This window comes from Agelaius phoeniceus, chromosome 3, assembly GCF_051311805.1.
Source record: "Agelaius phoeniceus isolate bAgePho1 chromosome 3, bAgePho1.hap1, whole genome shotgun sequence".
Taxonomy (NCBI): domain Eukaryota; kingdom Metazoa; phylum Chordata; class Aves; order Passeriformes; family Icteridae; genus Agelaius; species Agelaius phoeniceus.
This window is the reverse complement of record NC_135267.1, coordinates 12,599,919-12,744,097: the sequence shown is the minus strand read 5'-3', so window position 1 is coordinate 12,744,097 and position 144,179 is coordinate 12,599,919. Positions and strand designations below refer to the sequence as shown.

The window sequence follows — 144,179 nt, the reverse complement described above, 5'->3', positions numbered from 1 at the left end:
TAACCAAGATTTCAGAGGCATTAAATTTAAAACTAACAGCCCAATCTTAGAGAAAGTTGATTATCTTTCCTATTCAAGAATAGACATGTCCTAAGAATTAGAAAGAAAAATTTAGATAAATTAATGGCATGTGAAAAACTGAACATATCAAGTCTACAGTGATTTTCATCTTGTACAATAAAAATAAGTTCTCATTTACAAAAGAGTATTGGAGGTGTTTAAAATGTATTAGATTTCAACAGAAGAAAAGTCTTCATCTACAAGATAAGAACATAAATGATCTTAGATTAATGTCATGGTTTAACCGCAGCAAGCAACCAAGAACCACATGGTCACTCTCTCACTTCTGTACCAATGAGATTAGGGACAGAATTGGAGAGGTAAAAGGTAGATAACCCCTGGATTGAGATAAAATCAGTTTTATAGGAAAAGCAAAAGCTGTGCACACAGCAAAGCAAAGGAAGGAATGAATTCCCTGCTTCCCATGGGCAGGTGGGTGTTCAGCCACCCCCAGGAGAGCAGGGCCCCATCACACCTCAGGGTGACTTGGGAACACAAACGCCATCGCTGCAAATGTCCTGCCCTTCCTCCTGCTTCCCCTGCCTTCTATACCCAGCATGATGTCACATGGGCTGGAATGTCCCTTTGGTCAGTTGGGGTCACCTGTCCCGGCTGTGTCTCCTCCCAGCCTCCCAGCCACTTCCCAGCCTGGCAGTACAAAAATCAGAAAAGGCCTTGGCTCTGTGTAAGCTCTACTCAGCAATAACAAAAACAGCTCTCTCTTTTAAACCCTGTGTTCAGCACAAATACAAAACACAGCCACTGTGAAAAAATTTCACTCTACCCCAGCCAAAACCAGGACAACTAAGCACTTCAATATCTATTCTTAGTCTGTTCAAATGTTGATCAAGAGCTATGGGGACTTTCAAGATGTTAGATCTCACATCTTTCAGGATGATATTTTGAGTGGTTCAGTGGGAGGTCTCTGTACTGCCTCATGCCTGCTGTTGTGACTTATAAACAATGGCATGGTTTGTTCAAATCATAGCCACCCTTTATGAATTGCACTGTGTCAAAACGCAGATTCCTTTTTATGTATTATTCCAGATTCTATTTGAAGGGGCAAACAAAAACTAAAAAACCATGTATAAAAGCATCATGCAGCCTTGCTCACATTCACATCAAATCCTCGATCCAACTTAGTTATTTCAAATACTTGCAAAACCTGAGGCAGCTTCTGGATAACCATGAGTCTGAGTGGGAGATGAAACTCCTAAACTTGCTTGAGAACTTAAATAGGTAGGAGGTATGCAGTCGAACTGGTTAAACCAGAGGGAATAAAAACCCAAATGGTTTTATTCATCTCAGCCCTGCCTAAATAGCTTCTAGGATATTTAATAACACTCCACTCAGCATCTCTCCAGTACATTTGGATCATCAGAGCCAAGTCAGGCTGTCTGTGAGCTCCTGAAAAGTGTTAATTGACAGGAACCTGAAGAGGTGAATCTTTAAGGTCACAAAGGATAGCAGATAGCCCATCAATGAAGGTGAAGTAAAATTACATTTAGTGTTTGTGAGGTCAATCAAATGACTTCCCATTGGATTGTAAAACACTGAATAAAGCACTATGGAGTAATACTATAACCTCTTTGTTAGTCTTAATTTACACTTAGTTCATAGAAGAAATACTTGCAGAATGAAAAAGTTGTATATGCTGCCTGCCTCCTTTAAAGAAATAGACATTATAAAAGAATACATATGGCAAAACTGGTTCTGGCTAGTTTTTACTTTCCTAATTCTTAATCTTAATGCTATTTTCAGAATGCTGATAGCTTGAACTTTATTTTTCTGATTTTTACATGCTGCAAACATAATTCAAAGTATGAACGTTACTTTGCATGTGGTTCAAATAGAGACGAACAAGGAATTACTAGCTGACCAAAGAGATTAACATAGGCTAATTACAAAAGCCAAAGAATAAATGTTCATAAATACTTTCCACAGAATTCTTAGCCTTTCTGCCAAGTTTTACTGGTTTTATTTTAATTTTATTTATTTTCTTTTATTTTGAAAATGATCTCCTGACTTTTGAAGGTAATATTAATATTTTTTACTTTTTATTACGACTGTTAATATTTTAAAATTACAATAACAGTAAAAAAATAGTAGTGTTTAAGAAGGGTAACAAGATTACTTCTTAAATAAATAGAAGGAATAATGAGTGTTAATAGCTTTTTGTACCTTATTAGGCCTATAGCCTCTAGTCTTGGAGTAAGCAATATAAAAGCAGGGAAAAAAAAATAAAATCCTCTAGTAAGTTAACTCCCCTGAATATTTTGTTTGTAACTAGAAGTAATTTTATATAAACTTGCATGCTGCAAGCATGATAAATGGATTTCCATGGAGCAATTTGTGTCTTGTCTGTCATAAGACACAAAGAGCAGCATTTGTAGAATCCCACAAATACCAAATTGAGTCTTGTGAATCCATCTTAGTCCAGGTTAAAATGAATTATTTTTGGCAATAAGCAGGTTGTCTTCTGATAAACCTGTGTGGAGACAGGTTGGACCCACAAAGAAGCAGCAAGAAATGTGTATGGATTACTTTTTTTGTTTGTTTGTTTCCCTGGGTAAAAGGGGTAGATGTGGATGCTGCATCAAGCAATGGTCTGCCACAAGACAGACAAGAGAGGATGTATGTAGGACATGGATAAATCCAGCCCTTCTGCACCCAGTGTTTACCAAGCTGTTCATCTGGGGACAGCCTCTAGGCAGAAATGGTGGCCATTATTATTCCATTTCTTCTTGGTTTGAAAAAAGGCAGAAGGGAAGTGAAATCAGGAATCTTACGTAGGACTTTCATTTCAGGTTCCTTTGCCCAATTATGTATTGCAGACATCTCTAGTTATTTTAGCTGTTTTGAGTATGAAAGGAAAAAAAAATTAGACAAAAGGCAAAAATCTTACTTTTAGTGTTTAAAGAACTTATAATTTATATAAATAGGCTAAAAGTAAATGACTAACTATAATAATATAACATAAAACCTCTATTGTGGAATAACTTGGATGAAGGGTTAATTCATTATTTACCTTCTCTAGTTTAATTTGTATCATATAAAAACAAAGTCCAAGGCCAGCACCAGTCCCATGGCCTTCCCTGTACATGCACATGGTTTTTCTATTGGTACTTACAGAGTACCAATATGGACATTAAACCAGGGAGAATACAATCCTGGACCATATCATACCCCTGGAACCTGATATCTTGGCAGGAACTCAAGGCCTGTTCAAGTTCTCTATCATCATCATCATCATCAAGTTCTTCATGTTTTCTTAGGACACATCTTGCACTTGTGTTTAAAATGGGGTGAAGGGAAGAGCCTGGAAAATGAAGAGCTGGTTACATGATGTGTCAGCATTTGCTTATTCTTTATATAGCATAACATATGGCAAATTCTCTTTTCTTTCCCTCCCATTCCCTGTATTGAAATTATTTTCTACAAAATTATGAAAGGCATAAATGCTCTTGGATACAAGCCTCCTCCATTGAAATGGGAGTGGTAGGGGGAGAGGAGGGTGATGACTGCAAAGGAGTTCAATGTAAAATGAAGACATTATTTTCAAATTATTTTTTCGTGTATAAAATCTGAAGATTATTCAGGATGTCCTATTTTGATAATTATTCTCTTTGTTCATGCTACTGTAATACAGAAGCAAGTGCATTATACCTCTTTCCTGATATAAGTCCATATTTTATGCAAGCTAATAACTTCAAAGTACAGTGCAGGTTGTTCAAATCACTTTTATTATACAGAGCATATTCAATATAGCATAGAAATGTTTGCCTACTAAAGTCTCTTTTATAATGGATTGTATTGACTTTGCTGGTTTTAAACTAAATATCAACCATAAGGTAGGAGTGGGAAGGAACAGATGGAGAGTTCATTTCTCAGAATGTATTGGAATCAAAATACATTATTTAAAATTCATACCCAAATGGGGCTCTGAGAAATTATAAATGATAACTCTACACTATTTTTATAGTGATGCCTCTGATACAGTATTAACATAATGATTGCGCAACAAAGTAAAGAAATAATATCTGTGTGGTATTATTAGTGTTACTGTTGCAAATATATAGCTGCTGTCTTACACAAGGAAACAGGAATGAGTTTGAAAAAGGAACCTGCCTGTGTGTCACTTTTGAGGATTGGAACCACAACAGTTTCCAGGAACCAGTGAAATATTTTACTAAAAATGTGATCATTTATGTCATTAATCTCGTTCCCATTTCAGTGAACCTGTGTACATGTATTATATTGTCCCTAACTTATACTGACTCAGCTTTTGCCAAAAAACCCTAACAAAAGTATTTATTAACAAGTCTTTAATCTCATATTTTTTTAAGATACATATATCTTACTGTCTACACCTTAGCTATTACTACTTTAGCCTCTTTTTCCAGTCAATAGAAAAAACTGGGCTTACAGATACTGGGATTTTTTTGCTTATCTGTTTTTTATATGTAAAAATATAGGATAATGTGAGTTGTATGTATAGTGTCAATTTAAGCCTGTTGACTCTGAAGAGAGCCTTGATGGCAAGCTCAAACAGAAATATTTACAAAGCAAATGTCTTTGTTAGAACAGATGACTCTGATCTTCTGCATGAGTAAAACAAGTTTTTGATAACAAAATGGATGAAATTGTGAACCTTTCCTGGAGAGGGCCAGCTTCAATGCTGCATAAAAGACTTTTTATTTATCCTGTAGAAGTCTTATTCATGGAAACATTTAGCTTATAGAAACTGATCTATAAAGTCAAGGCAAAAGTTTATGCAGGGAATGATGCATTTATCACATAAATGGAGCAAATTGGTTTTGGCATCATGTTGCTGGGTTGAGGGATGCTGGGTGATTTTTTATTTCATTTTCATCTAACATCCAACTGAATTAAAAACACTGCTGTTAGTAAAGTTAAGGCAGAGGCCATTTATGTGTTCCTCCAACCACTGGATATAATCACCTGCATTTGTATTCTGCCAACAGATCACTTCTCACAACTTATAAATTCAGTCAGTGTCCAGCGATCTCTTCCAGTAATCTTTAGCATGAAAAATACACTGCAATGAATTTAAAAAATGGTGGTTAAGTATCAAAATATCACATGACATTTAGTCTAAATTTTATGATGCTTTGCTTGTAGACGTCCTTCATACAAAGTGACTTGAATGAATGCAAGATTTTTTTCTTCCTCCTTTAGCATGAAAGTGTCCTGGTTTATTATTTTTAAGTCATTTTTTTTAGGTGGGACTGAAAGCAAGGCTGCTTACAGAGAAGCCAGGGAAGTTTAATATATATTAAAGAATAACTGAAATTGTTCTTATTCCTCCCCTGCAGTCTGGGAAAAGGTACCACATAGAAGCTTCCAAGATATTGAGAAACTGAGATACTGTATTCTCGTGCTTCTACACAAGTCAGATACACCACCTGGACTCCCAAAAGCATGTTAGACAGAAGTCAAGCACTGCTGTGAATACATGGCTTTCTAGCTGGCACACAGCGTGGTTTTCCTTCTCTCCTAAGTGGGAAAGGCTGCCAGCAGCCTCATTGCTGCCAGTGCTGTGCACACCCTGCTCACCAGCAGCAAGCTCTGTAGAGGCAGGAGGTTCAGGCCCCCTCCTGTGTAAAAAGCAGCTGCCTATTCTGCAAGGTAAGAGGTTTGACCTCTGAAATGTTCAAGCCTCTTGTGCTCCAGATATGATCAGAAAACCTGACAAGTCCTGAGATACCTTTTCTGATTAAATTTTTATGAAATAGATTCGTTTCCCAGAAATGATTCGTTCCCATTATCAACATTTTCAAATAAAGAGGCACCTCAGGAAATTCCTGACCAGCTTCACTAGCCAATAGGCTTTGTCTGCATTATGGAGTGATAACCTTGTAAATTAATTTTTCATTTTAATTTACAATATGTTTTTATTTTACACAAGGAACAAAAGATGAGGTCTCTGTAGTTAATTTAGCACCTGTACATTCTCAGAAATTATGATGAGACACTGCACGATTCAGCGTTTATAGGGCAGTGAATTCTAATCCTGTTAGGGTGGTTCTTTAATTAAAATGTCTATTAACTTTTCTGCAGTTAATGCAATTATGGATTTATTACTTCTTGCCATTCTAGGAATAGGTTTTTATGATCCAATAATATTGAATTTTTAAAATCCTACCTTAGGAAAAAAAACAACTCAAATGAGTAACACATCTAGAAAACCATCCACTTTCAGGACTAAAGTGTCTGTTTCAAAGTATTTGAATAAACAACATGTAATAAAAGGACCTTGGCCTTACATCCTGGAGCTACACCCCTTAAAATGTAAAGAACTATATTATAATTTATTTTTCCATCATTGTGTGTCTTTTATCACACTTCCTGTGAATTTAGGATACCTATAGCATTTTTTCCTTTACATATGTAAACTTCTGTCAATTTATTTGTGAAGTATTCAGAGAACTTTCATATTTATGTTCATTTCTTTTAATATGTGGAATACACCAACTATCCCAACGAGTCTTAGGGTAATTGTAAAGCATATTTTTCTTTTCATTAAGTAAATCTCTCAAATTTTCTTTTGTCCATGTGCACTGTCATTTTATAAAGTACTGCTCACAAAAAGAGACAATAATGAAAAATAGCTATGGGTTGTTCTACTCCCTTCCAGGATGAGGAGGGAAATTATACTTTTGAAAGCATAAGAGAGAAACATGGCTGAGATCTTACATGGCTGAGAGTGCATGATCAGACCTGTAATCCCCTTGTGGCCCAGAGTTTACTGTTAACACTTCATGCAGCATCAGCTGAGATGGAAATTAATGTGTTCAAACACCGCCTTTCAAGACTTTTGTAGCTCCTCATTTGCAGTTAATACATTTTGTATTAGCCCTCAGTGTGAAGAAATCATAACTCTATATACCAAGGGATGAACTCCAAGTTAAATTACTGAAAACAGAACCTAGCAACTTGGATGTGTGCACTAAGACGCCTATTCTATTGCTTTTTCACAGAAAAATAAGCTTCCATAATATTTCTACCCAGACTTCAAACAATTTTATTTCTGAAAATGTGATTTGAGACAAAAAGGACGGAAAGTGCAGCTCTCAAACACATCAGGGGCTTGATCCAATATAACAGTTAAGACAGAAAATGATTTCACATAAGGTTTTAATAAATTTGTTGAGAGTGAATTGCATTATTTTATGAGTGTAATTTTGTCATATTACAAGATTTAGCATAATATCAGTACCAGGTTGTGCAGTACAATGTACATGTCATGGTTTTGCAGCTAGTCAGAAACATAAGATTATGCAGCCACATGGAACCAGTGGCTGCATAAAAAATTGACATTTTCTCATACTACCCTGAACCACTGTCTGGTAGAAACTTGAATAGCTCTTATTCAGTCCAGGAAAGGAAATCTCTGATCAGAATTGTTCTGAGATTGGGGTTGGAAAGACAAATACGAAGCCATGTTTTATGAAGGTGAGCTGGGTTTTTTTTCTTTCCTAAAATGATAATTCAGAGTTTGGCAGTCATAATGCACTGTATTATGTATCTTTAGAGATCTTGAACAGGAAATTATTTTTAATGACAATTTGAATTTTGACCTTCTTGGGACTTATGCTTTTTGAAAAAATGTGTATTAATTTTTGAATACTTAGGAAAAATAAACTGTCAGCTTTATAAAGTCTTTATAAATTGTCATGCTCTAAATGCAGAGAGTAAATTAGTTATTCTTTCCCTTTCCTGTTTTTGTAAGGGCTGAAATGGCAAAAGTTCTTCTAAAAAAAAGCAAAAGCAAAGAGGGTAGAGTTTGAAAATCAGAGTTTTTAGCAATTGGGCAAAATTACACCATTTTGGTTTTGTTTTCAAGCAGAGAACTAAGAGCTGCTTTAGCATTCTGGAAACCAAACTACCCAAAGTGGAACATTCCCAGGGCTTTTTGTAGAAGAGGAAGAGCAGTAAAAGACACAAAATCAAAATGTTTCTGCACAGGGATCTCTAAATTTGTAGTCAGGGAAAGATATTGAAGCCTACTCCTTGCTAGCGGGCAAGGAGACACTGACTCATACATTGGTGGCTTTGAAAGGTAGGGTCCAGCTGGAGGGGGTAGGGGAGGGCTTGTAAGATTTTTCCTGATGCAGGCATGTTGCAGAGGACATGGGAACAGGTACAGGAATCTTGAGTGTATGCCTTTGCTAAAAGCTAATTGGTAATGCATCATGTTTTACAGTGATTTAAGACCATGTGAGATATATATCAATATATAGATATATAGATATATCAGAGTTTTTTAAAGTGAGGTAACATCCATGACACAATCTTAAATATAATTTAATAATCTCACAGTCTTTGTAGGCTGATGGGAAGTAATTGCTGCTTACCACTACTTACACTGTGTCTTTTCCAGGAAGATCTCTCCTACAAGGAGATTTATCCTTTCAACAAACTCTGTAATAGCTCTGGATGTTGATGCTCAATAAATAGAGTCCATAAGGACAAGCTGATAAGAAATTAAAGCATGATTAAGCTAGGTAGAAAATGTAGCTTAAAGATGAATGGATTGCAATATCAAACTACAGTGATGCTGTTCTGCTTACATTTGTTCCAGGTTATCACTAAATCAAGATAAGAAGCAGAAAATATTTCTCTTTTCTCTCTCTTTGGTTTTTTTGTTTTTGTTTTTTTTTATTTAATAGAAATATTTGAATTACTCTACTAGATTCAGGTGAGCATTGTCTGGTTACTTTCCTTGTGAATTTGGAGGAAGCTTGGAAAATCAAAGAGCTTTTGTTTCAGCTGTGGAACAGTCACCCTAGTGAATCTTTTCTGTGTAAATGATCTACAATAGAAAGGGAACAGTGGTGGAGTAGAAAGAATGTGAGGGTAGTTTCATATACAATGTTGATTTTCTTTCCTTAACCTCATTTTACTGATAATGGTGGAAACCAAAAACCAAATACCTCATCCTTATTTCTCAGAAACATCAAACAAAAAATTGCTGGTGTGGGCCTTTTCTGATAGGGCAGGTTTGTCACTTTTGACTGCAAAAAATACACAGAGAGTGCACAGCTGAGTGGTAAAAGGTCTTCTGCCCATAATTGCCAGCTTAGAATACTCTTAGTGGTATGTTGTATTATAAGCAAAAGAATCTAATAAAACTTTTTACCACTAATTTCATAGAGACACATTCTGCTTTTAAATACTCCAATAGAAATAAAGACTAATTCAATACACATGGAGCTGCCAAAGTTGTAGAGCAGATTCTAGTCTCCCCACTGTAATTAGTACCTAAAATTAGAAACTATCATCAAGATACATTATATAGGATTACAATATGATGTAATAGTTTAGCTTTTCTCTTTTTATGAATAATTTCATCCCAAATGCTTTAAAATGTGCAAAATGCCCATGAACTTAACAGAGTCAAGGGGAAGAAAAAAACCCTAGGAAAATGGTAATAAATACTCATGACAATACATCCAACCTACAGGTGACAGCAAATTCACCCTGAGGGAATGGACAAAAAAAAAGAAAACATATTAAAATCAGATGTTTTCATCTCTATGCAAGACAGAAAAAGCATCCATATCATCCATTCTTAATGATCATATTGTTCTTTCACTACTGTGCATGCTGTGTTTTTAAAGACAGGATCATTATGTTTTATTTTGCTTCTGACCATAGATAAGACTGGTCAACAAATATTAATAACTACTTTTTTTCAAAAAATATCAATGGAAAATTCCTATAAAAGTCTGCTTCTTCTGTGACTTACAAGAAAAGCACTTATCTCATTGACTTCAATGTGAAGATATTTTTGTGTATTAAGAATATAAAGAATATATTACATCTAAACTTTACTAGATTTTAGTAACACTGGTAGGCTTTTCACATTTTTTTCAGTAGTTCATTTAATCTCCTTCTAACTTAATTTTAAATGAAAAATAGTAAGGAAAAGGGTTTAGAAATCCTTTGTCTTACAGACCAAACAACCTGTTTACCTTTACTCTCCAGAACACTTAGGATTTTTTTGATAAAATACTGCAGTAGCTTTGCATACTCAACCTCTGTGGTGATTGTTTCACCTAACAATCTGAATGATAATTGCAAATTTAAAATTTTTCCTACCATATCCTATGAGATCTCAGTGAAGATTTCTTCCCAGGCTTTGTGGAGAAAATTTAGTTCTAGAATACTGTTATTTCCTAAATTACCTATTAGAACGTGCATTTTATTTCTATTTCATAGCAATTTCATATTTTTATCCTTCAGACTGTAAGTTGTGCACTGTGAAAACACCAACTCCTCACAGAACTGTTTTTCTGTAAATTTCCACAATTTAATTTCTTACCTCTAATAACTGTTCTCATGTTATATAATGCATTTCATCTCTTGTATTTTTATGAGAAATTTATTTGTGCTTAGATTGCTCAACAAAAATTCCTGCCACTTTTCTCCTGCTTTCTTTGTCTCAGAGGGGACAGAGAAAAAGATAAAAATTATGTTCATTCTGTATTCTCTTTTTTGGTGCTGCTACTGATTTACATTCATTGAAAATTACTTAACACTTTTAGGTCTAAATATTAGTAATTTAAATACAAGCTAAGCATTGTATTCCCTTTTTATAGCCAGTTAAAACAAACTGCTTCTGTTGGAGCAAAATTCATGTTATCTCTCTCAGACAACTAATTTAGCCAAACCATCCTGGAGAGGCACCTACTTCACCCCATTGACCAAAAGAGGAACAAAGTTCAGTGAGGTAAGATTAGGACAGATCAGACTACACACATTTAATCTTAAGGGCTCCATTTTCTGTGGCATACTTTGGTATAATCTCCCTCAAATACACAAATATTTAATAGAAATTATGGCATGCAGGAGAAAAGACTAAGGCAGATAATTAAAGTGTGCAGTGCACAAATGTTTTGAGTGGGTCAGTTATGACACCCATTGCTGAAAAATGGAAAAACCTCAAAAAATACAAGAAAAAAGTCCAAATCATATTGCAATAGAATGCACAGCTATAAAAATGTGCCTATTTGTCAAAATAATAAAAGTTTGAAGCAGAACTGATCAAATAAAGAAAGATTTTTGCTAAGTGCTGAAACAGTTGGAAAAGTATTTTTTTCTCCCAAGTCCTGCTTTTAAGTTCCTTTGATACAAGGTGGCACAAAGTCAAGAAAGAACTTGAAACAAGCTTCACATTAATATTTGAAAAAGGGCACCCAATGTGTTTGATGTGGCGCCCTTCATGCAAATCATGTAGTCTGAGAGAAATCCCAATAGGAAATATGATTCTTTCTTCTTAGCACTCGCTTTTTTTCCTGGTTGATGATAATGAACTTTTCACACTCCCCTTGCAACCCCCCTGAGCTATATAGAAATGAAGTTATTACTCACTAGGTGATGCCTATTTGGGTAGGATTTTTTGTTGCTTTTTTTATTGATTTTTTTTTGTTGTTTTTGAAAGTACAATCTCAGTTCAACACATATTTTGTACTTATTTTTCACAGACTTCGAAACGATAAAACCCAGATGCTCTATCAAAACAATAAAATACCTGCTCTCTCCTAGGATTTTTAAATGTGAGGAAATGTATACATGATCAAAAATGTCATGATGCTATAACATCGTGTATTGATTTGATCAGGGGGGTGTTAAGGTATAGCTGACATTATCGAATATAGTGTAATTTTTATCTTTTTATAATGGGGTTTTCATTTTTTTTTCAGTTTTAATTATGTTAATAATAGTAAGTTACATCTTCCAGAATTCTCCATGTAAAGTATGGAGGTCAAGCTGATTACAAGCCATCCAAAATCCATAACAGTGTGGGTAGCAGCATTGATCACATTCCTTCCATTTATTCTTGTTGTGCATACTTCATTCCTATGTATAGCAACTAATGTATCTCCCACATTACACCACCCACTCACTTACTAACACTTTCTGAAGGCATGGGAACCTTTCTCTACAATTTGTTTCCAGATTATGTTTTTAAAAATGTCACAGATTGATTCTGGAAATTGTTGAAAGCATACCTAAAAAAGGCCAGGTTCTGTAAGACACCCTAAGGGGAAAGAAGTCCACAGGAGTCCCCCGTTGCAAGCTTCACAGAGGAAAAAAAAAACAAACCCAAAACTCAAGCAAATAAAAAAAAAAAAACCCCAGATATTTCTGATAACAATATTTTAATTACAGGCATAATTATTGTATGACGAGATATTGGCATCCAGAAAAACTTATTGTCCAGGAGATAAACACATTCTGAAGAAGGCTTAGTTTAGGGATTTTTGTAATATTTTCTGGCAGAAGAATTTTGCTATGCCTTTGCAACTGAGTCTGCAGGAATGCAGGCTTTGGTCCTCACGGGGAAATGCAGCTACCCCAGTGTCTGCTGGAAGTACAGCACAGCAGCAATCCAGAAGGTTTCTGGAGCACGCTGATGATTTCCTGACACAGGTGAAGCGAGGTCCCGTGGAAGGACACGTTCTGCTGCAGGTCACACTTACAAAGAGGGAAGGACTGATCAGGTGTGTAAAACCCTTAAGTGAGGCTGTGAGGTGGTGGAGTTCAAGCCACTGAGAGGAGGAATCACAACCCTGGACTTCAGGAGAGTACTCTGGCCTTTTTAGGGATCTGCTTGGAAGAATTCCATTAGAGATAGTACTGGAGAGAAGAGACATCCAAGCATTGTCCTCTAGATGCTTCATGTCTTCCAAACTCAAGAAAAATCCATCCCAATAATCAATGAAGCAAAGACAATGTAAGGAGACCTGCACAGACAATCATGTTGGTCTTTACTGAAAAGGATGAGTACAAGAGAGGGAGGGAGAGAAGGAAGGAAGGAAGGAAGGAAGGAAGGAAGGAAGGAAGGAAGGAAGGAAGGAAGGAAGGAAGGAAGGAAGGAAGGAAGGAAGGAAGGAAGGAAGGAAGGAAGGAAGGAAGGAAGGAAGGAAGGAAGGAAGGAAGGAAGGAAGGAAGGAAGGAAGGAAAAAAAAGATGTTGTCTGATCATCTTAGACATACTTTTAAATCTGATCATATAAAGATAGGATTAGGAAGCCAGGTCCAGACTAAAGAGGAATTTCACCACATATGTAAAAGACAAGATGGACTGCTATAATTACATTAGAATAAAAAAGGAAGATTAGAGAAAATCTGTGTGTACTGCTGAGTGGGGCAGAGACACGAAAAAGCTTGAATCTCTCAAGGATTTTTCACTTCAGTCTTTACTGGTGAGGTTTACCCTTAATCCTGAGGTTTACTCAGGAATCTCAGGCCACTAAAACCAGTGGGAAAGTCCGGAGCCAAAAAAAACCTTATTTATGAAAAGTTTCAGGTTAGGATATATTTAAACAAAGTGGGGGAACTAAAGTCATGGGGCTGGATCGGATACACCCACAAGTGGTGAGGTAGCTGAAAAATGTTATTTTGAGGATATTATTCATTATCTTTGGAATGTTGTGGTGCCTGGGGGAGATTCCTGACCATGGAAAACAGAAGATGTCTCTCCTATCTTCAAGCAGGGCCAGAAGGAAGATTCAGAAAACTATACACTGATCAGCTTCACCTGATCTCTGAGACATAAACTGATGAAGTACAGGATAGACAAAAGGACAGTAAGGTAAAATTAAAGCTTTTTGTGCTGATGGGCTCAAGCATTTGTGGCCAGTGGCACAAAGTCCAGCTGCAGGGCAGTGACCAGCAGTATGTCTGCCCCAGAAGTTAATGCTGGGATCAGCACTGTTTAACATATTCATGAATGACAAAGGCCATGGAAATAGTACACCCTCATTAAGTTTACAAATGATACAAAATTGAGAGGAGTGTTGTTAGCTTAGATGGTTTCCCTCAGGTAACTCAGTGGACTGGAGAATGTGACAAGGAGTGACCCCTTGAGCTCTAACAAGGAGAAAAACAGGGCTGTGAACCTGGGGATGAGCAAGCCCATGGACCAGCACAGTGGGGGCTGACTGGCCAGAAGACAGCTTGGCAAGGAAAGAGCTGGGGCTCAGGGTAGACACCAAGCTGACCTGGAAGCAGCAATGCACTCTCACAGTAAAAAAAGCCCAGGAACATCCCTGGCTGCACTAGGAAGACCACTGCCATCAGGTCAAGGGAGGTGCTCCTTCCTCTCTGCTCCGTCCTAATGAGACACAATACCAGAAGGACACTGGACAAAACAGCTCGCTTAGCAAAGAACCAAAAGATGGTTAAGAAATTACTCTATTTGACATACAAATAGAGACTGAGAGAGATGGGACTGTTCAGCCTGGAGAAGAGAAGGCTGAGGGGGAATCACAGAATGACAAAGTTGGAATAGACCTTTAAGATCATTGAGTCCAACTCATGCCCCAATGTCACTGTCATATTTTCTGAAAAATCCCTTTGCCAGGATTTCTTCTCCTGGGATGATGAGAAGCCTCAGAGAAAAAAACAATATTATCTCATTTGCTTCTCCCTGTTTTGCTGCTTTGGAATGTTGCAGGAGAATGTTTACCAACAGGTGCATGTTTGATTGGTTTCATGTGAATTGTTTTTACTTAATGACCAAACACCATCAGCTGTGTCAGACTCTGAGGAGTCAGTCACATTTTTATTATCATTCTTGTTAAGCCTTCTGTCTTTATCTTTTTCTTTTAGTATAGTTTTAGTACAGCATTCTTTTAATATAATATATATCATAAAATAATAAATCAGCCTTCTGAGAACATGGAGTCAGATTCCTCATCTCTCACCTCGTCCTGGGGACCCTGAAAATACTACACCCCAATACCTCAATTGAACCACGCCACCAAGTGCTACATCCAACCTTTTTTTAAACCCATCCAGGGATGGTGACTTCACCACCTCTCTGGGCAGACAGTTCCAGAACTTTATCACTCTTTCTGTAAAAACCTTTTTTCCTAATATCCAACCTATATTTCCCTAGGTGCAGCTTGAGACTGCATCCTCTTGTTCTGTCAGTTGTTGCCTGGAGAAAGAGACCAACCCCACCCGACTACAGCCACCTTTCAGGGAGTTGTAGAGAGTGATAAGGGCACCCCTGAGTCTCCTTTTCTCCAGGATGAGCCACCCCAGCTCCCTCGGTCATTCCTCACAGGGTTTGTGTTCCAAGCCCCTCACCAGCATTGCTGCTTCCTCTGGATGCGCTCCAAGTGTCTCAACATCTTTCCCAAAGTGAGGGGCCAGAGCTGGACACAGTTCTCAAGGTGTGGCCTCACCAGTGCTGAGCACAGGGGAAGGGTGACCTCCCTAGCTCCTGGAACTGATCAATGTGTCTAAATACTTGGTGGGGTAGCAGTAGAGAACATGAATCCAGACTCCTCTCATTGGTGTCCAGTGATAGGACAAGAGAGACAGGAGGAAAATAAGAATTTCCATTCAAACATAAAGAAAAAATCACTTTATCTTTTCCCTTATAAGGATGATCAGACTGTGGAACAAACTTTCAAAAAGAGGTTGAAGGTATTCAAAATCATGCTGTAGAAAATCCTGGACAGCTTGACCCCACTGAGACCAAGGGGCTGGACTAGGTTATCAGCAGAATTCCCATCATATTTCAACTGAAATCTGATTTGGGGGCATGTTCCAGGTAAGAAAGAAAAAAAAAATCCTTAATTTCCTAATATCTCAGCCTGGTGAGTAATTAGGATATGCTTGGTTGTGGACAAGCCCCTCTTTGGTTAAAAGGATGAGAGTACATCATGGGCTGATTCAGGGGACATAAGACAGGAGAAAAAGTAAATGTTAAAATGGGTAGCACAGGAGAAAAAAAAATATTAGAAAGGAAAAAAAGGAAGATTTTCTTTTTTATAGAGAGACAGAGGGAAAACAAGATTCATGATTCAAGAAGAGAGACAAAATAGAGCCAGAGTGAAAAGAAGGATGAGAGAGGAAAAATAAAATAAAAGTATCAGGGAAAACTGCCATAGGAGGAAGTAGAAGAAGAAGAAGAGATGATGAAGCATATTAAATCATATGCTATTAAAAAAAGTGAAAATATACAACAAGGAACATAGTTTGATTTTGTAAGTATGAGTTCCTACACTGAACAATTAAAAAAAAATATGTTTTTTAGGAGGGAAATAGGGAAAAAAATCTAAGTATCAAAATCAACTTACTGTGTCTGGAAAGGAACATGTTTGAATCTTAATTATCAATTTCAATTAATTTTTGAATATATATACAACAATATTTAGAAACGTGTGCAAAAATAATTAAAACATAAATCCTGTGAAGAATTAAAAAATACCCTTTAAACTTCAAAAATTGAAAAATAATTTAAAAAATATATTTTTTAAAAGTAGTAGAATTAGTAGAATTAACTTCTACCATTTCTCTATCTTTCTTTCCTCAACTTGTCACCATTTTAAACATGAAAAAAAAAAACAGATGAAGAAGAACATGTAAAAATGCGGAGAAAAGAAAAAAGTCTTCAAAATTATTAGAAGTTTTTTATTAAAAGTAGACCAAAATTTGTATTTTACCCTCGCTATTTTAGCTAAATATATTACACTTTTTAATTTTTATTTAATAAATTTAAAATAATAGAAACATTAGTTAAGATATTTACTGAGATCATAAATAATATTACCATTATGGAAGTAAGTAAAATGTTGAGCTAGAGTGAAAGAAATTGGAAGGTAAAATTAAAGTGGAGTGAATAGCTGTGATATTTTAAATTAATTTCAATTATATGGTGTTCTAGTATATTAATTATGTGTGCAAATATTATCATATAATTCAGGAGGTTGTCTTTAGTGGCTGGTGCAAATTTCTTTCTCGTATTTGGTTGTCAATTATAGCCAAAATTTTATATTCTTCCTAAAATATCACAGAAATTATTATCTAAAATAATAATCATAAATTAATATTCTATAGATTTCTGACATTTATAAAACAAGATAAAAGCTTTAATAATTCAAAATCTTTACTGTAAGATATAAGACAATTGATTCTATAATGATTCCATTTTCAGTTTGTTCAACCCGATCATAATTTCTTGATAAACCTTGAACTTCATGTTAATTTCATACTTGTGAATACCAATTTAGTCTATTTCCTTTTCTTTTTTGTCTCATACATAGACTTACTATTGATGTATCAAATCAATAAAACAAATTAATAAATGAAAAATCACTATGAAATGTTGCTGCACAAACACAATTACTCTCTGCTCTCACATCCACTATTTAATTTATATTGCATCATTATAAAAGTCAAAGTACCCGTAATGTATTATGGAAAATCTTACTCTGCACCCTGTTTCAACCCCAGCAGAAAATATGGAACTGAAATTCAGTTCCCTGTTGCTGGAAACTTTCACATAACTAAATAAGCATGAAGAAGTTATTAAAAATAAGAGGAGGAACTTTGCCACACTGAAATAGGTGATTATTTTTCTATTTTGAAAAGGGGAATTAATTTTAAGTTTCTGGCATACTTCAGGGAAGAATTCTTTTGAAATAGTTAAGTGACTGGTTTTTTTACTGGAGTACAGATGCAAGACACCAATCAATTACCTGTGAGAGACTTAGGAACTGAATTTGGCCTTGAGGGATTATTTAAGACAGATTCTGTAGAGGAGGGAAACCCGCAGGGTTTCATTTTGCTGAGGAACATTAGTTTGTTTCTTTTCTTTTTCTTTTTTTTTTTTTTTTTTTGTTTTGATTGTCTTCTTTTTCTTCTTTTTGCTTTTCATCATATTCTTGTTCCCCCTTTGGACAGTAAACTGGAGCACTGAACTGCAAGGAACTGGCTTCAAGCTGAAATAACACACCCAACTGCCCAACTGTTCAAATTTTTAAATGCAGTTTTGCTTAAACATCTTCAAACTAAAGAAAAATAAACATTGCAGTTCTGGAACTCAGTGACTTTAGCATTCATTACAGACACAATAAGATTGGGAATAAAAGAGTACTGTCACCCAGAAAAAAAAACTTAATAATGCAAATAGATACTTCTCTTTTGAGGACAGTTTCAGTTATGTAGTATGTTTGTCTTAATAGAGAAAATAAGTATTTTAACACCAAAAAATTGGAATAACTTTTTTTTTTCATTTTAGAAGTACTAAGTATGTAAAACTGTGCTGAATGAATGTTCACAGTTCTCAGTTCACACACAGATACATTGCTAGGTTTCTGCTATCCATTTTTCTTTGCCTCTGTTAACACATCTAATTAACCAAAGAAGAGTGAGCTCAGTATCATAGTTAAACAGACAATTTGAAATTGCTTTTGACAAACTGGAGATTAACATGTCCTTTCCCTGATTATTTGCACTAATGAAGATTGAACACCTGAATGTTCACACAGAGTGAAAACAAGTGAGACACAGAGCCATCAACAAGATGACTGAACAAAACACTCTTATGAAATCACTGTCTGGAGAGTTGACACAGAAAGCAGGTAAAAGGATAATTCTGTCATTTGCTCAGCTGTAGAAACAAAATCACTGTCAAAAACACGTACATAGGGTGAAGGATGTGGAGCAAATCTCAGCTTTGATTGGGGATGAGCAGGCAGCTCTGTTTAAGATTTATGGCAAAAGTGGAGCACAAGGATGTGAATTCTTGCTTTACACAGGGCACACATGGCAGAGTGAATTCTTAATGGGAGAAGAATCTCATTTTCAACAGTTTCCACACAACTTTTTCTTGAACTTAGCTGAACAATGACAAACACTCATGTTTTCAATAAGTTACTAAGTTTTGAACATTTTCTGATTAACAGAAAAAAGGGGCATGTGTTCATCTTTTTGTTTATTTCTCCTTTTTTTGTCTCCTCTGACTCCTGTGAGCTGCAGAGGATGGTATTGAAGCAGTTGTCTCCATGGGGTTTGGAATCTGGCATGTGTTTTCAAAGAAAGACAAATTAGATCACTGGAAGATGTCTCAAGAGTAAAAGTCTTTTGGCCAAAAGTTCTTGCTTATTTATTTTGCCAATACATATTTGGAATGAAAAATTTTCAAACTGGTAAAGGACCAATGCCTGTACTTTTAGAAAATAGAAAGGAAGAAGTACAGATTGAAAGGTTAATTTGAAATTCTTAAACATATGAAATATTATTTTTAAAAAGGCAGACTCACATTTGACATGTCAGCTTAAATCACCTGTTTTCATTTTTGTGGGAAGAAAGAAGAGCTATTTATAGTTCATCTGTGGTAAATACTGGTCAGATACTAGGAAAGAATATATGCCTAGCTGGAAAATATGTCTGATTTTGGATCCAAGAGGATGAGCACTTTGTTTCTTCTGGGAAATTTATATATTAAAGTGGGATTTTTTTTACTTTTTTTCCCTGAGTCTTGTAATATTATTGCAGTCAAAGGAAAAGGGTGCTTAAAATGAAGTCCATGGTTGCTTTACTATCAGTATAGGCCAGATGTGATAAAAAGGTGTAAATAATTACAAGCTACATATTGCAATAACCATGGCGTAGCTACTCCTTTTATCACTTTTTCCTCCATTGGCTTAAAACCAAAGATAAGCATTTAGATTTCCATCTCTCAGAGGAGCACCCAAAAAAGCATGGTATGGACTAAGACATTGCTTCTCTTCCTCTCTCTGCCTCTCTGTTCACCTTTTCATCTCTATTTGGGCCATAGCAAATCTTTAATTCCATATCCATGTCACAGAAGGAAACACGCAGGCATTCAATGTGTGCTTCTGAGCTTCCTCAGAAGAAAGGGGGGATTTTAGCCTTTGTTTTTAACACACTTAATATATCTTGGATGAAAGTCTTATAATAAAATAAAAAAAAATCCAACTCTGAAAAAGAGAAGAACAGAACTTGCAAAGGGCTCTGTAGTGTTACACTGAGCTGTGAAACATAAAACTTCTTTTACAGAGTAGCTACTGCCTGAATGAACCCTACATTTACCAACCATTTCCCTTTATGGCTTCTGAGGATTAATCTCTTCTTACTCCATGTTTGCATGATGGGGATTTCTGTATCAAAGTGTTTTCTGAAAGATCCACCCTTCTTTCTCATTTGGGAGACTGAGTTTGCACTTGTCTTTTCCCCAACCCCTTCACACCTCCTCCATATTTATGCAGCAGAAAGAAGCATGTGGCCCAGAGCAGCTAAACTGTGTGGTATGTCAGGGAGTTCTGCCAACCTTGGCAGAAGGAGTCATGTAACTCCAGCTGGTTGCAATGGCTTTCCTTGTCCAAGAGATATTTGTTAGTTACAAATAAAAAGTCTGATTGCAAACTCCAGATAAACTTAAAAAAAATGTTACAAAAATGTATGACCATGAAGCAAGTTTTCAGCAAAATATTTCTGGTTTTCATCCATGTTAAAAAAAAAAAACAAAACAAAACAGAGGGTGGCAGCTTTTGAAGCCTTCTTCATGAGGCAAGATATCACAAAATTTTAATAATATACACCCTTTTCATCCCAGAGGATGCTCTCAGCTTTTTAAGAGAAAAATTGGTCTTTACTCTCTGAAGCTTATTGGGTGCACAATTTGAGGTGAAGTATAAGGGGAGGGGTGGGTATAACATGTAAATTAGAATGTTTTTCTATTTTATCCTTTTTAAAACAGTTTCAAAATAAGACCAACAGTAAATTACCTCAAGCCTAAATTCAAGCCATGGAATGCACAGAATAATATCCTGTAATGTCTCATAAACAAACCAAAAGGAGGAAAACACCACTTTGTCTAAATCAAATTTCAAAGATAACACCTTCCATTTCATCTGTGCCTGTGTCGAGCTAACCTAAAGTTCTTCTTCACTTATTTTCATTGATGGTGATTGAAAATGAGACACACTCATACACAGGGCCAATTTTTTCCCCTCTTTTTAATGTAATTTTTCTTCACATAAGATGATTTTTTTTCTGAGCAGCTACAGCCACAAACCATCTGATTTAATCCTTTTCTCCCAACACCTACTGCAAACCAGCAAAGACATCTTTGAGTGAACGTGGTACTTTCATTTATTTTGTATTTGCAAGCACCAGCAGAGTCTGTATTTTGGCATTCAAGCACGGAAGGTGTGAGCCCCTGTGAGATGTGTGGCAGGAGCTGCAACAGGTTTGTGTGCAGAATTGCTTCTAGGGCAGATGCTGTGCTCCACAGGGAGCACCCAGGGCTGGCTGCAGCAGCAGTGGGATGGGCTCTGCCTGGTGGCCCACAGAGGGCTTTGGCTGCTCCCTGACAGTGGAAGCTGAACAGGGATGTTATCCTGCTTTAAATAAGCTACAGAGTGCTTCATCCCAGCCACTGAGAAGTATTATTCTGGTATGTATCAGATGAAAAGACAATTGCAATGTAAGTACCTGAGGCTTAACTTTGTACTAGAGCCTGCTATATCTGTGAATAACAAGTTCAGGTTTTTTGAAGAATCACATGAATATATTACTTTATAGTATGGTAATCTCAAAAGCTGCCTCTTATTTACTATGTATGCTGGTACAGTAAGATTAGTACCTGTACCATATAAACCTACTCTCTGAAGTGAAAGATTGCTTTTTGCCTTTGTGTGTGGCTGCAAGGTACAAAGTGCATGCTCTCTACATCCTTGTCATCACCTTTTTTTCCTCTCAGGAAGGAAAGGGTGACTTTAAGAGGGAAAAAGATACTCTAAGAGGGAAAAACTATCTTGGTGCAAAAGTATCCAACACATCCATATCATGAGGTCTCTAGCTGGGCAGGAAAGGCTGAAAAATAGAATATAATTCTACACAGTAGAGAATTCATTGATGTGTCATAAAATGCCCTGGCTTTATTATGGGCTATAATGAACTTGGATCTCTGCAATTTTTTTGCAAGATTATTGAAAAGGATGTGATGGACCTTCTTATGGGCATCTTAGATCCAAGAAGTTTCACAATAGATTAAAAAAGCCCAAACAGAATAAAACCTCTAAATCATATAAAGGTATTGTATTTAAGAGTACTTTTGTAAAAGTGTCTGTCACTGATGTTTTAAATGCTGAACTTAACACAGAAAATCCCCAAGTTCACAGACCAAAAATCATGTTCACTGTCTTTAGAGTAACATAGATTTTTCATAGAATTGTTCATGGATTATTTCTGAAAACAGTGATTTTGGCAAGAGCTTGGTTATCACAGTGAACCAAGAGCTTGGTTATCACAGTGAATCAAAATGCACATGATTTCTCACTTTGGTGTAATAAGTATAGGAGTAAGACAAATCAAAACAAAGAGTTGTATTGTCAATCCTGATGAGATTATTAACTGGAAAGACTATTAATTGGACACCATACCCAGATCTGCTGCTTACAGGTTGAAAAGCATATTAATAGCTTGAAATAAATTCTAAATCAATAAAAAATTATTCTGTAACCTGGAGTTTATTTTTTTATCCAAAAGAGGAAAAGGGTTTATCACTCTCCATGACCACTTCCAGGAGGCACAGAAATTAGATAAGAGTGGTATTTAAAGAAGCAGAAAAAGTCATAATAAACTCTAAGGACTGGAAGCCAATAACATCCAAATTAACATTCTAAACTCTAAGGGCAATTAAAAGTTGTGACAATTTCTGGAGCTTATGACTGTCCAAAGTGTTAATCATTTTATTGGACAGAGAGCTTTTCCAAGAGTTATATTCTAAGGAAGCAAGAAGCCAGAAACTTGGTCCCAAAACCAGTCAGTAAAATTCCATTAATTGTATTGTATGGACAGTCAACCTGAACAAGACAATATCTTTTGGCCTTAGAAATATATCAGGAAATATCTTCTCTGCACTGAAGATAAAGACATGTTTTGGAGAAAATTGCTGCAAATATAAGCTGCATTCAGTAAAAGTCAGAAATAATAAGTAACAGTCAGAAATCAGGGGGAGGGGAAGTGGTGATGTTATTCAAGTAATGCTTTAGCACTAACAAAGTTGTAACAATTTGATTTACTACGAAATATCAGTTCTCTAAATTGAGCATATGCCCACTAGTAAAATTCTCTTAAAATAATTCTACTACATTTGCAAAGATCTGTTCAGTACAATTGTGCTATCTTCAGGTACAGTTGGAGATTGCTAAGGATATTGTTGATGATATCTAAACAGCAGGAATAAATATAATTCCATTAGATTCAGCTATGCTGGATGCGCCATTCAAACTGTTACTTCTAATATATGGTTACGCCAGTTTAGAGCAAGTCTAGAAAGTACATGTAGAGAGAAAAAGCAGAGAAAATTCAGGTTATCCTGAACCTGAAACCTGTTTCATCTGTTTCATTACTGGGATGAATATTTAGGCTGCTGGTTTTGTAACATGTAATAATTTAGACGTAATAATAATAATAATTATAATTATAATAGTAATAGTTTATTGTATTTCGATATTGAGTTGTTAAGTCCTTCTCAGATGATTATTTTATTCAAGTAAGTTCTTAGAAATTTTTCAAAATATTGAGTCACAAAACTAGTTCATCAGAGAGGGATCAGTCAGGGGGCAGGGTGTAACCAAAACAGGCAGGGCCAAAATTCAGGCCAGGTAAGGTTGCACAGGAATGACTGAGCTCTTTGCAGGACTGTGCTGTTCCATACATCCTTTCCAGGCAAGAAACCTTTATCTGCTTGTCACAGATCTCCCAGAGTGTAACACTGCAAACACTTACAGCAAACTATGAAATAAATCAATGATAAAGTAATCATGTTATTTAGAAGGCAATTTTTGTGTTTGAGGGTTTCCTTAGCAAATGGCAATAAGTGTCACGGTGTGAAAGATCATAGAAATAACAATGGCAGGCAGAGGAAAACAAGACGTAAATGACACTGCACTGATGTGGAAGGGACTAAGTTCATCCAAATTAAAGAACAACCAGGAGATGAGGAGAAAATATTGCAACATACACGACATGAAAAAGAATTGAAATTATTTATGAGTCCACAAATTGTTTAAAAAACACTCTTTTGTCTTTTCTTTGGCTGAGTCTTGCTTTCTTGTCATTTTCTGTCATTTTCCAAGGTCAAAATGTACTTACTCAAATAATGGGGACAAATAGCATTACATCTGTGGCTACATCAGTGAACCAGGACTGCATACAGAACCAGAAATTTTATTTACTGATTGTCATGCAAATTATTTCCTACTTTTCCTTTATATTTCTCATGTTTAGGGACTACATCCTCAAAACATGAGCAGTAAATACATCCTGAGTAACATTTGTAATAGAGGCAGATGGAAGCTTCATAAATCAACTATTAGATGAAATTGCCTAGAAGGTAGTTTAGGTAACTGGCAGTAAGGGTGAATCTTTAATAAACTTAAATGCATACACAAACACCAGGAGATAGAAAGAGATCTTGTTTTCCTGCAACATTTGACTTCAGGAGGTACAAAGCAGAGGGGGGAGCAGGGTAGGGAAAGCCTTTCAGGGGAAACCTAATAGTTAAAGCACCAACAGGCTTCCAAATTCTTTCAGATACTGGCAGTAAATGATGTATTGATTTTGCTGTTAAACTGCACAGATGTAACCAACACATTAGACATGGAAGATAAAAGCAGTGACTAAAAGCACCTTATTTCATCTGTCACACCTGAGGCTCTGCCTTCTTCAGACCTTTAGTGTATTAGCACAGAAAATCAATTAGGTAAAGAGCTAAACAAATGAAGGGAAAATAAAATTTAAAAAAAGCCTCATTCTCAAAGAGTCAGGAATGTCAGCAAGCCCTGGAGACTTCAGCAAAGTGTAAGACATCTCCAAATAAACGACAACAACTTTTCTCAACTTTTGCTTCAGTAAGTGATTAAATGCTGCTTGGATACCCTGATAAGCATCTATTAGGGCAGGTCTAGCAAGTGATCAGTAATCACAAGCACAAGATTTGTTTTCACTGAAAAGGAAATGGGGACATTTATTTCTCAGTTTCTGTTGTTTTGGATATATATAGTTCTTGTCATCTTAATCAGTGTTGAATCAGTTGTTCATAATTTACATCCAGAAATTAAATTTTCCTGAGCAATACCATAGTACTTGGCATTGATAACAAGTATTTCATTAGGATCAGGGACATATTACTGAAGCCAGCTGCTGTGATACACAGCATATAGTTACTGCTTTGATAAAGCAAAGTAAACCATCTCTGACCCTAAAATATAGTAAGATTTTTCTGCTGCCCCATGTAGTTTGCACTCAGAGAGCAGAGCAGATCACAGATATTTCACTGATTGATTCATAGTGAGTAAAATACCCCAGTGATACCATGGAGATAACAAATTGAGATTTGTCAGTGGAGCAGGACTAAGAAGACCTTGATTTGCTGGTGGAAACACATATTCAGTTTCCCATCTACAACACAGGGAATTTCACCCCTTAGTTCTGTCCTCCTCTGTCCACTGAGGTTGTAAACTCCCTGATGAGAATTTTTAAAGACAGGATTTAGTCAGTGACAGTAACCGACAAGACAGATTTGTGATTTCAAGTGGAGGTCAACAAGAACTAAATAATTATTTAAAAGGATGAAATTAAACAAACCTCAATTTGAGAATTTAATATAGGTCCCAGTATGTTCCTTTCTTCCTTTAGAATATTTTGCCCTGTATTTGGATGCAAATCTCAAAGTAACCTCTTACATAGAAGTATGTATCTTTTTAGGCTGTGACATCTGAAAAAAATACACCATTGTTCTTTAAAATAAAGTGGGGTTTTTTTCAATAATTCTCAAAAAATAAATTAAAATAAAATTGAATACCAAAAGTGCCAAATTGTGAATTTTCACACATTTCATCAGTGCCACCTAGTGGAGACACCTCCCCATCCCCCATAGGAAACTCCTTTGCCTGACTTTGCTCATCGAGGGGAGGGTTCAGCCTCTGCAGGTTTTCAAGGTGACTTTCTGAAGTGTCCGAGTTGTTTCTGCAGACAGCTAATAGCTGCTGGAGAAGAGGAGAACACCACCCCAGCTCCTGGTGATTTCCCTGGAGTCTGAAGGACTAAATTATTTCAAAGGAACAAGAGAGATTTTTCATGTTTCACCAGCCCAAAACATGTAAATTCAAGATGAAATGACAAGCAAAGCAGTCATTTGAAGAAGATTTGAAAAGATGCTGCCAAGAAATAATTAAAATACCTATAATTTTCTACCATACTGTCAACTATTTTTTTCTTTTAAGGTGGTGCGTGTTTATTCGTTTGGGGATTTTGGGGGATTTTTTGAGAGAAAGAAAAATTAAATTCTTCTTCTTAAGAAACAAAACAGGCAAGGTGGCACTAATCTTGAAAATAAGTGCCGAGTACAACTTTTTCACCTGATTTCCTGCTTTCTTTTTTGATATCTTCTGTTATTTCTTTTTTTTTTTTAATTTATTTTGCATCCAGTCAGCTTTCTCCACCTCCAAGACCCAGACAGAGTGCATAACTATAACAACAGGACCATGGCATTAAACAGGCACATACATCTCACTTTTAACCCATCAGCACAGGAAGTTTCCAGCACTGTTGGAACTGCATGACACGTGGGCACTGTAATTATGTAGATGCACATACAGTTATACACACACTCCCTGACAGCAGATTGAAAATTATACTGCACCCTCCTGAACAGTCACCTCAGGAACAAAGCAGCTGAAGGGCCATTGTGGGAAAACACCATGGTGTGGCATAAGAGTAGCAGACAGCACTTAGAAGCTGGAGTACAGTAGCTTTGTGCTGCAGAGCACAGTCTGAAAGAGCATCTTAAAAAGAGAAGAGTGAATCATGAGCTTGTGTGTGTCACAAATGATGCTCTAATGGGTGTCAGCTGTTAGCAGATTCCTGTCATTTAAACAGTTTGAGTTAGTTCCCCAGCACCTATCTTCTCTAGGCTAAATTTCCAAATCATTATTTCTATGGAAAATCCTACAATTCTTTGACTAAAAAGTGGTTCTTTTATCTCCATGGTTTGAATACACACACAAAAACATACATGCTCATAAGACTAAGGTGGGCTTTTAGCTACACTGAAGCCCACAGCATTTTCTTACTGATTTCAGCGGAGACAAAATCCCACCCCAGGATCTTGAAAGGATTTTCTTGCTGACTATATTTCCTGGGCCAGAAATTGGACACAAACACAAGCAAATAAGAGAGGCTGGAAATGTCTAGGTAAGTGAATGAATGAAGCAGTGAAGCCAAGTAGCTCAGGCATGATTAGAAAGAGGAAGGGCGTCTCCTTCTGCACTGTTGAATCAGCCATTAGTGTCAGAGTGGCTTTTAAATTTAGAGTAATTCTTCCTGTCTCTGCACTACTTGAGGTGTTCACCCAATGTTTGCCTGTATTATTAAAGGATTGAACCCTGTCAGAGGGCAAAAGCAAATTACCTGCAGGGAGTCAGGGGCCAGATGAGATATACCTTCCCTGTGCTCTTTGCTTTAGTAACCAGTGGTAAAAGACTACAAGGCAGCTTTTATGTAGATGTCACATCATTCACTGACTGGAACACCCAGCTGTGATAATAGCAGAGGAAGCGGGGGTGGGCAACCATTACTAATTCCTCCCTTATCCAACCTTGCTATTTGAATTATTAGCTAAATTGGCATCTTCAGAACTTAATTTTTTCTGGCTTGCAGGTTCAAGAAGTTTATTTCACATGTTTAATTGTATATGTTATTGCCTATTGTTATCAGTGAGTGCCTATTTTGCCTAAGAAAATTTTTTCTTGCATTTTATTAAGTATTTTGCAATGATTGATTATCACTATTACATAGCTACAGGGTAAACAACAATGAAAACAATATTTAAGCTTTTATTATCTTAAAAAAAAAGAGATAATGCATGGTATTTCTAAAAGAAAAAACAACAACACAAACCAAAACCTCTCATGGTAATGATTACAGCATCTGGAGAAAGAAATAATCAATTAAGTCAAATACATGTGAGGAAATGTAAATTAATTGACAAGACATATAGTTTTTTCTTGATTTAAATATTTTTGTAATTCCTCCCACTCGATTTGACTGCAAAAATATTTTAAAAGAAAATTTTGTAATGTTTTGTAAAGAAATATTTTATTGCATGAAAGAATGCATTGATTATGCCACATTAATTTTGCTATTGAAAATACAAATATATGTAAAAGAATGCAAGCTACAAACTGTTGTGAAAAATAACAAAACAAAATTTATATCTGTTATTTTTCCATACTTTTTTCCTACTACAAAAACATCCTAAAATCCTCCATTGCTCTTAGTTCTACATGCCATTAAGTGCAAGAGAAAGGTATAGATGCTTTGTGATTCTCCATAGGCCCTGTCTGCACATTCCAGCAGCATATAGAATTTGCTCACACTGGAGCTACATTGCCTCTAGCACTGTGCGTGCAGTGCATAATGTCACAGAGCAGCTTCAATTGGTTACAACTGATTCTCATGTTTGCAGCTCGTTAAAAGAGTCAGCCATTAAAAACAAACCTAAACAAGCTATTATTCCTTCCTTTCTTATTTGTGGGGTTTTTTTGTTTGTTTGGTTTGGGTTTTTTTCTGAAATCCACCCTGGAAACCCACTTCCCTCTATATCCCCACGCATGATCTCCTAATGCCTTTCCTCAACTCCACCATATCTATGAATTTTCCAGGCTCTTCTTCAGCCTTTATGCCTCGCAGTTTGTTTCCAGTTTTCCATTCAATCACCTCTGATCCTGCATGCATTAGCTGGGAATTTAAGCTGTCTATAGACTGATTGTCAGAGATGAAGATCCATTTTTGCTTGGCTTGTATGGTATCTACACAGCTGTTTATCTTCTAATCTCTCTTTGTACTGTGTTGCATCGGGAATATTCCAGATTATTCATAGGAACAATAGAACCTGTTGATCTTCACATGCTCTCACTAGTGGTAATTTTACATTCCCATTATGTGGTATTACCTGAAGAAAAAGTTTCACTTAGTAACACGATGATGCTTGAAGCACTCAGTCCTCACTTGAGAAGACCATACAAATTTAGTTGTCCCAGTATGAAGTTATTTCAGGAGCCATCTCTGAACCATACATGGGATGATAGCACTTCTAAATTAATGCATGCTCATTTTTTGCATTTCAACCAATGAATTTATTTTTCACTTTTCTTTCTTAGTTCTGACACTGATAATATTTCCTTGTCTAGTTCATGCCTATCCATTCATGAAGATGTAGAAGCCACTGAATGAAAATTTTAGGAAAAAAAAATTATAATTTTTCTTTTTTATCTGACTGATGAGCACTTGAAAAGTGGAAATAATCCTTCACCCCATGCTGGCATACTGCAGTATTCACAAATGGGAAGAGAAATGTCAGCAGGTACAGATTACATTTGCAGTTGATGTAGCTAGAATGCCATTAAAGCTGTTAGCAACATCACCCTGGGGAGGGAACAGGTTCCTTTTGAGACTGAGGGACAGTTAATTCTCACCTGGCTTCAGCAAAAACTGGATTGCTTTCAGTAGGTCTGGTATTTGTCCTTACAGTAAAAACACCAGGCACTGGCAGCAGCACCAGGGAAAGGTTGCTGGGGCTTCAGTCATTCATAACAGCTTCCTTCTCACCCAATATGTCCCATTTTCATCAACCTTCATGCTAAATAACAGACAATCTTGGCAGGCCTCAAGCTTCTTTCAGAGTCGAATATGGAGGAAAAATTTAGCCTGAGCTTTTGTTGCAGCCCCAGGAAAGTTCTGATGTTAAATTGAGTCTCAGGTCTAAGGGTAAAATATTACTTTTGCAGAAATCTCTGATGAACAAGATATTCAGTCTGATTGGACTGCTTAATCATGATCAACAATCATTCTCTTTGCTGAGAGCTGTATCTTTCAATAGGTTGATTGTCCTGCTTTTGCCCTAGTTAAACCTGAAAATAGATTAGCACCTCTTACAATTGGATCATTTTTACTCTAGCTTTATGCACAGGTAGGTTAGAAACCAGATAGAAATAAGAATGGCCACTTAATTTAGCATTCAGAGACCATCTCTCACTGTCCTAGACTGAAGATTTGGTCTGGGTTTCTCCACAAAAATGTTTTACTAGTCCAAACACTTATGATTAAGCTAACTTTAAAATAAAGAGTATCGCAATCAAAATAGTACTTAATAATTCTTATTACATAGGAATACAGAGGTTGAAGACAGTAACATCTCTAAAATACGTCAGATACTTTAAAATATCAATAAGAACCCTCAGCTGAGGTCATGCTTCATATTAGGCCTGATGTTCCATTATAGTCCATTTGAAAAGTGTTTTTCATTTCTGTCACATAAAGTTGAATTGCTTTATTTTAAAAAATACCTAAGTGATGGAGATAATAAAATATAAGAATGTCTATAGTAAAGCATGACAAAAGAAAAAATTCAACCATACAATAACTCTAATTCAGACTGACTGACTATTACAGTAAGATCTAGAAAATGAGTGGATATTTGATCAAATAATTGAAAACGGAAGCTCATCTTATGTATTATTGAATTTTAAATTATCATAGGTTATTTCTTTTAACTTGGATCCGTCTCAACTACATGCATTAAAGAAAAACTAATTCAATTACATCTGGGATACCTCAGACAAAAAGTCTGAGATATCAGCACAATTGTCACTATAAAATTAGTACCACAGAGTCACCAAGAGCAGTGACCAACAAAGAAATATTTTATAATAAAATTAAGTTTCATCCATTTGTTACCATTATCCTTGCTTACTCCAGAAACCAGGTGTGACCATGAAGTCTATTCAAAACATTAATAAGAATCAACCAAACCTGACCCTGACCCAAGCTTTCTGATCATATACTATCATATGACACATTCATTTTCACTTTATAGATATTGCTGAAATTTTAGGTTGTAGATTTTCTGAAGGGACTGGTCTTTTAATACAGTACCTATAATCTACTTGCTAAAATGCAGTTTTCATCTCATTTTGGGGTTCACAGTTTCCTTATGCTGGTTATGGAGATAATTTTATTTAGCAGTCAGTTTAAATCTACTTCACTTCTGTAGTTACTCAGACTGCTCTTACAATGGTGTGATCCCCTCATCTTTTAGAACATTGTATTTTCATGTTTTAGATCCTGACCCAATGCTAGCTACAGTTCTGCAAATTGTTCTCATAAAACTTCCTGATAATGTCGTATTTCTGACTGCTCAGAATTTTCCTCTCATCTTCCATGACTAAATTGCTCCTGATGCTTTTTAAATATACATTTATAAATACATATTTGCTTGTGTGTGAGTTGCAAAAGTAATTTCTATTTTGAACTCTGCAGACTTTGCAATTTTCTTCAGTAAAAATATCACTTATGAAAAGTATCTGAGCAATGCTGGCTCATAAAGAAAGAAAGCAAGCATGCAAGGCTAGAACACTCATTTCCCCTGTTCATTTATACATTTAGCATACACTCATGGTCAAAGCTCAGATGTGGAGATGACTGAATTTAGTGACATTTGCCTTCTCTTACCACCTCACAACTGCTAGGAGAAGCCTATAAACTGCTCTCCTCAACCATTCAGGGAGAGCTGAATCTTTAAACTGGGATTTGGGAGTAAAAGTAAGTGTAACTGCTCTTCAGTAAATCACATGCTGGGAGAATTTTTTTTTTTGAGGAAAACCCAAGGAACTCTGGTTTCCTTTCTCAAAGTACTATCATTTCCACGTTTCTTTTTTAATTTTTTTTTTTTTTTGTGGGAACTAAATTCTATGCCTTGCACAACCATAAAATTAAGTTCACATCATTTTAAACTTGAAGTCCACGTGACTTTTACCACATATAATCTAAGACAGCTTTTCACAATTTGCCAGCTATTATGCTTTACAAAGTTGCCTAGATTTAGTTGTCATCATTTGCCTAATGCTATTACTCGAACATCTTTTAGCAAAAAAGAAAAACAAAAACAAACACTTTTTGTTCTGTGTTATGACTAGGATTCCTATACACCACTAAAACAAAAATAATTAAAAATTACTTCAAAAGGCAGAAACAAACTGTTGTTGCTTTTCTTCAGCTTGCTAGCAATTGTTTCTGTGATGCCCTTCTGCATTAAGTTAAAGATGGATCTTGCATCCAGTATGCACAACCACCATAAAAGCCGTTGCACATTCTTTATTCATCTCTTCAGAAAAGCCAAATGCAGATTGAAGAGATGGACGGAGAACAGCCTAAAGTTCAACAAAGACAAATGCAGGGTTCTGCACCTTGGGAGGAATAACCCCAGTCCCCAGCAGAGGCTGGGACCCAACCTGCTGGAAAGCAGCTCTGCAGAGAAGGACCTGGGAGTCCTGGTGGACAACAAGGTGTCCATGAGCCAGCAGTGTGTCCTTGTGGCCAAGAAGGCCAACAGTGTCCTGGGGTGTCATTAGGAAGAGCGTTTCCAGCAGGTCAAGGGAGGTGATCCTGCCCCTCCACTCAGCCCTGGTGAGGAACATCTGGAGAGCTGTGTCCAGTTCTGGGATCCTCAGTACATGAGCAGCTCTAGTGGAGGGCTACAGAGGTGATGAAGAGACTGGAGCATCTCTCTGTTAAAAGCTGAGGGAACTGGGCCTGCTCAGCCTCAAGAAGAGATGACTGAGAGGGGAACTCATCAATGTCTATCTTCAGTATCTGAAGGACAGTGCCAAGAGAATGCATCCAGGCTCCTCCCAGTGGTGCCAAGCAATAGGACAAGAGGCAATGGGCAGAAGGTGACACGCAGGAAGTTCCACCTGAACATGAGGAAGAACTTCTGTACTGTGCGGGTGACTGAGCACTGGAACAGGTTTCCCAGAGAGATTGTGGAGTCTCCCTCACTGGAAATATTGAAGAACCATCTGGACACAATCCAGTTCCCTTTGTACAATCCCGTTCCTGCTGGAACAGGGAGCTTGGATCAGAAGACTCACTGTGGTCCCTTCAAACATTACCCATTCTGTGTTTCTCCTATTGAGCTCTTTATAAAGTATTTTTTCGATCAATTGTGCTAAATATGTAGTTCTTTCTTGTCCCACTTTCCCAGTTTAGGTAACAGAGCTACATTCAGCACCTCAATATCAGCATCATCAGTGCTGTGCAAATGTGGACTCAAATTCTCAGCCTTAGTCTTTCATTTATACTACTGAAAAATGCACAAACCTTTTTTGACATTTCATTTGAAAAACTGGTAATCTTGAATCAGTTGTTCAAAATTTGACCTCTGTGGGCAGATCTATATATGCTGCAGTGATAATATTAAAGTTTGCTTGAAAACATCCTGAATGTAGGTCCATCTTGCAAACAAAACCCATTTGCATTTCCCGCGACTGCTCTTTTTTTTTCTTTTTTTTTTTTTTTTCATTTTTAAACTGCAAGTATTTTATTTTCTAGACAGTCACATCAGTGTCTCAGAAGTCCAGGGTCTCCATGATATCCCTCTTGCTTGGGGGCACCCCACTGTTTTTTGGTAAAAAAGTTCAGGCAGTAGTCATAATCCAGTTAATACATACTTTTTTTGATACTACTAGGAACTTTTTAAAGTGGGAATTTTGCATTTCAGTAACCAAAATCCTTCATAATGGTTTTTAAATTGTACACGTTTACCTGCTTACCTCAATAAATCATTTCAATTAATGCAAGAAAAAAAAATCATTATACATGCACTTTTTGCCACAAAAATTTTTAAAGGAAAGTTCTGCAAGAGTGTAGTGTGAGTAAGACAGCAAAAGCAGTCTTGTAAGATATGTATTGATAGTTTGGGGTGCTTCCAAGTAGGTTGATCTTGGGTATAGATTACCAATACCATCAAAATGAGTATTCTGGAAGAAAGTGTATATCCCTAAAAGCCCTGTGCTCTAAGTAATCCAGGCTCTGGGCAAGATGCAAGCAGAGAAATCCAGTCCTAACAGTCATGTGGGGGACTCTTCTGTTTTGTAGTGTTAAGTCAATGGAGTTCAGCCTGTTTCTTGGGGTCTCAGCTAATAATGATAGTCTTGGAAATTAATTTGTAAAGCTAATAAGCTCTCACACGAATGAAAGTATAAATTCTTTAAATCTGACTTCTCAATTCATTCTTCCTGTAAGAAGAAATGGAAATTAATGCAGTTGTTTACATGTACTAAAAATAATATGCTAATGGACCAGTCATAAAAAAAACCTTTTGAAAGACATTGTGTTAGTGGAACTAAAAAAGGAGTTTTTTACATAAAGAAATAAGAAAATAGAAAGGTTTCTGTCTTTCTGCATATACACAGACCAAAAAGTATATACTTTTCTCAGTAGGAATACAAAAAGTAATTTCTTCTTACTTTAATATAAATCCTGAATTTAGAGTACTCTCCATTGCTGGTGAAGTCAGTCATTTAGCAGTGTGTGGCCTCTGGAATCAGAACAATGCTTTCAAAAGTTTAAGGAGACTTAGTGGTACCACTGCACTATTACTCAGAAATCTGCTTTAAGGTGAACATGTAATTCTCAAAGTCAGTGTATATAAATTCAAACAATTGCTCCATTTTCAGCTTCAAGTTACACAAATTATCAGTGCAAATTTCTTTACAAGCACAGAAATTTCCTGTATACCTGACTGACGTGTTCACGCAACAACAAGCTCAGTGTCTCTTGTGTGTGTGTTGATTAACTACACTTATCTCCACAAGTCAGAATATGAGTGCTCTGTGTAATCTCTTTGCAGGTGGAGGGATTAATTTTCATATGTTTTACAAGCCATGCAAATCTGCTTTTCTTTGTTTTGATGCATTGGGTAAGCCACACTTGATATGGAAAGATGGGTTTATACACAACTTTTTTTCAGAAACACAGAAGGTATTTGGAGCAGAAATAACATAGATCCAAATTTAAATGGAAAAATAGATTAATAGGTGGATATGCATCTAAAAATGTTATAAAAATTGATAGATGGGATTTAGGTTTCTTGGTTTACCTGCTACATTTGGATCTCCTTTTTTTAACCAGTTCAAAGTTACTCTATTTTTGCATGTTGCTCAGGCACATTTGAGAACAAGTTCATCCATAGACTAGACAGAAATGTTATGTTCATTGGGGAAAAAAAAAAAAAAAAGAGGAAGATAGTGCTGGATATTCCTAATAGAAGCACCAGACAAGCCTTATGTACAGTACTTTATCCTAAAACATGTTCATAAACTTGTTCTATATATGCATTATATGTTTTTCCTGTCTTGAGTTCCTCTCATTAGAGTTCTGACAAGGATGAAAAAGATACTGAAATTCAGAACAAATGACAGTATCACCATTATGTGAGAATTATGTTTTATGCATCTGTCCATATCATGATGAACAGCCATAATTTTTGACTTATAGCCTAGGAATTTAAAGATATATCACACTGATATCTTTGCTTTTATATTTCATTCTATAAAATTACTTGTTCATATGAGTTTGAGTAATATATTTGGAGAAATACAGAGTATTTCTCACGCCATTTGGAATAATTGATCATTTCTCCCAGAATCATTCAGATTATGTCAAAAATTATGTGAAAAACATTATTTTGCCAATGAATCAAAAAAATGTGTTTGCTTTTACGAGAAGAAGGAATAATGGCAGACACTCCCAAAAGGAAATGAGATCTTGACTCATTTAAAAAGGTTTATTTTCTGATAGGAAAATCTCCATATAACCATACTTATTCTGTATGTGTCTTAGTATTTCCTTGGATAAAGAAATCCCTTAAAGTTTTGAGTTTGTTTTGTTTTGTTTTGTTTTTTTATTTTATATTTGCGCTACTCGTTCATGTAATCAAAGTTTAAGGTAAACTATCTCACCGTACTTGACCTGTTCATTTCTTCAGATTTCTAGAAGACATCATCTTTTACAACTTCCTTTTGGTCTCATGAGAGACTTGGTTCAGGTTAACCTTTTCATATTTCTCTAGATTTATGTAATCTGCCTGCCCTTCCCTCTGTCTTTTAACCTCTTGTCCTATCTTTAGAATAATGAAATGAATGGGACTGCCCCACACCTCATTCCAGAAGAGACAGTCCTAAGACCTTAAGTGTTCTGCCCATTTTATGAGTCAGTTAGCAGTTATAACCTAAATTTTGTTTTAGATGGTAATTAATGTACTTTATGATTGCAAAATTCAGACTTATGTCTTAATTAGTTTAATAATATTTACTTTCAGATTAAATGACCTTAATCCTTTATTCTATTTATTGTCTAGCCTGTAAATAGAATAAAGACAAAAAAATGTATGCTTCCAATGTGTTTTTATTTTATACATAAATTTCATATATATGTATAAATTTGTATATAAATATAGAATCAGATTTATGTCTATACTAATAGGCTTTATACCAGGATTAATCAGAAGAGATTGAGACAAGAGGGAGGGCATCACCCCCAGAAAGAGACAAATGTCAAAACTTTTAGTAAACAGAAGCAAAGGGCTTCTGCTCGTGGAGGAAGGCGAGGGACACAGAGAATTGAATTTCAATTTGTAGAGGGACCATGGTGCACAGACTATTAGAAAAAGAAAACACTAAGAGAAGAGGACGGGACATTCTGCAGCAATTCAGAAGGGAAGGAAGCCCTTCAGAAAGGAGGATGATTCAATAACTTACCAGAGCCAGAGTTAAAGGAGATCATGGCTTCTAGGGGTTAAGGCTTCAATGTGCAGCAAGAGGAGAAAGATTGATTGGGAGATGAATAGAAAAAAGTTTAAAAATCTTGGAGGGGAAAAGAAGTTGGAATAAACATGGGTGAGTGCAGTGCAAAGGGACATCCTTAAGAAGCTGAGTTTTTATGAATAAGGTCTTTAATGTCAGTCTTCCCAATAAAATGTACTCTCTTGCTGAAATTAAGAGAACTCACTTACAGACCCATGTTAATTACCTTTTGCCATGTTCACTGAATGTGTTTAAAGGGTGTCAGTGGTAATGAATAATCAGGAATAAAAGTGGAATATAAATACTTCATATTACACTTTTCTTGGGTGTTGTATAATCACATATTTCCAGACTAAAGCTCTGTATACAGTGTTGCAGCTCTTAGTTGTTTTAAAATGCTATTAGGAATAATTTAACAGGGATAGAATAACAGCAAAAGAAGCAAGCAACTTTCATTGTTCTCTCAAATTACTTATTTTTGATCACTAAGGGAAAATAGAGCTAAATTCTCATTCAACAGAATGTTCTTTGAACTTGGTGGAAGAGGTTTATACTGACACTAATGAACTGTATTCTTTTTCCTTTAATTTTATTTCACCAGTCATTTTTTATCCCCTTTAAAACCAAACCAATCTTTCTTCATCTTTAAAACCTTTATTAAGCAATGAAAGAATATCTCCTCCTTTATCTGCCTGATGATTTGAAGGAATGTCATAAAAACATTCCAGAGCATCAGAATGACTGAGATATCTGATGGTTTTAAAATACCTGCTGTGTGTTCCTCTCTCCCTCTCATGTAGAATAAATATAAATGAGAAAGATAATCACATATTACATACATTTTCTTTCCTTTCATTTTGACTTGCCTGACAATGATACTGCATGTTAAAAAAGCCAGACTGTTGTTTCAGTCATACTTTGAAAATTCCATTAGTTTTTAAGTAATCCATAATTTTCTATATTCAAATAAATGCATTAGAAATATGTGTGCATATGTGTTTTGAAATTCTGTATGCATATATTCATTTTCTGGTAGCCAGTCAAAAAATTCAGTTTAGGAAGAAAACTGAGTGTCTTATGTCTTACTTTAAGTTCTTATGCCCAGTGATAACTTTAACACAAATTAGGAAGAGTTCTGGTGAAAAAGGTGTTGCATTAAGCCGGTAGAGGTGAAGTTTGGTTTGCATTGGTTTTTTTGTACCTGGAAGCCACTTTTACTGAATGAGGGAGGTGTTGAACTTTAAAACTTAATCTGGAAATGAATTTAAAGGAAATGCACCAAATTCCCTCTCTTGCGACACCCACCGTGGATTTCAATCTCACTGCTTCAAGTGAAGAACTGAGGATGGTGATGAGCAGTGGGTAATGCAGCCCTGCTTTGACAGTAGGGCCATGTCGCCTCCAGAGAATTCTTTCAACCTATATTATTCAATAATCTGGGGATTAAAAAAACCAAACAAACAAAGGAGAGAGAGAGGATAAGTAGACTTTAGGTCAGTCTCATATCTCAGATATTAATATATTAGAAATCTTACACTAGTAATCTGAACTACTCATCTACAGTTTACCCATGCAAGAACTTTCACTGATTTTGGAATAGTTTAGATGAGTAATCTGGAAAACAAAATTGTAATTTACAGTTAAAGTGAAAGCAGCTGAATCTTACTTCCCCTAAAATCATTTTTGTCAGTCCTTTCACCAGCTTGGGTGTATTACTGAACTTTTACTATTAACAGAGTCTTAATTCCAGAGCTTTCCCAATGTGGGTCAGCACAAAACTACTCTCTTTTGATTGATTCATTTTTATACCATTTTTATTACAAAATATCTATCTGGTTTTATATCTCAAATTCAAAAACATCATTACCAGTTCTACTATCATCTGATCCTCCTACTGATGCTGAGATATATATGACCTACTCTTCCAGCCAGAGGATTGATTCTATCACTGACAGCACAAAAAAGTAACCACATACAAATGATCAGGTTAGGTATTTTGTCTATCCAGATCATATTTATGCCCATACTAGCAAATATTTAAAAGAAAATGTGTTGCCCAATAAAAAATAATTTTGCGCACACCCTTCATGAAGGAAATTAAAACCTCGATCAGCTGCAGTGACATGAAAGAGAGGAATAAACATGGTGAAGGCAATTTCTGGACTCCGATCATCTTCGTAAGTGTGGGGAGGGTGATGTTTGCTTTTTGTGTATGAGTACAGAACTGAAGGGGACCAAGGGATACTGTTACAGTATATCCATTCAACTATGTTTTGTGCATTATCTGAAAAATTTAATTATTTCAGATTGCTTTGTCCCATTAGTACTTCATTCATCTGACCACTGTGATAGGCTTTCTGCATTTTTTGCTGATAAGCATGAAGTGGTTTCTGGAATAAATCTAAGAGTTTTTGGCTGGTATTATTTAACACTATCTAGGATGGATTCCAATATTCACTGTGTTTTTCTGCTTTTCCTGGTATTCAAGTATTTCAGTATGTGCTTGTTTGACATGAACACCATGACTGAGATGTTATCATTCAAAAGCATTGTTTGATCCCTGCAAAATGGAGCAGTATTCCTTTATATCTCTAAACATGGAGAAAAGGATTTAATAAAGTGGTGATACTCATTTCCTGATTTCCAGATGACTAAGTTTTCCAGTGTCACTAATACTCATGCACTTACAATTTCACTCAAACAAATCCCAGTCTTTTCCCAAAAGACTTCTCCATTTCACCCAGTATGCACTCCTGGCAGCAGTGAATTGGTGATCAGTTTGCAGCAAGTCCTTTGCCTCATTCCAAGGAAAAAAGAAACATTTGCCAGAACATATACTTGTCTTCCTGACTTCCAAATCCATGGGAGATGTAAATCTGTATAGTGAAGAGAATTATTTAATTTCTTTGATTTGCCTCACAATTTTCTGCCAATATAATATCTAAGGTTTTCTTACTCTTCACAACTTTATGTTCATTGAAGCCATTGCAGGCAGGCACCCTTATACCTCCTTGGGACAAGAGGTTAATTTTAATCTACTTTCTCAATATAAGTCTAAATTTTTATGACATAAGTCAAAATCAGCATTGTTTCATAATGTGTAAGCTTCACCATATATTTATGGTGTCTTCATTTATATGACTATATCTATTTATAAATATATGGATATTATCTTAGATGGATTTTAGTGTCTAGATTGTGGCACCTTGGAGACACTGTAGCTAAAGGTTCATGTTTTTCCAGTATCACACTTCAATTTGAATGTTCTCACAGATTTCCAAGACAGCAGTTAAAAATTGAGACAGAAACAGAAATCAAAACAGACTGTAAATATACCATCTTAATTTTTGGTGCCTTTTTTGAGTTAAACAATACCTAGTTCTCACCTATAAATTATTACTCTGAAAACTCACATAACTATTCCAAAGGATTTGGGACGTTTAACTGTTGCAAGACTAGCACCACTGATTACAGAGGATCTACTAGTGCTAAAAAATACAATTTTCTGCTAAGCTTTCTGAATGCCTCAGACACTTCTTATTGTTGAAATAACAGAGCAGAGTTGGGAGTTTTCTACATTCTCCCATGGCAATATATATAAAACCATAATACTTGGAATTTCTTATATTTCCCATTTAGGATATTGCTCAACACTTCACAAAAAGTGTTTTGTTTTTTATTCTAGATGTATATTGCCATTTTTGGAGAATGTTTTTCATTATAAATATTTAGCACAGAAGGTCCCAAGAATTCACAGCCTAATAACACACCCATTCTTTGATTAGAATGGCCATTTTCTGGAAAAAACTAATACTACTAAGAAAAAAAAAAGTATCTGAAGAAATTGCTGTATTGAGCCCATCACATCGGCCAATTGCCAAGCACTTAATATGCCAATATTTTGAGGATACAAGTTAAGGTAACAGATTTTTAGCCTAACACTTACTATGACAGAATGTTTACAAGATTCTTCCTAACAGGTCATTAAGGATGCTACAAAAACCCCTGGTGACACGGCCAGTCAGAGCAGCCAGGGAGGTTATAAACACTGGTGTTTTTCCAGGGTGACAAGAACCTGAAAAAGAGAAAGGCTATGAGATGAAAAAATTCAAAGTACAGAGACTGAAATGACAGTTATAAACACTGTGAATTATACTCTGAGAAAGGCCACAGTGTGTGCCAGCAAAGTGAATTGCTGGCTATCAAAGGCCTGGAGGGGGAGGAGAGAGGGAAAGGAAGAAAAAAGAGGTGCATAGTTATAAACTGCTTAATGGGGACTTTTCTCATACTTTGCTGACCCGGCAGAAATATTTTGGGCTCCTAATGGCAGCTCTTTTCACAGCTCAACAGGCACCAGGTTTCCCATCATATATGAGTTTTTCTAGTCTTCATTGTGCTGTCTGGAAGTGACAAGAAGAAAAAGAAGCTTGTTTTGACACATCTCTCCCCCCCCCAAAAAAGCAGTCAATGAATATTTGATCTCAAATGGGTCATTTGTTGATAGTGAGGAGCTATGGAAATATAAATTTGTTTTATACTTGCCACTGGCAATGGGCGGACTTAGAGGTAAAATGGATATAAGAAGGGAGCTATCAATAACTCGCACCATCTCTTTTATGTTATTACAATACAGGGGAAAGAAGGAAAGGGAGTTGAATAATACTAGAGAAGTTTAGGAACAATGATAAAGAAAAAGAAAACTATTAATAATTGATCTGCTGTTACAATCATAGTGATTTTGTATAAGACAAGAAAGTACATACTTACATAGAATAAAAGTAATAATAAATAAAATTTCTTGTCAATTAATGAAATCATTGATGCAAGTTCTTCCCTCAAATTTGGACATGTGTGGTGTTTTCTTCAAGTGACAAGATCAAGATGTCAACTTTATTTTTACAGCAACTTTTATAAGATTTCCAAGTGAAAATGAAACACAGAATCAAAGAATGGGTTAGGCTGGGAGGGGCCACATTGAGTCATCTGGTCCAGCCCTGCTGTTCAAGCACAGTCACCCTAGAGCACAGGATTGTGTGCAGACAGTTCTCAAATATCTCCAGTGAGGGAGACCCCACAACCTCTCTGAGCAATCTGTCCCAGTGCTCAGTCACCTGCATAGTACAGAAGCTCTTCCTCATGCTCAGGTGGAACTTCCTGTGCATCAGTTTTGGCTCATTGCATCTTGTCCTATGGCTTAGCACCACCAGGAGGAGCCTGGATCCATTCTCTTAGCACCCTCCTTTGGAGACTTACAGACATTTATGAGGTCCCCTCTCGGTCATCTCTTCTTGGGCATGAACAAACCCAGCTTCCCCAGCCTTTCCTCAGAAGAGAGATGCTCCAGGCCTTAATCAAATATTTAAACCTCTGCTGGAGCTGCCCCAGGAGCTCCAGGTCTCTCTTGTACTGAGGAACCCAGAACTGGACCCAGCTCTCCAGATGTGGCCTCACCAGGGCTGAGTAGAGGGGCAGGATCACCTCTCTCAACCTACTGGCAATGCTCAATTGGCATCCTTTTTCTCTTTAAATCAGCAGAAGTCTTGTCTCAGACAGAAAATACAACCAATTTGCTATTTAAAAATTATTATAATTTATTAAACTTCATAAGTTACAAACACAGCATGTACTGTGAAGTAATTCATTGTTTTCCTTCCACAGAAAAGGACAAGGATGGACAGAAATTTTAATAGTGTCTGAGTCATGATACTTACAGGAATGAACATGATTAGTTGCAAGATTTTTAACTGAACCACAGAACTTCTTATTAATAAAATCTTGAACAAAATGTTCAGTATGACATGGTCAAAAAAGCAATCTCATTGGTGGACAATGTTAAGTAATATGTAGTAGGGGATTTGCTAGTTTGTTTCAATCTAATCTTCATTTTATCTTCAGGAAAATAAAAAAAAAAATCTTTAAAAAATCACAACAACAAGAACAACAAAGCTCTTGGTCTCATCAAGTAGTATATAAGATTTTAGGACGTTATGAAAAAGTTACTGTAAGTATATGGCTGGAATATATTTGTTTCTGATAGGGAGCAAGGAGAATGAAGATGCTAGCAGAGGTGTGAGGAAGGAGGAACTGTGAGTGTTAGAACTACCAGGGAGAGTTAAAAACTTATTTGCACTCACAGCTGAATATTATATAAATAAGTGTTCTAATTTGACAAACATAAGAATTGCTTAACTAAAAATGGTGTGCATCCTAAATATTTAATAAAACTTAAGTCTGAAATCTGGTAATTTACTGTCTGAACCATGTCAGAGTTTAAATATGGCAAAAGACTGACCAGAACAAATACAATGGTACCCAGTCCATAAAAAAACACTAGAATATTAAAGGAAAACCTACTATGATTCTGAAACCACTCAACACCAAGAAATAGAACATCTGGCCTTCAGGGAGCATTAATCCAATTAACAGTAATGTAGCATGCAAATTCATGCCAGCTGAGAATCTGACCCCAGCTTTGGTCAATGAATCAGAATTTTTTTCCCCTCATTTTTATGATCAATTTTATGTCTGTATTTTAAAGAGAAAATAACTGATATTTCTTCCATTAAAAATACTTTGTGGTTTGGCTGACTTCTCTGACAGTGACACATTGAGGACATTAATCTAGAGTTGGTTTTGTGGGTTTTTTTCTTCCAGAGGTTCCTGTGATAAGCAACAGCAGGTTTCCTGCTAAATGTCCTAGTGGTGAGCAGTACAAGTCCACTTATAATGGCTCAAAATAAAGGAATGATTTATCACTCAATACAGCCAGGAAATGCAGTTCTATCCTACAAGTGACATAGCTGACATATCTCTCTGCACTATAATGAATTACTGACACCACATAAAAGTAATTGAATTATATACATTATAATAAAAATATCAAAATATCAAAGCATCCACAGGCACAGTTGAAATAAACAATTTATTGGGCCACAGATCCTTCAAAGTGAACAGCAAGTCAAGAATGAAATAATTAACCATTAAACTGTAAGTTGTGGGGTGTTAAAGAGCATATATGCCTTTCTTAATTTTACAGTACCGTGTGTATAGTCCCCATTAAAGTTAATCATAGAACATCCAGTAACATAAACACTTGACAGTATTTCATGCACTGTGTTTATAAAGTTTGGATCACATCTAACAACTCTGTGTAATGTGGAAAACTACTGATGTGGAAATTTTGAACCAAATTTCTATGACATTTTGAATAATTAGTAGTATGTCCATTGTCTGGCTAATAATCTGAGCACTGCATCCCAAAATGTAATCATCAGGCCTTCTCTGACTCTGTTAGGGCCTAATTAATTGTTGGATGGATACAAAATTTCTTTAAATCCACTGAAAAGCTTTCCAGCAACTTTTCTCAGTCTGCATCAGTTAAGAAAAGTACAAAAGCCATAATATCAGGAGTATCAAGAGAAAACAAAATTACCCTGCAAAGAACAGTAAGATGAAAAAAATATCCTCTGACAAATATTTTTCAAAATTACTTGTGCTGAGTTCCCAGATGTAGTAGCATAGCACAACTCTATATAGAAACCATTTAAAAAGCATGGTGTATGTGTTTGCATAATTTTGGAGGGCTTGTTCCTTGTGTGAATGGCACTTCATCTGACCAGGGTCTTAGACTACAGTTTATTTGCACTTATTTACTGTAGTTGGGATTTTTTATATATTATTATTATTATATATATATATATATATATATATATATATAAAATAATAATTCACACAAGGCTATAGGGACTGCATACCAGAGAATTAAAAGTAGTTGTGCCTCATGCTTTGTAATGCTTAAAATATGTGCAGTAGTTTGGAACTGCAATTTGCTGAGGTTTTTTTTTTTCAGTCATTGATTTTGGACATCTCTTCTTATCAAATATAATACAACTGATATGATCTACAGTATCTCTTGTTCATGGCAGAAAATAAAATAATGTTATAAATAAAGAGGCAGTCATGAGTTCTGCTATTTGGTTTTTATTTATTGTTATTAAGCTATTTTTCATTTTGTAAATACTGTCAGATGAATTAATTTCAGAAATTGGGTTTGGTAATTTATTCTTTTGAACACTTTTCTTTAAAATAACTTTTTGAAAAGCTTCTCTGGGACTAAAAAAAATAAAATTATTTTCAATTGGCCATGTGATAGAGAGTCTCACGTTCTCATTAATAGTGGTCCAAAATCCTATGGAAAAAGATCTGCAACTGATCCTTGAAATCATATATTTTTCTAATTTTAAAATAATAAGAAAAAAATATTATCTATGAAAATTTAGAAGTGTTAATACAGATTCTTTGGTTCAAAAAAGTTCAGGGATTAACAGCAGGTAGTAAAATGGTTCAAGGATTAACCCAAATTGGTCCATGGAACATCAAAACAACATAATTCTATTATGCTATTTCATACATCATCTTGCCTGGTTTTTTCCCTTAAATTAGGGATTCACATAAAGAAAGAAATTAAGATCATAAAATACAACTAGATTAGTTGGTCTAGTCTAATTTTCTGAATGTTTAAGCTTTGATTTTTATCAGGTTACCCTCATTATGCATTTAGTTATGCAATCTAGTTGAATTGGGACACACCAGAGTCCCTGTGTGTACTTAATGGCAGGACAGATGTCCCAGTATGTAGAAAATTCTTTATTCCCAGAGTAGGTCATATCATTGTGATTTTTGAGAGACCAGCCAGGAGGAAAACATGATACAAGTGTCATAGGATGAGAACATTATTTGGTAAAGTGCAACAGCAAGTTGAGTAACTATTTCAAAAGGGTGCTGTAAGTTTTCTGAGTATGTTATTTCTAGAGCTGTGTGCACCTGGTAATTTAGAGTGATGAAGAGTTCAATACATCTTTGTCCCAGCTGATATTTGTCTCTCTGTCTAGTGTGTGACTAGATCCCAGTGGAGTATATACAATAATTAGACCTACACTCTCCTTGATTCGCTTGTAGGTTAAAGGGCACAGTCTGAAACTCTGTTCTGTTAAAAACATATTAAATATGATATTAGTGGTCCAAAGCTATATACTTCCCTAGAGATTCCCACTTTTAATAACCTCCAGTATAATAGATAAGGCAGAGGGCAGTAATCATTACTGAAATGGATTTTCTGGCAGAGTTAGACATCACCTCCAGGAATCAATAATCATTTTAAGCTAACGTGGTGATTAAATGACCTTCCTTTTATTTTCCTTCATGTTGAGTTGGTTTTTATCTTGATTTAGAGCCACACAGCCAGAACAAAGATAAACAGAGGACTGGCAGCATTGCAGAAGCACAGCAAGGCCTATCCCTTATACAGGTAAAAGCATTTTAATGTAATGAATGCATTTGCTGCCCAATCTGTGACTTCTGAAGAATTACAATAAAAATTCTAGATGCAGATTATATTAATGGATTATACCTGAGGATAGTTCTTGTTTATAAAATATTTTCACCATTTGCTTGGCTGGAGCAGGTGCTATGCTTTTATGTTTAATAATTTATTATTGTGGGGCTTCCTTGAGGATACCTGTGTTGAATGGTGCTCATTAATCCTTTCTTCTTCTGTATCCTCCTGCTCTCTGTGAAGGAGTATTAGATGACTACATTCCTTTCTTTTCTCCTGAAGGAGAAAGATTGAGAAGCAGCTAACTTCAGCATGCTATGGTTTTGAAGGGCTATATCTAACCAGATAAGATTGCTGCTAAATTGACTTGGAATTCTTGTGAGGTTTAGTTTCACTTCTTAAAATCCAAAGGCCTTTGTTTTGTTATGGTTTTTTTCTTTTTTCCATCTTCTGAAACACACCCTGGTTTTCTGTGCTTTGTGGGACATTTTGCTTTGGTTTTGATTGTTTTTCTTTTAAATTTAGTTTTTGGGGTTTTGTTTTTAATTTCTTTTTTTTCAGATACAGGATGAGAAGGGGGTTTAATTCCAGATTAGAAGACTGTATGATGAATGTTCACAAAATAATGCACAGAGTAGAAAGCCTGGAAGGACACCCACAGAAAACATCACAAAAATAATTGTGTTGTCTGTACCAGTTTGAACAACTGGGCAGGAGCACATGATAAGAGCATATAATACAGTGCATAATCTGTAGGGACAATTGTGCTTGCAGAGTACATTGCACTCTCCATTAAAACAACTCTTTGAGGCTGATTTTTGAGCAGCTCTTAAATGTTCTTTGCCAGTTTGGTTGGGTTTTTTTTCCCAAAGGCTTATCTTTAGAGCTAGGAAAGCACCTCTGGAACTGAGGTTAGATTTCACCAAAGAAGCAAAAGTAACCATGTAAACCCATTTAAACCACGTGGGTTTCATCTCCATTTTATTTTTTTAGAATAAAATGTGTGTGTATTTCAAGCACCTTTTCTGGGATCCTACAGGTCTGATCCAACAGCAAAGAGCAGAGCATTGTGCCCTTGGCAGGGAGGAGCTGATCCCAACGAGGCAGCTGCAGCAAAAAGAGCACATGGCTAAGTGCCATTGCTCTCCTTCATTCACTCGTTCTCCAAACTCCCATTTACCCTTACAAGATCTTGCAATGCCTTTCAGCCCCTGACTTCACTGCTTTTCTCCTCTTACTGTGTCAGATATCATGAGATCTCCTTAAACTCCAGATAATGCTCTGAGGTAGAGGATTAAGACAAGATAGACATTTTTTGTCGCCCAAAGGTAGGAACTGGCAGCTTATCTTTGCCAGTAGAAGCTTCCTGTGGGGAAGGCTGATTAAACCAGATGAGAAACTGTTACAGTGTTGGAGGGCTTTGGATCTGATGGACATTGAATGGCTGTGAAGGAGCAGCATAATGATTTCTTCCTTTTTTCTTTCACAGAAAAAAAGGTCAGAAGGACGAAGTGCAACAAGTTCTATTACATGCCCAGATTCATGAACCAGAAATCCTAGGATTATATATGCTGCAGGTAATTTGAAATCCCCTCCCTTCTTTGCATAATTTTGGATATTCTTTTTAAATTAGTCCATATAAATACTATATTCTGATGAAATACTCATGAAAGTAATTATTTAATTACTATGAACAAATGAAATAATAATTAGATGGCCTCATGTTGCCTAATTTCCAGCATCTCAGCTAACCATTGAATTTACTCCCATAATCAATAAAGAAAAAACAACTGCCACATTAGGGTGGGAAGAATTCACCCACTGACCATAGAGCCAGGGCAGTTTTAAGTGTAAAGCAGACAGTAAAGTTTTATGGAGTCAAAGTGAGGTGAGAAGAAGCTTCACATGTAGATCTCCGTATACTGCATTCAGAACCTTTTGTTTGCATGTCAAGAACATAAATCCTAATAGCTTCCTTTCAAATCCCATTCTCAAAATCTTAACAGACCCTGAATGTTTTTATAGACCTGGAAATCGTTATAAGGTCAGGATACTGAAATGGAAAGTTATGAGAGCTATATATCTAAAATAGATCTTAAAATCAATGTCCCAGTCGAAAGGATTTCAATAACAAAGAGTTCTTATGGTTTCAAAGAAACAAGTCCATCCAATAAATTATACAGATATCTTAAATTACTAACTACTCTTAGTTTTCTTGTAATGAGATAAAGGAATGATGCGAGTATTTAAGTTTATCAAATTCACGCATCTTTTGTACAAAATTATGAAAATAAGCCAGTATTCATTACTCCATTAAATGTGTAATTTTGTACAAAATTATGAAAATAAACCAGTATTCATTACTCCATTAAATGCATCACTATAATATCAAATGAATGTTATTTTCCACTACTGAGATTTTACAGTTTCAAGACCCTTGTGTCACTGTCTCATCCATGCAGAAATTCATGCAGCCTCTAACAATACATTAGCCAAAGGAAATTAGCTTTATTTAACAACATCCACTATTCCCTCAACAAAGTTCAGACAGGTCACTTCTGATCTTTTCAATTATTCCCAGCTTACCAGCTCTGCCCACTGCTTCACAGCACAGCCTAGGATAAGCACTGCTTGTCTAGCTCAAGTGCACCTCTTGACTGTGCAATCCTCTTTTGAAAAAAAAAGAAAGAAAGTGATTAATTTTAGAAAACAAATAATTTTTTCTGAAATGGAGCATGAGTTCATGCCTGGTGGAAACAGCATCTAATTAGTAAAATAATTGCAAGTGTTTTGATGTCAATGAGTCACAAACAATGTAACTGATTCTCATTTTTTTCATTATTTATTCCTTATTTGTCTCTTTATTTTTTCATTTCTGAAAGTATTATTTTTATGTGTTTTCTATAGTAACATAATAGTGCAAAAGCTTAATGGAAAATGTGAAAATTATACTAAATTATTAACTATTAAATTGTTATGCTAAAATAATCTATTGTTTCCTTTCTGCTAATACTACAAGACTGGAATCTGACTGGCATCAACAAAATACCTTCACATGCCTATGGAACCTAAAGGAGGCTATATTTATGGAGATGAGGTCAGATTTTTAATTTTTTTTTCCCCAGAAAGAAGCAGAATTTGTATTTCTTGCAGTAATTATACAAATCAAGTTGCCTTTATGACAAGTGTATAAGTGATGTGCATGTTCTCTGTTGTTTAAAATATTAACAATAAATAGTAAGACAGTTCTGAAACTTAAAATTGTAACATGTTACATGAAAGGATAAAGGAGTCTGCAGAGCCACCAATGTTCACAGTCATTCACAGTCAAAAAATTGTCATAACCTCAATCTAAAAAGTACATAGGTGTGACAGTGTTTGCAGGGGTCTGAGGATGAGGGAAAGACGAGGATCTGACTCCGTGTTCCAGAAGGCTTGATTTATTATTTTATGGTATATATTACATTAAAACTATTCTAAAAGAAAAGAAGAAAGGATTTCATCAGAAGGCTAGCTTAGAACAGAAAAAGAAGGAATGATAACAAAAGCTTGTGGCTCAGAGAGTCTGAGCCAGCTGGACTGTGATTGGCCATTAATTAGAAACAATCAACATGGGCCAATCACAGATCCACCTGTTGCATTTCACAGCAGCAGATAATCAGTGTTTACATTTTGCTCCTGAGGCCTCTCAGCTTCTCAGTAGAAAACATCCTAAGGAAAGGATTTTTCATAAAAGATGTCTGTGACACATAGATATTCTTGGAGAAATAAAGAACATTTGATATCTAATTAATGATCTTAGGAAGAAAATGTGGACATTGCCAATAACAAACTCAAGCATGTTTAGATCACTAATACTTTACATGTCTCTATATTATTCAAAGAAAAAAATAAAAAAGAAAAAATACTACAAGATTTACCTTAATTTGGTTGATATTCAAATAAAATCTTTTAAGTGTCCATATAGTTGTTATCACAGTATTTAATTACAAATTACAAGAATTTACACTGAATTAAAGAAAAAACATATTTAAATATTAAGTAACATAATATTCTTAAATGAAAACAATGAAAGAAACTTGTAGATATATATTTCTTATTGATAAAAAAGAAAACAATTATTCTCTAATTGAAGGAAAGTCATGAATCTTATCTCATTTTGAGCAAAATATTTATTATAAAGGTTATTTAAATTGTGGGTTTATTACAGTTTTCAGAATGCTTTTTTTTACTATAAAAGTAACTATAGAGGATTTTTTTTGTCTTCGATCCCTTTAAAAAATATGGTTTTTTTAATTTTCTTTCATTTCCCAGAGCACAAATCCTCAATATTCACCACACATTACACAACAGCTATTTAGAGGACTAATATAGTCATTAGGAGTTTTGAAGAAGTTTAATGTGTGTATTTTATGGGAATACATGAAAACACAGTGGCATAAGTTGAAAATGGCTTTGTATAAGTATGCTATGCATTAGTGGATAACAGATTTCAGCTGAACTACAGTTGAGATCCTATCTTCCAGTGTATGCCATAAATGCAGCACCAAAAGGTGGGAAGAAATGTGTCTGGCAACAAGACAGCAGCTCTATTAGGCACTTATCCAAAGCTTCTCAGCCTCCAAGACAGAAGACAGACATTAGCAATTGAAACACTTTACCTGGTCTTTGTGCTGTTCTAGATTCCTGCATTTACCTGAACACCTGGGGACCTAAAGTCAAAACCATAATTCAGCAAGAGCCATAAAGCTTATGATGAACACAGACAATGAAAACACCTTTCCAATGCCATTTCATGGTTCCTGATCCAATCTTATGGCAGTTCCAGAGCAAGGATTGTTCTGAAATGAAATTTAATGGTGGCAAAATGTTGACCGAGTCTTCCACAATGTTTGAAGCTAGCTCTTAGGGAAAAAAACAAAAAGCTCTTTTAGAGTATGCATATAACACCCACTTCCTTGCAAAAGTGAATTAAACAAAATGATGTAAGCCTCTGAGGAAGCTCAATGTATAGCTGTGGATCACTTTTGCTTCTATAATATGTCGATTAAAAAACAGTCTCTAAAACTCTCAAATAGGCTGAAAATTTGAAAGAGGCAATTTTTCTAATTCCAATGCTCAAAGCTTTAATTGTTTTGAATGTAGTCTAATCATACCATCCAAAGAGAAAATGTCGTCAGCATAGTAAAAATTAGGTTTTATTAATCCTAAAATCAGAAGCAGTATTAATAATTTATGTCAGAATTATCATTTTATGTCAGATTCAGTTGCAGTGTGTATGTCAATAGTATTTTTCCTCCTTGACTCTAATATAAATTAATTAAACATATATCAGAATAGAAAACCATTTTTATGGTAGTTACAGAGAAGTATGAATACAGAGACATAAGAGGGGTCCCTCTAAAGTATCATTACATAATGCTTGCAGAAACTGTGTTCAAGATGCTCTGGCCACACAACCTGGTTTATCAACAAAATACTTTACAGACTCTCTCAATCTCCTCTTTGCAGATAGCACCTCAGTTTCTGTCAGGCTTCTACCCAAATTCTGACGCCATTTAGCTCCTCACAACCAAATTCATCAGTGTATAAGGAACTGCTGGCATGCACAGAGTGCCAGATAGGTAACTTCAACTCTTATAGTTTTCTTTCTAGAACACTTCGGACCATCCTTCTTCTCTTCATACCTTTACTCCAGCTGGCGCAAAAGCAATATAAACAGGGATTTGCAAAGAATGGCAAATCCCCCTGATTCTCACCCATTCCATTCACATGACATTCTCCCACCACCAACCTGCCCTCATCAGCTGTTTGCTCTATTACCTTAGAAAGAAATGTGAAACAGAAGGTGGGCAGGGCAAACATTTGCAGGAAAATAATCCTGTCAGCTGTCTCTGCAAGATTCAATAGAGCTTTTTTTCTGAGAGCAACAGAGGCTTGAAAATTCATTCTGTTCTCTGCTGTCAGTTGGAAATGGTGCCATCAAAGTTTTTGTTATGGTGGTGACAATTTCTGAGTCATCTCTGTTGACACAACCCTCACACTGTCCTTGGCTAGGTGAGTCTGGCTCTCAGCTCTGATGAAAGTTCCAAACCATTTATTTCTGCCTATGAATGACAAAAAACTGCAGCCTGCTTATAGCTAGTGGTGGGCTCATAAAAGTCAGAAATTATTTTACTGTCAAGGTATGAGTGAGATATAAAATGTATCTGTGCTCAATACTAAACCAGATAAGCTAGTGTTAGGATAACCCCTAAGAAATGTCATCTAACTGTCTCTTTCTCAGCTGTGTTGTTTGATGGGTTTGGGGTTTTTTTCTTCTTAGAGATGAATATTCATCATAACTAAAATTTTTGCACACAAACACAAACATACTACTTCTGTCAAAATTTTTGAAGAGAAAGCTTTTTCCTAAGGCAGTTGGTTAGTGGGTGTGAGTCATGGACAGCATACAGAGAGAAATACTAGGGTGTTATGGTGATATTCTATTGAAAAGTAAGTGAAAGTAGTTCAGGTTTTGGCTTTGTTTTTCCTCTCAGTGACAGGTGACTGTTTAACCCCCAAGCCACTGTGATGTGGGTATTGCTCATTTTGGGCCTATTCATTTTGTGTAAACAAACATTCAATAGTAGGGAGAAATGGACAACTATCTTCATTATTGATGTTTTTACTGTCACATGGTAGTCACTATTTAGGCCCTAACTATAGGTATTAAAAAATTTACAAACAAAATGTGTTTTATCTCAGAATGAAATCATGGAGGAAAAAAAATCCCAGAGGTTTGCAAGCTATCCCAGTCAGCCACATTTAAGAACATATGTTTCTGCAGCATACTGATACTCAAAACTTCCAATTCCTTTAGTGTGTGTATGCATATGTACTTCTTTGTAGTGCTTGGCTGTTAAAGAGTGTAGAGAATTCTAATTCTACTGTAGGAAAAAAAAAAGAGAAATAAACGGCCTTAATTAACACCTCTTGCACAAGATCTGCCAACCTGCTGTGCATAGGCAGTTAATAAAAAAAGGCAGGCAACTGAAAGAATAGTCCATGCTCATTTATCCATCTAAGCTGTGACAAACTAAGAGTAACTGGCACTGGGCTTTAACAGAATAGCATCTTAATTGCTTATCAGGATAAGAAAGGTGAGTGGCTAACCAGTACCAGTGAGACTTCAGTCTGTTCCCTCAGGAATCTGGCTGTTTCCCTTGGCTGCATTTTTTATTTTTAACATCATTGATATATTTTTATAAGGTTAGCAGGTTGCAGTTAGAAAACGGTTGAATTCAATTTATTTTTGTTTTCATGAAAAACTTTATCCTCTGAGAATTCATTTCACAGGATTTCTCCTCTTCTTTTCCAGTAACTGGCAGCAGGGACACTTGGTTGAATGACCTCTGTTATTTAACTGTGTGGAGAGTAAACTCATATACAAGAAAGAGGATTTGTTTCATTTTTCCTGCTATGGCTAAGTTAAAATTCACTAGCTGAATTAATCTTTGTTTTGAAATTTTAATTATGTTTGCTATAGCAATCTCTCTCCTCACCTTGGTTGGGCTACATATTTACAGAGTCCATAGCTTCTAACTCAGCCAAAATACCTTTTGAAATCAATCAGTTTTGCTTGAATGAGTAGCACTAAGAAAAGACATTTAAGATTTAAATGTAGTCAGCACATTCTAAATATTGGAGTTATGACACTTTGTTATAAACTGACATATATCCTAAGCTTTCAAATAAAAGTTTCAGGTGTAATCAGAGCAGTTTTATTACACCACAATCCCCATTATGCCAAATCACAACTTCATGCACCAGCATTGTCGTGCGCAATTTTTTATCTAGATGTCAAAACAGCTGGACCTTTAGGAGAGAGTGAGATCTACCAGTATTGAAAATCTCTTCATAATAACACCAGTTTTTAAGCTCATTTCTGATGGAAATAGCCATGGCATGGTTACTTTTGATATGAGCTGAAGATGATCCTAACTCTTTGCTTTCTTTAAAGGTTGACTATTTCCCCATTTTTAAAGATCAATACTCAGAAGAAGACCTTTCAAAAAATTTTATTTATTTTAGTAATTTATTTCAATAATTTATTTATTTTTCTTATCTGACAGGTGTTCATACCAGGGGTAAGTTTACATGTTGGGGTGTGAGGGAGATTAAGGTGTCTAAACACTAGCATCTAATGCAGCTTAGGAGTTTCATCTATCAGTGAGGTAAAATATTGTGGGTTGTCTAAAAGCACACAGGACCACTATGTTCAGGCAGGCAAATCTCTTACACAATGTCTTACAGGTGCTATGTTTTGGGTTCTTATTCCTGGAGTGTGTAGTTTAATAATTTAGCTGGTCACTTGGTGAGATTTTCTTGCAGTGTTTCCCGCTTTCATGCCAGCATTCCCAACACCTCACTTTTTCAGGAAGGTAGCATTAGCCATGTAGGTCCCAGGGAAGGCTTGTTTTTGCCACCCCAATATTTTGTCCTAAATCTGCCAGTGCCACTCAGAAACATAATCTTGCACTATATTTGATCTTTATCATTTGTGTGCTGGTTCAAAACATGATGTGCTAGCAAATCTATGTGAAGAGCTGGGCTTTGTGAGTCCAAAAGAAATGAACAGTTTTAAGCAGTCTTTTCTGGATCATTTAGCAGCACACTCAGCTTCCTAACACTTTTGCCCATCTAAGAGGGTTTTGCCTGTCATCTCTAAAGCTGATCTTCAGCTGGTATATTATATGAAGGAAAAGACTACATGTCCTGATTGCCTGTCATTCTCTTTAGTGCTGTCAGTTTTTCCTAAGCCCAGTTTTATGATGCAGCTGAAAAGGCCTGTTTCTGCCAAATAATTTAGTGTCCACTTCAAGGTCATGAGGCGGCTGATGTAGCCTTTTATTTAGTTCTGATATGGTTTTCATATCAGTGGTGCTGATAACAAACACCCTAAAATTTTGGGTCTGGTTGTTTATACTATTCTCCTGCATTCCAAAATTTTTGGAAGAGATGATTGAAAAAAAAAAAAACATTTCTGAGGATCAGGTTGTTGTTCAATTAATATAATGTTATGATTCTATAAAAAGTTCAAGGCAAACTTAGAGACTTTAAATTTTATGAGACATCTATTCAGGTAATAAATTTTAAGATATATGTCTTATAGCATCATGAAAATGTTGCTGATAGACATGTAAATTGGAAAGTATCCACATGTTAAAAAATGAAACTGTGGCAGTGCCTATGAAGGTTGATAAGGTACTGAAGTGCAGCTCAGTGCAGCTACAGTTTGATCCATATAAAAACTGAAGTGAGAAAGAAAAATCTTGAACATAGTGAGTTCAGAAAAAAAAAAAAAAAGCAGAAACTGAGAAAGGACATAAATGTACTGGTTGCTGAACTTATTTTAGTTCCTATTCTGAATGCTGGCATCTAGAAGGTGGATGAATGTCCACCTGAACTGTGCCTTTTTTTTCAGCCCATATATATGTCAGGTAACTTAAATAGCAGGTATCTTTGGTGTGAACAAGGTAATAAGGAACACATTTTACTGTTTTAATTTCCCATTTTACTAACATTATTTTTGGCTGTCTAATCAAGAGTTTCAACGTTTGCATCTCTAGATCAAACTTTCCTGCTTTTGACTTTAAATTTCTTCTTTTCTTTAAGACTGAAGTTGAGGAGGCTGAGAAATATGAGACACTTTCTTTCTGCAGAAAAAAGGGATGTACATGCAATGAGACACCCTGACAAAGACTTGGAAGCCCACAAGCTGAGATGAATCTAGGAATATCGAGATTTATGTTTCCTGTTTTGCTCCAGGGGTCAGTTTAAGGACAAAATCACATCTTACAAGGCAACATTTCCCAAAAAGACATTGCCTAATCTTGTAAGAAAAAACATCTTGTAGCTCTTGCTGCTCCCTGGTAAATTATAGGTGCCCAAGTGAAAGCTGGAACAGTCACAACAGTCCTGAGGCTGCTGAATCAAATATTTTGCTGGAAAATTCTGCAGCTACAATTTCTTGACTTGGACAGAACAATCTCTGAAATCAGAAGTCAATCAGACGTAGAGCTTTCCTGTCTTTTGCTTTTCCTTTGTCTACATTTGGATTCTGTGTAAAATGTCAATCACCGTTCAAAATCTGACATTATAAAACCAGCTTTAGCAGTTTCTGAGGAAGGCAAAGGAAGGGAGACATATGACTTATTTGTGGTTACAAAACACTTGATTGCTTTTGTTTTTCAGTACTGGTGCTCTTCTGCTGTGTGTCATCCTTTGAATGATTTTTCCTCCTATGAAACATGTAGAAACAGTGACTTTAGCAGAGAAAAACAATTAATCCCAAACCATGGATGACATCTGGTCTTTGCACTTTCCAGTTCCGTGTTTTAAATTTTGCCTCAGTAATTTTTCGTTATTTTTGTTTGCGTTTTCTTGTTATAGAATCTCCACCTGAATTCATTTGAAGCTGTGCAGTTCAGCTGGATTCTCCTACATGTTTCTCCAAATCTTGATAATATATTCTGGGTCTGTGAGCTGAGGTTTTTCATGACAGATCTAGAAATTTCTTGAAATAATTTATTTTGGCACTGCAAAGAGTGCTATTTTAATTCTTTTAGCCTAACTTTTTTTTCCTGACACAGTGACTTGTTTTAGCAATTCCATTAATGTTTTCTGATCTAACTGCCATTTCATTTTGAGCATTCTCTCCTTGTTTCTGATGTTATCACCATTGCAAATAGTTTGGGTTTGATTTAACCTGTACACCCAGCTCTTCACCATACCCCTCAAGATTTTCAGTTGGAGATATATTTTCCTTTCTCTGTGTAGGATGCTGGTGTTTCTCAAGGACAGAGTAAAGCTGATGAAGTCACCACCACTTCAGAGACTTCCTGAGCAGCTTTAGCAATACCTGACTCCTTCTGTCAGGCACTGACCTTGACTGAATTTAGGGATTCCTGGGTTTTTCCTTTCTTTGTGCAAAGCTGGTTTCAGGCTCATCAGCAAGGCAGAACAGGCACTGTCTTCAGCAAGCAGCTATATTGCCCAACTGACTGGGGGCTGTTTGAGGGCTGTGCCCACTCTCCAGTCACACTCAAAAACTTGCCTGTCTCCTCTTAAAAAGAAAAGCTATAGCCAGCTCACCCAAGAAAAAATTGAGACAGAGTATGGCCAATTGAGAGTTTATCCTTCTCTTTAAATAAACCAGTGTGTATCCCCTCCACACCCAGCAGCAGCAGTCAGAATGGGCTTCAGAGAAGAGCCAGGCATAGAGTAACCCCTGGTGCTGGAATTATGGGAGCCTGTGCCATTCCAGGAAGCATCAACTCTGGAAGATCAACCCTATCCCTTGAAATTCCTGCAGAATCCTGCTTGAAATGGCTCAGTCCTTCTATTCCTCTTTTAAAGCCTTGATTTTGCTGTGATCCAACTATCCTGCTGCCTGAGGCAGCAGTTCATCCACCTGTATTACACCTGTATCTCATTATTATTATTATCATTATAATTTTTACTATTATTACTAATGTTATTTTTTTGTCATATGTGAACAATCAGGAGCACAGTGAAGATCAAGGAATCCTTTTGCTATAGACATAGAACACATTTAAGCAGCAAAAAATCTACCAGGGAGTTTATAACAATATAGGAAGCTTGGGACAAGAGGTAGGTGTGGACATACAGCAGTGCCTTAGGGAGCAATGAGGCTCTCTGCCTACCAGAAAGCCAAGCATGGCTTCATCAATTTATTTAATCCATGTTTTCTTTTTCCACTTATTTGTTATGTAGAAAATGTTGATGTTCCCACCAGAATATGGCTCTGTACATCCTAGCTCTGTCTCCTGCCCTGGTGTAAGGAGGCATGGCTGCATATGTCTCTGACAAATATGAGCTGGTGTTGCCTTGGGAAAAAGAGCTTGTCTTCACTGTAACTCTCCATACTAGACAAAACACTTAGATCTGCTTTATATCAGCAGTTTCATATGAACAGAAAAATGAGCTAGAACTGTGCATTCCTGTTGTGGTGTGTTTTATGCTTGTTCAGTTTTCCCTCCATTGTTCTCTCAGAAAGTCCTGCCCTGTTACCAGTTTGTGTCAATCCCCAAACCCCTCCCCAGTTGTCTTGGTTACCAAATGTATCTTTCTTGTTCCCCACCCCTGGCAGCCTGCCTGTCACTCGACACCCCTGCCTCTTTTTCTAGAGAGTTCGGGCCAGGGTGTCGAGTGATTGGGTTAGGGGCCAGGGTCCCTCCCGCAACTGTGTTTGATGGGTTCTCCGATCATGCCAATCCTTAATGTATCCCTCTCTGATTTGCTATCTTTCACCCCTCCCACCCTCTGTAAAACCGAGGCTTTTTCCCTGCCTCGGGGCTCTCAGCTTCTTCCACCGAACCTGCACGTTTCCCTACCAATAAAACCACCCCCCCGAAGAAACTGAGGGTCGCCTCTTCATTTCATCCTGCGACTTCGGAGCTCTTTACTGCGGCCACACGTCCGCAAGGCTTGACATCGCCTTGGGCACAAAGCCCTGACTCCGGGTTGGGGAAGTGCCTTACTGGCTGGAGGTTGGCTGGACACTTATCTAGCCTGGGCGTTTCACTTTTCACCGGCCACTGCTCCAGTTTTGGCGCCCGGCGCGGGGCCCCCCCTTTTTTCGGATTCGTGGACCCCACGGACGGGATTTCAAGAATCCCAGCGGTCGCGGAACTACCCTGTGGTCGAGCAGACCTTGTGCGCGAGGTAGCGCTCCCCGGGGACCCTGGACGGCAGCTCCTTGCACCTGGGAGTCGTCCTGTCGCAGGAAACCCCTCGTTCCAGCTTTTCGTTTGTCGCCTCCGGACTTCGTGAGTATTCTGCTACTCTCCCTGTCGCCTTCCCCTCTATTGGTGTTTCGTCACCACCCTTCTTTTTCTCTAGACAGGGGCCGGGGGTGGGCACCCTTATTTTTTTTTCTTTCGCGTTTACTGGAACGGGGGGGGCTTTACCGCAGCTGCCACTTATAACATCGAGCGATGGGTGCAAAGTTTTCGCTCTCGGCAGCTCAGAAGGGGCTGTTTTACCAAGTTGTGGGTATCCTAGTTGGGGGGGGTTGTTCCGTTGATAAAAAGGAAGTTAAAAAATTAATCCGATGGCTTTTTTCTGAGTTTCCCGAAGTCTCCCCCGATCAAATTAAAGATCCTGCCTTTTGGCAGAGGGCAAATGCCAAGTTATCAAACTTGATTAGATCAGGAGACACCTCGCTTTCTCCGTTAGCTTTTTGGATTTCACAAATTCGATCTATCTTGAAAGCAGGAGGAAACTCAGAAAAACCTTCGGTCAGTTTTAGTTCGTGCCCCAGTTCTCCCGCCTCTCCCTCTACTCCTAACCCTTCTTCCCGTCCCCATAAACGTAAAACCGGGATTCTGAAGGGTGCAGCGCGCTCCAGCCCCGCGCAGGGTGAACATTTGTCCCCTGGCCCCCTTCAAAATCCTCGGCCCCCCCGCCCTAAGAGTCCTGGCCAGTCTCTTAGGGGCTCCTCGTCTTCCCCTACCTCTCCTGTTCCCGCCCCCAGGTCCTCAGTTTCTAAAACCCCAAAATCCAAAACCCTAATTTCTAAGTCCCCAGTTTGCTCCCAGTCGCCTCCATTTCCCCAAAATGACTCCTATGGGGCCCAAGATGGAGGCGACCACATGGCTGAAATGGCGGGAAAGCCCTCTTCTTCTCCCCAGAATCCCTTCTTCCCAAGTCCCAACCCCTTCCTGCCAGTCGGCCACTCCCAATGTTCTACCCCCTCGTCCTTCCCCCCTCCTGGTCCCTCCTCCTTTCCAGAAACCTCCTCTTCAGTAGTCCCTCCCCTTTCTCCTCCCACGTCCCCGCCTATGGCTCCTCCCTCGGTCCCTCCCATACCACCTCCCATCTTTCCACCCCCTGCCAGTCAAAAAGTTCCACCCCTTGTCTCCGCCTCCTGGGAGGGTCCCTCGATATCGGATCGCCCTGCTCAAGTTCCCAGCCACGCCCCTACCTCCTCCTCTCGCGGTTCCCACGCTCTCCCTGCCGGCTCCCGCGCTTTGGGTTCCGGGGTGGGGGGGGCAGTTGGAAACCGGGAACCGGGGTCTGCTGCGATACCATCCGCAGCCCCGGTTGTTTACCATCCAGAAGGAGATGGTGGGGTGCGTCGCCAGTGGGTCCCCTTACACCATTCACAAATCAAAGAGCTGTGCAAGGCACAGAAAGATTACGGCCGGGACAGCGAATACTTTCGGGGAGTGTTGCAGGCAACACTTACCGAAGCTGATGTCACCCCCTATGATATCCGGCGCCTCTTCACGTGCCTGCTCAATCCCACCGAGCGGGCTATGTGGGAGGCAGCCTGGAAGAGGGGAGTGACGGAGGCCCTCCCGAGCCTGTGGGAACGGCCCCACACGGGGCTGGACCTAACGGGCAATGTCCTGGCCATCGATCAACTCCTTGGGACCGGCAACTGGGCAGATGGGTACTTGCAGGCGAGTGCCATCCCCCAGGAAGCACTCCGGGAGTCAGCGCGGGCAGCCGAGAAGGCGTTCCTGGCGCTGCCGGGGGCGGCTCCTCTCCTTTCTTTTTCCAGAATCTTTCAGGGCGCCGAGGAATCTTTCCTCGATTTTGTCGAGCGTCTTCGAAAAGCTGTCGAGCAGCAAGTGGCGGACGAGGTTGCCCGGGAACATATCCTGAAGGAAGTAGCATCCACGAATGCAAACTCTGCGTGTAGGGATGCCATCCTCAGCCTCCCGATGCACCCACCCCCCTCGCTGCACGATATGCTCGAGGTCTGCACCCGGAAAGTCCTAATCATGCCATCTAGGGAGGGAGAGAAGAGAAAACAGCTGCCACCCCGAGTCAGCGCCGCAGAAGAGGCGCCTGAAAACACCTTCTCTGAAGCCACCTGCCGCTCGCCTGCTCCCGGTCCTTCCGCCGCCAAATCACCCTGCCATCTGTGCGGAAAGCTCGGGCATTGGATGCCCGACTGCCCGCTGCGGCGGGAATTTTATGAATTCAAAAGGGGGCAGGGACTCCTGGGGAAAACCCAGACAAAAAACTAACATCTGAGCGCAGTTCCCCCCTGCGCCATGATAAAAATAGGGCGGGACAACTAACACCACGCAGGGAGGGGAGATCTCAGGGACCGCCGCCTGCCAAACAAGACATATTCTCACCGGACTTGTCACATGTTGCATGTCTCCAACCTAGACCCGTGCTAACTACCTTTTCTGCTTTCAGACCCTTCCGGCTGCAGCTGACGGAGCCACTACATCTTAAGAACTCCGATTTTCAACTCGTGTCAGTCAGCCCGGAATGCCCAGGAAACTGGGGGCGGATAAGGTGTAAGTACGTCGTTGTCGGAGACACTAAGCACACACCTTTAGAGGTGAACATAATTCCAGGTCTTCTGCCATCTGACCCGGGACTGTTCGCCGTGGGGCTGCACTGTGTCCAACCCCCCACTTTCCTGCCCAAGGGACAGGTGATCGCGCAAGCGATCCCTGTTCCCGAAATGACTTGTGCCCTGGGGTTTCCTCCGGCTGAACTCCAAAATCCAACAGTAGCTTGGGCCCAGGTCCTGGGGCGGGAAAGGCCTCATGTCACCTGTCACATCTCGAAAGGGGGAGAGGGCAAGCCTCTTAAAGGCTTGTTGGACACAGGAGCAGATATAACGATCATTCCTTCCCGGGAATGGCCGTCACATTGGGAATTGCAAAACGCGCCTGGCCACGTCCGAGGTGTCGGGGGTTTACAATTGGCACGTCAATCAAAGAGCGTTGTACAAATTACGGGGCCGGATGGGCAATTGGCTTCAGTGCGCCCATTCGTATTAGATTACACGGAACCCCTGTGGGGGAGAGACCTCTTGGCCCAGTGGGGAGCCCGAATTGACCTCCCAGCAGCTCCCCAGGTTTTTCGGGCAGCGGTCACTGATGAGCGCCCTACCTGGAAACTGAATTGGAAATCTGATAAACCAGTACAGGTAGTGCAGTGGCCGCTCAACAAGCAAAAATTAGCGGCGCTCAATGAGCTTGTTAAGGAGCAGCTACTCAAGGGCAACCTGGTGGAGACCATGTCAGAGTGGAACTCCCCAGTGTTCGTTATCAAAAAGCCCAACAAAGATAAGTGGCGGCTCCTTCACGACCTCCGCCAAATTAACAACATCATTGAAGATATGGGGCCTCTCCAACCAGGGATGCCGTCCCCAACGATGCTCCCCCAAAATTGGAATTTGGTCGTAATTGACATAAAAGATTGCTTTTTCCAAATTCCCTTACACCCGGACGATGCTCCGCGTTTCGCCTTCACGGTTCCTGCCATCAACCGTGAAGCCCCAAGCAAGCGCTATCATTGGCGAGTCCTTCCGCAAGGCCTGAAGGCCAGCCCAATGATCTGCCAATGGTACGTCGCCTCCTTGCTGTCCCCAGTACGTGCAGCCACCAAAGACACCATCATTTACCATTATATGGATGACATCCTAGTGTGCGCTCCGACCAACGACCTACTTACCCACGCGCTTGACCTGACAATCGATGCATTGGTTGTTGCAGGGTTCGAGCTCCAGCAAGATAAGATTCAACAGATGCCACCCTGGAAGTACCTGGGCCTGGAAATAACGAAGCGGACCATTGTTCCGCAAAAATTGGCTATTAAAACTAACATCAAAAACCTGGCAGATGTCCACCAGCTGTGTGGGTCCTTGAATTGGGTAAGGCCTTGGCTAGGCATTCCAACAGAAGACCTAGCCCCCCTTTTCAATTTATTGAGAGGGGGAGAAGAGCTTAGTTCTCCAAGGTCCCTTACCCCAGAGGCCCAGACAGCGCTGGAGAAGATCCAAAACTCCATCTCGGCCAGGCAGGCCCACAGATATCACCCGGGCCTGCCATTTAAATTCATTGTTCTAGGTAAGCTGCCACACCTCCATGGGGTGATTTTCCAGTGGGACGATTCCATCAAGGGCAAGGACCGGGGCTCGGGGGATCCCCTCTTAATCATAGAGTGGGTGTTCCTCAGCCATCACAGGTCCAAAAGGATGACGCAGCCAGCCGAGCTGGTGGCAGAATTGATCAGAAAGGCTAGATCGCGGATCAGAGAGTTGGCAGGTTGTGACTTTGACTGCATCCACATTCCTTTAAAATTCGATTCAGGCTATCTAAAAAGAAAGATGATTGATAACCTTCTGGAAACAAATGAGATGCTTCAACTGGCTTTGGACAGCTACACCGGCCAAATCGCAGTAGATCGGCCGGCCCACAAATTATTCAATCAGGAATTCACATTGTCTCTAAAATCAGTTCAGAGTAGAACTCCTCTGAAGGCTTTGACAGTTTTTACAGACGCATCTGGAGCATCCCACAAGTCAGTGATGACTTGGAAGGATCCTCAGACTCAGCGGTGGGAGGCAGATGTCACAGAAGTGGAAGGTTCACCTCAAGTTGCTGAGTTAGACGCAGTCGTCAGAGCCTTTGAGAGGTTCTCTGAACCATTCAATTTGGTCACTGATTCAGCCTATGTCGCGGGTGTAGTTTCCAGAGCCGAAAATGCAATTTTACAGGAGGTATCAAACATCCCTTTGTTTAACTTGCTCTCTAAGCTTGTGAACTTAGTCTCCCACCGAGAGCAACCCTTTTATGTGATGCATGTCAGGTCACATACCGATTTGCCTGGGTTTATTGCGGAAGGCAATAGGTGTGCTGATGCCCTTGCCGCTCCTGTTCAAGCTGCCCCACTCCCTGATCTGTTCAGTCAGGCCAAGATCAGCCACCAGCAATTTCATCAGAACGCCCCTGGCCTTGTTCGACAATTCCATCTTACACGCGAACAGGCCAAGGCGATCGTGGCTACATGTCCTCAATGCCAGTCCCACCAGCTCCCAACAATACCCTTGGGAGCTAACCCCAGAAGTCTATCTAGTTGCGAAGTGTGGCAGATGGATGTTACCCACATCCCTGCCTTTGGCCGTCTGCAATTCGTACATGTCTCGGTGGATACCTTCTCCGGCGCAGTCTATGCCTCTGCCCACACAGGGGAAAAGGCAGCAGATTGTGAAAAACACCTAGTTCAAGCGTTCGCTGTCCTGGGCATCCCCAAGGTCCTGAAAACAGACAATGGCCCGGCGTATAAATCCAGGGAGCTGCGAAGCTTCCTGCAACAATGGGGAATAGAGCATAAGACCGGCATCCCCTATTCCCCGACAGGCCAAGCCGTGGTGGAGAGGACCCACCAGAGCCTAAAGAGAGTTTTAGAACAACAGCGAGTGGCTGTGAAGGTGGAGTCCCCCCATATCCGTCTCGCGAAGGCGCTTTTTACCATTAACTTCCTAAACTGTTCTTTCGAAAATCTCAATCCGCCTATTGTGCGACATTTCGGGAGACATGAGCAGCTGCAGGCCAGGGCCAGGCCTCCTGTCCTGATTAAGGATCCGGAGACCTGGAAAACGGAGGGGCCTTTCGATCTAGTGACTTGGGGAAGGGGATACGCTTGCGTGTCCACCCCCTCAGGTCCGAGATGGATCCCCGCTAAGTGGGTCAAGCCCTTCCGCCCTGGGAAGACTCTGAGAGCAGAAAACGTAGAACAGGTCACGGAGGCATGTTGGCGGCGGCGGCGGAAGCTCCCAGGGATGGAGCCACTCCCAGTTTAACCCTCTCCCTGCCCCGGGCAGGACCTGATTCAGAGTCATTCCTTATGTCTGTCTCTTGTTTGTTTTTAGTTTTCCCCCAATGGAACGTGTCTACATCTTAGCCCGCTTGACAGCCGTCCTCATCTGGACCCTGATGCCATCAGTGGGCCCATGGATCGTCCCTCAGCCCAAGGCCAACGTTTGGCGCACCCTCGCGAGTGCCCTCGGCCAAGAACACATATGTTTAGATATGGGCTCAGCAGAGGACCCGATGTCGTCATGCCTTGTGGGGATCCCTCTCTCCCTTAATGAATTTCCCTCCCCTTTCAATACTTCCCTCACCTCCCTCTTATCCAAGACCCCTCCTCTAAAAATCAATGCACAAAATGCCTGGGGAGAAGGAGTCGAGGGGCTGGTCCCTTTGAGCTCTGAACCTCCAGAGCTTGATTTGCTCGGCTCAGCCAATGCTTCCCTTTGTATTTGGTTTCAGTTCGCCCCTAACCCTTGGGACAGCAGGTACTTGTGGATCAAACCATCAAAGCCCGAGTACAAAGCTGCCCAGTGGTGTCAAATGACCATCGAGATGCCACTTGCTTCCACCCTGGGTAGCCAACCGCTGTCCCTGCCCCGAAGTATCTTTTTCATTTGCGGAGACCGAGCTTGGGCTGGCATCCCCGCTCGTCTGGCCGGAGGTATCTGCACTTTTGGGCGGCTGTCGCTGCTTACACCCAACATTACCCAAATTCGCGACTGGAAAATGAAAAGAGCACAACCGAATTCGGCCCGCTCCAAAAGAGATCTCAAAGATCTCGACCCGGATTGTGACTCCCAAATTGAACATTGGTCGAAACCAAAAACTGTAGCCCTCACCCTGCTTTTGCCCTGGGTGTCTGTGGCCAAGTCTCTAGGTGAATTGGCCCACCTGGAGTGTTGGGTAGCTAAGCAAGCCAATTTAACGTCAGCGACGCTATCAGACCTCCTCACAGACGAGGAAATTACAAGGAAGGCGACCCTCCAAAATCGCGCGGCAATTGACTTCTTGCTTTTACTGCATCACCACCGCTGCGAGGAGTTTGAGGGCCTCTGCTGCCTTAATTTGTCATCTCGGGCCGAGGACGCGAGGGTGGCCATAGATAAAATGCAAGGCCTTGTCCACCAAATAAAACAACAGACATCAGACTGGCTGGGGGACCTCTTTCAAAGATGGGGCCTGTCAAGCTGGGCCGAGTCCATCCTGAAGATTATACTTTCCACCCTTTTAAGTTTACTTGAACGGTGTTTGCCCTTACAGTTCTTTTATTTTTAAACGAAAAAGGGGGAGATGTTGTGGTGTGTTTTATGCTTGTTCAGTTTTCCCTCCATTGTTCTCTCAGAAAGTCCTGCCCTGTTACCAGTTTGTGTCAATCCCCAAACCCCTCCCCAGTTGTCTTGGTTACCAAATGTATCTTTCTTGTTCCCCACCCCTGGCAGCCTGCCTGTCACTCGACACCCCTGCCTCTTTTTCTAGAGAGTTCGGGCCAGGGTGTCGAGTGATTGGGTTAGGGGCCAGGGTCCCTCCCGCAACTGTGTTTGATGGGTTCTCCGATCATGCCAATCCTTAATGTATCCCTCTCTGATTTGCTATCTTTCACCCCTCCCACCCTCTGTAAAACCGAGGCTTTTTCCCTGCCTCGGGGCTCTCAGCTTCTTCCACCGAACCTGCACTTTTCCCTACCAATAAAACCACCCCCCCGAAGAAACTGAGGGTCGCCTCTTCATTTCATCCTGCGACTTCGGAGCTCTTTACTGCGGCCACACGTCCGCAAGGCTTGACATCGCCTTGGGCACAAAGCCCTGACTCCGGGTTGGGGAAGTGCCTTACTGGCTGGAGGTTGGCTGGACACTTATCTAGCCTGGGCGTTTCACTTTTCACCGGCCACTGCTCCACATTCCCAAACAAAGAATCTTAAGAATTCCATTTTCCCTACAATAACTTTTCTGTGGTGACCTCCTCACGCGAGCAAAGGATAAAGACAAACACAATCCTGCTAAACATCTGTAGTGAGCTCCTCAAGAAGCAATGCACTTTACCAATGAACTTGGAATTACTATGATTAAAGCCACTTGCTTTCAGAAGAACATTGAAGAATAAACACTTTTTTATATTTTGGGCTAAGTTCAGTTCTACTATAGGTTCATAGACTATTTTTAAAAAGTTAAACCAAAAAAAAAGGGAATTAAACATGGAATTAAGTACTCAGGTAGAATTTATGTGTCATTACCTCAGATTAAATTCTATTACCAAGAAAATAAAGCTTCCAAGGAACAAGGGAACGCAGTACATTTTTAAAGGGGAAATGGAGGGCAAATAATATTTCCATAATCAAAGTCTTAAATCAAGTTATAAAGACTGATCCAAATAAAATTACCTACACATCACAATATGAATCAAAAGTTGTAGAAAACACCATTCAATTTAGTTACTAATTGTAAGTGATTATTCCTTGAGTGATGGCATTAAATTCTGAAGTTAAATTAGAGGTAGAATATTTTAGGCTTAATGTTATGGCTGGCTGACAGATTTTCTCTTGCTGCATGTGGTAGCACCACTACTGTATTTAGTGCAGGGGTTTGAACTTCTGCCTGCTCATTTTAAAAGAAGTTAGTCGGAGCAGCAAGGCATTTTCTCTGAGTGATCCTTCACAGAGAAAGCCACTCTCTACTCCCTCCCATGACTCACTGAAGGCAGACTCGTTAACCTTTCCCAGAGTTTACTGGGGAGCTGCCTTTTATTTCTCTGGCTTATGATGAAAGGGGTAGGAAGGAATGTCTGTTGGTTACATACAAGACATCTTATTTATCATTGCTAATATTCCCTTTATCTTGACTGAAGGAATTTTATTCCTTTTTCTTTCAATACTTCAGTAGAATAAGGAAGCAACTGGAACAACACCATGAAAGAAATTTGGATATACTAAAAACAGCTTATGAGATTTTTGTAGTAGTGCCTAAGAGATCTATAAGGAAATCTATACTAAATTTTCAAATTAGGATATGAAAACATGAAGAGTTCCACTACTTTCAAAGTCTTTTGTATCATAAGGAAACAAACAAACAAACAAATAAAAAATAAATAAATATATTTTATATATATGCACGTCTGGGTGAACACAAACATACACACAGTCTCAAATATACAAATGACTAGACTTCAGAACCTGCCTTGTATTTTCAGATTCTGAAAACACATCTTAAGTGTCTTGTGCTATTTGTCTCCACAACATTAGTTCTGGGATAGGGTCAATGCACTAGAAAGTTGTTTTTTAGGTTTCAAATACAAAGTAGCTGCTCTTCATAATTTTAGCCCTAAAATAACCAAAACAACAAAACAAAACATACCAAAACCAACAACAACAAACACCAAAATACTTCTTTTTTCCTCCTGAAATAATTCAAGTAGTTCCAAATGTCAAATTAAAGCTGAGACAGAGTTTTTGATAAACAGGAAATTTGTAGTCTCACTCCCAAGAATGCAAAATAAAATATTTTGCAGGGTATGAGAAAAGTAAATTTATAAACTTTGGTCAAACTGACATCTAATATCACATAAAAATTGAAAATATAAATATTGGAACATTGAAATAGCTAAGTAATAAAAAGTATTTATTTTTCATTTTTAAATGACACTTTTATTAGTAAATTAATTTCCATAACCCAAATTTTTGCAAGTATTGCATTGCATTATTAGACATATTTTCTATCAGACATTGAGCAGTGAAAAATTGCAGTTGTTACTATGTTCAATAGTCCTGTTCCCAGAGATAAAGTATTTGACAGCTTCAAAAGAGAAAGATCAACATAAAATGCTCTTTCAGAACAGTTTAATGTCAGTCTACTAATCATAAATTTGAGCTTATTTTCCATTTTGCAGGATGTTAATAAATGCTAAGTATCTGGCTTGAAATTCCAATCATTGTTTCTGAAGGCACATTCATAGACGTCTTTAATTTTTATATTGGAGAAAGCACAAAACCCAACAGTTTTAGATTTAATCTTGCTTAGAATTTGTCTCTCAAAATGAACCATAAAACTAAGCTCTATTTTCTTCACTTAAAGCCCTACCAAGATTAAAGTTTCCCTCCATAATTTCTTACCAGTGGTGATTATTGAACTTTAAGTCAGTATCTTCTCTTAGGCAGGAAACAGCTTTCATACAAGAGTAGAATTTTAAGTAAGAAACTTTTGTATTTCTCTTGAAATTTTGGCTTAAGAATTAGATATTAATTTGGATTCAACATTAAACATTCAAATTATTGTATTGATTGACTTGACCAAATTATCTAATTAGAACTAATACCCAAGAAGATGGCAAACTTCTTAAAATTTATAAAGATTAATCATACTTTATAATTAATCTAATGTTTTAATTTTAATTTTATATTGAGTCTGCCTTGATTAATTAGATTTTGACATGATTTTAATCTGACAGTCCTAGTGAAGCTTAGTTTTGAGATGGTATTTTTGGGAAAAAAAAATAGGAAGTAAAATAAAACAAAACAAAAAAAAATTCTACACATTTCTTACAATGAGCAGCATGGGTTCATAGCTGTGCAGGAACTGGGTGGATACCAGGTGGCCAACTTAAAAGGCTAATCTGTTTTCCCTAATTAGCCCTTGGTTCTCACACATCTACCTCCTGTAAAGCAACAGGGTGCAGCAGAATCCTCACAAGCACACGTTGGAGTGGAATTATTTCTGTCACTTGCTGCTCTCAGACGTGTTAACAATTCACTTCTTGTTTACGGGTCTGTGTTCATCTACTGCGGCACCCTGACAGCAGCTGCTGATCCTCTCTAATCTGGATTTTAAGCCATTCTCATTCTTAACTTCTCCATTTGAAGGCAGCTCTCCCACAGGCTTTTTGGGCTTTTTTTTTTTTGGTGGTGGTGGATTTTTACCTGGCTTGAAGAGGTTCATGAGACACTGCTATCTAAAGTGCCCTCTAAAAAGTGTGATGAATGTTCTCAACACTACTGATAGGACAGTCATCATCTTCCATAGGTATAAATTTCCTATCCAACCAAATCCCAAAAATTCTTTGTAATCCAAGCAGATTGAAGTGCTTAGTGTACTGTGGTTCAGACCTGAGTTTAGCACTATATTCCCTTTATAAACTGTCACTCTTAAATCCTGAAGGCATCTGTCCTGAACTGTTTTGACCTTTGATACATTTTAAGGTTTTAGATTTAATAGAGGTTACAAACCATCTGAGGAAGTGGAGACTGTGGAAAACGTAATCAGCCCCTTGGTAGTCCTGCAACAGGAGCAACTTCCCAAGTACCTCTCTCTGGCATTTCCTCAACCTTAGCATTTAGACCTTTCATGAGCTCTTGATTCGCTTTTAACTCCTTGAGTGTTGAACTGTGAAGTGCTTTATATTTTTTTTCTTTTTTTTTTATCAAGTGCATTGATTTAACCTTTTGGCAGCCCACTCTTTAACAGCATGTGGAGGATGTGGAGGATTTCACTAACTCTATGTTTTCATTCAAACTGGCATCTTCCTTGACATCTGACATGACTACCCAGATTTCAGATACTTAATTGTCCAAGTGCTCAGCAGGGATGAACAGGAGTAACCCCTTAGATTTCAGTGGAACAATATGAATTTAGACCAGCTGACAAAGCTGGAACAATATGGACATTTTGAAATATTAAATTTTGTCTGCCTCAAATGCTGCTTGTTTGGATGAACCCATTCAACGTGCACTCTTACCAAACTCATACATAATTTTTAGTTAAATACAGTCCTAATAAATAATAAAATTGATACATTTTTTCCCCTTCAGTCAGCACCAGCCTTTACAGTTTTGGATGAACTCAAAAACTAATTCTATCCTTTTCTTTACACATAACATATTTACACCCTAATGGCCTCATCCTCTGATATAGGGCAGCCAAAGCATTTTAGAGAGATGATACTCTGGGATGTTCTCCAATTTTGACTGATTCTCAGTGGAAGTTTTTCAAGGGCACAATCAGTTCCCAAAGGAAATCAAAGGGACTTTTCTATTTAACTTCCTCTTTAGTATTTGAAAGTCTTATTTTAGGACAAAGTTTTAGAAAGAAATTATATTTCTAAGCTTTTACCTTGACCAATAATATTTGCATAGTCTTCAGATGAAAGTTACATAAAGGAGACCAAGCAGGCTTTATGACTTTACCAAAGAGTGAAGATAAGAAGTCATGACACTTTTAGATAAGAAACCAGGACATATTTTTGATTCTTTTGAAAACTTTGGTATCACCAGGTGAGCTTCAAGCAGGTCTGAAATCATTACATTATCAGAAGCATTGCTTAGCACATCCGATGTAACAGAAACATTTCTTACTTGCCTGTACAATATGCTCAATGGTTTCAAATCCTCCTCTGAATATTGTGTCCATTTTCACTCAGTGCTCTTGCTTTGTGAATCCTCTTATACAGATTTTCATTAAGTCTGTCAAATACTTAGTTGACTGATACTGAGCTAAAGCTTTCTTTCCTCTTCCTTTCCCATAACTGTCCTGCTAATTAGATTTGTTAATGAAGGTGTAAGATGGGTGCAGAGATGGGATTTTTGATGAATTTTTGGAACCTGTGATAATAACATTCTACTAAGAATTTTGGATTCATGGTAAAGTGACAAGAATTATATTGCAAAGTCTAATTATGGTGATTCCCTAGACTGGGAAATATAATTAGAATGTACCAGTCATCATCTCAGATCACTCATTAGTAGTGACAAAAAATTTAAATAAAGCTTTCCATATAGGCTGAAAAATTGGGCATTGTAATTACGGAAGCCTTTTAATTCAGACACAGCAAATTTTGTAAAATGTAGAGAAATAAACCCAATGACTAAAAGAAACTGCTAGAGGCCTTCTCTGGCAAAAATACAAGGTCCATTTCTTGATGGACCACAAGAAAACTGAACACAAGCAAATAACTTTTATTCATACAGTAACCTGAAATGCCACATGCACCATGTGCCACAGTAAGCCTGAGTGGCCGTTCCACACAGCAACTAAAACCCTGGGAATAAATATGGTCCAAGGATTTTTAAATAACAGAATCTGTCTCTTATCCCAGCACAGCCTTTTCAGGATTAGCAAGAGTCACCTGCTGGCTGTACAGCCTCTGCTCTTTGAACCTACACCTAGACCTGGTGAATCTCCATTCCATTTTGCCACTGCGTTAGTATGAGATGGACTGGTGTGAAGTGTTTGCAGCAGACTAAAAGCATCTTGGGTTTGCCCTGTCTCATGTATAGCATTTTCTTCTTAGTTTTTTATTTTTCCCTCATGGGTTTTTTTTTTCTGTTTTCTTGTTTTAACTACAGAATTTTTAATTTGTGGTGAAGCATGTCTGATAACAGTATCCAGGACAGGATCGGGCCACCATTAACATTTAAAGCTGAACCTTTTTACTGAGAATCTCTCTTAAAACTCTACACATAAACAGCAATATCCTTAGGGCCAAAAGAGGAAGAGAAGGAAGAGAACCTTAACAGGAATATTAAGGGCCTGTCCCTTCAAATAAACTTCCCTTCCCTGTCTAAATCTGGCCTGAATTTGTGGAATTACATCTGGATCCCAACATGTCTGCTTGCAGAGCAAAATCAGAATATTTTATCAGAATATACAACCTAGAAATGGCTGTAATAATCTCCCCTTATTTTTTAAACATTGATAAGCAAAGATTGATATGAGTTGTAAAGGGAAATGTATATATGTAAATATTGGAAGAAAAAGCAAAACAAGGGTTTAGACAGTGGCATGTAGTTAACAAAACCCACTGCTCTAGCAATAAATTTGAAAAATGCATTGTTTCTTCCAAAGCTGGAAAGCCTGCAAGTCTATAAGGCCAGAGCACAGGGAACTTGTTGGCAGAAGAATCTGTTTGTACTGTGACAACAGGAGGTTGAAAACAAAGCTACAGCACATCACACACACAATTATTTCTTCTCTTTGACCAAAAGGGAGACAGGCTGGAACCATAAAGACTTTTGTGTTCCAAACAGAGAAAAAGAGACAGTGACTGGCAACCTTGACTAATATTTATGGAGGCTTAGATAAGCTCAGTTCTAATGCAAAAGAACATAAGTAACTGCTAAAAAATATAGAGACTAAAAAATATAGAGACTAAAAGAAAAACTAGTTTCTGATCACAAACCTATCACAAGAGATGTGATGTGGACTCAGTAGCTGGGTACAGAAATGGTACTGGCTCAACTGCTAGATAGAATCCCCAACTTGAAAAGATGGGAGTGTGACATTATGAGTATGTGAAATCACTTAGAAACTTTTCAAAATAAATGTCACCTTCTTCTTCCATAAATTCTTACAATTAATTTTGTTACACTGCTTCCTACACAGATTTCCAGAAACCAGAAATGAAAATCAAAATCTGGTCCATGGTCTCATCAGTGACATTTTAAGTGTATTTTGTACAACATTCTGTAAAATTTCAAATAAATTAGTGGTATTGTGACTGAGTTCTGTATTCAGCTTTGAGATTTATATATATTTAATCCCTAAGTGACTTTCAGGAACTCTTTCATTTACTACAGCGTTTTCTTTTCATAAAAGAGAAAATATTAAATGCAAAATATAAAAGTAAAATCTTAGCAGGAAACTAGAAGCCCTATCAATTCCACTTTTTAAAAAAATTGCCAAAAACCAGTGTGCAATTTCAGATAATTACATGTAATCCTTAGTAATCCTCCGCAGACAGCGTGAACTGGCAGTCATTAGTGTGCTTTGAGCCTATTATTTTGCATACACTCCAGGATATGCAGGATGCTCGTGTCCTTGCTGACTCGCTGACTAAAACATGGGAAATAAAGTAAGATCAAGTCATTTCAAAACTTCAGTTGAGAACTGGGAGAAAAAAAAAATAGTGAGTACCATGAAGCAACAGCTTTTTTTCATCTCAAAGACTCAAGTAAAAATAAAATGCAGAAGTCTGTTTTGGGCAATCTTTTTTTTCTGTTTCAAATCCAATGGGTAATTGAGTACTTGCTGTTCTGACAGCTCTAAAAGAAATAAATTCAATCCAATATACTGGATTCAGTTTAGGAATTAGGGCTTTTTTGCACCTTTCTTGAAAATAGAAAAAAATGGTCAAAATCAAGAGAAGGGTATTGTCTCAAGTCCACACTTCTTAAAAAGAAAATTTTGAAAGTATTACTATACCATTCACCATTCATTTTTTCATGCCTGTTATCAAAAACCTTGTGATGCAGGCACTCATCTGAGAAGAGCAGGTAGGTGGCTACCATGTTCTGAATTAATAAGCACTCAATTAATACAAATTGAAACAGCTTCACACTCCAGGCTGCCCTATAACTTGCTGACTAAGGCATTTTGCTGTGAGAAGGAAAATTTCTGTTGAAGTTTGTGTTCTGAGCTAGGAAGAAACAGAACTCTGCAGTAGCCTGTCCCTTCAAATAAGCTTCCCTACACCTGTCTAATTCTGGCCTGAATTTGTGGAATTACCCCTGAATCCCAACACCAACACATCTGCTTGCAGAGCAAAATCAGAATATGTCACCTAGAAAAGGCTGTAATCACCTCCTCTGATTTCTTAAGCATTTCATTTGTTGTTTTTCAGCTGAATTTGTGGGTAGTTTCAAGTAGTAGAAAAAGTTCTTTCCAAACTGAAAGGAAAAAAAACCCTTTTTATCACAATTTGCTGTATAGTCAAGAAAGTCAAAATTTCCTAACACAAACTAAAATGTATTTTAATTGCTAAAATACTAGCAAATGCAGAGGCTTAATACTGCAGAAGTCTTTTCAGGTCAATCTTTTCACACAACCAACATCACTCTTGAAGGCATTGAGACCACTCTATTCTAACATATTAAACCTTGACAAATCCTCCCTTATCCTGTTAAGTAGTCAGAGTAGTGCTTTGGCATGATTTTGGCCAGTATTCTCCCAGATGTGGCTTGAAGTTTGTATTAAAGCAAAGAGAATTTCCAGTTCCTAGTTTGAATGCAGATGCCATATTCTAAAGAGTAAGAAAGTTTAGTAATGGCTATGGATTATTATGTGTTAGTTGGCCTCAGAGAAAGAGTATCAGGGTCTTGACAGTGTTTAATTTACTGCTTCTGATGGAGCTGTGTCCTGGGTTCTCAGAACATGCCTTTTCTTTTTTCTTTTTTTTTTTTCCTGCCAAGAGGAAAAGGAATTTATCTTGGTGGAAAAGAAGAAATTTCATCATTTGTATTGGATTCCCAGGAGTACAGTTGCCCCATCAGACCAAGAGCAATTAAAATAAATTAAAACAAAAAGCAATTAAACCTCTCTGCAATTACATAGAGCTGAAATAATCAGGAATGCACTGATTGTTCACAGAGTGTATCAGCAAGTGTTTAACACACCTGCCATATTTGTAGAGTGCTGAACTGGCTGCACATGCAGGTATTTAGTGTTTACAGGGCACATGCAGAAAGTAGTGACTACAACAATATAGCATTGCACAGTTCACAGTATGTTAATTCATATTTCTCCTTGGGATTTTGGGGACAGGGAAAAAAAAAAGACTTGGTATTTGCAAATTGACCTGAATATTTAGGTCATAATTTAAAAGTTTGGTAATGGCATCCAGTTCATGGTGCAAAAAGTGTCATTGACTTCACTGAGATCCAGATTTCTCTCTTTCTGTTACTGCAGCTATTCCTGTGTAATCATGCTGAAGTGTGCAAAGTGCCTTAACTGCAGTAGGTGTGGGATTATGTTGATTGTGGAAAAGTGAAAGAGATTGTGGAACACTTGGAAAAGAAAGGTGTTCAGGCTATGCCACTGGACGAGTGGTGGAGACAGGTGCAGTGTAGAAGAAAAGTATGTGGAGAGGAAGAGGGGAGCATTCCATCATTCAGAGCAGCTGCAGAGTAGCTCACTGTGGCAAAAGAAGGTGAGAAACAATTATGTTCATTGGCATATGTCTTTACTTAAGGAATTCTTGAATAGGTTGACTAAAACACAGCAAGAAATAGAAGAGAGTCTTCCAACCTGCATATAATCAGTTAAGAACATTGTACATTTTATGACAACCCAGCTAATGTTCTAAAGAGTGGTTAATAGTCATCATGCATATAATATGAGTGTGAATCACAACACTGCATGGAATTACTTCAGTATATGAAAATGCTGCTTAAGCCTTATTAAGTAACTTATCACAAAATGCGTCTTAGAAAAGGTAGAACAGTAAGGGTGGTTTGATAGCAATGCAAACATATTCAGAACTTGATACTTTGGCACATTTGAAATTAGTTCTCATAACAAATTGAATTTTCAAACTCTTTAAAAGCCCTTTAAACCTGTGTTAAACCAATCTGAGTAGAAGGTACTATTTAATATGATTGAGTTCATAGTTAAAAGTACTTCAGTACAATTTCATATATCATTTGCATCACTGAAAATATCTGATTATGTTACATTTGAAGTTTATAATATTAATTTCTTAAAGTACTTGTAATGTGTTGTAGTTCAATATTATTATACAGAATATTACAGAAATCAGACAGATATATATTCTATGATAATTCTGAAGTATTATTTTTTATTTCAAAACATATCTACTGGCTTTGTCCATCATTTCTTGTATTATTGAGTGCTCTAGTGAAAGAAGCATCTTATGACTGGTAGGACTTAGAGCTGCTGCAAATGAGTTTTTTACAACTGAAAGCAAGCTAGTTCCAAATTTGAGTTGATGTGTCTCTTCACAGATTGAAAAAAATGCCTCTGTATGTAACATTCAATTTTGGGAAAATACTAGCATGGAGAAGTAAGTTTGACTTTTATATAATATCATTTATCAGCACAAATAAGGGAAACAAAAAATCAAAACAAAACACACCCTCTGGAAGTGGACTGTTACAGCTTAAGCAAAAGAAGGGGTGACAAAGACTAAAACAAAAGATGGAATACCTTTGTACTTTGAGGAAGGAAAGTAATAAAATTCATTTTAAAAAATTCTAAACTAAAAATGGGAGCATCTACAGCACACAAATAATTTGAGTTATTAGAAATTTGTGACATGATTTCATTTTAATTTTTTTTTTTTTGGTAGTGATAATCCGAAAGTGCTGGAAAGCGAACTTTAATTGTCTATTCCCAAATAACATATTGCTCTGTCTAATTAAGAAAAACTCAATGTGCTCATAAAATCACAAATTTCTTGTCTCAACTCCTACTATGTGTTACAACAATTAAGAACCACATGCAGCAGTAAACATGCTACTTAAAAGGAAAACAACAGTAGATTAAACTACTGACCTTTGATTTCACGTTCCACACCTTTTAAATGCTAGATGATGCCATAAAAATACACATTAATCTGACACTATCCTCCTATTGCCCACTAACCTGCTTTATGAAAGGCCTCTAGAATTTGCAACAACTGACCTTTCCTGCCAACTAGGCTTTCATAATATTTTAAGTATGCTCTTTTAATATATTTTTTATTGCTGACCTACAGAAAAAGCAGTCATTCATTCATTCATTGCAATAAAAGTATGTGGTCTTATTTGCAGGATTCAGCTGTGTTGCACCTTAGAAATTTAAGCCACTCTGACTACACTTAGCCTTTCCTTTAAATTTTCACTCAGAAACAGAAGATAAGTGGAGTGTGTCTGGTGCACACACAATTTGTGTCTTATGAACTTGCTAATTAAATTATACTTTCGTTGACTTATGGTGCCTCACTGTGTTCTGACAAGGTAGATCATTTTGTGTTGTTCCTATGCCTAACTTAAAATTACTGGATCTACTTATTATGGACTACCAGTTGTAATCAACTGTCTGATGTTCAATAAGCAGTTAAAAATAATTAATCCACATTAGTCTGCATGCATATTATACCCATGTGGGATATTTCAGTAATGGACCTACTTACTTTATTTTCCAGTAAAATACTGGGTTTGTACTGCTGTAGGAATGACCTGACTTGTAATAATGGAAGTTCAAAACCGTAGCTCTGCATCAACCCGACCCGAACTTAATTGCCTGTGTTCTCAGTTCATTATCACCTTTAAAGTCCAGTAGTTCACAAATAGAAATTCTTGTTTTGTCGCAGCAAAACAAACAAGGTAAAAAAAAACACAAGCGGGAGGAGGGGGAGGGAAAGGAAAAAACACAGCTCCTCCCCCAGTGAAACAAAAACAGAATCAGAACACCTCTCGAAGTATCCATCCACGTTTATTGGGGTTTCTCTAACATTTCCTCCGGCGGGAGCGGCCGCCTGTAGGAGGTTCTCTAGCCCCACCTAGCGGGCAGCGCGGTGAATGACCCGCCGGGAGCGGGCTCTGCCCAGACCCGGAGACAGAACTGCCGCTGAAATTGTCGCCCTTATGCGTAAATAATCGACACAGCTGACAGCACCTGCGGGCATTAAATAAGTGACACACGAGTTCTGATGACAGCTGTGAGCTGAAGTGGGCTTCGGTGGTAGCGAGAGCATTTCTGCACGCTGTAGATGGGGTTTCGGCTTTGTGAAACTCAAAGCCTCATGCGGGCTTTCTCCCAAAAGTACCTCGCTTCAACTTATACCTGTATGTATTTTTAACAACCTGTGTTATTAATGGAGAATGACGGGGAAAAAAATCTATAAATAATACCCTTCAAGAATTCCTTGCGTCTTTCTTCCATCAAAATTCAGACCAAAACAGCAGAATCTATCTCATCTCAGTGATTACCTTTCCTTTGGTCTGGTGAATGAAATGAAAAATCTGCAGTACAAATTAGCCAGGGTTTAAAAAGAGCCTTGCATATTAAAGCAAGTGCAATCTGCATTGTGGAATCACAATCAGGAAACTGTGGAGATGTGGAAATCTTTGAATTCCTGTGTTTTATCTCCTCAAGCTGAAGGTGAGTTCAACCACTTTGAATATACAGGGTAAAACACGCTTTCAAGGAACTGAACAGTTCTTATTCTCTTTGAAATAATAATAAGGAGAGAAATGGAAGTGATGTTTGCTGGTTCTACATTGCCTTGAGAACACTTGTCGAACAAGATTCAGATTTAGATTTCTCTTTGTTCACTGAGTGTTTTAAACTCAATTGACAAGGTCACTTGTTCTCTTTCTGGATTTCTGAATCAAGTATTTCTGGCTGCAGAGCAGCACAGCTTCAAACAGAAGAGTGACAAGGACATGGAGCACCCTGGAAACTCATTTATTGGTATTAATGACTATGTCTAGTCCACTAAATTAGGCACAGCCAGGACAAGGGGTCTAATACTGGAAATTTCTTGTATTTTTCTATCATCAGCCTGCTTTCAGCATGGTTTTTGGCCCAGACCAGACCTATCATACTGGCATGATCCCCAGCATAGCCAGGTCAGGGTTTGTTACAGTTAAACAGCCTGAATGGGACCCCTAAGAGAGTATCACCACAAGGACACCAGTTATATTCCACCACTTACCCTGGGGGTCCTAGTGCATCCTATTTATTAGTTTAAAACAGAGAGAGGGGATGGAAGGTCAGATCTTCCCACGTTAAGGAGAACTGTACCAAGAACTGTGATGCCTGCAGTGTGCTCCTGCCACTGAACTATTTTCCTGAAAGGCAGAATTTTTACCTGCTTGTATTTTAAGGGAAAGGCATGACCTGTTCACATGAACTGAAATGGAAGCTGAAAACCCTAAATCCCAGCTGCACAGAAGCTGCTACACAAGACCCCGCTGAAGACACTTCAGATGCACCTCTGTCTTTGATGTTTTCTATTCTAAGATGCTAAAAAAAGAGTCCCAGAATTCAGCATTCTGTGCAGCTTTCTCTGCATCAGCCTCTGTCTAATTGCATTTCTTCCTGGAGGGGCAGGTCCAGGGATACACATAACACCTCAGATGGAAAACTGAATTATAGTCTCAGTTGCTTGACTTACAGACTTTATAACTCAAAGTGTCATGAGATCTAAACGTACTTGCACAGCTGACTATGGATATTTTGAGAATAATGCCAAGATATAAGCTTGAAGATTTAATGGTGACAATATGAAGGTTTTCAAAGCATTTAAAAATATATATTTAGATGCTAATATCTGCTTGTAATATTAAGTGCCTAAAAGCTTGAAATAGCAGGTGCATATTCCCCATTCTAATGTATCAGTCTTCATTTCTGATATAGGAAATAAATTTAAAAGATCAACAAAGATTTCAAGATCTTAACATTTTGTCATTTTTTATTTATAATTTTTCATCATTTCACCATTTCCTTCAAATTTACTAGAAAACTGTTTTATATACATTTTAATATTATGATATTATCATTATTATTGTAATATTATAATACTATATTATTATTATTCTGATTTTAATATATATATTTTGCTGCAAGAGCAGCTGGCAGCCATCATACAACAAGATACAGATTTGCTTTATATTTTCATGGCTTTAAAAAGTTCACCCTTGCCAAGTATGCCAGGATTCTGCTCAGGAAGTCTGTCCATACATTCTGACAAAGTTTCAGCTTGCACCTGAAACATGCCTTTGATATAAATATGAATAGGCTTTGTTATTTTTATGTCACTAATAGAAAAAAAAAAAGAAGAAACAAGAAGACCAAGTCCAAAAAGAGTTCCTAAGGATTTTTCAGCTATAAAAATTCTATATCTCTGTTCAGCTTACAGGATGCATATCCTCAGGAGATAATGGTAACTGTTCATCAGTGGAAGGCCATCATAAAAGACCTAAGTAAAATTTTCACTAAATACCTTTTCCTATGTTTGGTTTAAGAAACAGGCATTCCCAAATGCCTAATTATACTCGAGATGCAATCTCTGACCTTTATAATTGCAAATCGTGTAGCACTCGAGGTTTAACCTACTGATCATTAGTAGATGTCATACACAGTTCTAACACTGATAATGTGTGTTATTTGAAATTTGTTGAGACTTTGATTGCAAAGTCAATCAAAATAACTTAGATGTATTAAAGAAAATAAAAAACTACTTAGGAATTTATTGAAAAAATTATTAAATCTCATATATAATGCGTTGATATATTCTGACACAGCAAAAAAAAACATCAAGAGTCCTTTTTAATATAGTGTCCATAAACATTAAATTCAGGCTACAAAATATTGAGGCTTTTTTGTGTTTCCTCCCTGACAGACTGCAGACCATTTGTTGGAGGCCATGAAATGATTCCATCAAGAAATGCTGACTACCCTTTCTTAAGATTACTCTTTTCAAGAGGAAAAGAAACTTTTCCAAGAAAAATGAATCTAATTTTAGTAACAATAAGGTGTCTCTAAATTGATTCAAAGATCCTACAGTAGGTAATGGATTAGAAGTTCTCCATTCTACTTTGCTCTTTTAGCCAGACATCAGTGTGCTTTTCAAGAAATTGAATTCTCTTGCCATTCAGTCTTTAAGGAAAGGGAGCTTTGGCTTAAAGAACAATACATAATATAAAACGTTTTGACCATGCTAGTCACTTATTGACCTAACAACCATTGTTTGAGACAATGGCAAATACTTGAAAAGTAGAATTCAATATAATATATGGGATCATGAGATCAGGAGACTTTGCCTCTGTGAGGGCTAATGCTGAATAACATTTAATAAGGACTTGGGGATTTGGTGCAGAGATACATAACTTAGAGATTATTAAATTTCACTTACTGAATGTTTTATCTTATTGGTTGCTAAGAAGGAAGTAGTATAATTCTTAAAATCACTAAAAAGCACTCAAGATTGAAAATTCTGTACCTGTCATATGGAAAAAAAAAAAACAATCCCAAAACAGAAAAAAACACCCGTTTTGTAATTCTCCATACTTGTTCAAAAAATCAGTGGCACAGCAGCTGTGTGTGCACAGGTCTTTCCCTGTTCCTCCAGATCCCTGTATCACTAAAACAATGTCACAGTCAGCTGCAGGCCCTCTTCTTTCTGACAGGAAAAAGACTAGTTTGATTTCCTACCTAATGAAAACCACTGCTGGAAATCTTGCCATAACAAAAGAGGATAAAACAAAAGCCAAGTGCATCACCACAGCCAATTAGAGAGGATTTTTTTCTTCTATAAATGTATTAACTTGCTTTTATGGCCATTCTGCATACCTAAACAGCATATTGAGGTAAAAACAAATTCAATTTAAAGAAGAAAGGCAAGGGGCTGAGTTATCAGGGATAACAGTAGCAACACCTCTTGCAAATATGGCCAGTTAGGTTCCTTGTGCTGCACTCACTGACTAGCAGAGTGGCAGTAACCTGAGGGAAGGATAATCCCATCTCCCTTGCACCTCTAAAGAGATGCCAGGGGAGATAAGACAGGCTTTGATTTAGATGGCTCGTATCAGGAGAATAGGGAGCAAGAGGCCATAGGACACTCTTTAGGGTATGAAATGTCCAGGAATGAGCTGCAGTGACTCCAAGGACTCTAAAAGTAGAGGACTGGAGGAAACAGAGAGGACAGATGTGTTACTTCAGTTCTGATGACCTATCTAGGTCTTCCTAGCTGAAAAGTAAACAAAGAAATTTAAGCATTATCAAATTAAATCAAAACAATGTATAATATCTTGTGTGTAAATAACACATTTTCAGAACTGAAACTTTTTCTCTCATCAATAAAAAAACCTTTTCTCTTACCCTCTGTGGTAAATCTTCAACTTCTGCAAGCAAAACCAGAAAATCTCTGCAGCAGAGAATCTGCTGCACCTGTGATGCCAGGGATAACTGGGACACTAATACATACCAGATTTATATTCAATGGGGGCAGTAACATTCCACCAGAGAAACCTGGATATTCTCTTTGAATACATACGAGACCACTTCAAAAGTCAGTAAGTTTCCACTGGTAGTCTGCAAGACACCTGAATAAGTATGGGATATGCACTTAAACAGACAGATAGAAATTAAACATTTTCCTGACTGATATCTGGAGCAGATACTTCTGACCTGACAATGACACTACAACAGTCCATCAGGAGTATTTTGTCCTGAATATGTCAAGTACTGTTGCACTTGCCCCCATCATCCCTGTCCTATTTTTTAATTTTGCTCTTTATATAACTTAGTGATTTTTAGCTCTTTTTAATGGCCACCAGTGAAGTAACTCACTAATATTTTTTATTTGCTCTATCCTCTAATATGTTCTGGAAACTCTAATTAAGGTTTTTAGGAGTGCTCTCAGTTGTGGTTTGTGTGTATTATGTCTCATGTTAAATTGCACACTGCTTCTAATATTTCTCAATTTTCATACTTAATTTTAAGATTCAGGTTTTCCATCACTTTTTTCCATATATATATATATATATATCTGGGAGTATTGATGAAGGAGATATGTCAGTTTTAGACTACATTAAGGCTAAGATAGAATCCATCAATATAAAGGTATCTTGCTTCCACATTGCTGCTTAGGACCTGGCACTTAGGTCTCCATGCACCATAAATTGTCTTTATCCACATGTAGTTGACGAGTCATATGTCCAGAAATAACTATGTAGATTTAAAAAAAAATAAAAAGCAAAATATAAGCTGATAAGTTATTGTACAACTAATTCATTATTCATTAAGAAGGGAAAGCATATTCTGTGCTGAGTGCTCTGCACATCTGAGCACAGCCCACTACTTTTTTCCAGGGTTAAATAAGTATGATGCATCAGCTCACTCACAGAACCCTTCTCAGCTGTTTTCATGCAGTGATTTCCATCCATGAGGTGATATAACTCCCTATTTAAGTCACCTATGAGTCTTCTCATGAAGGTTTATATTTGTACAATCACGATCACTAAGTATTAGTAGAAGCAAGGGTGAACCTAGAGTTTCTTGGGATGTCTTCAGAAGATTAAGTAATTTTAAAAACATGCTGCTGAAGCTAAAGATAGACCACCCACATCCTGCATTTTTGCTTGGTCTTGCTTGCCTTCCAGCCCTTGCCTCCTGAAAACAATTTTAAAATTAAGAATTTGTCAGTGTAAAAAAAGCCAGAGAAACGTAGTCAGGATAAAAATTAGCTGGGAAAGAGTTGGGTGGACACTTCCATGCCTGTTCCAGAGCAGGATTGCAGTAGTTCAATCAGGGTGTTGCAGGCTTTTATGTAAAGCTATATGAAATTCAAGATAAGAAACTTTAAAGGGAGTATTTCATTATTTTAAATGCTTTTGTAAAATGCCTTCTCATGAAGTTTCCTTCAGTTTTCTGTTCACAGTCAGAGCCAGGGGCTCCTGGAGGGCCAGCAGCCAGCGCTATTCCCAGGGCAGGGCAGCTGGGGAGCACCAGGCACCTCAGAGGGGATGGGGACAGGGAAAGGTCAGGCTGGGACATGGGCTGAGAGTGTCCCTGCCTTAGGGAGCCGTGGTCAGGCAGGACAGAGCTGTGGGGAGCTGGAGACAGGTCCTGCTGTGGCACAGGAATGGGGGACAGAGAGCAACCTGTGAGCTTTGGTACCCTCACAGTCAACTGCTTTATCTGCAGAAAGTGTTCAGTGGGTGAAATTGCAGCCTGTGCATTTCAGAAGAGAGAGAAGAAGAGGAGCGTGAGCAGGTCAGAACTGAAACCTTCTGTGGGTCTCGTCACATGTGAGCTGAATTCAGCTTTCCACCAGTGAGGGCTTTATGAAGAAATGCATTCACATAACCTTTTTTGCTATAATTAATTATGAAATTGTTAAAATGTTGTACAGACCTCATCAATATTCTTTTTAATTTTTGTCCTTTCAGCATTAGATACAAGGGAATAAAAATGTAGACAGATCTTGCTGCTTGTGGAAGGCTTGTGAAAGGTTATTTGTTCTTGAGCTAAATCCACCAGCTTTGAGGCAGATACATCAGCACAGTAAATGCTGAGCACTTGTGGCCAGCCCTCGTGCCACCTGCCTCTGTGGGCAAGGCCACAAACTGGTGGCACTTGCAGCCTTTGGGCTTTGACTGAACTGAGATAAGTAACCTGGTGTAGAAAAAAAATTGGTGACCTGGAGCCCACAGCCCCTCTGTGTGACTCGGACTGCCCACCTCCCTCTTCCTTCTTTTCCACAACAAAAGGGAATCTTTTCTCTCTGGTAGCTCAGTCCTGCTGTGTTTGGAGATGCTGCCTGCTCAGAGCTGAACTGCCACCACCATGTCTACAGAGTGTACTGCATGGGTAGATTTTAAAGTAATGTATGCATTTGTTTGAGTGGAGGGAATGTTAGAAATTTGGTTATAAATATTAAAGGAGTGGGGAGAAATCTAGGGGCAGAGTTATGGTGTTGGGCGGGTTTTTCTTTTTTATCGCTGTTTGGATAGGAATGGAAAAGAAAAAAACATTGAGAAAAGATTCCCACCCAGAGGGAAGATGGAAAAGAGAAAGCTAAGAGCTAATAAAGTATTAGGCTATGAGTTTCTTCTCTGTTTTTTCTCACAGATAGGGAGCCAGATGAGGTAATGTGAAAAGCAGCAGCACCAGCTAACCATAAAAGAAAAAGGTCTGGCTGTAGCTTGACCTGAAAATAATGATAGGTGATGTAGACAGAATTTAAGGCACAGAAACAGCAACATCCTGGAGGTCTAATGTGAATTATCACCATGGGGGGAATGACATAGGGGAACATATACAAATAAAGAGCATCAAGATTCTGTGGCTATGACAACTGTCTTGGAGTGTGTCCAACAGCCTCCTTGGGGCTCAGTAAGTTCAAATAGTAAACCTTGCTGTGCCTGGACAGTCCAAGCAGACTCCCAGGGGTTCCTTGAATATGTAAGACATAGAGAAAAAACAGAAGCAAAGGACAGTTCATATAAAATCACAGTCAAAGCAAAATATCAGGATCTCTTCTCTAGATATATTACTCTTATGAGACAACAGTGGGCTGGTGTCCCAGTGTAGTTAACATATACAAGCAGAGAGTGGAAGACACAAGTCAGATGCCTTTTCTGAATCAGACAAAGACAAATTACAGAATCAGAGTTGGTCTAGATAGCAGCATGAAGCTAAGCACTTGCTTATTAAACACCATAATGGCTATTTTTCCTGTTACAGTGGCTTCTCTACAACCTCTGTAAGGATTGTTTATATATTCTGTGAGTCAGGAACTCATGCATTGGAATGTTCCTTTGGGTTTTATCTGGTATATTAACTAGAAAAGATTTTTTCAATTAGGTGTTAGAACTGTCTAACCATTTATATGACAGGAATTGTTTTCCTTCAGCATCCCACAATCCTTAGCCTTAAGACAGAATTACAGGTAACATTATGGGTATTGGTGTGTCTTAAGCTCTCTTTAAAGAGCTCTCTTCAAATAATTGAATTAATGTCTTGGGGGAATTCTGTAATTTCCAAATTGCTGGAAGAAATATATATTCAATTAATCCATTTTTCTTTTACTTTTAGATTTCTTACAAGAGTCCCACACCAAAGATTTCATTTTCAGTTCTGATTAAACAATGCATTCAAATGAAATGAAACAAAATTTTACATCTCTCTGCATAATAAACAGAGTTTTTTGCTATATTTAAGGAAAAAAAAAAAACCCATGTGACAATTGTGCTTTAACTACCAAATTGTGGATGTTTAAAAATAGCACACTGAATCAGAACAGAATGTTTGTTTTTAGAGCATCTGAAAGATACAGCAGGATGTGCTGTTTAGAATGTGTGCAGGTGTGAATAATTAAAAATCCACCATGTTTATGTGTCTTTGATTACACAATCATTCTCACAGCTACAAGTGATTCTAATCAGCTACACTGAGAGGTGATGGGACTCTATAAATAGCATATAAAGCAAATTTTTTTAGCCTCTTTGTAGTTTGGATCCTCTCTTTGCGTGCACATTGTTGAACAATAATAAAACTGTAACAATAGCCTTTACACATTTTCAGAACCTTTTTTCTCACATTATATTACAGCCTTCAAAACAACTATCCTTTCAGTGTTAAGTAGTTGTACAACAGGAGTTTCCTTCCTCCAAACTGATTCAAAGCACACACTGACATTTCAAATGTCTTAATGAAAATTTAATTATAGCAAGCCAGCAGATATCTATTATTTCAATAAGCAAAAGGGACCCACACCGAGTAAAGTCTTCTTTTCTATTCTAAAAATGAAAGGGAAAAAAAATCAAATAAACTTATGATACAGTTTTGTATGTCTTTACCTTATCTAATCCAAAGACTGATGCCTCATTCACAAATCAAATCTTCTTCATGAGCAGTACACCACTGGTGACATGCTGTTGTACTCTCAGACAATCAATTTTTAGAGAGTCCTTTTTGCCTTCCCTTAGTCCATCTGGTCTTGATTCTCCTACTGCTTCTTTAGTGAAGCAACATGCTGATCCATAAAACTTCTGTGTTTCCAATGGGTCTGCACTTACCAGTTTTGTGGGTGATGTTTTCTGTCCACCCACCTCTCAGCTGTTTTTATTAATGCACCAGTATTTTGAGTGTCTCAATGAAATAAGGGCTCCAATGTCCCAACCACTTTATAAGTTGCTTGTGCCTCAATGAATTAAATGATCTCAACACACACAAAGGACAAAGCAGATAGGAAACTAAAAGGTAGAAGGAGATATGACAAAAATTACAGGGCTTTTATGGATCAATAGAAATAGAATTTGGATGTCAGGATACCTATTCAGTGCCAGGTCCCATTAGTATTACAGTGTAAACTGTCTACATTCAAATCATTAGTCATAAGACCTAAGGATCAATAAAGTTTTCTGATCTAGATTTACCAGGTAGGAAATAACAAAACAGGAGATGATCAACAAGAAAAATAAGTTCTTTCCTCACAAAAATCAGGAGTTAATCTGGTCCTTTTTGCATCTTAAATTCTTCTTTTTAATAAAATGGTAACAGTGGGCTTAGGTAAACATTCTAAATAGAAAAAAACATTTGTATGGGAAAAAATCAGGCATCTTTAAGGCTTGTAGATATTTTTCCCAGCCAAAGAGAGGTTCAGGTTGTGTAAAGTTATGAGGTTCAACACAAAGGTTTTGATTAATTCCCCCACAATCTAAAAGACAAAGGCCTGTTACTCAAGGTTTACACCAATCAAGGAAGTTTCAACTATGGCTGTGCAAAACTCAACCCTAGTTTAAATGTGAATACTGACTTTTATTAGACACTTAGGAATGAATTTACGAAAGGGAGGGAAATTTAAAGACTCTAAGGATGTGATAAATTTAAGTCTTATATAATCTCTTAATAAATGAATTAAACTTGCTACCAAAACTATTTCAACATGGATTTTTGTATAGTTCATTTGATAAATCTGTGCTATACTGCTGCAACTGTGAGGCAGCTGCTTTCCATGTTTCACAATATTATAATAATTTCATAAATAGCATAATGATCTGACTGTCTGTGAGTTGTGAAGATAATGAATAAGTCTTATTTGCATTAGCTCCAGTCCCATACAAGCGTAAAAAAACTAAGCTAAGCACCAGGACTTCAGTAAGACATCCATATGTCCAAATTGTTCCTTTAGTTGTGTGCATAAAACTTCTTGGATATTAAAGGGAGGAAGATAGGGGATGAAGAAAATATTGAAAACCCACAAGGACCCATTTGAGCCACACCTTTGTGTGTATCACATGCCAAGAGTTTGGAACACAGATGTATGAATGAGTTCCTGTCCTCTTAGTGTTGGATGACAGTACCCTTCCTTCTTGAAGGGTTTTGCAGCACTTTTCCCAACAGTCTCCCATGTCTCCTTTCGTGTATTCCCTAGCCAGTTGAAAAAATAATTACTATGAAGCCATAAGAGAAATACTGAACCCTGAAGTTCTTGCTCTGTCTTCATGTTCATCTGCACACAGAGTTATTCCAGTCAAATTTATTTGCTTATTTTTGAATTCACAATAATGATTCTTATTTTTCATTCTTATGATATCAGCAATTGTTTTTACATTCTAGGTCTCAGAAGAACTTACAGATTTTGTATAAATCAGAATTGTGACAGAAGGAGCATAGCTGTTTCCTTTGAGGTGGTGTTCTGGATTTAAAAATCGTCAGAAGGGAACTATAAGCCTTTAGTATTGAATAAAATTACTGAAATAAAAATAACTCTGGTTTTCATTAAAGAAAGAGAGTACTCTCTTTTAAGGCAAGATATTCATGGCATGTCCACTTAAAACTGCTTTCAAAGGATTATACCACAAGTATAATGTTCATCAAAACTTATTAGAAAATAAACCAGAAGATATTCAAATCAGTGGCAAAAATTTATATTTTGTATCAGAATGATAATTTTACAGGACTATTAGAAATAAAGTTTGTCTTTTCAAGTATTTCAGTAACACTGATATTTAAATTAAACTTTCCTTAAGTTTGAAGTCTGGGTTGGGGTTTTCTTGCATATATTCTAGAAAGTATCAATCATTTCCTAACAATTCTATGAAAGTTCTACAGAAAAGATAATGCAGAGAGGCATGTGTATAATTTACATACCATGTAAAAAGATAATAGTTATTTCTTAGATGTTCTCTCAATTTTCAAATAACTAGCATAGAATTAGTTTATTTATTAAATTAATTGACTAGTATAGAATTAGTTAATTTATTAAATACATATATGTAAAAACATAGTGTTAAATAATATAAAAAATGGTAGAAATAATGACAGCCAAATTACAGGGTTTAAAGAGAGGAGATGAAATTTTCCTAAGAATGCATACCTTAAAAAAAATTATTTTTGTCTAAATTTCTTAAAATCCATTTTCTTTGAAATTTTACTTTATTATATAATTCCTGTTTAACCAGAAATAATTCAAACACCATAACTATTTGTGTTGGAGAACCAATAAGGTTATTCTAATGAAAGGAAGTAGAGGAAAAAAAATTAAAATTGAGGTGTGCTGGTTTCACCTGAGGTAGAGTCACTTTTTTCACAGTGGCTAATAGGGGGCTGTTTTTTGAGCTTGTGCTGAACACAGGGAATGATAATACAGAGATGTTTTTGTTATTGCTGAGCAGGGCTTACGCAGAGCCAAGGCCTTTTCTGCTTCTCGTAGTGCCAGGCTGGGGAGGGGGCTGGGGGTGACTGGGAGGCTGGGAGGGGACACGGCCAGGACAGGTGACCCAAACTGACCAAAGGGATGTTCCAGACCATAGAACATCATGCTCAGTACATAAAGTGGGGGGAAGGATGAAGGGCACATTTGGAGTGACGTGTTTGTCCTCCCAAGTCACTGTTCCGTATGGTGGGGCCCTGCTCTCCTGGGGATGGCTGAACCCCTGCCTGCCCATGGGTAGCAGTGAATTCATTCTTTGTTTTACTTCGCTTGTGTGCTTGGCTTTTTCTTTACATATTAACCTGTCTTCATCTCAACCCATGAGCTCTCTACTTTCTACCCTTCTGATTTTCTCCCTGCTCCTGCTGGTGGGGGAGTGAGCCAATGCCTGCATGGAGCTTGGCTTCTAGCAGGGAGGTTGGAATCTTAAAAATAAACTTAGGTGTTTGGTGGGGTTTTTTTGCTAGAAAAAGAACAAGAACAAACCTATTTTTCTTAATGTCTTCTGATTTTGGGGATTTTTTAAATTGCTTTTTCACATGAAAAATAATTGATGATTTTCAAGCTATTTTAGTCTAACTCTCTGTTAAGCTGACCTGTCTAGATCAGGAAACACTAACTTAAGAAAAATAATGTGACAACCTGGCTAAGTTTAGTCATTGTCCTTTGTATGGATGCCCAAGAAGTTTGCTCCTCTGCCCCTTGAGGTCATATTCAGATGCAGAATCAGTTGAAACAGCAGCTTCACACACTAGTTTCAGAATTCAAATCCCAGAATTACCTTAAAGTACAATGGTTGCCCATATTTCCACAAATGATACCCATAAGTTTCATACGATCCTTAACTTCTGTCAGTGAGCATGTACTGATATTACCCCAACTCTTGTGGATTCCATAATCACAGTGTCTGAACATAATTCAACAGAGAATTAGAAAATGTTGGAGCACTAGTAATGAGTTGTCTAAATAAATACCTTCAGCTGCCACCCCAGAAGGATGTGGGATGTGTAAATTCCAAGCAGATGTCTTGAATAACCCAGAGTATGTAAAATAGCCTATGTTTAGGCAACTCATTCTGTCCTCACTAGCTTGAGAATGATACACACCATATCAGAAAGCAAACACCAAGACAGTATGTTTCCACCAGTCCCATTTTATCCAGTAGACTTTGGCTGGACAATTAAAATTTTAAGAATATGAGGTTCCAATATCTTTTGGTATAATACCCCAACATTTACTACATATTTCACCAAGAAATAAGCCTAGGGCTAAAAAGTCTCTTTCTTTTTATTGCTAAAGAAACTCCACCATATTTCTATGAATTAAAAAAATATTTACTTGGAGGAAAAAAAGAGGGAATTTAGAGATGGATCAGGTATCCTTTCAATTCTTCTTTATGCCAATAAATATTTCATTAACTTTGCAATACACACTGATTCCACAGAGGAGACTGAGGTACATGCAATCCTACACAGCTACATAGGTCTGGCCCTGGAATGAGTTAAAGCTTTCCTCATTTGAAAACAGGTTCCCTCAGGGAGTATCAAACCAAAAGTGAGATGCTTACTGAAATGAAACTGTGTGAAAATAGGGTTCCAGCATAAATTCTTTTCTGGGACTGTCTTTTGCCTAAGATCTCACCTGGTTTGGATGTTTATCTCCCTCTGCAGAGTAATGGAGATTACTTAATCAGTGTTTCAACAGGAATTCTCACACAGCAAACACTATTGAGTTAGACACAAGTGTATGAAGATGAAGGAAAAAGTCAACATGTTTTCTACCACCTGTCATCATTATGTTCTGTTACTTCTGATAGACTCTAAAGTGAATGCAAACACATTATATAATTTACAGTTACAAAAGTAAATTATCTACATCAGCTACTTCACTTTTCTCTACATCTGGTATCACTCATCACAGGCAATCCATGTGTAAGTGAGACAGTGTTTAACAGCTCATCTTTAGTTGGAAAGCATGCTGCTACCACAATAAGTTTTTCCTTATTGCATAATAAACTCACATGTGTACTCTTCATACAATCTTTTACTCTGCAGAAAGCAAATTAAGCAGAGATAGCAGCTGCTTTCATCTTAAAAAACCCAAAAAAACAACAACAGCAAAAAAACCCCCACAGAGTACCATTAAGAGAAAAGCACAGCAAATAAAATCCAAATCTGATTTACATTATGATTAATGTTACTATTTTTAAAGATTCCAGAAAGAACCATTCACACATCAGCAAAAAAGGTGCTTACTGAAATTACCCATCCTAAGATTACCAGTGCATCTCTAACATACAAATCCAAGCCAAAGTCAAATTTCTTGCTGGGATAGCTTACAGCAGGATGGAATTTAGCTCATTTCATTCATTACAGTTTGAGCAAATGGTTACTGTACTGGGAACCCACTGCCAAGGACCAAATGAAACATTGACATGATTCCCTCCCTTGGGCACATCAACTCATAAAGATACTGACAGCTTTGTGACGAGACCAGTTGTCACTGGTACACATGGATGGTAGCCATGTCCTTTGCCATCCACTGGCAGATTTCCAGAGTCACTGTGGGTGGGCCTTGCTGCTTCTTTGTCATGCATAACTCTTTGTGATGCACAGGTTACATCTGCATTAACAAGCAGCTACCCAAAGGGAGCAGATCCACACGGAGGAGCAGCTGGTGCTAAGGATCCAGGGTGCACAACACATTACAGGAAATCTGACGAGCTGATTTGAGCACTGAGCAGTCAACTGTGCATGAAGTGTATTAGGTGGCTCCCAAAGTGAATTATATATCTTGGTTTCAGCAGAAAGAAGTCTAAATTATGTGCCCAAGATCTTCTTGTGTCACAAATGAAAGCAAATGCATGTTCTTGATCCAAACTGAAGTGCTACTCTAAAGCTACTCTGTCTCCCAGCAGAAGCATCTTTGCCATTTACATGCGGGGAAAGTTGCAACTCTATAGCTTCCCTTCTCTGCCCTGTTACTGTTAAAGAAGGTCCTAAGGCAGATCATTTTGCAGCAATTGACTTCATGACTGCTTCTCATAGAAATGAGCGATTTTTATAGGAAGGGATTGTTCTGGGCTATTGAATCCAGTCCTGTAAAGGCTATTACACCACAAGATACTTGTTAATGAACCAAATACCATTAATGAATTACTTTTTTCCTGTACCTCAGATTTCCCCTTGGAAATCTGAGGTACAGGATAACTTAATTAATCTAGTACCACCACTGTCCAGTAATGAAATAAGCTATGCTTCTGGTTCCTTCAATATCCTTCATTTTCCACATGCCTATACATACAAACTGACATACCATATCCTTCCTTCCTTCCTTCCTTCCTTCCTTCCTTCCTTCCTTCCTTCCTTCCTTCCTTCCTTCCTTCCTTCCTTCCTTCCTTCCTTCCTTCCTTCCTTCCTTCCTTCCTTCCTTCCTTCCTTCCTTCCTTCCTTCCTTCCCTTTTCTATATTTTCTAGATTTTGCTAACCAGATTTATATTTTGTACTCCATGTTTATACAGTTGACTTTCAGGGACTCTAGATCATCATAGCAGTTGTTTGTCTTCATTGAGGTTAAATTTACTCTTCGACATGTGTGACTTGCATGACAGAACTGCTCACAGTATCTTTTAAATTGTAGGCTCTATATTTTGTAAAAATTTTCCAAAACTAACTGGAAATTATCTAGGATGGCATTCTCATTTTCATATCCATATGATACTTATTGCTCATAGTCAGCCTGCAAGAAAAGTTCTTTCTCTTCCATAATAAATTCCAGTTCCTGATATTTTCAGAGTAACATTTATTGTTATTATAAGTTCATCAGAGTCTTCTGAAATTCCTCACATTAAATTTCATTCATAAGCATTAGATAATTTTCAATTTCTTTTGATACTTTATTAAGCTTTCATTGCTGTGGTATTTCTGAATTTTAGAATATTAGCAAATTTGAACAAATTGCTTCATTGATGTTAATATTTATCCTATTTTGATCCTTAAGGAGTTCTGATGGTAATATAATGTTCCGAATATCACTGTCTATTTAATTTTTTCACTTTAGATAGTTCTTTTTTATGCATTTTTCTGGTTTAATTAAAGATTTTATTTTTCTCTGGTATGGAAATGATATTTTTCTGAAGGTCCAGAAGCATGGCATCTCCTCTGTTTCTTTGATTTATAAAATAAGCTTATTAAAGAAAATTACCAGGTTAATTTTCTGGTCACTAAGTCTACCAAGTGATGTTGCACTTTATTTCATCTGACTGAGCTGATTCATTATCATAATGCCCACAGTAGAAAAAATCATCAGTACTTACATAGTACTGTGAATTGTTTAAAAGCATCAAAAATAGATATTTTGACACAGACAAAGGAGAAGGCTTTTTAGATATGTCAGACTTGAAAAGAAGAGAAAAATTAACTAAAGGTAGTGTCAGCACTGAGAATGAAACAATTGTTTTGGAGACCCAGATTCACATTAAGTCTTTCATTCCACAGAGTATACCATGCAAAAATTTATTATCATATTTGCACTTCTTGAACTTTATGGTAACTTACAGAGTTGTGAGAGATCACCATAAATTGTGTAAGTGACTGGATATACTTTTGGTAGAAGATGTTGAACCTAAATACATTTATGCTGCCAGGATGAAGCAGGAACTAAAGCAGAAATCATTAGAATTTGTTGGACTTCATGAATATTTGCTAGTTAGTTTGAAAACAGTATCTGTCAAAGCTTTTTCTTTTTTTTCCCCATTTTGCTAGCAGGGTTTCTAAGAGAGCCAGTACCATGAAATTCTAAAGTTATACTATTCCTTTTCCTTGAAATGGTCTCTGAACAGGTATGAATATTTATATTCAGCAAGAATGTTTCTCTGTTTAAGAGTGGATTTAAAAAACTTTATCCTCTTAAGATTCTCTTTTAAAAAGTCATGAAGATAAACCAGTAATTTTATAATATTCTACTTAGCCATTTCTATGCATATTAACTGAGACTATGGACATGTAAATTTTTAAGAATTTAGCTTCAACATTTCAGTCCAGCAAAATATTTTATGAATATTATTTTATAATATTTTAATATTTTATTTTATTATTTTATTTTAAAGCATGATTTTATAGTATAAGGCCACGAATTTTGGAAAGATCATTTCACACATGCACCTTTCATCTTTGACTCTCTTTGAGAGGCATTTTTTTTCCTTCTCTTTTCCCTTTTTTTCCTAGTAAGTAGCACTCTGAGAGTTTGTTCAGCAGATTTACTGACTTCAGAAAAAGGTGTATTTTGGTGCACAGCTCCAAGAAAAGTCTGACTCTGTCTTCACTATATCCTGCCATTAAAGTGCTAAAGATGAGCACTAGGATCCCTATTTAGCTGCCTCTTTTTTGGACTTAGCAAGATCAGGTGCTACAGTCCCACCTTATAAATCTCATATATATGTATCCAAAACCAGTGAAATGTCAAAAACCACTTTTTCTGATGTCCATTTATTATATAAATTCCGATACTTATAAATAAATAAACAAACAAATAAATAAATAACAGATATCAGGATGCTCAGTTGGAATTACAGAATTTTCTGAGAAATGTAAGGAAAGTATGGATTGTGTGGAAAATTTATAATCTAGTTGAATTTAAAGGTGGTAATAAATCTTCCTTGTTGTTCCTTTGTGATAATGAAGTAGTCTATTGGCTGCATTTGCAATTTTTCTTTTTAATTGCAGTATGACATAGGATCCCTCCTTAACAATGAGCAATGAACTCAAAACAAGTCTAACAAACCAAGTGTGGCCAGCTGAGGCACTAACTTCATTCTAATCCCACACCATGTTAAATTCAGATGGAAAAAGGAGGTGATGTCATTTTTTAAAACCTTGGTTTGAAGTTTTCCAGAAAAAAATTGTAGCAAACCTTTTACACATCACCAGAGTGATAATGAAATGTGTTAAAAGTAATGTTCATTTCTCTTTTGATCTTTGAAGCAGAAGAGGTGACCAACAAAATGAATAGTTATAACACTTAGTGACTGCATGAAAAATGGAAAATACATACAATTTAAACTGTGCTGGATGGAACACTGTATTTACGCTCTAGTAAGAACATTTTCTCTTAATGTAAAAATCACAATCCTTTACACAATTGCTATGAAAAATTGGAGGTGGCAAGTGTTTTAAATATATGTCAGATTTATCATGATTTTTTTTTAAATGAGGAAAAGTCTGACAAGTAGCAGACAAGCAGCAGACAGTAGTGGACCCAAAGCTAAAAATATCTGTATCAACCAACTTCAGTTGAATTCACTGTACAAAAATGTGCATAAAAGAACGTGCTCCACACTCAGCTGGAGTCAGTCAGATCACATGATGGAACACAATACCATGTGAGGAATAGACTATCAAGGTTAGTTCAAGCAAATATACCTTTTTGCTGGAGGGGAGCAGGGGTGGGTAGGGATATAGAACAAAGTAGAAAACTATTATTGCAAAAATTATTTCTCTTCCTTAAAACAATAAATAAGGACAAATACTTAAATTGATGCTTAGCAAAACTGTTAAAATATTTCACTATCCTCATCTCATCTGTGTACTTAAGATTAACAACTTATCATGATTAGTAACAAGCAGTTACCATCAGTACCTCATTTTCTTTGAGGAAGTTGCTTCTTAAACTGCCTCTAAGATGCAAATGATGCCGTTGGACAAATGTCTTTTTTTGGTCCAACTGGCTCAGTGTCTGATATTTCTCCTCAACACTTTCATAAATTACGAGTCTCTTGCAAATCTATCACCATTGCAACACTATGAATAACAGCTCCATTTTTTTCCCAAAAAAAGTTATATTAATTTTTTTCAGCAAATTAGAGAGTATTCACACAAGTTATGTAACTGACAGATCAGTGAAGGCCAGAACTTCTCAGGAATGCATAGGCAGTTAAACAAAGTAACCTTTTCTACTGCCATAGACTGATCCAGAGGAAGATACCTCTTTTCAGATTGATTATATGACCTTTACTTGCCCTTTCCAATGAAGTTATTTATTTGCTAAAACTAATTTCACTAGTGGTTTCAACTAATCTGTTAGATTTCTAATTGGAGAAACAAAATAAGAGCAAGCACACTGAGCTCATGCATCAGTTGAAGACAGAAAACTCAGTAAGGTAATTCAAATAGCAGCACATCCCAAATCCTGTTATGGAGAAAGATCTATGATACAGATCTGTTAAGGTTTGTTGTTAGCAGAGCTAACCTTCAGCTGTTCTCTGAACTTTATTTCTTTAACCTTTCAGAAGTGCATATAGAAACTCACAAGTACTTACAAAGGTGGCAGATCAAGAAATGAATCTGTTGTGATCTTGCCCTGGATCAGTGATATAATGTAGATGTGCCACAATTTCTGATCAAGCCCTGTAGAAAGCTTGTACTCTTACAAAGGCTTTCATTTGGTCAAAAGTCAGTTCATCCTGTGAAGATAGATAGATAGTTCTCTTTTTGTTCAGACTTTCCATTTCCCAAAATGTTCAGGGGGAGAAATATACAGAACATCTGTTTTAGGCAACTGTAAGTGATTTGGCCTAGTTCTGAGGATATTCTGTGACCCACCATATGCAGAACTGGAGATCACTGAGTCTAAGAGCTCTTCTGACTTTAAAAATCTATTTTTAAAAGTCTGTTATGTTTATGAAGGAGAAATATTTAAATATGATACAAGACTTTGCCTATGTTTACCATAAATGTTCTGTATTTTGCATTCAGGCAAAAGATGCAAAGATGCATTTGCATCTTTGTAGCCAGCTTTTAATAGCTGTTTGGACAGATACATTTATGAGATTTCTAAATGTATTAAAGTGAAAAAGGGATATCTTCCTTGAAAAATTGCATTCAACAAGGCAGTTCTTCCCTCTTTTCCCCTTATAATGGTGTATTGTAAAGACACAAATGTTTTACATTTATTCTGGAGACTAAGCAAGCATGATAGTCTCAAAAATGAACAATGCTCTTTTGGAGAAATCGTGCTCTTAAATTATAATTTCTAGAGGAAATAACTGAATCTTTGGGGCCCCTTATACTGTGTATTTGGGAATTGTTTTCTTATGTAAGAAAACAATTTTTTTCTTCTGCATATAAAAAATGCCTACTTAAAAGAAAATATTTCTTGTTAGATGCTAATTTTTGTATTGTTTAAGAGACATTCCTTACATTTCCAGAGAGATTTTAGAAAAAAAAAATAGGTTTTAAAAAGAAGAACAAGAAAGAAAAAAGTGAAAAAATAACACTCAGAAAAAGACAAGAAGTCTGATGAAGATCCTGTTTTAATTATATACAGAAGACAGTGTACATTTAACTTAGCATGTGTATAAATCATTTGCTTTTCACACTGGTGTTACCAGATACTCAGATTAAAGGGCTGCAAAGATTCAAGGCTACTGACTATAACTCAGAACATAGAATGTATAAAAATATACTAAAACACAATTTAATGATACTGTGTGACATGGTGAGTATGCAAGGGAAGCACAGAAAGAAGAGCAATCTGCTTTACTACCTGAAAACATAGAAGCTCCTCAATTCTTTTTACTTCTAAGTATTTGCATCAAAATTCAAAAACAATTCTTTAATCAGAAGAAGCAGTTTGTTCCTAAATATTGTGTATTGTATAATTTCCTTTATCTATTCATAAATTTGATAGCCAATTTAAGCTACTTCTCCCAGTTCCTTCTAAGACAACAGAGAGAGGCAGCAATTTCCTCTGCTGATTTATTTCCTGTTTTAAACACCTGTTTTAGAGTCAGGTGAAATGGCCTCCAGAGGTGCCCCACTCTCTATAATGACCCAGTTATACTGGAGAAACAGTGTCCCAAATTTACACCCAGGAGTCAAGCAGCAGAGAAACCAAGGTCACACATTCAATAGGGATCTGAGCAGGATTCAATACAGTATTTCTGAGTGGCACTGAAATGTTCCATATCCACTAGAAATGATCCACTAGATCAGCAAAATACAAAATTCATTCCTCTATTCATTTTTCTCTCTTTCTTTTGCACAATTACCCTATTTCTACAAAATACCTTTCTTCATATGTAAAAAAAGATTATTTGCATTGTTGCCTGCCTTAAAATTCCTCTCTTAGAATCTCCTTTTCCTAAAAGGAGGCAATAGTTTAAAAAAAGAGTGAAAAGTACAGCCTAGGAACCTGAGGAAATGAACTGTCTAATAACTTATGGATAAAAATAAGGGAGAAAAGAAATAAATGAATAATTAAACAACAAAAGCCACATCCAAATGTGGCTTAGTTGAGTGAGAAATACATATGTAAAGACATGGAAATAAGTATTTTAACTTTTCATGCAGACAGATTGAATACACAAAAGACACACACACAAGAATTTTCTTCTCTAGTAGAAAGTTTAGTTTATCTGTCAGATCTTTAATCCATCTGTCACTGAAGAAAAAACCAAAAAACTTTAACCCAAATGATTCCGATATTTTTAAGAACACGTGAAGTAAAAATACTCTGGAGGCTTTTTCTTGAGAATGTTTAGCATTTCTTATTTCAGGGTGACAAAGTATGCATTGCTGACTGATGGAGAGGATCTTTGTGTCTGAGATGTGTCTTTATTGTTGCTAAGAGTCAAGAGTCCATCCATGTGAAGTCAGACCGCTCTGGGTGTGGGGAAAAGAAAAACATCAAACAAAAGTTTCATAGGCATTCTGTGCTACAAAGAATAAAGGAAAGGAAACTTTCAACATTTCCACACTACAATATTTGATTTTGTCATACATTCTCTAATACATTTGATTTTGAAATACATTCTCTAATATCTTGTCTTTCTAAGTGTGATTGTGAGCACTGTGTGTGTGTGTGTGTGTGTGTGATTGTGGTGCATGTCTGTCACTGGTATTTATTTAGTTGCAAAAAAAATCAAGATTTCTTTTTTTATGTGTACCAAAACAGGCACTTGAATTGTTACTGATGTAAAACAAAAATATATCCAGGAGCAGTTGTATTTTCCTAAAAGGTATATCTTATGCTTTATTGAAGTTATCATGAACCATTTTCTTTATTCAGAGTGTACTCCTAAGTTTGGCTTTTTACTGCAAATATTGACAGGAGTGAATTTTTCCCTCATGCACACATACATTAACAGGAAGTGAAAACCCTGCCAAAGTTCTTGGTACACTGTTTGAAGCAATTAACATTCTGTCTTGTGAGTTTAAAAAATAGTGTTTGAAGAATGCAAAAGCTGCACAGAAGAAAACCCAGCATATTGCGTGCACATCTATTTCAAATCAAATGGTCTGTGAAAGCATTTTAGAGCTGTCTGTTTCATACTAAGGAATTGTGATATTTCACAGTAAATACAACTCTTGATACAGCGCTTTATTCTTCCTTGGCCACAAACTAGCACAACTCACAAGCCAGTCCTAAACCAGATTCAGGTTTGAGCAAGGAGAAGGAAAGGAGCAAAAGGATTACTTAAATGTAGAATATCCTCCAAGGGTTCAAATAAGAGTATGAACAGTGGATTAGTAGACAGTTGTCTCACATTAACTGAATGGAGATAAAAAAAATATTTATTTATTTATTCTGATCAGTAAAACCCTGAATAAATTTAGTTGTAGTTTTGTACCGATGTTTTTTGTTTACTATAGCACAGTACTGAGTTTCCAGTAATGTTCTCCTTTTAAGCACACTCTTCAGGACTTTTTTTCCTCCTATTATATTTATCTATCTACCTGTTATTGTCCCTTTAGAGCATAATAAAGACTGGTTTATTTACTGGTCTATTTAAGAGATCTCAGAGAGACTGCTTAATCTAGACAAGATATTTAGTTCTTATTAGCCAGCATATGTCATGAATCTGTCTGGTTTTAAACCATTTTATTTCAAAATAGCCAGATGACAAAGGGTCTATAGGAAAACAAAGACTTGGGCTGAATTTCTTCCGTCCTAAGACGGTTTTGCTGAAGTGAAGAATGATTGAGTTGTCACATTTTCTTTTGTTTGATAGCTAATACAAACAATGAAGACTTTTATATGCAACATCTCTAAATATGTAAGGCTACAAGCCTTTTTCTGTTTATAAATTATGTTACTGCCTTATAATGAAAAAAACATGAAAATGAGGAGGAGAGATGTCATTAAAAGATAATTGTTTTATCTGCAGCTTAATCCCTTGAATATCAGGCTGCAATTTCCCTTCAGGAGATGAAATACTTTGAAATGGTACTGCTAATTTGAGCAGAATATCAGGACATTAATCAAACAACTGTAGTGCCGCTTTGCTGGGTAGGCATGACAAATCTTTAAGGAACTGAGCTGGCAACCTGAATTTCTAAGTCATCTAGAATCCAGTGGATAGTTAAAAGTCTACACAAACTGAGGTGTGGGACCCTTATATTTACATGGGTATTTAATTCCAAGTTTAACGTACTTATGGAGGATTAAAGGAGTTTTGTTTGTTCTTACTAAGCTGAAAACAAAATGCTTGAAGCCTTGACTGGTTAAATTCTCTATATTGTAATTCAGCTGTCAAAATAGGACCAGCAAGTATGCAATAATTCACAAAAAAAAGTCATCTTTGAATGTGTTTTCCTGTCGCAGGTTATTGAAACAGAATATAGCAGAATTTTGCTGGAAACTGATGGTAGAGCAGATAAGGAACAGGATCACTGGGATGGGATGATGTGAGTAGTCCTAATGAAATAGCAATAAAGCAACTAACCATTTAGAATGGAAAACAAACTCATGGGATCTCAGGTTTCACTCTTGGTAAAGCTTGATTTTCTGGCTCAGTAGCTGCCAGCCACATGGGTGGTGTTACATCTGCCTGATACAGTGACTTGAAACACACTGCTTCACTCTGTTCTTCCTCCCTATTCCTTTTGAATTGTCGGAGTTATAAAGGCAGCTGTTCCATGCTGCATTAATTCACACTGTGTGCTTCTCTTAAAATGCAACATTACATTTACATTCCCAGATTAACATTTGTGGATTTGAGAAGACAGTAATATTCTTTAAAGTCCTCTTTTTCTTGACATATTGTTGTATACTCAGCTTCAGACTAATTACATATTTTTGCATATGAGTGAGGTGGGAGCAAATGAAGAAGCTCAAGTATAAATAACTATCTGCCTCATAAGACCCCACGCTAACTCAGAGATCAGGGCTCTGATGTAACGAGGCAGGAAACAAGCATACTAAGAAAAATATCACAGCTGCTAAATTCATCAAGATCTTCTTGGGGGGGATTATACCTGGATTGTCATAGAAAGTCTGAGTTTGGAAGGGACCTCTGGATGTCATCTAGTCCATCTCCCCTGCACAGATCGGGGTCATCTAGAGCGGGTTGCTCAGCAATGTGTCTGATTGGGTTTTGAGTGCTTCCAAGGATGGAGACCCTACACCTTCTCAGGAATACCTGTTAATCATCATCCTCAATCTTTAGTATTATCGTGTTTGTCAATCAGTATAAGTTTGATGAGGTCAAGAAACCAGAATTAGACCTCTGTAAACAACAGGAGTAAATTCACTCAAACATGCCTGCAATTTGAACTTAAGTCATATTTAAACTTAAGACTTGGAAAAGGTTTGAAAAATTCACTCTTTTTTCTTTTTTTTTCAATCGTTCTCATTCATTTTACATTTTAAGGCAGAACCAGGAAGACAATTATAAGCTCTATCAACTGCCACACTCCTAGCCAAGCAACAGAGGACCAAAAGCAAATAATCTCCTCAACATTATTGAAAGTCTAGTCAATTCAATTGAGAATTCCAGTTTGGTTTGCTAAATTGGGCTGCTCAGATATGGTTCATATTTGCATGTCTGAGCTAGAAGATTTAATTTTTGCAAGCTGTTTTCACCATTTGTTTGTGTTAGCTAATGATTTCTAGTTTTGTATTTAACCTTTGAACACAAGTTTTCTTCTTTATTAGTAATTTCAATAATATTTAGAACAAACTGTCAGCAATTTCTTTCAAAATTAATCATATTATCTAGTTATACAAATCTGATTTCTATAATAAGATGGAATGGTCAGGATCAGCTGTTGATGAATGAGATAGTGTTTAATGGAGGAAAAAATCAAAGACTGCAGTTTTTCATGAAAAGCAGCACCTGCAGCTGAATGGTTACAATAGTTACTATTCTACATGTTCAAATCAAAGAGTTCTCTCAAAGAAAAGCAAATTAGCAAGAAATGTTCTTGGAATTTACAGAATTACACTTACTTAAGTGAACTTTTGATCTGTTTGCCACTTCTTAAGAAGAGCTTATAAGCTCCATACTAGAGCTTCCAAACTAAACCTTCCAAGCTTCCCATCTGTAGCTCTCAGAACCAGGCCAGCATGAATCACAAGGAGCCAATTACTGCAAAGTGTTGCCATGCCAGCAGTGGCATTCACTTTTCTTTAATATTTTCACTAACCTTATTTCCCCTGTGGGCAAAATAGCTGCTGCTGTTTGTTCAGACTTGGCGGCCGTGGTAGGACTAGCTGTCAGACAGCCTGAGCTCCTCTTGCTAATTTCAAGCTCTGTTGAGCAGTACTGAGGTGGCAAGACTATTACTCAGTGTTTAGGAACAGCCCTAGCAGGACATGGGAAAAAAATTAGGGAAATATATAGACTTTGCTTATCAGGCCAAAAAATGTTGAAGATTTTTATGGAAGAATTCAGCGTTACTCACTTCTTTAAGCAGAAGTCACTAGAAGACACTGAACAATATCAGCTGACCACATATGCTGACCTACAGTATGGGTTAATTTATGCTTATTTGCAATGTTAAGAAAGCCTGAATGAGAATAATTTATCCTACTGAAATTATCAATTCTATAATAACAAAGTAGAACATATGTAAGAAGCATTGGTACAGAGAAATAAATTTAGAAACAAAGAAACTGGCATAGTGATGCAGAATATATCTGCCACAGACCACTGACCATGATCAAAACCACACTACTGCCTTTTTATTCCTTTTCTTTTTTATAAGCAACATAAATTAAATGCAACATTATTTTCCACAGAGAAAATACACAGACATCCTAAGCAGGCCTACTTCCAGGCCATTAGCAAATAGTGCCATTGAGGAAAACCATTTCCTAGAAGGAGGATATTGAATTCTGTAAGGGGAAATGCCAAGCTATGTCCCTGGAGAGAAATAAGCCCATGCACCAGTAAGTGCTGAGGAGCTGAGCAGCTGAAAAGCAACTTTGCAGAAAAGGGGGAATCTGGTTGGACAGCCAGTTGAACACAAGCCAGTGATGTGCCCCCACAGCAAGGCAGGACACAAGCATCTCTAGTTCCATTCGGTGATCAGAAACATTGGAGTCTTGATCCTTGGAAATATTAAAAACCTACTGGACACGGTACTAGGAAACTAGGTACTAGTCTGCTCCTGGTGAACCCAGTTGGGAGCCATGGGGTGGGTTCCTGATCTCCAGAGGCCCCTTTCCACATCAAATATTCTAGGATACTGTGATTCTATGAAAAGCTGAAAATATTTAGCAAACAAGATCTGACTAGATAGAAAGGGATATCCTGAACATCCAGAGCAAACTGGTGAAGGGATGAAGTGAACAATATTAGAACATGGATCATGTAGATAGACAGATGTGTCTGTGATGACAACAGTGAGAGTATGCTGACTTAATACAGACAAGATCATGGTCTAGACAGTGGTAATAATGCTCATATATGGCTTGTATGGCTGACATTTGTAGCATGACATGAGGCAGAAGAATAGAGATTCTGGAGCCAAATTTAAATGAACAGTTGAGAAGACCAAGACTGATCAAAGTCATGCAGTCTGGACAGGTTGAGTTTCTTTTAGAAACTTAGACAGTTGTGTGAGGAAAATGTAATCAAACTCAATAGAAACTAGAAAAAATCTCATCAAGTAGGTGGATGCCTGTTTTATGAAACTGTCTGTTATTTCAGATGAGCTACATCTAAGTGAAAACAGAATCATGATGCTGAAACTTTAAAATTTATGGGGAACATTTACACTAAGCATTATGAGAAAGCTCAGAGCTGCAGAAGAGCTCACAGATCCCACTGAAGAAATTTTTTTCACTAAAGAGGAATGAGGATCTTACAAAACAAAAAGGAATTCAAAAGTCAAGTTTATTTTCTAAAAAAAAAAGCCATCTCTTTTTCAGGATGTCATATGTGAGGAGACAACCATCCCAAAAGAAAATGAACACATTCACCTATTAAAATGTTTGAAGTGTAAAGCATAAAATAGGTGATTTTTTTTTGCCTGATTTTTAATGAGGACAATAACCTATGAAGAGTTACGGGGAAAGAAAGCCAATCTTGCAAACATGTCATGTCAGGCTGCAAATTACTTAAACAGGCCAGACAAAGATTTTTCTAGAGAAAATAGAGTAATAAGCTATGGTTCAAAGAGTAGTAATAATTAAAAATAATACTTTAAAAGAATGACGATAATGGTTAAAGCTCACATATTAATTTCTAGCCTTCAGTCACTAAATGTGAATAAGAGAGACCCAAAAAGCAGCAAGAGCAATAAACACTGTAATGATGGATAGTTTTAGTTATTTCCAGGAAGATTTAGATAGGTATCTGAACATGTGGTGTCAGATCAAACTTCAGATAGAACTTTATTAGACTTCAGCTTCTTGAAACAGTTACTCAGAAAGACTACCCTTGGTGGTAGCCAGAAATTCCTGTGAGATGTAGGTTGGACTATTCTGGAAAGTTTCTCTAAAAGAGCTTTTCTGAGGGCGATGCATTCCGGTTTGAAACTGTGGCAGGAGGGAAATATATACATAAAATAAACCACTGTAGAGATGTTCACTTTCAAAAAGAGAAATTATGCAAAACCAGAACATTTGAAGTAATGTAAAAGAATCAGCCAAAGAACAAGTCTTCTTAAGATAGTGTAGAGTTTTCTTCAAGACACCATACTGAAGGAGAAAAGTAAATATAAAATCAGTCTGGCTAAAGAAAAGAAAGTGTAGAGATAATTAAACAGCAAAAATAAAATGAATAACAGCAGTAAAGAGTTATCTTTCAGACAATGAGTATTGTGTCCAGATAAGGTGAATGGAAAAGAAATAAGCTCTGTCAAATTAATTTTTTGACTTTAATAAGCCAAAAAATTACTTCAAAGAGCAATTTGCCAAAGGCATAAAGATGTTAATTAGATGTTTTCAAACATGTTAGAAGCAAAATACTTGACACAAAATCTGCAGGATCAATAGACACTTAATATAACAAAGGAAGAGTAGTTAATATAGGAAATGAACTAGACCATGGTAGAAAAACTTAAGTGATTTCACTCTCCACTACCAAAAAGTTTAGGAAGAGTCCCATGTGAGTTCTTCTTTATAGAAATATCTTGGAACAACTGTCACAAACTACATTGTCAGCTGAATGTAACAACAAACAAATAAAATAAATAATAACTTCTTGCTAAAGTTAGGTACTATTTTATTTTAAGCATTGAAGAAAAATAGAATTAAAATTTCTTTAAGTAGTAACTGTGTTATATAAACTAAAAAATTAGCTGGAGATTCAGAGGAATGGATGGCTGAAATTACAGCAACTTTGGAGAAGTGCTTTGGGGCCAGTCAAACTATTACAGACTACATGTCAGAAATAGGTTAATTGTCTAAAATTATAATAAGAATAGAATAAGTAAATATGCAGTTAAATAAACTAAGATAAAAAATCAATATAGAGGGAAACTATGTTTCAAGAACCTATTGAGTTCTCTGAATTAGTCTGCAGATGTGCAGGGTGATGATCCATTTCTTAAGCACACTAGACTTCCAAAAGTCTTTGATAAAAAAGTATTGATAAAAAAAAGTTTGCTAATTATGCATAGTTATGCAGCATGGTAAAAATGAAATGTGATTGCAGAGAGATGCAGGGAGATCTCACAGTACCATAAAATAACTATTATCATGTAAAAGTCCATGAGTAAAGCAATATTAGGTATTGATGCATAATCATGTGTTCTAAGTCAGCTGTTTTAGAATCATAGAATCATTTTCACTTGAAATGACCTTTAAGATCATAGAGTCCAGCTGTTAACCCAGCACGCCAAGCCCACCATTTATCTGTATCCCCGAGTGCCACATCTATACATCTTTTAAATATCTCCGGGGATGCGAACATAACCACTTCCCTGGGCAACCTGTTCTAAAGCTTGGCAAGACTTTTAGTGACTAACACTTTCCTTAATAATCAATCAAAATCCCCTCTGGCTGAATTTAAGGCTGTTCCCACACTTGTCCAATCATTGGTTTACTGGGACAAGAGAGCAACCTTCATCCGGCTACAAGCTCTTGTGAGGAAGTTGTAGAGAGTGATAATTTCTCCCTGAGCCTCCTTTTCTCCAAGCTAAACTACCCCATCTTCCTCAACCACTCCTTATAAGACTTGTGCTCCAGATGTTTCACCAGCTCTTATTGCCACTTTTTTTAGATATACTCTGCTCAACCAGGCTGGTCTTCACCACTGGTTCATATTTTGGCGCATGTGGACAGCCTGATCCTAGCCTTGAAAATTCCTTTCTCAAAGGATGCTCAGCATTCTGGGGATCCTTTGCCATTCTGGACAGCCTCTCAAGGGATTTCCTCAACCAGTCTCTCTCACTGGCCAGTCTACATTCCGGAAGTTTCCCTTCTTAGTTCTTCAAGAATTGAAGACTAGATCATTTCATGACCACTAAGCCCCAGACAGCTTCTAACCATCACATCACCCACAAGTCCTCCTCTGTTTGCAAAAAACACATGGTTATTATCACTCTGAGAGGAGAGCTTGGAGTCACTGTGGACAGACTAATAAAAATATGAAGCTCAGTGCTCAGTGACTTACTGCACTGAAGATGTACTACATTTCGAAAATTATTGGAAAAGGATAAAGCAAAAAAATAGAAAATATCATTGTGTGTTTGTGGAAACCTCTAGAGAGGTTTGAAGTCTTTATGGAAATCTCAGAAGGGATAGTCCCTTTTTAAAGGAGGCCTAGAGAAAGGGCATGCATAGATCATCAGGAGAGGGTTAGGCTTCAGAGAAGGGTGGATTGCACATTAGAAGGGTAGATTGCACATATTCTTAGAGTGCTCAAAGAATATTGCATACAAGCAAATGTAGCTTTTTTAAAAAAATATATATATATAAACTTATAAGTATAAACTTGTAAGTATAACCCTTATACAAGCTCAGGGTCTCAGATTTTTCTACAAGAAAGAGACAAATCCAAGAAAACAAATAGAACTTTTCTCTAGGACCACGGCTGGCCTTTGACCAAAATTAAGAATAAAAAATTTCTAATATGTCTAGCCAGGAAACATATGACTTGCTTTGAGTAAGATGTAGGATGTGCGTCACTAGAGTTTATGCATTATTAGTCTACAATCCAATTAATATGCTGTTATTAATGTGCAAAGAGTAGAAATTTAGAAAGATAATGTCTTTTAAAAAGTCATTAAAAGTTGAAATTCTTCTTAAGTCTTCTGTAGAAAACCTGAATATTTAGAGTGGTGTACAGAAACAGTCAAGAGACAATTGAAACCACATACAGATGTTAATTTGAAGAAGAAAGAGCAAACCATTTGAAAAGCAATCAGTACAATTCCTTCATCAACCACAAGTCTGATGATGCATTTGACAGAGAAGGATAGACTCAATGATTGCTTAAAGAACCCTGACTACTCTGTGGCCTGAAATTCAGCAGAACGTTTTCCATCTCCTGGAACATTTTCTATATTTGTCATGATCAAATGTGAAAAATATTCTGCAAGCACTATAAAATCATTAGATGATTTAGGTAGAAGGGCTGAAATGAAATGGTTGACATTCAATCTTCTTTGAGTAAAACACCTATGTGCAGCCCTATACAAAAAAAAATAATAATGTATATAGCCAGAAATGTGTGACCCCTCTTGATTTATAGAATTTCTCCTTTAATGAACAGTCTCTTACCCATTTGAAATCAAGTTCATGGAATAAAAAAGGCCCTCTTTAGAACTGTCAATACACAAAATAAGACGCTTCTTAGATCACATACATTTGAGTTTCCCTTAAGAACAGAATTCTTGATTGGGATTCATCTGCCCCTGTTTGGACATTTAAAACTTAGCCAGACAAATTTCAGATAATTCACAACATTTTACTTCCCATTAAAGAAGAGAAATTGACACCTCCATAGAGCAATTCAGCTTCTCACTTTCCCTTATTTTAAAATCCTGTTTTGGAATGTAATGAATACTTGTCTGGACGTGACTGTGTCTCTTCACTGAGCACGACCCTTAAGTTATTAGACCTTTGTGGCTAACTTTCAGATGTCTGCATTTATGGAGAAGACTCCCATCTTTATTACTTCTTCCCTAGGAATTTTTTTTGCCATCGTGCATCATTCATATAAAGTAAATTATTTTCTATAAACTTTTACAGATAAAATGCATTCCTCATAAACTTCAGCCAGGAAAGTTTTAGTTTAATGTCAGACTTCTCCAAGAACTTATGTCCAAGTGCAAATATGAGTTTATTATTGGAAGAAATTTTGCAACCTTAACTTATAGAGTTTGACTATAATACACGTATAAGAACAAATTATGTTTTGTTACCAAGACAACAAAAGTAAAAAGCAAGGAAACTAATGGAAGCAATTTACAGCTCTGTGGGACAGCCAGAGATACAACACAATGCATTTTTTTAGAGAAGAAAACAACATGATCCATGAAACTTTTTTATTTTATTGCAATAATAGACACACCACATGACAATAAAGAAAATCACACTTCCAATAACCTAAAGTAAGGCTTATTTAAAGATCCATCAGATGAGTACTTGAAAACATATATATTTCAATCTAAGATTTCCATCTCATTCACTCCTACCTACTCCATCCCAATACTAAGGGGACAAAAATGCTAAATTTTCTTGTTGTTAATATTTTTATATTGCAGTGGAATCCATGTTCCTTTATTCTTTCTTATTCCAAAGAGTTTAATATTGTTTTCAGAAACATTTAAAATGATAGAAGCATAGTGTGATCCAACATTTTTATTGCATAGCTATGGTGAAATGTACTATATAACATATAGGCCTAGGGCACACACACAAAGAATCCCCAGCCAAACAAAAAACAAATCAAAATCTCTTCCTGTTTCCAAGAAAAGATAAGAAAATATTAAAAACTTTTCTGAAAAATCTATGGCCAAATCATAACCTCTGATTTTATTAGAGCTTCATAATTACAAATAAAAAAACTAATGGGTCTAGTGAAAGAGTCTGTCCTCCAATAGTTATCATAGTCACAAGCACATTCAAAAAGATAGACAAAAAAGCAAACTACTGCTTGAAAATTTTCTTTAAAATATTGTAGCAACATCTAAGACATTGACCTTAAACAATCTTGCCTGGGTCATAAGGCATTACCGAGATTACTGTAATGGAATCTATGACTGAACATTTTTGGGCTTTCTGACACTAGCTTCCTAAAATGCAACATATCAAAAACAGCAGCAGTAAAAAATTAGCTCTGAGTACACACATTTCCTCAGGACTGACAATCTGTTTGCTGGGTCATGTAAAAAAAGAAAAAGATTATGAAGACATTTGTAAAGCTATTATATGACTGCAGTGTTAACAAACTAGGTCTCAAATATTTTTTGGTTTTTTGGAGGGATTGGGATTTGATTTTTACTTTACACCTCTGCTGACTCATTGCCATTTTGTGGCTGATAACTAAGTCATAACTTAGCCCATATGAAGATGATGTCTAGAGCTCACTCATAAAATCTCTGAATATGAATTCACCTAAACTAGATCTTCTTAATTCCCAGAAGTAATAAGATAGCAAAGATATGGAAAAATTCAAGTATTGTTTCCATCCCACGGAGTTCAGAATTACATTACTCTTAGCATATAATTAACTCTACTGTATTACATTCTAAATAGCAGGTTAAGAGAATAGAATTCATATATTAGCATAAACAGAATGAGTGCAATGACATATACTATGTTCCTTAAAACGTCAACAGAAACTGATCTAAAGAGGAAAATGAAGATGGAGGCAAAATCCATAGTCTTATATCTAGGGAGAGATTTCAACTATTAGTAAAATTAAAAACTAGAAGTTTATCTAAAAAATTATTAAAGATTTTATTTAAAGATTTTAAAATCACTGATTATTATAGGAAGCAGAAGGAGAAGATATTAATTAGGAGAAGATATTAAAACAACTGTTTTTCGATAAAGAATAACGTCGCTAGGGCTATGCAAGTCCTAGGCCTCAAAAAGCAAGAAACCAAACAATAGAATAGGAATGTGACATCCTAATGGTGAGATTCCCCTCAGTTAATTTAGTTATCTAAAATATAGGCTCCTTTATTATCAGGGTTTTGGCTGATATTATTGAGAATGTAAGCTACTCAGAGGGCTGATCTCCCTGTACTATTATAGAGAGGTGAATTACCCAGATGTTCATCTATCTTTCCAACTGCATATGGAAGAAGCCTGGAAAACCTTGTTAAACTACACTTCTGCTATTTGAATATTTTATATTTATGTCAGTTAATCCAAAACACAACAAAAAATTGCAAAGAATATTTTTTAAAATATTTTGCCCTCATCTGTGAACAAAATAATGTCCAAAAGATTAAGTATCTGAGAATCTTCTAGTAGACAAATGTTGTGAATGCATATTGCAGCTCTAAAAGAACTTGACGATGAAACCAAAGGGACAATATTTGCCAAAATAATTAAAAATCGGTGCACAGACTGTAGTTCCAAGATTTAAGGAGACCAGGAACCACTTTCACTAGACCACGTTGCTCAAAGCCCCATCCAACCTGGCCTTGCACACTTCCAAGGATGGAGCATCCACATTTTCTCTGGGTATCATGTTCCTGTGCCCTCACATTAGAGAATTTCTTCATGATGTCCAATCTAATCCTACTCTCAGTTTGAAGCCATTCCCCCTTGTTCTGTCACTTCATGTCCTTTTAAATAGTCTCTATCTTTCTTGTAGTCTCCCAACAGGTACTGAAAGGCCTCAATCAGGATCTTGCCCCTGAGAAAAAATGTGAAGGCATATTTTTATAAATAGATGCCATCAAAAAGACATTAAGTAACCAACAAATAATTACAGAAAGGCTGGCTATTGAAACTTCTTTTGTCATTAATGCTGAGCAATAGAGAGTGATGGAAAGATTGTGCTTATATTAGCTAACATAATCATGTTAGCTAGAGGAAAATGAAAATATTTTCAGGATATATTTTCCCTTGTTTATACAAATTCAAAATCATATATTTGTGCTTGTTGCTCATGATCTGTAAAATCTATAGAAAGGATAAACATTCAGACTAAATATGCTTATTAAGGTACCACAATTTTCCTGTTTTCTTCTGGGTTTGTGGTGGGAGGACAGGAGGGAGGAGCTGTTTTCTTGTTTGTGGGGTTGGTTTTTTTTGCTTTGGTTTGTTTTAGGGGTTTTTTTGGGTGAAAGCATTGTTTTGAAAGTATAATTTTTATTTTAATTCAGGTAATTATCAGCACAGCAGCTCCTGCAAACTGCAGTTAATTCTTGTCCAATCTGTGCCATTCATCTCAGGTTTGAAATCACCTTTGCCCAGATGATTTCTCTCTATGACAGGTTTTGAGGGATTTCTTCTATCGTACAATGATTCTTACTCCTGTACTCCTGACAAAATTTCTGGTGAATGTCTGAAACCTTGTGAACCTCATGTACCACTGACACTACATCAGAATGGCCAATTGTGAGCCAGATCATCAGAGTCATTTGTAACGTGGCATCAGCACAGGTACACACCTTTCACCCTCACAGCTCATGCATGCCCAGCTGGTTTTGCATTGTTATCCACCTCACAGCTCAGATGGCTGAACAGTGGAAAAAGGTTTCAGGATGCAAACATCCTCACAAGGAGCAGGAAGTATAGCATGAAAACCTGGTCTTCTTTCTTTCATAAATATGACTGTTTGAAGGCACTGTTAAAGGTGCAGTCTAAGCTAAAAGTAATTTTATTTTCAAACACAAATAATTAACAGAAAATTCTCTTTTGCATCCTGCTAGACTGTGAACAGGCAGACACTTGGGGTAGCCCTGCCCTAGAAAACCCTGTCACAGCTGATAAAGTGCTGCACCATACATATCGCCACTTACAAATTCTGAGATTTAAAATCACCAGATCACCAGTAGATCTCAGTATTGTATATCTACTCTATTTTCACTTGTGAAGCTTCATAAGAAATATATTAAAGTCATTAAGAACCTCTCATGTGACCTCAGCAAGACCTGCATAAAATCAAACCTCCAAAAGCAAATAAGTTTCCTTTGTTATCATTTTGCTTCAACAGTAGCAAAGTAGAATACTGATCTTAACCATATTCTGGGGTCCAATCATGCAGTGTTAACTCAAACTAAAATTCCACTGAAAGTTGTGGATTTTATTTCTGCCTCTTGAGTGTGTGATAACAGGTCTACCGACAAGCCAGCAAAACTCAGCAACTCTCTAGTATTATTGAAATTAATTATTAAAAAATCTTAATAAAAAATACAAAGTCCTAATTAAGAATGGTATAGGCTCCTCTGTGAAATCTACTGTCAGCAGTGAAAAGGACAATAATAGTGTCAGGCTCATAGACAGGCTGAGTCTATGACACCAAGCAGCTGACTAAAGATCTCATTTCTTTTAAAGGTGTAGACCAGATATTCAGCTAAGGTATGCTGATCTAGGTCCTTTCCTTCAACAAACCTTTATCAGCTTGCATCAGTTGAAATCTAACTTTTTTGTTGTTGTTATGTCAACATAATTTGTCTAATCAGGCACACAATTCCACTCAGTCAGTAAAACCTGAAATCCCTTTACTCTTTTGTGGCTGTTTCTCTGAACAAACACAGTACCACCAAGAAAAAGTGTTCTGCTGTTTAATCTTTTTTTTCCCCCTAGATGTATGAACTATAAAAGAAAAAACAATAGATACAAAATTGTGCAATTCTTTTTTTTCCTAAGGAGTGCACCTCATTGAAACGTTAGAAATTGTTTTAAGTGCTGACTGCAGAAAAATATGGAATTACTAACTTCTGTAGAGATGTTTTGTGGATTTATCCTTTTCTTTAATATCTTTCCTCTTGTTTATTTTCCTTGTTTTACCTTATCTAATTAGACCAAGGCAATCCAGTGATTAATGAGCATCTCACTGAATAGATCTGTATGAAAGAATAACTTTGAAATAATTCACTCTCTAAACGTGTTCATTATATTCGCTTTAGACCATGTGTTTCAATGGCAAATTGAATCACACTAGTGAGCTGAAGGCAATTTAGTAAAGCTCTTTATTGGGTTTTTTTATTATTCTTGTTACAGAATTCAACTTAACTTGAAATCTTCATTATTGCCCTGATGGCAAAAAGCACTCAAATCTTATTCTGGGTACAATAAATACCATTTGATACACATATATGTGTGCTTATACATCCTTCAATCCATAATAATCATTTTATTTGCTCAAATAAATACATTTAGATACTGAGTGTTTGGGTTTTTTTCCTTAAGAGCGTATTATATTTTCTATTTAATGGCATTTTCACTGTTTTTACAAAGTTATTTTCTATAAAATTCAAACAAATGTAGGGAATTTTATGAGAGTAAAATGAATATTTTTACATTTCCATATCAGTTGGCCTGATGTACAAACTCTCTCTCACATTGAAATAGCAATGTTCTCAAATTAAAGTTATTTTTCCCTTAAAAAAGAACTGTTCATGATTTTCTATACACACTTTACTCAATATGGCAAATTAATATGATTTTGAAGCTCACTTACACTGGTGTATATAAGAGACAGACCAAATAAAATGTGCAGCCCTATCCTGTTGTAAGATTTTTTGCATTTACAGCTTACAAACTTTAGAATATCAAATGTAGCAGGGCGTCAAATCTAGTATCCATTCTCTAGATGTGTTAACTAGTGCTGCAGAGAAGGGTACATCTGCTCTGGGCTCCAAACATAAAACCCAGCAGCCAGGCCAAAGAGACAGACCTTTGGGATGAGGAAAATAGGAAAGGACACTTAGCACTCTGTTCTTTGTTACCAAGCAGGAAGAGAATGTACAAGCGAGCTAGCCCTCTCCAGAACTACACCTTTTAACAGCCTGAGGGTGCTCTACCATTATCCTCCTCTCTGGGTAGCATACTGCCCTCTGAAAGATGAGAAAGCTTTTTAGAAGAAGAAAAAAACATCAGCTTTTTCTCCTTTTTTTTTTTTTTAATTCTCTTAGGATCTACCGAACTGAATTGAAGACATTTTCAAGGCTCTTACTTCACTCTGAGATACCTGGTTGGAAAGGTTTGCTGGCAAAATTTACTGATTGTTGCCATTATGACAAAAGAAAAAGGCAGTAATGAAATGTTGTGGGACAGTTGTGCATTACCCTGGTAATTTCACCAGACATCTCTGCTGTGTGCTCTCTGAGCCTGTTAGAGCCCTGTGAGGGATTGTCTCCTTGGGTTTGTTTTAAGAGACTTCATTTGTATCTATGCAAGTAGAGGATATGGAAGCAAAAAAACCTATTTTACACATTGTTTGAAAGCTGTTTATCAAGAAACAGTATTTGTGTTCTTTCTTTTAGTGCTGGTTAAAACATGCTGTTTTCCAAAACATGTGTATATGTTTACACTCTGCTGCATTATAGAACAGTTCAGCATTAAAACAGAGCAGTAGAAGAAAAAGTATGTTTTTAAGTTAAAATATTGCTTTAAATATTTGAAGGTTTGAGGAAAAGGGATTTTTTTGTATGTTTTTTAATTTGAAAAAGAAATCTTTTTTTCTTCCTTGATGGTCTACTGAAACAGATTGAATAAATGTCAGAGCATCTGTCACCACTCTTTAGTAAAAACAGAAAACTGCTGTTAGTCACTTATTGCTAAGATGCCTTTAATTTTAATAATGCTCTTTTTCAAAAATATATTTGCTTGTGTTTTACTGCAAAAATACTGTGCACTGTTTTCTAATTCAGACATTTTAATACCACATTTAATTATTATATAATTATGGCTTTTTATGTACATAAATGGGTGTTAAAAAATAAGATTCATCTATCTCTACTGTCAATCACAGTTAATTCAAGTAAAAGGCTCTCTTCTCTGGTTAAAGGAAGAACAAAAACATTCAGAATATGTGTCAGACACATATATAATATTATAATGTAATAATATATTAATATTCTACATAAAATATATATTGTAGAATGGAATTTAATTGTAGAATAATATTAGAAAGTTGAATATTTCCCAAAAACAAGCCAGGTCTCATCCTTAATGAAGTCAGTTGAAAGTATTGATTTGATTTATATATCTTTGAGTGATTGTAATTCTCTAGAGGCTCAGAGTCAGGACTTCTCACACCAGGAGCTCCTTCCAAGGTTATTTTGTCAAAGTCAGTTCCATAGCCATGAAATATTTTAGCAGAGGAAAAGGACAGGAGAATTGTTAGGAAAATGAGAACAGATTGAATGCTATGCTGAATCAGGGATTACTAATTTACAGTTGGATGACATGTCATGACATTTGGAAAAATAATTATAACCTAAACTAGTCTACAAAACCAGATTTTTTTTTTTTAAGAGAGTGATGTCTGCAAAATTGTGAAAGATGTGAAAACAAAACCCTAAAAAACTGTGTACTGTCTACACTGGAAAACTCAGGAATTCAAATTGCATTATAATAATAATAATAATTAGGCTTTGCAATTCTTTTACACATATTTCATATAGTTACAAATTTACACTAATAGGCAAACTTGTTCCCTAAATTTTGATATGCACAGCTAAACAAAGTATTAATGTGCTGGCTGCTATCAAGTCATTCATTTTCATTTGAAATCCCATAGTGCTTATTACTTTTTGTAAATGACAAGAAAGGTAACAGCAAAATCTGAAGTTTACAAAATTATTTTACTTAATCCAAACTAGAGGATTAAGTAAAACGTTAGAGAGAAGTAAACAAATTGAGAGATGATGTTCAGAATAAATAAGTGAAAAATAATTTATAGATGAAGAAAGTCTTAAACTGCTTGCTCACCTCTATCTCAAGAAAGAAACCATTAGTCATTGCAGTAATTGAGAGATATTTGCTTAATTTACAACTGCAGTCAGAAAGCAAACAAAACATTAAGCTGCAGAAGTAAGATAATTAATAGCATAGAGTTTCAAAGTTTTGTATAAATCAATATCTTGGCATCCTCTGGAACACTACACATATACACTATAGCATCATGCTGGGAGATAGATTAATACAAGATCCCAGCCTTTATCTATTTTTCCAACTTCCACCAGACTTTGAAAGATGAAGGAAGATTCTGTGCACAAGTGAAGGGAACAGGGAAGGATGTTTGCCAACACCAAGATAAGGCAGCTGGGGATGAAGGGGAATGTTACCTAAATGTCCTGTTTCCTGTCCCAAGAAGGTCCATTTTTTTCTTGGTTTCTTACCTTAAAAAAAAAAGGACTATGGGGAAAAGGGAGGCCTGGAGAGAATGGCCAGGATCAAGGAAGACAATAATTTGAAAAGAGATTTAAAAGACTGGGTTTTTTTTTTTTACAAAAAATGTTTCTAGAAAAAGTTGTGATGTAAGCATATTAAATAATGAATGGCCCACAGAGGATACATGTCTGTGTTTCTGGTCTTGTAGCACAGTTAAAAAGACATCATAATGGTAGTAAAAAGAATCAGGGTTTTTAAAAAACAATAGGAGAAAATATTTCCTTGCAGAATGTGTAATTAAACCATGGGCTTCATTTCCAACATCTTAAGAATACTAATGAGGAAATTAAGAATGGCTGCTTAAGTAGTTTGCCTCAAGATGTAAACTGGACACTCACTACGGGAGATCACTTTAGTGGAATGGTATGTGATTTATGGGAATATCTGGTTACTGCATCCTCAGCAGAAGAGTCTAGCACTAGAAAGGAGAGAAGGAAAAAATTGAACACCCAGGTATACAACCTCCAAGGTACAAGAGATAACAGAGACAGCACCAGAATCAGGACTCATCAGCACTGATTGGCAGGCCATCGAAGGAATAGCACAAAGACTTGAGGAGGTTCAAACTGAGTTTCCTAACTGATAAGAAAGGGGATACAAGATTATTCTTAGTCTTATGGGAAAAAGCAGATTTATTGGTGAATAGCTGAGGTGTCATGCAGTATTATATAAAATTTACTGTGGAACACTTAAAAGAAGAACCAAAGACATACAGATCTATGCTAGCAAATTCCCCCTTTTTTTGAGGGCTCTGGTACTGGTGATTGTTCAATTCAGGCACAGGACCACACAGCCCAAGTCTGACAAAACAGACTAATTTCTTTTAATATATTTCCTGTGTGAAAAAAAAACACCCTCTTCTTAACTACCAAAATTTATATGAACAGAGAAAAAACATGGTATTGTATAAGAAATTTTCACACTAAACAAGAAATTATATTGACTCGATTTTGTGCTTTTCAATAAATAAAAACAACATAAGAATAGCTTGTGCTTAATGTTTGTACTATCCTTACCTATAAACATCCCAGTTCCATTTCACTGTGACAATCAGCCTGTAACAAAGATTATATTTACTGTGGTAAGTACCATGCATAAGGATCATATTTCATGCAAGTTATTTTTCAAATTTAATGTTATGTAGGTAGCAGTTTTCATGGTCGTAAAATTGAGTTAACTTAAGAGAGACCTATAAAAATTAGATTGTGTATATCAAATACAGTGGCAAAATGTCACACTGAAATCCATTGCAGTAGCCTGCATAACTATGTATGCAGAACATTGGTTCAATTCACTCTGGAATAAACACTGGAGCATGCAAAAACCTGCAACTTCTATTCTATGCAGTGGTAATTTGACAAGAATAAAAGAAAGATTTTAATATATTATTTTTTTACTGTATGACACATTTCTGCAGTACTATATTCCAGTTCAGCTAAGCATTTGGGAAAATTAACATTTATTTCTGCGGTTCTTAAACACATTCTTAAGTGAAATACTGATGGACCATCAAAGAGCAGAGCACTGTCAGGACTACATAAACAGTGCCTTTTAAACAGTCAGAGGTAAGTTTTCAGAGAAAGAGTTCCACATCACAGAATATGCTGAGTTGAAAGGGACCCACAGGAATTGAGTCCAGCTCCTGGCTCTGCACAGGACCATCCCTGAGAGTCACACCATGTTCCTGAGAGCATTGTCCTATCATTTCTTGGACTCTGTCAGGCTGGTGCTGTGACCACTTCCCTGGGGAGCCTGTTCCAGTGCCCAAACATACTGGGGTTGAAGATTTTTTTAACATACAACTTAAAATTCCTCCAACGCTGTTAGCATTCAAAACCACAATCACACAAGTGATTATATGTGGTGCTTTTTATTAAGAGCTCTGGGTGTCAGGAATATTCAATTCAAATCTGACTCCGACCATACATTCGAGATGATTGTGTTTTTATATCCTATCGTTATATAACTTTCATGTTAATTATTAAACTTATATTGTTCTATTGTATACATAGATTTCAGTCAAGCATGGCTTCTCATGGTTCCCCCTTAAATTTCTAACATAGTTTCTCATGATTCTTCTTATGATTATACAATAATTATGTTTAGTTACTAAACAATCACCACATCTAACAATTAAATCATTTATCATACTGCTTACGCAGGTGCAGTGATCTGAGAAAACACAAAACCTAACATTTTCAAAGTCTATTTTTAACATTTTCCAGGGCCCCACTATCAACACAATTTCAGGCCATTTCCTCAAGTCCTGTCACTGGTCACCACAGAGAGCTGGTGAGGCTGTCCCAGTGCAGAGCAGAGAGGGACAATCCCCTTCCTTGCCCAGCTGGTGATGCTGTGCCTGATGTACCCCAAGACAGGGTTGACCCTCTTGGCTGCCAGAACACTACTGGCTCATATCCTACTTCCCACCAACCAGGACCCCTTTCTGTGGTGTAAGTGAAACCCAGTAGGATGACTCCTCTGACTGGAGTGCCCTGTTGGACAGAGTTACAGGCTCTTCAGGAGGGTAGGCAGGGCAGAGGAGGCAGAGGGGCAGCACTGTATGTAACAGAAGGTTTAGAATATGTGGAGCTCACAGCTGACAATGGCACAGTTGAGTATCTCTGGGTAAAAATTAAGGGGCAAACAAATAATGTGGATGTCATTTTGGGAGGCTACCACAGATCTCCTAGCCAGGATGATGGTGGTGATGAATTATTCTTTGAGGAGCTAAGGGACACTTCCAAGTCAACTGCCCTTTTCCTCATGAGGGACTGCAACTTTCCAGAAATAAACTAGGAGTACCACACAGCTGGTAAAACCCAGGACAGTAGATTCCTGATAAACCTGGATGAAACAGGTCCTAAGGAAGCCAACTCAGAAAGGCACCCTCCCTTATCTACTGTTTATCAAGAGAGCAGATCCTGTGAGAGAAGTTGAGACAGACAGCTCTCTTGGCTTCAGCAAGCACAAAGTGATCAAGTTTAAAATCTCTGTTGACAGGAGGAAACATGTTGCCATCTCATTGCAAAGCTCCCGTACCTTCTCGGTGTTCTCTCATGGGCAGCTCCTCACAGCACTGACTCCTCCTTCTTCACAGTACAGCCAACAAACTCCAACTCTCTTTCCAGCACAACCAAAAAAACTCCATCCCTCTCCTCAACCAGCTAACCCACTCTTTGTAGCACTCATCTCCTTATTGAACACAGCTGTGGCCTATTAAGGGCAGGCCTGTTCCTAATCTTTGGTGATTAGTACAGCTGCAACTCCTCAGGTGTGAGACTACCTTCTGCACTATTCTCTTACATTCTATCCCTCCCCAGAAACATGCCAGCAAAACCTCAACTCTGGACATGAGGGGTGCTAACTTTATGTTGTTCAGGGAATTAGTAAGTAAGGTCACTAGGGAAAATGTTGCAGGTGCTGGGGTCCTTCAATTCTGGTCACTTTTTAAACATCACCTCCTAAGGACACTGGAGCAGACAATTCCCAAATATCAGAAGTCAAACAGGCAAGGCAGAAAGCCAGCTTGGCTGAACAGGAATCTTCTCTCAGAAGTGAGGAAAAAAGGAGGAAATTTTCCTAGTTTCCTCAGAAATGAGGAAAAAAGGAAATTGTGTGCCCAGTGGAAGCCAAGTCAGATGACATGGAAGAATACAGAGATGCTGATAGCCATTGTAGGAGAAAATTTATGTGGCCAAAACTCAACTGGACACAAAGCTGGCCAGAAATGTGGGTGACTATAAAATGTCTACTCAAACTTTTCTTAATACACAGCAATCAAAGATGATTTTGAAGCTTACAAAATCAGGAAAAGCACACTTCATTGAGTAAAAAGGAAGAAATCAATGTTGTAGGTTAGCTTTGGTAATGGCCAGAATAGCCAGAAGCCTGTTCTCTCATTCTCATTCCTGCTCCTCAATAGAAAAAAGTGGAGAAAATAACATGAGAGAGCTTATGGCTGGAGATAATGACAGGGAGATCAATTACTATCATAGGCAAGACAGATTTAGTTTGGGGAAAGTTAATTTATTGACAAGTAAAATAGATTTGAGTGGAGAAATATTGGAACAGAATTTTTCTCTTCCCTCTCCCAAGTCCAACTTTATTCCTTCATTCTTGCCTTGGGTCACACTCAACCTCCAAGCAGTGCAGAGGCATGGCAGTGATTCAGCCCATAGCAACTCCTCAGCCTTTCCCTCCCCTTAGACTTTTCCCCTGCTCCCACAGGTACTTTCTGTGGGATGTACTTTCTCCTGGGAATGTGCCAGCTCCAGCATGGTCCTTGCCAGGCTGCATTATGGTTATCTGCTTCACTGTGGTCCTTCCCATAGGCTGCAGGGAAAGCTCTGCTCTGGTGCCTGGAATATCTTCTACCTTGCTTCCCTCACTTTGGTGCTCATAGTTCTGTTTCTCACTTTTTCCCCCTCCTCCTCTGCCTTCTCATTTTTCACTACCCTTTCTTAAAGATGCTTTCCCAGAGGCTCCACTACCTGGATGTTTCAGTGCTAGAACTCAATTTTGAAAAAGCCAGAGATGTTTCTTTAGGACTTTGATGCATGATAAAAAAGGGAACTACATTCTTCAAATCATCTGGAAAAAGCTTTGTGGAATGTATAAATGTGCCAAACACTCTGCATAGTAAAAATAAGCTTAAAAATCAGCAAGGGCATGGAATTGTAAATGTTAATATTCAAAAATAAATTATTACAATCATCATTTATGATTTTTTGCATACAAGATCAGAAACAGTAAATCTTTAGGATTAAATATGCACCCACAGTAATCATTGCTCTGAAAGCTAAATGAGGGTGTACATAAATGACTCTGCTGAAACTCAACATTTTTATAAACAGGAATAGTCCTTAGATTTATGAAAATTTGAAAGTGTCCTTGACCTCTTCTTTCCCCTCTGCTCTTTCACTTTGTACTTTCACATTCTCTGGGATATGCAGAGATGTCCCCTATTCATTCAAATTTCAAAATGAGTGGAACTTTTATAAAACAAAACAAATTTTTATTTCAGGCCTCAAAGCAGTCTTTCTAAATTCCTGATATTTTTAAGGGAAAATCTGGAAAACTGGTCTAGATTAGAAATAATTATCTTTTTTACAAAACAATGATGATTAAAGGAGAAGTAAAAACTAAACAATTGCTTTTTTTATCCCATTTCCCTTTCAGAAGCAGGGTAGAATTTACAATTCCAAAATACTTCAAATTAAACCAATACACAGAAGGAAAACCCTTTTGGTGCCTTTACTATTCATTATTTTATTTCTTACTTCTAATGCTGCTCTTTTTCTCCCATCTTGCAACTTGCTTCCAAACATCACTATTCAGCCTTTTCATCATTTCCCATCTCTCAGCTCCAGTTTCAGTGCTAATAGTTTAACATTTCTTTCAGCCAGAAACAATCTAGGTCTTCATAAGCATTTCAGAATACAGAAAGCTTCGTTTCATCAAAAAAAAACCCTTTTAAATTTACTTTGACAGTCTGTGACAGAAGGAAAGTATTGGAAAACAGTATATTGACAGGTGTCTGCCAATAAAACACCATGGAAAAAGTTTTAAAGGATATCCAGGCCAATGATTTCACACAGCACAGTGACAAGTTAAATATGGCAGACGTGGTTTCATTGTGTGAAGATATCCAACTTTGATATACACCAAAATATAACAGAAGACCCTTGAAGTCTACAAAGATCTCAGTGACTACGGGCAAGCAAGGTTTGTTAAATGACAGGAGGGAGGGCATTGAAATTGGGTGCAGAAGACATCTGGTAACATCATTGCTGTCAACATATCAGCCACCTGGTTACTCTGTAAGCAGTGGACACACACCTAGACTAGGTTCACAACTGAGAAAAAATTAGATATTTTCCTTTGTGAAGAACATTAGGGACACAAAGTGTAGTAATTTTCATAACTCCTGCACCTAATAGTCTTTGAAGACACTTTGGGTGGACCAATAGTAAAATCAAAATTATGATACAGCAATCACAACAATAAGAGGAACTTTATAACATGATTTTATTTTTATCTTAAATAAATTTATTCTCTGGAAGCAACAGCACTGACACAACATAGGACTGGAAATCATCTATTGTTGCCATTAGCTCTTTTAACTCCATCTGGAAACACATTTAATTTTTTTTACTTCCACTGGCACTTCAAAGGATGATCCTGGTTGCTTTATAACATAAGAATTCCTTCTCTCTTCTAGCTCATGGCAAGCACTTACACCCTGTTTCTCTCTATTTTTAGTAATACCTGAAACATTATGCTCAGGGATAACCATTACTTTCTCGGTGGCCATACGACATGCATAATTATTAAACTTCAGTTTTCATCATATTGAATCTCAGAGATGTTCTCTGACTAATCAAAATAGACAGATCTTTTTCTTCCTCTGTCATTTTCATCTACTCTGCACAAGTTTATTGTGGATTTTCCTATTAACTCCTGAGCAGGTGACCTTGAACTTGCTTTTATTATTATATTACTTCCAATTTCTCTTTGTTAAAGCTTGAAAGTAGTCAATGTTTCCTGTATAACATTTAGATCATCCCCTGTGTTGAAACACCTTTATATCAGCACCAAATTTTACTGTCTCATTACACCTTCTTCTATCAAGGGCATCTAGTAACACTGTGTTCAAGATTCAGATATTTTCTGAGTTTAACAAATGCATGTTATTGAGGAGACATTTAGGCCTCAGCACTGTTTTTCTAAATCCTATCAGAATTAAGAAACTGTCCTGATTCAACACTTTGTATTTTTTTCAGCAGATATAATTGCTTCATAGTAATAGAAGGCAAATGGCATGCATCAAGGAAAGGGAAGTGATTCTTCCCTTCAAGTCCTGTGTCTTCACTATGAGAAGGACAGAGGTGCTGCAGAGAGTCCAGAGTAGAGAGTGGAGCTGGTGAAGGGTCTGGGACAATAAGTCATATGAGGAATGGCTGAGGGAGCTGGAGTTGTTTAGCCTGGAAAAGAGGAAGCTCAGGGGAGAGCTCCTGAAAGGAGAGTTTAGCCAAGTAGGGAGTGGTCTCTTCTGCCGTTTCTCAAGTGAAAGGGCAAGAGGAATGGCCTTAAATTGCACCAGAGGAGGTTCAGACTAGATATTAGAGAAGTTTTCTTCACTGCAAGAGTGGTTAGACATTGGAATACTTTTCACAGGGTAATGGTGGTGTTGCCATCTCTGGAACTGTTCAAAAGGCATCTGCCTGTAGAAATCAGTTGATATGATTTAGGGGTGATTATGGTCATGCTGGGTTGATGAGTGGACTAGATGATCTTGAAGGTGTCTTCCAACCTTGATGTTTCTTTGATTCCATAAAAAAGTTGATAACACTTGTCAGAAACCTGAAACAATTCTCATGTTTGAAAGGCAACTATTCAGCTACAGTAGTGTAACTCACCCAAAGCACCAACAAGTACAGTTGAAATAATTCCCCTGGATCAAACTCTCAATCACATTTCACTAATTCATAGCCAGAGTGGAAAAGGACTGCCGATAATTGTAATTTGTAGTTACTTGGATTCTTTATCACTAAGATATTTTTAAAAATGCTTATTGTAAACATTAATTACTTTAGTTACCAAATGCTTCTGTAGAATAATAGTGGAAAGACTAGTATCTCAGTATATTTCTGAAGATTTGAGTCTGAATTTCCCTCAGGTACCATGATGAGAGTTTCCCCCAGCTGAAAGAGCTATAAATATGTTTCAGCCATTTTGTCTGGAGATCCAAAACTACTAGATACATTAGTAATTATCTTGTTTTATTCTGCATGTTAGCTAGAGAACATAGTTTCTTAATCAGACAAGTCCTGTTACTATTTTTGACTTACATACTCTGCTGAATCAGGTCTTTTGGCTTAGCAGGTCTACGAGAGTATTTTGTATTCTTCTGCTGTTCTACACAAAAAATAATCGGTATTTGAATCATCCAGTCAGCACAAGTGGCTTGAAGAAGCCAAAACATGTTTAATACTGTGGAAATGCATTATACCATATATATCACCAAGTTACACCAAAGTTTTACTTTTTTCTCTCAGGAAATAGTCTATAAAGCAAACTGCACTCAAGAACCCTGGGGCAGATCAATATTTGGCCCTAAAATTGTTTCATTATTTTATTTCCTTACTGGAAGTGAGGAAGAATTTCTCATTGATGCTGTTTCCAGATGTATGATTAATTATATACCATGGTAAAGAGAGAAAGTTATTGTCTAGAGAACAATAATATGTCAAATTTTTGGTAATAAAGCAGTAAAAGAAAGAGATATTCTGTAATCAAAATTTTATTGTGAAGTATTGTGATTATAGAAAAGATAAAACATTTGGATGGTAAATGACAAGCTCATCTGGTGCAATAAGCACAAATCTCAGTAAGCTTCTGTGCAAAATCTATGTAAAGGAATGAAGTACCATTCAACAATGGGATCAGGTTTGTCTTGCCATATGCTGCAATTTGAGCCATCCCTGGACATTGAGGCATCTAATATTTCTATGTGATAGCAGCTCTCTGGCCACAGAGAGCAACACATAACTTTCCCAGGCCTTTCTGGGGAAGGCTGTGAGAAGATTAGAGATAAAAATGAGAAACAATTCTTATCTTCACTTACTACATCTGTTATTGTGAACATGTAGAATGTGTTATAGAAATTTATTTACCAAAGGGTAGTTTCTTAATTAACCAATAGTGACAATGTTTACATTAAAAGGCCAATTAAGTCCAAGTATATGATAACTGTCTATAAAAAGCAATGGATTACTTAATAATAATTATATATGTATAATAAAGAAATTTATCAACCTTCTGTAAATCAAAAAGTCAATACTAATTATTACCTGGCCAGGGGCCTGCTGCAGCAACATTTCTCTATTACCAAAAGAAGGAATTTTCAGTGTTCATAAAAGGAATGGCAGGAATGACCAAGTAAGGAGTTTCAGAGAACTAATCAAGTACAATTCCAAATGTAGGTATCATTCAGAGCGGTGATTTGGTGAATGCATTTGATAGTAGTAAATGGATTCATTTACTAAGACCAGCTGGCACAAAACTGTCATGTCCCTGTGAGTAACTCTCTTTTTCTCCAGAAAAGGGTGACTGCATGAAACTGCTTAATGGGAATGACTCCTAGAATGGTCTGATTTTTCAGTAACAATTTAGAATAGATTTGACATGATCCATTCTAACAGTTTATTATTAAGAATAATCACATTTCAGTGCAATTGAACATTTCAAAGCACTGTTTATTTTAAGATATGTAGATTTAGAATTTGAAAGGATACTCTAGGTCAATTAAGGCTAGTGTGCAACACTACAAAAAGTGACAGAGAAGCTATAGAAAGAAGCAGATAGAGGGGGTAATTTCTGTAGATTTACTCCCCACCAGTAGTATTTTCCAAAACAAATTACTTCTGGGGTATTCATGTAAACTATGACAGCTAAGAGATGCAACAAGAGACCTACTTCGACAAATATGGTACTTTTCACTGATTCAATAGCAAGGGGAAAGCATGCAAAGAGTGAATGAAAAGTCAAACCAACCAATCTCTTTGGAACCAGCTGGAATTTCATTTGACAGATATGAAATGGGACCCAGAATATGCAGATAGCTTAAATAATGTCTGAAATGACATCACTTATACTTGGGAATTTGTGGAGAATGGCAAATGGAACAAAACACCAGAAATAGGAAAAATGTTGTGCTGATCTTCAGCACATCAAAGAAGACTATTTCAAAGATTATAGATTATAGCTTCAAAAGAACTCCAAAACTAATAAACCAATAGCCATTTTGTAAATATGGGGAAGATAACAAGCAGATAATATATGTATGTCAGTCTAAACCATGCTAAGCAAAGTACATTTCTTACTACAATTACCTAATAGCTCTTGTAGTTAGGAAAGAAGTTGTAGGGCTATATATGCATCCTGACTATGGATTTTCGCATTGAATGGATTTTCACATGGATTAATATGACAATATTGTAAGCAAGATGGGGAAAAAGGTCCTGAAAAAGTATAAGATCCTCCAGAGGCATGATGCACTAGTACAGGAGGAGGAAAATACTATACATAATTTATTTAAAAGTTATGTGATTTTTAATCTAAGAAAAAGGAGAAAGCAAGTACAGAAGAAGCCATTGCAGGTGAAGAAGCCTTTTAATTTTACCATAGTGGATATGAAAACTGGAAAATGGCAGCACAAAACATTCATGGAAACTTGGAGAAACACAAGAGTGTTTTGGAAGAGAAAGTCAGACCCATGGACAACAGATGAAGCAGGGCCATCCCTGCCACAGGTGGGCTTTAGGAACAGACAAGGTAAATGTCTTCCCAGAATGGAACAGGAGCAATTCACACTGCCTTAAGGGAGGAGCTAGATGAGATCAAATTTAGCACCAAACACTTCAATTTTCCTATGATCATTCCCTCATGAGTCCCTGCTGACTGGGACAGTCCTGGGGCTGCTCACACAGTACAATCCTGAGTGCTCTTTGGTGAGTGTGGTAGGTTCAGTTATGAGTACCTCTCTAGAACAGATAGAGCAGCCTCAAAGAAATGACAGAAGAATTTCTAAGCTGACATAGACGTGCTGCCTTCTTTATGCTGAACTTTACTACTGTGAAGCACACAATATCCCACTGCAAAGGTCATAAATGATTGAAAATAAAGCAGAACTTATTTGTGAAGCAGGACACGTAGTTTAAGGCTTTGGAACACCCTTATCGATTCGACTGTTTGTAAAATGCAGGTGATTATGTTTTCTTATTTCTTGAGAATTTGTGTTGGGCATAATGAACTTATTTTTAAAAAGTAGCATGGAAAAAAGGGATTTGATTTGAAAACATACCTTGAACAAAAAACTTAAAGAAAAAAGGCTGCCAAAATAGCATGAAAATCTATATTTCTGCTTCTCTTTCATCATTATTGGTTTTTCCTGTTCTTGCAAAAACTGACAAACCAATAAAATCCTAACATTTTCAGCCAGCTAAAAAGAATTTTAATGATATTAAGCTTTGGCAAAAAAAGTCATTTCTGGATACCTTTGCACATTTATAAAGAGACAAACCAACTTTACATTGACTTTGTAGTCATGCATCTAAAATGAATAGAAACACCCTGGGTAACAGAAGATCAAAAGATAAAAAAAGAAAAAAAAATTCAATTCTCTGAATTGCAGGTGGTATTCTATCTTGAGTGATGTAGAGATTACACACTCAGACAAGTTTGGAAACCTAGAGGATTCCTCCTGCATTTCCCAGACCTCCTGTGACAGTCCCTGGGGTCTGGCTTCCTTCTAGTCTGATTCACTTACCCAGTCTCTCCAGGAGTGAGTCTGAGTGTGAATACCTGACAAGTAGTTTATACTATCCACAATATATGTGTACATATATATATATACAGAAGTCTGACCACAGACCACAGCAGACACATAGAGCACTTACAGGAACACTGAGTGCACCAATTCTCTCATTCTCCTCCCCACTTTGACTGAGCAGGATGGAGTTCTGGCAGTGCAAAAATGTTTATGTATGTAAAAGGTGGGTGCATCCAGCAGCTGGGCTCAGACTTTCATTCTGCCCAGTAGCTGCTCTTTGATCCCAGTATCTCTAGCTGCTGGCTTCTGGTATACAAGCCCCCAAGGTCTCAGTCCCACTCCAATGTCTGGTACAGACTCCCTCACTCACACACACACACACACATGTGCTCTGATCCCCAGCCAATTTACCGGGGCTCTTGACACTGGAGAGAGAAACACTTCCCCACCCAGAGGAGTCCCTTTGAGGCCCACACATCCCACCCTCCTGGCTCTCAGGACACTTTACCTGCTAACTGGCTACTCCAGCTTGATCTTTGCTATTGTTCACACATTCACTCAAACATCTGCACTGACCCCCTGACAGACTAAAGAATCCCTTATGTAAAAATAGTTGGTGAAGAAAATGAGGAGAGATGACAAACTGAGGTGATCAGGCAGAGGGAAGGTTGTGGACAGACAAATCTGTTTACCAATAAAACACCATGACAACCCCTCTACTTCTCACATTTGTTCCTACACGCAACAAAATACCACCCTTTTTCTTCCTCTGGTTCCTCCCTGTATTAGTTTAACCCAGCTTGGCTTTTCGTGGGGGTGGAAGAAGCCACAGAGGTTGCTACTGAGAAAGAAGCTCCTCGAAACTTCTACTGTGTTCAGCAGAGCTGCCAGGGTACCAGCTGTCAGTTTCTCTTAGTTTGGATTGAAGGCACTTGAGACAGACTCAAGTGTTTATGTTTAGACTCAAGTGTTTATTATTTCTTATCAGTAAAACAGTCTCACTACTGTGAGTTTGGCAGCTTTTCATTAGAAGGCACAAAATGACCAACAATCTCTTGTTACAAGGTCTTTTAAGACTAAACTATCCAATTAAGAACTAGATTATTTTCCCTTTTAAGCCAATAACTGATCCCAAAGAACCTGCAATGCAAACTTTTCTGCCCAATTACAAAATGCCACTCAAACCTATGAAGAAGAAGGAAGAAGAAGCATGAAGAAGAAACCCAGGATGATACCCTGTGCCCTCCACCTTACTTCCATCCACAACATACGAAAAATCCCAAAACCAAAATTTCTCACCAAATGATACACCTACACTACTCTCTATAATTTATTTCACACTTTTGTGGATTCTAGTCTATTTTGAAGTCTAGGAAACTTTCTCCATGAATTAGGGTCAAAGTCAGTGCTCCCCTGGGAGTCAGAGCACTGCAGACAGAGAAATATTCCTGGTGCTTTGGGTTTCCACACAACCCCTGAAGGTTCTGGCGGCAGACATATTGGCTGGCCCAAACAGAGAAGTTAGTAACACTCTGTGATGACATATTTAAGAACAAAAAAATGTGTGCAAGCTCTCCTTCTTCCTCCAAGGGGCTGGAGAGGCAGCCACTGGGAGGTTTCCTGGTATGGCAGCCAGGGCCTCCTGGCTGGGAGCCCCATCTCAGTGCACCCAGCCAGGGCCCATTGTGGCTTTGAGAGCAGCCATGCAGCCAGGGCAGTGCGGCCAAGGCCGCATGGCTGTTGTTCATCTCGGCATGGCTCACAATGAATTTTACTTGCTTAGCAAGTAAATTTTACTTGCTTACTTTTAACCAACTGTGCTGCAGACAGAAAGGCAAGGGCAGCTGGCACAGCCCACATGGTGCCAGCGGGGACCCCATGGCCAGTGACGAGAGGCACGGTGGGCAGTTCCCTGATGCGGAGCCCAGATGGGATCAACTTTTTTAGCATTGCAGAAATCTATAAAAACTTTTCAAGTAATAGAACTTGGGAACAAACAAACCTACTGACACCAATTCTTTCCTGAGTCAGGGAAAAGAAAAAAGTGAAGATGCATGAGGAGAACAACGTGACAACACTAAGGTCAGTGCAAAAGAGAAAGGGGGAGGAGGAGGTGCTCCAGGCGTTGGAGCTGAAATACTTCTGTAAGCTGTGGTGAAGCCTATAATACAACAAACTTTTTCCCTGTAATTCATGAAGTGCATGGGGGCATGCAGAGTTCACCCGCAGCCCATGGAAAAGAGTACTCACACTGGAGTGTGTGGATGCTAAAAAGTTGTAATCTAGTGAGAAACTCAGAAAGAAAAAAACCTTTGTTTTCAGAGATAGAGAAAGAAGACACTCGCTTTTAGAGTAGAACAGTTCATCCTTTAAAGACTTCACCCCATGAACTAAAATGACCAACACAAACAGTTGTGGGAAGACTGCTTTGCCCATGAGAGGGATTCACATTATAGCAGGTTGGGTGAGACTGCTACTCAAAAAATTGGAGCCGTGTTGGAGAAGTTCACAGAGAGCTGTCTGATATAACAGAAGAGGCTCCCCTGCCTAAGCAAACTGAAGATTTTTTAAAAGTGACAAACTGACTAAAAAATCCCATATTTTGTCTCCCTGCCCTATCAGTGGGAAGGAAAGAAGGGCTGAAGGGCTGGAGGGGGTGGGAAAGGTGCTCTATAGGTTTATTTTAATTCTCATTTCTCTTTTAGTTTTGTTAATAAATTTTTCTTTATACCTTATAACTTTTGAGTCTGTTTTGCCCTTGGAGTGTTTTCTCCTAAGCCTTATCTCACCCCATGAGCCTTTTAATTTTTCTGTCCTCCTCCTCTGCTCAACTATAGCATAGGAAAATGAGTGGATAAGGACTGGATAATTTTTCATGGGTGCCTAGCCAGTGTCAAACCGTGACACTCCCCTAAAGGAGGCTAAAATAAGCCCTGTGCATTGCCAAACATGCCTTTTCCATGCATCAAATGATGTATTACACATTCCTAAAGAGCAACACCCCCTTTGTCTGAAGGTGGTCCAGAGACCTGCTCCCCATTTTTATGGTGGGTCTCATGCCAGAACAGATTCGATGACTCTGCTGGGACAATTCCAGGAGGGGCCTGGGCAAGGTGGACATTCATCCAGAACCCTTGATTTGGGTTCTTGATTTTCATTGTGCCTCTTTGTTCCTCTGGTCTTGTTGAGATGGAGGGTCTTTTGTTGCAGATGGCCTGGGATCAGCTGAAACATGTAATTTAGTCCTCATGCCATTGTTTCTCTGTTCTTTCTTCATGTGTGCAAATGAACTTCTTATCACTTAACTACTACAACATGATATTAAGTTATTAATTTAGCTGAAATCATGTAAGGATTGTAATAAAACTAGTAGAGAAGTAAGGACTTGTGAATATTTCTTAAAGTAGTCCTCTCTGCTTTTATGAAAGATAACAATGGTAATATTTTCCTAAAGTACTTTGATAAATTTCATCTAAGTGAATAGCTAAATCCATAAATACAGCAGTGTGTACAGATCTAAAGTGCTGTGTATCCATACAATAAAACTGGCTTGCTTCTTTGTTTGTTTGCTTGTTTGTTTGTTTGTTTGTAGATAAGAAGACTTTAGGAAAGAGTGATAGAATTAAGTATTTCAAAACTATCTTCATTCTCCTAATCTCCAATCCACTTCAAAGCATTTTCAGAAGTTTCAAAAGTAAACTGAAACTCATCAAAAACACAGAGTGGTTTCCCCTCCTCTTTGCTAGCAGCAATATTCCTAAAGAAACATGAATTATTACTAATCTAATATCTTTCATTCTGCTGGATTCCATAGCAGAAAATTCACCTTGGTTCATCTGAGGAAAGCATACCTTGTTTAGCATCTGCTCCTTATCATCCACACTTCTAAATCAAGATTGTCCCTGTGATACCTCAGAGAATCAAAATGTATTAAACTAACAGAAGGAGATTTCTTTATCTTTTCTTTCTTGCCTTCTGCATTTCTCTTTTAAAGGTGAGGGTTTTTTTTAAAAGGAAATGTTCCACTTTGGTTTATTTTTTGGTACATTAACTCAAGAGATTTTGCTGTTGTTGCTTGGAGACAGCTGGAATGAACAGGGGATCTAACATTATACAAACTGCTTTAGATATGTTATCTCTTATTCTGCCTATCCATCCATGTCACCTCATCCAAACGCCAAGTCAATATTCTCAGGCATGCAAGAAATTTGTCACTATGTTTCCTTTTCCATGCCTTTAGGTACACCTTTCATTTTTTTCTTTTTTCCTTTCACTGAAGAGAGAGAAAATATCAGTACCAAATTCACTGTGAAAGAACCAATTACAACTGTGGTCATTACAGAGTATGGATAAATGGAAATATTTAGAGACACATTCACAGACAATACGAATGCTGTGTACAATGACAATAAATAAAAAATATGTTATTCAGAATTCCAATATTTCCCTCAGTACCTGTAATTGATGTTCTTCTTGAGATTCATTCACTATACAATTATTCAAATCTTTCATATGAATGACAAATACACCACTAGAAGAAGATAATGACTAATGTCTAACATTTATTGCACAGAGAAACTTCTTTTAATGTGTGTAAATTTCTCTGTTCTATGCTTACTGGAAAAAATTACATGGTTTAGCAAAGCTAGTTTTGATCTCAATGTAAAAAGAACTCCAGCAGCTCCATTCCCTTAATTGGATTTGCTATGCATTGTAAACCAAGCAGTACCTTTCACTCAGCTGCAAAAATAAGCCAAGCTTTAAAAACAGTGCAGCTGCAGGTGTTTACAATATACACTGGAAGTCACTAACAGACCTATGCGTCTTTTTTCTTCCTCACATAAAGACTAAACAATGTCTGCTACTTGTAGAGCATAAGGGTTGGGTGCTGCAAGGCACTAAATGTCCAGAGTTGTACTTGGGTGATTCTAAATATGTTCATACCCCTGGCTGATTGTGTTTTACCATTTAAACTGAAGTATGTGTTTAAGTGCTTTGCTGGATGAATGTAAAGGGTTTGACTCTTCGTGAGATCAAGTGCGAGAAAAGAAGTAGTAGCTTCTTCAAATTCCATTTTCAACTAAGAAAAAGTGTGACTTCATATAAACTTGAAGATGAAATAGAATGCAATGATATGCCTAAGAAAGTTGTCTTATGTAAAGAATTTTGTGTATATGTAAAAATTTATATCTGCATCCACTGCTGACATATGTGTTTTTAAAGCTATTATTCTATCATCATATATTATAGTAGCTAGCTATTTGAGACTGCTAGGTACTTTAAAAAATGCACAATTATATGGGCACTTCTGCCACCACTGTGACCAAAATTTTTACTTTAGGAAATAGTATGTTATTAAGTTTCAAAGTGAATTCTTTAAGCTTGATATTTGATACTGATATAGCTTTCTCGCAAGCCAGGTTAGGTGAAATAGAAAAAAGTTGATGATATCTTTGAAATACCCCTAATTAGATGCAAGACCTCTGATACTTGCTCTAGAATTAGGCAACCAAGAGGACATATTTGCTACTTATTTTTACTTATTCAACTTACAATTTTTTCTTTCACCTTTTACTGATTATGTTTTAGCTGGACTAAAATAATGCAACTCCATCTTGAAAGTCTGTAGTCCTTCCCTTATAGGTTCTTTACAACTTTTGCATGCAAATATTCTGTCTCTTTGCAACATACGTTTTCTCAAATTGATCTTAGTATATAAGGTGGCTCTTGATGCTCCTTTTCCCTGAGATTTTTCCAGTCTTAGATTTTTGCAATAGCAAGCTAAATTCCTATTTGTAGCATAGATATTTGTTTTAATGAGTATTTACTCAGTTAAATGTGTCAACATGATTGAGTATTACAGATGTCAGATATATTCAAGTGTAACAATAAGTTATGTCACCTGTTTACAAATAAAAGACATCAGTTTACTGTTTTCTTTCTTGAAGCTTCTTCTCTACATCAAAATATTATATCTCTACTTCCATACTACAGATGTTTCAAGATTCACTTAACTTATATCTACTAACTGGATTTTATAATAATCAGGTTTACAGAAAGGACAAAATTATTCCATTTAATAAAGAGAGGAATTATCTTATTTCAATAAAGGAGAAACCTCAGGCTGGATTTCACCACAGGTTAAATGTAATCTCCTGCTGATTCCACCATATTCAATGTTCAAAGATATGACGACATTGTGCAAAAGTGCTGCTTGAAAGTATTCAAAAGCTTCAGTAAGAGGCCAGGTTACAGTATTAGCAAAATACTTCTGGAACTTTGCTAAGTCCCTAACTTAATCAGATTTAAAAGGTGAGCTGAGACAAGTTATTTAGAGACTAAGGTAAAACAGAGATCTCAGTTCCCAAAACAGTCATTTCACATTACATGAGGAGATCATCCCTATAATTTTTATTCTACAAAAATCCAAACCAAACAAACAACTGTTTGCCTTTGCCTTGAATTAAAAATTGTGTTATAATTGTTGCATGGATAACACACATGAATTTAGACTTGATTATGAATGCCAGATGTGATGAGAAAAATTATTATGTTAAAGATGGAAAAGCTTTGTTTTTTTTCTCATCAAAGTAAATGCAAATAAAAGATTTTTGTATGACCTGAAGAAAATCATCTTATACAATGCAAAATGAAATATCTTTGTCATCAGAATGAATTTTTCTATCTTCTTATAAAAGCAAAAGACTAAACCTTGCAAAAAAAATCATAAGGAAAAGCAGAAAGAGGTTTGAATAACAAACCATTTTGAGTATTTGAATGCTCAAAATAAGATTTGAAAAGAGAAGAGGTTAAATACTCATTGTGAAGTTGTAAATAGTTCTACTTTTCACAATCATTTATGTCTTACCAAAAAAAAGCCACATCATGATGCCCATCAGAATCCATTCAATGGGAAAAGGCTGGTTGAGCTGGTCAGCAGATAAGAAGCAGGTATGTGACTTAGTCTTTAATTGTGATTGAACCATAAAACTCAACAAAGACAAATAATCTTGCAGCCAAGAGGATAGTCCTTTATGTTTCTGAAATTCAGTAAAATTAATATATACCAGAAAAACTGCCTTTATAGAATCATGAAATCATTCAGGTTGGAAAAGGCCTTTATAGTCATTGACCCCAACCACTACTAAACCATGTTCCTCAGTACCACATCTACATATTTTTTAAATATCTCTTTGGATGGTGACTCCATCACTTCCTTGGGCATTGTATTGCAATGTTTGATAACACTTTCAGAGAAGAAACTTACCCTAACATCCAATCTAAACCTTCTCTTGAGGCCATGTCCTCTTGTCCTATCAGTTGTTACCTGGGAGAGGACACTGGCCCTCACCTGTCTACACCCTTTCTGTTGTAGAGAGAGAAAAGGTCTCCCTTGAGCCTCTTTTTCTCCAGGATAAATACCCCCAACTCCCTCAGCTGCTCCTGCTAGGACCTGTGATCCAGACCTTCATCAGCTTTGTTGTCCTATTTTTGTACTTTCTCCAGTGCCTCAATGGCTTTCTTTCAGCGAGGGGCCCAAAACTGAACATGGGGTTTGAGATGCAGCCTCACCAGTGCCCAGTACAGGGGAACAATCACTGCCCTGGACCTGCTGGCCACGCTATTGTTGACACAGGCCCGCATGCCATTGGCCTTCTTGGTCACTTGAGCACAGCTGGCTCATGTTCAGCCAGCTGTTGACCAGCACTCCAGCATCCTTTTCCACCAGGCTGCTTTCCAGCCACTCTTGCCCCAGTCTGTAGCACTGTCTCAGATTGTTATGATCAAAGTTCAGGACACAGCATTTCTCCTTGACTTCATAACCTTCCCCAGCACAAAAATCAAACCAAAAAAAAAAAAAATTAAAAAGAAAAAGAAAACCAACAAAAAACAAACCAAAACCATAAACATTAACAAACAAACTAGACACCCAACTGGAATGCCAGCATTCAGTAGGTAATATAGAGTGCACTTATTTATATTTTCTTCTCTTTCAGCTCTGGTAATAAGGATCATTCTTCATGGCTCAGGAGTCTAACAGGAATGCCAGGGCCAGATGGTTGCTATACTGTTTAAGGCATCTGCCCGGGGAATGAAAACTGGACATTTGGAACCTCTGCTGTCAGTGACAGAATTAAATCAAGCCTCTCTTACCAAGCTTATTATACTTGCACATAAAACTAACAATGGCCACTGTCTTTTCCATGATCTTAGTGAAAAAAACAACTGACATCTCTCAAATTAATATTTTTGACTAACTCAGGGAAACCAAGAAGGAGTTTCTGTCTAACAAACTTTATTCCATGTGGTCATTTATGTCAGATTTGGATGTCAGTTTTGTACATACTTTAATATGCCCTGAATGTATTGATTTCATGTAATTAATTTTCTCTTGGGTGGCCAGCATACATCCCAAAAACTTCAAGTTAATTCTTAGTGATTGAATAACTTACAGCTTTTCAAATTAACTTATGAAGGAAATTATCATGAAGCAAAACAAAATTTTCTAACCTTTCCCTAACTGCTAAAAAAATATAATAATCCCTCACATCACACTCATATTTGAATGAAAATTACTTTTAATGTATAAGGTTTTCAAATGATTACTATAATAATCATAAAATTCAACAAAGCTGCAAACTTAGGTCCATTGTCTTCATTGATATTTGGGTCAGACCTTCTGATATGAGGAGTAATCATAAATAATCAGTAAGAGAAGAAAAATAAACCTGTATCTTATGAATACAGTGTGAAAACTACCATGCATAATGGGAAATTGCAGGTAGGGAAAAAAACAAACCACAAATGGGAAATCCTGAACAGCATGCTCAATCAGAGCATTTCAATTTTATGCTTGCTGGTGACCTTCCACTAGGTGATAAGCATAATTGGAAAATGTAATGCATTATGCATTCTAGTGTATAGCCCAAAAGCTCAAATTTCCCCTTTGTCCATCAATCATTAGTTCATATGGGGAAAGGAGCTATGTTTCATAGCTAATGTGCTAGTATGTGACTCCATATGTATTTAAAATCTGTGAATTTTACCTTCAAATATAAACCCATGCTCTAAATAATAATTCTGCTGTTTGCAGATGTATTCCTTCCCCCCTGCACTCTAAGTGTACAATACTCAGTGGAGATTTCAATTGTGCTTCCATCCTGATAAAGACAAAACCTTTTTCCATTACCTCAAAGTCTTCCCTTGGGACTCAGAAGCTGTCTGAGTCATGTTTTTGTCTAGTCTTCATCATTATCTAGAGACAACTTTATCCATGTCAGTAAGGTAATTTTTCCCATAACTAGTGCTATTCCTACTGCTACATTTTTATGTAAGATATGATAATATTGTAGTACACATTTCTCATTTAATTATTTCTTCTTTTCCTCTTAGATTTCTACACCTTTTATTGAGTAGAGATTTACTAGACCCAGTTAAATTAACCTTACTTTAGTCATCTAGCTTTATGACTTAGCTTTATTGACCTTTACTTGCTAGAAAATTATACTTTTTATCATAATTATGGACATTCTACACTGCTATTTAAATGGATATTCCCATTTAGATAATCTGATAGAAAGGAAAGAAAAAGTCAGCCTAAAAGAAAGCATTAGAAAAGAGAGATATGTCACAAAAGGGAAATTCTATCATGTTTGTTTAAATGTTCTCAAATTAGTAGTGGGTTACAAAAGCTTTTGTTAATTTGTAGCAGAACTGAGAGAAAAATGTACAGGAGTGGACAGTAGAACCCCAAAGGAGCAATTCCCATCTTAGAGGCTGTCATTAGCTTCAGATAGAGACATCCTTTACAGAGAATTATTTAGGTATGCTGCTCTTCTGTTTTCTATTTTTTTTAACCCTGATTGAAGTCTAAGTTAAAAATTGCTCAAGCCCAATGATTTTTATAAAAAAATAAGTATTGGGAAGTATTACTCATGGCATCAGAAGTCATAAAAATTTATATCTCGCTGCAAGTTTTTATTAGACCATATTCTGAGTGTGTCTTAAAGATCTGTTCCCCTCATTATTATTCTGTAATATGAGAATCACTTTCACTCTATTTAGGCATAACCACACAGTTTTTTTATCAGGTTTAATGACTTAAATAATAATTCATGAAACAGTTTATGATAAACAGCTACTGATCTTTAAATCTGAGTATTTCTTTGTTTATTCATAATTGTGGAAGTGATTTCATTACCTACTTAGGTAACTAAGGACTTAGGATTCACTAAGACTATTTTACAAAAGGATTTAAATATTTTGTGCACAAGTATATGCATATTACAGGTTAAAAGTAGGTGCTGGAGAGAGATGCTAAAGATCTAGCCATACATAACAAAAGAGGTAAATTGCGATCAAATATCAGGACTCTGGGGCTATATACAGCTGTGTTCAAAATAACTTTATGTAACTGCAGGGACAGACCAATAAAACTTTTACCTGGGCGACAGTTCAACAGAAGTCACAAGTAGAAAATAAAAACCAAACTCACAAACCCATTGATGTTAATAGTATATTTTAACAGTCTGCTAAATAAAAAGTATTTTAGTCCCAGAAGATGCTGTCTAGGATACTCAGGATGTAAGGACTTGGGCATGTTGTGGAGGTGTCTGAAAAGACTTATTTTTGGCCTGATTATATAAGAAGAATCTGTTGTCAAGATGAGCAATGTATTTTAACACTATCTATAGAAGTTAAGGTCTGCAGTTCAGCAAAGAATTAGCCATGAATGTGTCTTATGTAAGTAATCACATCAGTTTCAGTGGAACTGTACATATGTGCAGCATAACTACAACACAAGTTCTTCTCAAGATCATGGATCTTAACGTGATGGACATTTTGAAAAATCTATGATAATGGAAGCAGTATGATCACATTGCTATATAGCTTAATAGTTTCTTTTTGCTCTTTTAGCCTGATATTTCAATAACCCATGGTCTAAGGTTCCTCAAATTCTTTCAAAAAATGTGAGTTTTCAGAAGGGCCATGAAAGGGCCAAATGAACCTTGCATGAGAGCCTGACCCTGATAGGTACCAAATACATTCTACTTCTCAAAAATATTATCAACATCTGGCAGCCTAGCGAACTTTGTAAAAATAAAAAAGATTTAAAATATAGCAACATCGATCATCATACAGCTCAGAAAATGAGCTCTGCCATTTATGGTACAAAATTTATGTTGGTAACAGTATTGGAGAGAAATAACTTAACACATTTCTGGGCTTTAATTTTAAAAATATAAGCTCTGACATTTTTTATGGGGTGTTAATTGACATGAAGGCAAAAAAAAAAGTAAATAGGCCAGATAAATTTAATATTTATTTGAATAAATATTTCATTTATTTCAAATATTTCATAAATATTTCAAATTAGGGTTTGAAATGTTCCAATATCCTTCACTCATGTACACTGTAGAGAAAATAATCACTCTTTAAGTTGCCGGTACCTTAGTTCCACGACAAAATGTAAGTTAATTTTAATGTAAGATACTGACTCTGCATGAAAATACTCAAATTCAGCATTAAGTACAGAGTTAAAGTCTGTTATTGCTTAAAACCTGCTTATTGAAATGTATGAATATATATGCATATGGATACACATATGCATGTATGTCTTATTTAAATGAATACAATTAATTAAACTGGAGATAGAGAATTTGGCTTCTTAAAAGAACCACACTTGACATGATATTGTGTCCCTACTACTGCTTTCTGCAGGATCCCATCAACACATTATTTTCAGTTTTAAAAAGAAACAGCACCACCTTGTATCCTAAAATAAAGCTACAGCTATTCAGTATCTTAGTGGCCACGTAATATATATAGAAATATGAATACAAACATAACTATTCACAGATAAAGTGTATATATTTTTGTATTAGAAATGTCAAAATAGGATATTTAGCCTTGAAACCTTGGTTCAAGACAAATCTAGTTTTAGAAGAATATTGTTACAAGGAATTCTATGAGTATTTGAGCTGAAGTATGTTTCTTTTCATTACTGAAGGCCCGTGAAATTTTGCTGTTCATAAAACAAAAGATTGGGTTCAATTTGCATTATCCACAGGAACATAGTGCTTGGTTTTGTTAGCTAAATGGTGATAGCTGTAGGTGAGAATGTTTCCAAAAACTCTGCATAAATTATTCATCAATGATATTCAATAGCCAATACTTGCTCTGCTGCAGTATGAATGTTCATCATTGAAAGCAGAGATAATGTTATATGATGAAGGCAACTTGCTGTCCTCTACTGAGTAAAAAATCCCAAATTTATATGGGGACCACAGCTGAAAAATTGTTTTTCAAAGTGTATAGTGAAAATTGAATAATATATTAAAAGTAAATGATGATCTATTTGTAAACCACTCTTAATTTAAAAAGCATTATATTATATAGATTGAATTGTTTGCAATTAATCTTTGAGAGTATTTGCTAGAGAGAACTATTTCCTCACTTATCCCTAATATGTCACAGTTGCTAAAACAAAGATGGCTGGAAAACTGCCCTGCAATTAGATGTATTTTTATAAAGCATTGTGTTAGTTGAAAAACCTAAAAGATCCCTTAGTGGAACTCATTAAAACTGCAGTCAGATACCATGTCATGTCTTGTTTTGTTTCCTCTCCATTGCTTACAATGTCGTGCATTTTCTTCCTCTACAGAGTTTGAATTTTCTACTTCTAAATGCTGATTTTTCCTATGTCAGTCATATTCCAAGCTCTAAGAGTAAAATTTGACTGTTATTAGAGCTGACTGAACTAGTGAAAAAAATGTAATCATTTTTAATAATCAGAAAATAGTGTAGATTTGACCTTAACTGTTGTTAATACCAAGATTTTAAAACCTTGGTATATGCATTAAAACCTAGTTAATCTCATGGATATAAATATTCTTGGACAAATTCTTAGGTACATGATTTTCTCATGGGACCTGTAGAATATGTAAGTTTGAACTTGAAGGAATGTTGAAACAGCTGGAATTATGATATCAACATAACTGCAAGTGCTGACACTATTTTTCAGAAGGCAATGAGTGGTCAGAATTGATTGAGTAGGCATATTCATGACTTAGCACGCTGTATGATATGCTAGGGGGAAAAATTATAATTTTTTTTATTTCCTGGCATGCAGAAGTTAAAAGAAAACTGATCTGGCATATATACAAACAGTTCAACTGAACACAGAAGGAGCTCCAGGAGAACTTGGTATTATCTATAAATTCTATATCTATAAGTATCTATGAGTCAGTTAGTTAAAAATGTTAGTAGGAAAGCAGTATAGAACATGATTAGAGTAAAAAAGGAGGTTAAACACAGTGAGAGGGGGAGATACAGGAGAAGAAATGAAGATAAAGATAGATATAGATATAAATATATAGATATAGATATAGATATAGATATAGATATAGATATAGATATAGATATAGATATAGATAGGTATCGATAGATTAGATATAGATAGATATATAGATAGATATAGATATAGATATAGATATAGATATAGATATAGATATAGATATAGATAGATATAGATATATAGGTGATATAGATATAGATAGATAAATATAGATATAATCAACATTTTAATTAAAAATCCCAAGAATCACAGTTGTGGCATGATCTGAAACAGAGAATGATTTCAGAGCCTTACAACATTCACTGGAACTACAGCTACATAGGCCATACCTGATGGTACTTTTCCCTATAAACTTTCTTTTTATGTATTTCACATTATTTTATTGTTTGGGGAGAGATTTTTGTTGTAGTCAGTTTTTAAACTTGCAAGCACTTTAAGAAGGCTTAAACACTGTTGCCTGAAAAGTGCTCAATGAATTCATGCTGCCCTTCACTGCTCAGCCTCAGGACCCAGCCATGAGCTCTCTTAAAAACTGCTCCACTTCTGTGCACAATGGAAGCAGAAGTGCTTTCCCAAACCAGTACATACCTCTCAATATCCATAAACCTATAGCTGTTGTCAGAACAATCCTAAAACCTGTCAAGTAGGAGAAAAAACATTCACCAAACCGAGTGACAATGACAAACATAACTAAATAACCAGAAACCTGACACAAATGGGTTTTTTCTCCTTTTTTGTAGGAAACAGTCAGGGAGATCATACATTCATCTGTGACTAGAAGGTTATTTTCCTGATTCCAGGACTTTTCACACAGTGGATCCAACAGGGTGGGACAAAAAACTTATAAAATCTGTATATTGATGCACATCCAGGAGCAACAGTTGAAGATACTGGACAGCAATTGACTGTGTCAATTTTATAACATTTAAAGAATACAATTCTGTTAGACACATTTAACAATATTTAGATTTATACTGTAATATTTCTACAATTCATACTTTGCAGGAGCAGATCTCTCAGCTTCACAATGATCTCCACCCTGCCTCTTTCAGTAAAAAACAAAAGGTATAGGGACTATAATATATCCTTTACTGTGTGAACTTCTAATATTTTTCATAATTGCTTCTTCCAGCTTTGTAACAGCATATTTACCTTAATAATGTCTCCAGCATCCATTAGGATTAGTCATGATTCTGAGACTATAATAAAGAATTGCCACTTTTTTGGGGGGGGGGGAAATTAAACAATTTCTAAAACATTGTGGGATATCATATAGTTTCTGTGGGTTTTTATTACCTAACATATTTTTAATATTTTTTTAATCACTGGAATTAGTTTTTATTATTGATTTTTCCCAGCTATTGATAAATCTTACTCTACATTGATAACATTTATTAGCTAACAGATATTTTTGGGCTAGTAAGCCACTAAATGTAAATAAATGCAAGTACTATGTTTCCAATAACCTGAATCAAAATAGAAAAACTGGGACAGATGCATCCATTTATCCACAGTCCTTTAAAAAAATCATTCAAGATAATGGATAAACTACCTGTCAGAAATGAAAACTGGAATAAGAATTTTCAGAAGCTGAACCAATGATGCTAATAAATATTGTGTTTCAAAACAGTGGCACGTTAACTTGTGTTTACTTCTGTTTGCACTGATTAGTAGTCTACAGACGATGTTACTGCTTGTTTTGATTCTATCAAATGCATTTGATTAACAGCAGAAAAATGCACAGAATTTTTTTTTAAATTAATCAATCCCTTAGCAATGCGATTCATGCTCTTATTTGTGCATATCTATACAGAGAGTATCTCTCTTCGTTGCAGGTGGTGGAGTATTATACCTCTTCTAGTGAGGTATATACATGACTCTTCATCATACTGTATTTGAAGAATATAGAACTGTATAGAACAGTTCTATACTCTTCATAGAATTGTATTTCTCATAGTCCTTACACAAGGATTTATCCTTCTCTTGTAAATGAGTAAAGGTGGCTGCAGAGGCCATGGTGGCATGGGAGAGCAGTTCACCAGGAAATACACAAGTCTGGGGAAAGCAGTGACACAAAGGAACTCTACATAAGTGAAGGGAAATATTTTGCATCCCTTCTCAGTAACTATTCCCTGAGTAGTAGAACATGAGTTTTCAGCTCTTAATGTGTGCAGCTTCAGCTTCCTCTCCATGTACAGTTCATTCCAATACAAGCACTCAACAATAGGCATAGATGATTTTCTGGGTTTTTTTCTCTCCAGTACCAAACACAAAAAAATAAAAGGTTAATAGGAGGAATAATTAGAAATTGATGCAACAATAATTTCCCTGGGCAGAGACGTTCCACTTTTGTTATAAATTCATTATATTATTAGTGTGATTCCTGCATGAAATCAAATCATACTCTATAAAAGGAAAAATAAATACAAATTTGAAATTGGAACAAGGAACTTAGATTTCAGAGGTAATTTGTGTGCTTTCGGTATTTCTCT

At 37.0% G+C, this 144,179-nt stretch overlaps 1 long non-coding RNA gene across 1 annotated transcript; it reads right to left on the bottom strand.

Moving 5' to 3' along the window:
- Positions 1 to 33,863: 33,863 nt before the first annotated feature.
- Positions 33,864 to 86,791, bottom strand: LOC143693681 (uncharacterized). The gene is made up of 5 exons (XR_013181615.1): positions 86,601 to 86,791; positions 40,512 to 40,640; positions 39,254 to 39,441; positions 37,871 to 38,001; positions 33,864 to 33,997 (listed from the first exon to the last, which is right to left on the bottom strand). It is a non-coding gene; the product is annotated as an uncharacterized LOC143693681 (long non-coding RNA).
- Between the last annotated feature and the right edge of the window lie 57,388 nt (positions 86,792 to 144,179).